The sequence below is a fragment of the Labeo rohita genome, chromosome 4 (assembly GCF_022985175.1).
Source record: "Labeo rohita strain BAU-BD-2019 chromosome 4, IGBB_LRoh.1.0, whole genome shotgun sequence".
In the NCBI taxonomy this organism is placed as follows: domain Eukaryota; kingdom Metazoa; phylum Chordata; class Actinopteri; order Cypriniformes; family Cyprinidae; genus Labeo; species Labeo rohita.
In genome coordinates, this window is record NC_066872.1 from 4855725 (window position 1) to 4971728 (window position 116004).

General features: G+C 40.1%; 1 protein-coding gene across 1 annotated transcript; it reads left to right on the forward strand.

Annotated features, from left to right (window-relative positions):
* Positions 1-15343: 15343 nt before the first annotated feature.
* Positions 15344-107672, forward strand: LOC127164363 (NACHT, LRR and PYD domains-containing protein 12). The gene is made up of 14 exons (XM_051108270.1): positions 15344-15421; positions 15903-16097; positions 16231-16288; positions 56116-56413; positions 57729-59559; positions 59730-59903; positions 74484-74654; positions 77220-77393; positions 77509-77682; positions 77800-77973; positions 78088-78261; positions 90280-90444; positions 106657-106703; positions 106806-107672. The coding sequence occupies exons 4-14, from the start codon at positions 56158-56160 to the stop codon at positions 107348-107350; spliced, it is 3885 nt and encodes a 1294-aa protein (XP_050964227.1). The 5' UTR covers positions 15344-15421; positions 15903-16097; positions 16231-16288; positions 56116-56157; the 3' UTR covers positions 107351-107672.
* The last annotated feature ends 8332 nt before the right edge of the window (positions 107673-116004 follow it).

The following is a 116004-nucleotide window of genomic DNA, read 5'->3' on the forward strand; positions in this document are numbered from 1 at the left end:
CTTTATTTATATGCATCTTAGAAACACAAAATATGTGTCAAACTGACATTTCTACATGTACCTACACATTTGAGACAGGTACTGGTCCATTAGTTCACTGAATTGTGAATGTTGACCATGAAAATACATAGAAAATACATAGAAAATACACTTCAACTTCACAGACTGGCACCAAACAAAATGAAACATCAGACATTTTACATATATATATTTTTTTACATTAAAATTTTCAGTAGGCACTGTAAAAAAAAACAAAAAACAACCCACTTTGGCCCATATTGGGTGAAATGACTCAAAATGTTGCCCGGCTCCCCTTAATTTTGAATAACGACAAAAATGGTGAATTCTACACTAGATTCATTACAGATTAAATCAGCCGAAAATATGACACAGCACATCTTTACTCATCAGTATCATCACTATCACTATCATCAGAGCATCATCACATGTTTCTCTTTCCTCCGTTTCCTGGGAAACATTTGCACATTTTTGGCACCGACATAAATCAGTACAAGACAGTCTTGCAGACATACAGGAACATCTTTCAGTGTCACATTTATCTTGCTTACAACTGCACTGGACCACCTGCAGGACACTTTCGGGGGCAGATTTCTACTCACTGAAAAATGTTGGGTTAAAAATAATCCAACTAGTAACCCAACTATGGGTTGGTATAGCACCTTGCCATCTGTGGGTTATTTTAACCCAATGAATTGGGTTATAAATCTGGAATCTGAGGGTGCAAAAAAATCTAAATATTGAGAAAATCACTTTTAAAGTTGTCCAAATGAAGTTATTAGCAATACATATTACCAATCAGAAATTAAGTTTTGATATATTTATGGTAGGAAATTTACAAAATATCTTCATGGAACATGATCTTTACTTAATATTCTAATGATTTTTGGCATAAAACAAAAATTGATCATTTTGACCCGTACAATGTAATTTTGGCTATTGCTACAAATACACCTGTGATACTTATGACTGGTTTTGTGGTCCAGGGTCACAAATGTGTATCAATTCATATTTATTTACATCAACACATACACAAATAAAACAAACATAACATACAAGCCTTTATCAATAAAACAATAGTATAAAAGTAATAATAATAATAAAACAAAACAAATCTGCTGGCCTTACTGATGATCAGTGACATAAAACGCTTTTACTGATCACTAAACACAGCGTTTGTAATGAAGAGGTGATGTGTTGAAGGAACTCCTGCAATATTAAAGACTGTGCTGCAAACGGGTGCAGAGGAGCTTTGGGTAGTTGATGTCATACATGTAGAAATGTTTGAAACACAGATCCACTGCTTGTAGTAAGGTCTTCTGTTCCACTGCTTCACTGCTGAAAATGCTTAAAACTTGGGAGGAGTTTTTTGGAATTAGTGCAGCAATGCTGGTGTTTAACCTCCTTCATTCACTCCTTCCTCTGTGATAAGATGAAGCAGAAGAAGAAACATTTTACAGATCAACTATTCTTCATAATTGATTTTTTTAAAGAATTCTTTTCTACTCACTAAGCCTGCATTTATTTGATCCAAAATACAGTAAAAGCAGTAATATTGTGAAATATTTGTACTATTTGAAATAACTGCTTTCTATTTGAATACATTTTAAAATGTAATTGTCCAGTGTTTTCAAAGCTGAATTTTCAGCATCATTACTCCAGTTTTCATCGTCTCATGATCCTTCTGAAATAATTCTAATATTCTGATTTGCTGCTCAAAAAACATTTATTATTATTACTGAAAACACCTGAGGAGAATTTTTTTCAGGTTTCTCTGATGAATCGAATGTTCAGAAGAACATCATTATCTGAAATTGATATTTGAATCTTTTTATTTATCAAAGAATCCTGAAAAAAAAAACTCAACTTTTTTATTGATATTAATTAATTTTAATTAATTAATTTTATTTTTAATTTTAATTGATATTAATAATAATATATAAAAAAAATATTGAGCAACAAATCAGCATACTGGAATGATTTGTGAAAGATCATGTGACACTGAAGACTGGAGTGAAAATTCAGCTTTGATCAAAGAAATAAATGACATTTTAAAATATATTCAAATAGAAAGCAGTTATTTTAAATGCTGTATTTTGGATCAAATAAACGCAGGTTTAGTGAGAAGAGAATTCTTTAAAAACATTTAAAAAAAACAACTTTTGACTGGTAGTGTATATGAATCACTACTAGAAATAGTTTACTTACCTTGAAATGTTCCAGTGAATTGGCATTTGGATGTTTAATGTATGAGATTCACTGTTGTAGATTTTCCTTCTTTGAAGAACCCAATGTCTAAACATAAGAGAAAACTTATCAAACTTAAAAAAAGAGAAATGCCTGTAATTAGAGGCTATTTTAATACATGCATAACAATATTCAATAGAAATAAACCATAAAAACACTTTTAGTGTTATTACAATTAGTGCTTGCTTTCAAACAACTGACGCTTGCCCTGTTTTGAGCAGCAGGCGTCGCCGTTGTGTCATGAACGATTGGAAGCAGTGAATCATTTTGCGAAGCGATTCGTTTAATTGATTCGAATCTTTGAAAAGCTTCATTTCTCCCATCACGTCTTTCTTTTGGGAGAATTGGATTCTTTTCAGACTTTTCTAACAGAGAATTCACCAAATTTGAGCGCATCTCTCTGAGCTGCCGCTGAGCTAACATTATGTACTGAACCGACAAGTTGAATGGTTCAAATCAACACCAATGTCTCATTTAGCAGCGTTGACAACTTTTAAGTTCAGCTTGGAGTGAGATTTTTTTTTTTTTTTCTCGATTCTATGTCTATTTATACGTATATACTGTACATACAAGGGGATAACAATGCAGCTGAATGCCTTTTAGTAGAATAGAATAGTCCTAATAGAACTATTTAGAGAAACAGGTACCTAATGGGTAAAAACAAATGTGGCACAAAATGACTCTATTTAAATTTAAATTTGAGACAGTCAAGAATCAGTAGTGAAAGAGTTACCCAAAAGTGTAATAACATATGAACATGAAACAAAACAATGTGGCGTGAGACAGTCAAGAATCAGTAGTGTAGAGTTCAGTGAATGCATGAACATGTAATGGGCTGTAGGAGTGTTGGATGCGTCAAATAAACAAAGAGAAACGGAAACCAAACCAAATCAAATCCCACGTGGCCAGTTGTGATGCTGCCTTTTAAAAGGCCAGACAGGAACCGGCAACAGGAGTCCTCGACAAAACCCATCCAAACACAATCAGTTAGGAGGAGCAGCAATTCAACCCAAAGACGACAGACACACACATGGGTCACACAATCATGTCATTCATTTCTCTCTAGTGTTTTTGTGCAGAAATAATAAAACACAATGACAAATCAAGTTGAGATCAGATTTTAATTGATGTTTGTATCATGAATATAATCAGTCCCTTACAAGACTGAAATGAACTTCTGACATTATAAAATATGACTTTAATCACAGCATTTCATAAAATATATTATTGTAACTACAGTAAAGCTGTATTCAATTATGGGATCTCTTTAAATAAAAAGAAGCTGTCAGAATATATTTTAAGTTTTTAAGATAATGTGTTTTTTTGGGGAATAATCAGTCACTGATTAGGTCACTTTGCAGTATGACTGCCTGTCCCACAGAGTAACAAAAACAAAAAAAAACAAATACAAATACAAATACAAATGAGAGCATAATATTAACACCCCCACTTGCTCTCACACTGTTACCATTTCAACATAATTATACAAAATTTATACACCGAACATTACCACATCAAATTTCATTAACTTAAGCTTTGTTGCTGGTTTTGTTAGTACATCTGCAACCATATTATCAGTTGGACAGTACTCCAGACTAATCCTACCTTCATTTATTACAGACCTCACAAAATGGTATTTAATGTCCACATGTTTACATCTCTGTCTATTCACAGGATTTTTAGCTAAAGCAATAGCACCCTGATGGTCCTCATAGACCTTAGATTTATACTTCAGACCATCAATGTTTCGTAACAATTGCTCTAGGTATAAGCACTCCTGTACAGTAGCAGCTAACGCCATATATTCAGCCTCACAAGTAGACAGTGCAACAGTAGGCTGTCTTTTGGTCTTCCATGAGACCAATGGACCATTTTTGTTTAGGCTAATGCAGTAACCTGTAGTACTCTGTCTATCAGTTACATCATCTGCCCAATTTGCATCACTGTATGCATGTATCAGGTTCTCACTGGCGCCTTTCCTATAGCATAGTTCTTTGTGTTGCATGCCTTTCAAATATCTTAAAACATGCTTAACAGTATTCCATTGTTCTACAGTTGGCTTAGTAAAATATTGTGACAGTTTACTTACTACAAAACTTAGGTCTGGTCTTGTACATGTTGCAAGGTAAATTAAGCTACCTACTGCCTCCCTGTATTTTCTGACATCACTCATTACCTCATCATCATCAGTGTAGTTTAGTTTTTGTTCACAGGGGGTAGCTCTAGGCTTACAATTTTTCATGTCATATCTTTCAAGTATTTTCTCGACATACCTGTGTTGTGACATTTTAACACCTAAATACCTTGCTCAAAGTCAATAACAAGAAAATGTGTCAACTTCCCCACATCCTTCATTCTAAATTTTGACATGAGCATCTCTTTCACAACGTTAAGCACATTCATATCATTGGCTGCAATAATCAAGTCATCAACCCATATGATTATGAAAACTTTCTCGGTTTCTGTAACCTTTGTGTAAACACAACGATCAGCTGGGTTTTGAACAAACTTAATTTCACATAAATACTCATGCAGCATTCTATTCCAGTTCCTGCCTGACTGTTTCAGTCCATACAGTGATTTTTCCAGTTTATACACCAGTTTTTCATCGTTTTGAGATTTTACCTCGTAACCCTCTGGCTGTTCAATATAAATTTCACATTCTATTTGTGCATGTAAATATGCTGTTTTCACATTCATTTGATGAACAATCAAATTTTCCTGCACAGCTTTTTGAATCACCACTCTGATACTAGTCATACTGGCAGTTGGAGAAAAAGTCTCATCATAGTTCACACCCCTCTCTTGACTGTACCCTTTCGCAACATATCGTGCCTTGTATTTGTCTGTTCCATCACTGTCCTTCTTGATTGCACACTGTGGCCTGTTCCTGTGTGCTCTGTAGAGCAACACCAGGGCTTTTGCCAGATTCTCTAGGATTATTCCTGACCACAAAGTCATCATCATCATCATCAACAATCGGTATTGTATCTGCAAACTTCACTAGCCCGTGTTTCTGTATCTTCTTGTTATCTGGAAAATAGATCATGTATGCTGGACTTGGCATGTATGCATACTTTTTGTCATATCCAATGAAAATACCTTAATCGCATCTTGAGTCTAACTTTCCTTTGTTGCTGTGTTTGTAGGTGTAACGCGCTGACCCAAATTTCTGCATTCTGGAGATGTTAGGTTGTCTGCCTGTTAACATGAAGTAAGCTGTTTGATTTGTACGATTGTTGAAACATCTATTTCTCACTACTGCAGCTGTCTGGACTGCATAGGTCCACAGTGTTTTTGGTAACCCACTTTCTATTAACATACATCTAGCCATGTCAAATAAAGTTCTCCAGTTTCATTCAGCGGTGCCATTCTGGTGTGGAGAGTATGGTGCAGAGGTTTCATGTCTGATACCACTTCTACTTAGTAATGCTTGGTACTCTCTACCTGTGAACTCTGTACCATTGTCAGACCTCATGCATTTAACCTTTCCATATGGAGCCATGTCAGCAAGGAATTTTTCTATGGCGGTCACTGTGTCACTCTTATTTTCAAAAAACATACAAACACCGCACTAGAAAAATCATCCGTGAAAGATAATGCATACCTATGATCGTCTCTGGACATTGGGTCTATAGGTCCTGCCAAATCTGTGTGTACCATTTCTAGAGCTGCTTTGGCTCTTGCATCTGGCGCTCTATTCCTAGTTTGAATAAACTTTCCCTGCATGTAGACTTCACAACGTGGGATAGATTTATCTCCTCCACTCTTAATTTCCATACCATCAACAACATCCTGCAGTTTAATTACATCTTCATAATTGCAATGACCTAATATCTCATGCCAGGTCTGCAAGTCATAACATTTCTTACATTGGTCAACACATTCATTGTCTACTGTGTGTAAATAGTACAGTTTGTTGTGCACGTGTATGGGAAATTTGGTACCGTTTTATGTAGCAGAACATTCTTCCCCTCTCTGAAAATTACTGTTGCTCCGTTGGAGGTGGCTGCTTTCACAGAGAAGATGTCCTGTGGATACAGTGCCCTCCACTAATATTGGCACCCTTGGTAAATATGAGCAAAGGCAGCTATGAAAATAAATCTGCTTTGTTTATCTTTATGATCTTACAATAATTCACAAAATGCTAACCTTTCATTGAAGTAAAACAGTTAAAAGTGGGGGGAAACTTACGTTATGAAATAAATGTTTTTCTCATATGCATACTGAGCACAATTATTGGCACCCTTAGAAATTATAATGAGTAAAATATCTCTTAAGTATATTCCCATTCATATTTGCATTTATTTAGCACACTAGAATGACTAGGAGTATGATACTGTCCAGCCATGACTTCCTGTTTCACAGGATTATAAATATCCTATATTATATATATATATTATATATATGTCCTCCATCAGGACAATGATCCAAATCAAACATCAAAATCAACACAAAAATGTGTCAGTGAGCATAAAATGAAGCTTCTGCAATGGCCGTCCCAGTTGCCTGACCTGAACCCTATAGAAAATGCGTGAGGTGAACTGAAGAGAAGCACCAGCATGGAGCTGGGAAACTAAAGGATCTGAAGAGTTTCTGTATGAAGGAACGGTCTCTGATCTCTTGTCAGGTGTTCTCCAAACTCTTCAGGCATTAAAGAAGAAAACACAGAGCTGTTATCTTGAATAAAGGTTCTTGCAATAATTGGGTGCCAATAATTGTGGTCAACATGAACTACAGAAAAACATTTATTTCATAAAGAAATTTTCCCCCTGCTTTCCATGGTTTTACTTAAATGATAGGTTAGAATATTGTGAATTTTTTGAATGAAAGATTAAAAGGATAAACAATGCAGATTTATTCTTACAGCCACCTTTGCTCATATTTACCAAGGGTGCCAATATTAGTGGAGGGCACTGTATCATAAAACAGCTGCTTCACTGGTGGAAAATCTGCCTTGCCAAAATGTGAATGCTGTTTTTATGGATACAGAGAGCGTTACAACAAACAAGGTATATAATGCAATAATTCAGCTCAAAGATAGGAAAACTGGAGGTTTACATCAAATTACTGCTGAACATCTAAAATTTGTGGTTCTTCTTGCACGGCTTGGTACATCAGGCCTCGTGCCTGTGATTCACTCAACGTTTTGTCTGAAGAGGAATCTGAACGAGTCTTTGGAGGGCTGTTAATACTCCAGGATGAGGATAAACCACTTTGCTCCACTCATTGTCGTAAAACATAGAGCATCTTCAACCCTGTTTCGCCCACCTGTTGCATGAAGCTAGATGAACAAATTCAGAGTAGGTTTTGAGTTGACAAAACCAAGCAAATCCAACTTGGTTTAGATCAGATTCAGAGGGCTCACAACAGTCAATAGGCCTATAAATGATATGTCATCTCAGCGTTTGATTCTGATTATGTGATTAAATCTGGAGCACAGACACCTGAAGTTACACAGAACATGGAGTTTAATTCAGCATCAGTTTAATTCACTTCTCTGCTGAAGATTGAGATATTTTTATTAAACATGTAATTGTGACATTCTGCCTGTGTTTGCTTTTGTCTTCATTCACTTTTAGTTTGTGTTTCCTTTGTAACCGACTACATTCCGTTTTTCCTGCCAGGCGTTAATCACTATAATCATTTATTAGTCTCATTAACTAGTGATCTTCGAGAACAAGACTATGTGTATTTTAAGTCCAGGGTCAGGAATTGTTTTTGTACAGAGCTGGTGTGGTGTACTACATGTTGTATCTTTGATGCTTTTTGTTATTGGATTTCCTGAGTTGTCAGTGTCTGTAAATGCTGAAATACACTACAAAATCTAAACAGGGTGTAAAACACCAGGCATTATACACTTGCCGACTTTTAAGTATTACAGAGGAAAAACTGGGCATCATACACTAAACGACCGAGGATCACACACATACCAGTCTTTAATGTCTTTCCGATCACAAAAAAAACAAACAAACAAAAAAAAAACAGTTCACTCCGGGCAGAATCACAGAATCTGTATGTTAATGTCCCAGATAGCACACGTATGTCTGCAAGATGTCTGCTAAAGATCGCTTGATCTGGAAAGCATCTGCTGTGTACAAACATCTGACAGACGTCATAAACGGCAAGCTCTTATTTCAGTGTTTTTTTTTTTTTTTTTTTTTTGGTCGATATTTCAGCTAACAGTTTTCTTTGTACATTCAGTTTAACAACATTAAGTTGCAGAAACTCCGGACACTGTTCCAAATCCTGCTGTTCCACAGAGCACCACTCCATAAAAATCACATTATATTAGTCCCAAATAATTGTGTCATGGAACAGAAGGAGACAATGAGGTAGCTATCAGGTAAGTGAAGGTTTCTTTATTTAACAGGTTAACTGGAAGCAGAGAGGCAGAAAACAACAGGTGAGCAGGTAAGTCTCAGGTAAGATCAGCCAACTTTAGCTTGCTTGCTAACTGGAAAAGGAACATAAATGAAAATAAAAACTACTTTAATACACCAATATTATAATCACAGTTTACTGACTGTCTCATAGATTGTATACTTTTATCTGTCCTTTTTGTTAGTGGAGTTTTTGCTTCATTTACCTGAATATTAAACATATTATAATAATCTGATTGATACTAGAAAGGATATAAAATATTCCTGATTTATCTAAATATGATACTTGACTTTTATTCATAATTCCTGGCCATCCGGGTACAAGTAGGGCAGCCTGTGCATCTGCTCACTCGTTCTGTTCTTCGGAGCCGAATGCAGCATCTCTGCGTGAGAAGCGGCAACATTCACCTCTTTCGTCGTTGGATCAGCAGCACAGGCAGCGGTCTCTCCCTTCTCATACACAGATAAGTGTTGTGAGAGTTCCCCTGCGTGCGTCGACGGCAATCTTGAAGAGGAATCTTCCTTCTAAGAAGGTATTTCTCTGAAAGAGCTAGCGCGGTGGGATTGTGTGTTGATTAACATATCTTTCCCTCCGTGCCATCCTGGTTGCGGCTTACCTTCCCGTACGATCAAACACGACGGTTGTGTTCAGTCGGGAGTTATGCTCACGTCGGGAGTTATGCTGGCGAGAACATGATCATGGACGCGCTTGCTCGCGAGCCATGTGCTTTTCACGAAGCCGCGGCTCACCCTGACTGCTTCCGCTACGGTCCTTCTATCTCCGGGTACGAGGCCGTTGCTAGGGGCGTCAGTGGCGAGTATTAGGAAGCACGGATGGTTTCGCCGGGTGAAAACCCCGCGAACCTCTCGCTCCTCGCGTCCCGCGGTCGAGCTTTCGGACGAGTTTGTTAGTCTGTCTCAGTACAAATGACTTTCTTATTCGGAGCTTCTAAATGGGCGGAAAAGGTTAGCGGCAGCATCGCTAGGAGGGCGTGTACTGTTTAAAGCTGAAGCTTCAGCTGAGCAAACCTCTGTGGAGCGTTGATTCTCAGTTGGAGGCAGACGCTAATATGGCGGTCATGGAAGGGCTGGTTAATAGACATCTGGGTAACGACCGGTATGCTCGTTTCCAGTGCCTGTTTTCCGAAGGTGCACGAGAGGTTGATGGTATCGCAGAAAGTCCGTTTAAAAAATGGACGCAAGTCCGGAATTTGCACGCAAGTCCTTCACGGTGGTTAAGGAGCAGCTGTGGGTCAGGCTTCGGCCCTGTCCCCCGACTACTCCTGTCTGTCGTCGCCACGGACGGCCCCCTATAGAACTCCTGAGGCCCCGCGACAGCCGGGCCTCTGGCCAGACCCGCCCAACGGTCAAAGTTCTTGTGGGAAGGTGGCAACACCAGCTTGTCAGTAGGCTGGCTAGAACCCTCGTTAGGCTTCTAGCTTGTCCTCAGACAAGCAATGCAGAGCAGGCGGCCTAACTGACCCACCCAGATCCACTCTCGACCCGGGGATGAGAGGTGGATTCGGCACAACGGTTCTGACTGTCTGTCTCCACAGTCAGTCACTGCCGGGTCAGTATATAGGCCCGGTTATCCCGGTGATTTTGCAGCAATAGCCCTCCATTGACGGCTAGGTGCTGAGTCTGCAGACCAGGGTGGTTGGGCACTTACCTGGTTCCTGAGTGTTGGCAAAGACACACCGTGTCCTTGGGGCTTCTTCTCCAAGCACGATGCTCCTTGCCTTATTCAGCGACATCCCCATTCCAGGTACGTCGGGTATAGTTCACTGAGACTGCTAGCTGAGTCCCTACGTGGGTGTGATCCCTCCCTTAGCTTCTCAAGAACTAACTGACTTGGCAACTCAGGTTGCAACTCAGGTTGCAAGGCACCCGCTGAAGTCTATGGCATTCTCTCAATATCGACTCAGAAGGGCGAGAATGCTGTGGTTCTTAAGCAGAAATCGCAGCCCCCCTGGGAAGGGTGCGATAGAGCCTACCCCGGCAGCCAAAATGAGGGTAGGGGTTCTAGCCCCTACTTCATTGTACTAGGATGGGTGGTCAACGCATGCCAATCTGAAACAAGAGTTTTTGAATCGGGCCCCCTTCAGGCACCCATTCAAATGTTAGCCCTGGATATAGGGCTAGCATAGCTCTTGTGTGGTCAGGGTTAAGATTGGTCGGGGGCATTGGACCTGAAGGACGCGTACTGTCATGCCTTTCCCTCCAAGACTCTGTCTTCAAGGGCGGGCTCATCAGTACAAGGTTCCCCCTGCAGCCTATCCCTATCGTCCCGCACCTTTACGAAGGTCAGGGGACTGCCCTCGCCCCCCTGGCGAAGGGTGCGATAGAGGCTGTCCCCTCAGCCGAGATGAAGAAGGGGTTCTACAGCCCCTACTTCATTGTACCCAAGAAAGGTGGCGGTCTCAGACCAATCTTGGATCTGAGGGTCTTGAATCGGGCCCTGCTCAAGCTCCCGTTCAGGATGTTAACCCTCAAGCACATTCTCACGTGTGTCAGAGTTCAAGATTGGTTTGTGGCCATAGACCTGAAGGACGCGGGTTGCCTTTTTCTCCATATAGACTCGGTCACTGTTCTACGCGTTTGCCTAGGACTGTGTACAGTCAGTGCTGTTGTGCGTGGGTGCACTCCGGGTTCACCACAGCGGTCTCCTTCATGTACCAGGGCTCCTGGGACATATGGCAGCTTCAGCCACAGTTACGCCGCTGACCTGATCCATATGAAACCGCTGTAGCACTGACTTCATACCGAGTCCCGAGATGGACGCAGCACTAAGCTCACATCGTGTGTACGTCACACTTTGTGTTGCAAACCTTCAGCCCTTGGGGACAAGCTAGTCCTGCGGGCAGGTTGCCCCTGGGACAGGTGTCTAGACGCACTGTGTCGCAACAGTTGCTTCCAAGTCAAGCTGGGGTGCCGTGTGCAACGGGTATGCAGCCTCAGGGTTCGGTTGGGCCCTCGGCTGCTTGGGCATTCTATCGCCTGGAGTTGTTGACAATACTTGGGCCCTGAAGGGATTCGGCCTCGGTCATGACAAACGTGTGTTGGTCGGCGCTGACAACACAGTGACTGTGGCATACACTAGGATGGTGTACGCTACTTTCACATATCACAACTCACCCACCATCTCTTGCCCTGGAGCCTCAGGCTGTGGTGCGCCACTCACTGTCCAGGTGACAGGTTCGCCCCGAGGTGAGTGGGGGGCTCCACCCTCAGACGGTCCGGCTGTTTTAGAGTCGATTCGGCCAGGCACAGGGGTTCTGTGTCTCACCGGAATCCACTCATTGCAGTAGGGTATACGGCCTGACCAAGGACTCCCTCGGTTCAGGTCCGTTAATACTCAGCAGACCGTACGGCTTACTCCCCAGTAAGCCTTGTTGCACAGACACGGTGCAATGTCAGGAAGGTTTCGAAATGGATTCTCTTGGTAGCTCGGTGTGGCCCAACGGAACTTGGTTCTCGGAGCGCGTGCTCCTACCATCATTGCCTTCCTGACACACCCCCCTGAGAAGGAACCTCCTTCCTCAGGGGAGGGGCACAATCTGGCACCTGCGCCCAGATTTCTGGAGCTTCTTCTTTGGTCCCTAAATGCGACCAGGAAGCCTCCAGAAACCTTCCACCCACAGTGGGAAGCACCCTATACAGGATTGAGCCAGACGGTGGCATGCCCTGGGGTTGGCGCAGAGGTTCTTCCTAAGGGTAGAACCCACGGAGTTGCAGCATCAAATCTGTGCTATCCCTCCTCCAAGGAGGCCTGAATAGGCACCTTTCTGCTTCTACATCAGGGTCCGTGTACAGCCACCATGACTTGGTAGAAGGCAGATCGGTGGGGCACGCTTGGTAACACCACATCCCCTCTTGGTCTATCTGTGGTCCTCGGGCTTACAGTAAGATCCGTTGAGCCCTCAGCTGGGTGATTCGGTGCCCTCTCTGTGAGACGGCCCCCCCCCCCGGTGGTGCTCACCCCTGTTAAGAGTGGGAAACCTTCAAGCCCTCTCCATCAACGTTCGTGCCTGGAATTCGGGCCGGTGAACTCTCACGTTGTCCTGGGAACCTGGCCTGGATACATGCCCGTGGTAACCACCACTCCCTCTGAGCAGGTGGTAACCCTGCAAGCTATTCCTTACCAAGGGAATACCCCAACCTGATCCTATCATGCCCGGTCCGTGTCCCACGCATTACCTGGAACGTTCTCAGCACTTCAGACGTCCTGGTCAGCTCTTGTCTGTTATGGGGCACAGCGGAAGGGGAAGGCTGTCTCCAAACCAGGATCTTCCAAAAAAAAAAAAAAAATGTGGATGCGATCTGTACGGCCTACCAGGCCGGAGGCTTACCTTGCAGCCTCATTAACAGACATCTTCAAGAGCTACAGGTTGGGCTACACCTATATACTTGCCAGTTTGCGCATGGAACCAGTGTCAGCTAGAGTTCAATCGCAAGCTCTGGTTGGGTGTAGAGCTTGCTTAAGTGCTTCCCCTAAAATGGTGATTACGCTTCTAAGTTCAGTAGGTTTCCTGACGCGAACCCTGGACACCTTCTCCATCACTTGGCACTTCTGGACGTGGCGGAGTTCGGCGGAGGAACTCGCTGCAAAATCCCAACACAAGGTATGGTTACTTTACTAACTCTTGGTCGGATTTGTGCCCCGTATGTAGTGGCTCCTTATGTGGCCCCATATGTGTAATTCCACCTATAACTCTCTATGGTGCGGTGTTTCCCCTAATGACAGGTTTGTCTCTAGGATCTGAATTTGGTAGTCTCCCCTAGCGTGAGACCCACATCAGGTCCCATATCTAATGATATTCACTTTATACCCCCCCCCCTCCGGGCAGGTTGTGAGCTCCGTAGTGCCTTTTTTCCTTCGGGAAATAGTCACTTCCCCAACGTCCGCCAAGACACTCAGCCGCTCCACTGAGGCAGGCCCGGCTGCAGGACACTGCTGTAACAGGTCAGTTCTTGGACGTTGGAAGGTCACGAAGAGGTGAGTCGCACTTATGTTAACACGCTGGCCTGTTACTATCTGCGCCCGGTCACTCGTGACGCGGCCAGACTTGTGGCGTGATTTGACGGGGACCCCTAGTGTCGTACACTACTCGACACAACTCGGAGTGTACGACAGATAGGGAACGTCTCGGTTACGTATGGTAACCCTCATTCCCTGATGGAGGGAACGGAGACGTTGTGTCTCCCATGCCACAACTCTGGACCGCCTCTGAGTGAGTTGAGACGCTCGGCTCCTCAGATCAGAACGAGTGAGCAGATGCACAGGCTGCCCTACTTGTACCCGGATGGCCGGGGCGTGGCCAGCTGTGAAATCTGCACACCCAATTTCATTGGCCTGTTTTCTATACTGTCAGAGGTGTTTGGGCTCCCAAGAGCGACCCCTAGTGTCGTACACTACTCGACACAACGTCTCCGTTCCCTCCATCAGGGAACGAGGGTTACCATACGTAACCGAGACGTTTTTGTTCCAGCCCACAGAGTCTGTTGTTATTTTTATTTGGCCAATTTTGCAGTAACAATTTTATCACTGTCATCAAATGCAAATTCTTTTGTTTTTCCATTTGCATAATCAACAACTGTAAATACTTGGCTGAAAGTCACCTGGAGAAAACCACAAACCATACATATTTTATTCAAGTCTCAGAAAGACAAATTTTGTGAAAGATGCATAATAATACACAATCTTTCACGATAACAATATGGGACCCTGGACCACAAAACTAGTCTTAAATAGTACAGGTATATTTGTAGCAATAGACAAAAACACACTGTGTGGCTCACAGTTATTGATTTTTCTTTTAGGCCAAAAATCATTAGGATAAAAATTATGTTTCATGTATACATTTTGTAAAATTTCTACTGTAAATATATCAAAACTTTATTTTTGATTAATAATATGCATAGCTAAGAACTTCATTTGGACAAGTTTAAAGGCGATTTTCTCCATTTTGACTTTTTTTGCATCCTCAGATCATTCATACACGAACTATTCAAATGTGTAATAATGTACATATACGGAGAGTTTATCATGTTCTGACTGCTATTTATAAGATCATAAGGTTTGCAACTGTCAAATGAGACGATCAGAGATTTCTGCATTATGGACTCAATGTATTTTTTTTTAATTTTTAAAACATTATTTAACTATCTGCACAATTCAATATAATTTAATCATGGTAGGTTTGCATTTATTAAAAGATTGGTTTGCATTTCCCTGTGTGTTTTTATTAATATTTAGGCTGTTTCGTACAAAACTGTTCTGTTTTGTGTGTTACATGGCATAAATCATTATCTGTCTAAGTAATTTGTACATTTACATAACTGGTAAGGGAAAGATGATATTGTGTCGCTGTGTGTTCACATCATGAGTTTAACTTTCATTTTGTAAACAGCAGTGAGTAACTTGTTAGTGTATTTCATTCATTCACCGACACAAACATACGTCAGTTTCAAATTCCACTGGCTCAGTTTTCACATATAGTATAATAATAATAGCAGTGTAGATCTTATTTGCATTTTAAGTGATATTATAAATCCTGTACACATATATAGAGGGTAATATTTTGATTTCTCCAGCTCTCTACACGGGCGTTTAGCAAAACCGCAAGCATCTACGCACACACACACTAGACCGGAAATATGAGATGGCAGAGATGTGCAACTAGATGACCTGCGTACCTAGAAGTTTCTTCCTTCCTGTAATTTGGATGATCGTTGGTGTTTTGATGTTCAGAGTGTTAGTACATGACCCGAAAGTAAGTTTCCTTCTATTTCTTTATATTTTCAACTATGTTTTAAGTGTATTATTTTACTTTGTACGTTTGTATGGGTGAGCACAGACATGTAATGATATATGTGTGATCTCATGAGAGGATGTTAAATTATGATGCGCTAAATTATGATAGATTATGCAAATACCAAGTTACACATTACGGTTTACATTGTAACCGATCAGTAATCTGTCAACTTTGATGCTGCATACAGATTAACCAGTATTATTGCCCTTTGATTATGTTTTTTGGTAAATTACTTAAGTTAGTAATATCTGTTACTACTAAGTCATTTTGTATGATTAGACCAATAGTTACATAATCTTCAATTGCTCATCCTCTGTGTATTTAGAGCTTTAACTGTTATTTAGAGAGGAATGTTAGTATTCTTGACTAGGAAGTGACGGACTCATTTGTGAATATGTGCCTATTTATTTTATACTCATGTTATGTTTTGTTATTTTAGGCTAACATTCAATACATTTCGGGAAAAAAGCTCCAGTCTCCTCGTACTTGGTGTCCTGACCGATACCTCAGCAGTGTTTACTGATATATAGTTAGAGCCAGAGTCTAGCAGTGTCATTTCCTCTCCAACATCTGGGACTGACACTTGACTTCCAACATTGAAAGTGTATTCACAAACTTGTAAAGCAACTTCTAAGTAAGTTCAGCAGCCTTTCCTGAGAATGAAACTTTCATTTTAACTGACTGAATAACAAAGCGAATGAGAGTTTAGATTTTCTTTCTTCTTGTTCTCAAATCTCTTCTCTTCCTCTTTCTCTTCCTCGTTTCAGAGCTGCTGTTCAACACGACAGTTCAGAGGAAGAAAAAGACAGATGTACAAACACTGAGGTGAGAGCTTCATCTTTCTCCAGTTGTTTTTTAGGTGTGTATGTTGTCTTATGATGTGTCATTGGTCACTTTGTGTTTCTGAGACTAATGCTGTGCTGAAGTCATTTTGATGATTTAATTTAAATCTCTTTATATTGTGATCAAACAGATGATCAAGTGTGTCTTTGTAAATAACAGAAAGCTGCATATTCTGATATTGTTTTTACTGTGTTTATTAGTGTGTCTGTGATTCTCAAACAGTCTTTCTTATCATGTGCTCTTTACTCTTTGAGAGAGAAACTATCACTCAACAGTTTTGTGTCATCTGCAGACAGTTTTGATCTAATACTGTGTCTTTATGATGAACTCAGACTCATTCAATAAAAATCAAGAGCAGCATTTCTACTTCATTAACATGGTTTTACTTGATTTTACTGTTTATTGTTAAACATAATGGAGTTACAGAAATACAAATAACTTTGTAAAAATTAAAGTGTTTACAAATACAGTTTGTTCACTTTTGAATGTTGATCTGTGAGATTGGAAAAGTATAATAGCTTTGTATCATAATAATGATTTAAAATGCTAAAAACTGAATGTGCTGAAAGACAGACATAAAGACATAAAGCGGACATCAGAAACATAAAGCAGCTGTAGACAGAGTTTCAGCACAGAGTCAAGCTGGTCTGTACAAGCAGTTGTTTTCCTGAAAAGGTCCTGGTTTAACTGTTTCTGAAGACAAACTTATTTCTGCAGTGGTTTAATTATTACAGCAGATCATTTCTCTTCCCCTACAAATAAATAGAAATGTCAAAAGCAGTAATAAAATATTCATGGATCATTTGACTGCTAGAAATGATCTCAAACACAGGAACACAAAGCAGAGCTTATGATTATCCTGAGTCCAGTGTTGTCACCATACTGGACCTTCTGAATTCAGTACTATAACTTAAAAATATACATATTTAGTACCATTTCCAGTACCATGGGGGGAAAATCCCCACAGTATTAAATGCATAAAATCTGAACTCCAATTAAGCTGTACATATTTACATTGTCTGTACAAGTTAAATGTTTGTAAAAGTCAATCTGGTGCACTTTTTAGTGTCTCAGTCCACACTACATTCACTGTGGTGAATGTGCCAAACCTGATTAATAATTAAATACATTTTTGTAATGCAATGAACTGTATATTTGTCGCCTAAACCTATATTCTTCAAGTAGCATTAGCTTATGAACGTGCCATATTTTACATGTAAATGTGCCTTGTTTTTTTCTCACAGCAGTGTTTGAGTTTTCTTGAGTCCGTAAATGTGTTTAATTATATAAATAAAAAATTAATGAAACAAAATATTTTTTATCATTGGTTTTCATACTGGTGTATAAGGATGACACTGTTAGTACATGTTAATTCATGTTGTAGTTAATGATTTGTAAGTGCATTATTTTGTCATGACTTTACATGAGGGAGCACATCATAGTTATTTCACTGTGATTAAATTAAGCTCATGATTTATTATAAACTTACTTTTATTATTGTAATTATTATTGTATTTAGTATTTTCAACATTTGAAAAAGAGGGTCAGTGAAAATAATGACAAACTAATCTTGCGTCTTCGAGTAATGTTTATTATAAAGCTGCAGATGTCAGTAGTTTAAATTATGTCAATATTAAATTATTTACATTTATTTGAAAGTCAAAATATACTCATAAACAGTGACAGTAAAACATTTTAGGCAAAATATTAAGAAATGTGCATTGAGCACAAGTAAATACATTTGAATTATAATTTTTAGTAGTAAGTCATCAGCAATATGTTAGTTAATGAAATAAATGTATTTTAAATTTATTCCATCATAAAATTCTTATTTCAACCAGGTAATTCAGGTTGGTAACCCTGACTTACACACTACCCACTGTTAGCATATTGTAAGGGAAACAGGTCAGGTTTAGTTCAGTGGGAATTAATTATAAATTTTGACTGAATCACTGTTTTATAGCTGATCACTGAATCTACCAGCAATTCATCGAACAGGTTGTACAACATCAGCTCTGCCACTGATATTAATATCCAAAGTATAGTAAAAAACACTATTTATTTGTATAGGAGCCATGTAAACATTCGTATGTGATGTCATGTGACCATGGAAAAATGTACGAGTGTCATTAATTATGTAAGAATTAAAGCACCTCTTGTGGGAAGGGGTTGGTAGGAAGGAAGGGGTTGAGCGTGGGAGCACAAATTTGTTTGTTGACTGTAAATTCATCGAGATATTTGCCTTGATTCAAAAATAATCTTTAAATGCTGCAAGAAATCCTTCAGTGTTTTTTTTTTTTTTGTCATCGAATACATTTTAAGATGCCAATGTAATAGATGATTGACGCATCACAAGTTATTCCCACACTCAGCTCCTGCTGCTTTGGTTGGTTTTTAGCCGCTACAATTTAGTCAACAAACAAATCTGAGTCAACTTTAGATTGTACAACGAGGCCCGCACGGATGACTGGAATTAAGCAAGAGCACGTTGACTTTGTATGGATCTGCACTCACTTGTTCTAATGAGAAGGATTGCGTGCTTGAATTTTTGGAACAACGGTATCGATGATTTTGGATGTATTTGATGACATCGAACCGGTAGGACATTGGTTGTAATATTTTCTTTGGTGGTGTTTGCAGATTGTTTGAAATGGCTTGGCGGTTTCTTTTTTGTTTGTTGTTGACGCAGTACTGTTGGTTTGTTTGAGCCGTTGTTTGGGCTTTCATTAAAGTGTTTGAGACAAGGAGTGTCTTTGATGATGTGCTTTGTTACAAAAAGTGTTTGTTTGTTTTGAATTGTGCTCTGGAGTTTTGGGTAGTGCTTGCATGTTTTGAACAGACGTCCTGAAACGCACATGTGGTAATCATGAATGAACGTGAATCATTCATGGATGTTCAGGATGTTGAACCTGGACAGGACAAATGTAAAAGAAAAGTTTTGGCTAATAAAATTGAGCAACTACAGAAGGAACGAAAACGAAACGTGTAAGTGGTTCAAAGTTCTATACCAGCCATCAAAGAACTCATGCAAAGAAATGAGAACGTTTCAGCTGTTCGTTCTGAACTTAAAAGCTTGAAGCAGGTTCAGTAAGCCAAATCCATTGTTAATGAAACAGCTCTCACCTGATGGATTGTGTAAATAGTCAGCCATTCAATATTCTCTGAAGTCTTCCTGACTAACTCAGTCAGGTCCGGTCACTTGGAACTTGATAAGAATTCTTTCAAGTTCAGATAATAGGTTATAATAAATAAATATATATGTTATAAGAAAAGTTTAAACGAATCACCATCAGAAATGGCTTTGGTTTAATAAAACAAAAACTCATAAGCAATAAATTTAAAATAACAGCGAGAAAGTCTTCACCCAAGGTGTGGCAAGGACGAAGATCAAAACCCTGCATTTTAAAGTCTGCTGTAAGCACCACAATGTGTCCTCCTTGCATTTCCTCTATAAGCCACGTACCTAATACATCTTCTGTATGGTGGCCCCCGGTTACCGTAGTAACACCTAAACACATGATAAGTGTGGCTTCACACTTGCTCAGATGTTGCAAGTGTCATAAGTTCAACCTGGAAAATTCCAACAATGAAGTTCAGACCATACTAATATACTATCTTAAATTGCAATCAAGCACACCCAATCTTATCTTAGTTTAACACTTGTGGTAGCTTAAGCAAAAATGCACTTGTCTATATTGCAATATCTTGCCTCTGTGCTTAAATGCAACAAAGCTTTATAGCTAATAAATTAACATACAAGCAATCATCTTTTTAGGAGGTCCATCTGCAAACACGTTTGCTAATGCATCTCCTTTACAGCATACACATAACAACATTTGACTTGAGCTGCTCTCACCTCTTACATACGCTTCACATTTTTATAACCCTTGGAGGTGAGAACAGCGGTTTGAATTCTTAATGTTTCCACATCCTCCATAACAGAATTTAATTCAGAATAAAAATTGTGCAAAATTACATTGTTCTTTTACATTTGTTTCATTATAATAGTTATATCGCATTCAGTTTTTTCTAGTTATTGCGTCAGCAGAGTAGGCGTGGCTATCAGAGAGTCTTGTGAGTTCAGAGAGATTAATAAGAAATCAGATGCAGCAATGGTGGAAAGACGAAGAATATGTCCAATGGCTGTTATAAATGATCAAAGTCAGTTTGATTTCGAGCTAGGGACCGGTCATAATCATACAGATTATAAACAGACGGAAGTTTTCCACGCGGATGGTCGACTGATGCTGTGAGATTGGTTCAGATTTCGTTGGGATTACCCATTGAGTTTTCGTGTGCGTCATTAACGATCGTAAGTGCTATTTATTTGTTGTTCACTTTAATATTGTGACCTGATATATCTTCAGATGTATTGTTGATGTATTTCTTCAATTATGAAAGAAATGTTAGATGTCCATTTAAAAGTAGACATATCAGGCTTTCTATAGATATATCGCTCATGTCTCTGGAGTATTCACTGAGTTTTAGTTCAGTTTAGTGACGCATTTCTTAATGACGATCACAGAGAACAACACGGCAGACTGCATACCCTGTTTGTTTGCTTTATTTCACAAAACCACAGAGTGTTGTTGTTACTATGAGTGTACACAAATCAAAGTGAATTCCTTACAGATTCCATTGATGTATTGCTCTTATCTGTACGATCAAAAATGTAATTGAAGTTCATTTTGGCGTTATCAGAAAAACAGCCACAAACCAAATTCAGACACTTAATGTTGATGCAAAATCATTTGCTCCCAGAGTTGAAACTCAACAAATAGTTTCTTCAGATCCAAAGGTAAACAAGGGGAATATTTCTCAAACCATTTATCCTCAAACAATTTCAACATCAAGTCAGCAAGGTAATGTAAATGTAAGTGCCCAATTCGCAAATAGTTCCAGTGCTGGTTCTGGAAATATTGATCAAGTTCTCCAAATTATGGACAAACAAAATTAAATTATGTCTTTACTGGTACAACAACAGTGTTTGTTATCTCTGCCTAGAAGGGAAATTCAAGTGTTTGATGGCAACCCTTTGCAATTTCACTCCTTTATGAAATCTTTTGAAAGTCATGTGGAGAGGAAAACTGATCTCCAGTGATCGCTTATACTTTCTTGAACGGTATACCGGGGTCATCCAAGAGAGCTCATAAAGAGTTGCCAACATATGCCTGCTGATCATGGGTATTTAAGGGCCAAAGCTTTACTTCAAGAGCATTTTGGCGACCAGTATAAAGCTCTCTCGTGGCCAAACATCAAAAGTGAAGATCTCAGAAAATAATGACTGATCCAGTTTTTGGAAACATCCAGGATGTCCCAACATTAACAGAAAGTAAATCTGTGAACAAAGGCACGTCTCAGTTATATCTTAAACCCAGAAGAAGCAGTTTTGCTACGACTGTCACAGCAATGGAAAGGAAATCAGAAATTGGAACCAACAGAAAAGAGCCCATTTCACTCAGCAACAAGAGTTGCTTGTTTTGCAAATGTGGACAAACTTTGGAATTGTGCCCTCTATTGGAAAAGAGGAGTCATGGTGAAAAGATATTGTTCTTAAAAGAGAATGGCATTTGTTTTGGCTGCATGTGTACAGGACACATTAGTAAAGATTGTAGAAATCGTCTTTCATGCAAAGTGTGTAATCGTAAAAAACATCCTAGTATTCTTCACATCTATTCAAGAGAAAATCTGACTGATTCAAAGCAAGACACTGTAATGGGCAGTGCTCCGGAATCTGTGGAGTCTAGTGGATTTATTGAGGCTGGTGAATATAAAAAAAGTAAACTTTCTATAGTTCCTGTGCAGGTGAAATCTAAAAAAGGAAATAAGACTGTGATTACTTATGCTTTTTTGGACCAAGGTAGCACAGTAGTGTTTTGTACGTCTGGACTGATCAATAGACTTGGTCTTCTAAATAAAGTTTAATTTACAAAAACCACTGGACTTACAAACATACTTAAAAACACAAGACGTTTCAGTGTTCATCCAAACACCTTCATCAGTTGTTTGGTGCACAGGAAGTAACTCTGGCAATTTATAGACACAAAGAAGTCACATGATCTAAACCACATGACAGATGTTAGTCCAATTGTGTGCCAGAGAAGATGTTGCTCCAGCAGCTTAAACTGGTGTCCCCCCGCCCCCGCCTATTAGGGGGAGCCAGTTGGTTTATCTGTAAAGCGCCGGGGTAATGTTCTCAAAACAGCATTGTATGCTGAGGACAGATGATGTCTCAGTCCCCCACCTCTGTTTAAAGAAGGTCGCTCTACTTTCACATAGATGGCCTCCTTGACGCCTCTCTCAAACCATCCATCCTCTCTGTCCAAAATGTAAACATCTTGATCCTTAAAACTATGTTGCTCTTTTTGTAGGTGGGTGAAGACAGCTGATTCTTGTCCCGAAGAATTCCCCCTCCTATGTTGAGACATACGTTTACTAAGCATCTGTTTTGTCTCCCCAATATAAAGATCTTTGCACTCCTCTGTGCATTTTACTGCATATACCAAGTTACACTTCTGATGTTTGGGAACCTGGTCCTTTGGGTGGACCAACATCTGTCTCAAAGTATTTTTAGGTTTAAAATACACCGGGATGTTGTGCTTAGAAAAAACCCTCCGGAACTTCTCTGACAACCCGGCCACGTATGGGATAACGACGTGACTTCTTCTAGGTCTCTTAATCTTAATGTTTCCTGATTTTGGGTCATTTGGTTTATTCTTTTGTGCTTTGATGAAAGCCCATTTCGGGTAGTGACATTGTTTCAATGCTTTTTCTATATGTTTCTGTTCTTTAATCCTTGCCTCCTGGTTGGTGGGTATGGTCCCCGCTCTATGTTGTAAAGTGCGGATTACTCCCAATTTGTGCTCCAGAGGATGGTGAGAATCGAACATCAGGTACTGGTCGGTGTGGGTGGGCTTTCGATAAACCTCCACTTGCAGGTCTCCTTCATTCTCTAGGTACATACCACAATCTAGAAATGGGAGTTGCTTTTCCCTCATCTCCTCTTTAGTGAACTTAATATAATCATCTACAGAATTGATGTGGTCAGTGAAGGGGCCAATTTCATTAATCTTGATCTTCACCCATGTGTCGTCCACATACCTAAACCAGTGAGTCGGAAGGGTTCCACTGTACGTCTCCAATGCCTTCTTCTCTACTTCTTCCATATAGAGGTTGGCCACAATAGGAGACACAGGGGAGCCCATAGCACAACCATGTTTCTGTCTATAAAAGACATCTTTATATTTAAAGTAGGTGGTATTCAAACATAGCTCCAACAAAGTGCTCACCTGGTCTGGGTTGAGCTGTGTTCTCTGCCTTAACATGGGGTCATGGCTCAGACGACTCCTGACTGTCTCAACCGCCAATACTGTTGGCACACACGTGAACAAGGATATCACATCGTAAGACACCATGGTTTCATCACCCTGCAATGACAATCCCCTGATTTTGTCCACAAAATCCATAGAATTATTTACGTGGTGTGGAGTGTTACCAACCAGTGGGGCTAATACAGTAGCCAGGTATTTTGCGATGTTATATGTAACTGAATTTATGCTACTAACAATTGGTCTGAGGGGATAATTGTCCTTATGTACCTTTGGTAAACCATACAAACAAGGTGTGGTGTCTCCTGGGTACAAGCGATAGTATAACTTGCGGTCTATCACTCCTTGTTTTTCTAATAGCTGTAAACACTTAATCACTTGTTTCTTGTATTTGCTGGTAGGATCTCTGTTAAGAATTTCATATGTGTTGTAATCGCTCAACAGGGCAGTTACCCTGGAGTGATAGTCGTCTGCATTCAACACCACTGTACATCTCCCCTTATCCGCTGGCAAGATAGTAACGTTAATATCCTTACTTAGCGATGTCAGGGCCCTTTTCTCCTGTTCACTAAGATTGGGTGGTGGGGGTTTGGCTTTTAGAAGAGACATGGAAACCTGAGCACGGAGCTGTTCCGCCTCCTCCTCCGGGATATTATTGTTCCGGATAGCTGATTCAGTTGCAGTGATCATATCTATCACTGGGATGTGATCAGGTGTTACTGCAAAGTTCAGACCTTTGGCCAAAACCTCCATCTCTGGCCCCGTGAGCTCTCTATCAGACAGGTTTTTCACCCATTTGTCGGAACTCGCTCTCACATCTTCCTCAGGTGAAGTATTCTGTTGAATGCCATGAATATATGAGCATAAAGAGTCAAACTTCTTAATTTGTCTTTCCTTGCTCTTGGTGTGTTGAGCCAACTGTGCATGCTGTACAAAATCAGTCACTTTGTATAAAATCTCTTCTGGTAATTGGGTGGCCAACTTCTGATGTAACAGTTTGTTTTCTTGCTTCAAGACCTCCAAAGTAAAATGAACCTGTCGTATCCTTTCATTTAGTAGCTGTTTTTGAGCTCTATGTAAAATATCTGTTGCTTTGTGACCTTTAAGAGATGATCTGAGACGCAAGCTTTTAGGTGTAATTCCATAACGCCGACATCTTAGGTGAAAGCGCACATGGTTCCTGTAGTCCGCCACTTTCCTTGCCGTTTTCTCATACTCCCGTAGCACCTTTAGGCTGTCCTCGCCAAATTGCTCTGCAATATGTCTGTGAAGATTCATTCATCCAGGTAGAAGTTTCTTCTAAATAAAGTTTAATTTACAAAAACCACTGGACTTACAAACATACTTAAAAACACAAGACGTTTCAGTGTTCATCCAAACACCTTCATCAGTTCAGCAGCTTAAACTGGTGTCCCCCCGCCCCCGCCTATTAGGGGGAGCCAGTTGGTTTATCTGTAAAGCGCCGGGGTAATGTTCTCAAAACAGCATTGTTTAAGCCAGTTTAAGCTGCTGGAGCAACATCTTCTCTGGCACACAATTGGACTAACATCTGTCATGTGGTTTAGATCATGTGACTTCTTTGTGTCTATAAATTGCCAGAGTTACTTCCTGTGCACCAAACAACTGATGAAGGTGTTTGGATGAACACTGAAACGTCTTGTGTTTTTAAGTATGTTTGTAAGTCCAGTGGTTTTTGTAAATTAAACTTTATTTAGAAGAAACTTCTACCTGGATGAATGAATCTTCACAGACAATAGACTTGGTCTTTCAGGTAAAAGGACTAATATTCTCTTGCGTACTGTGGGTCAGGAGAAAGTTATAACCGCCCATGTTGTTTCGGGGTTAGAGGTTGCTGCTCTGAATGAAGAAGACTTTTGGGAGTTACCTGATGCCTATACACAAGAGACTTAATCATTATGCCTGTGCATAATGGAAACATCCCAAGGCAAAAGGATCTGCAAGGATGGCCACATTTTGTAACTTGAGAATTTACCTGACATTGACTCTGATATCGAACTGCTTACAGGAATAAATGCTGCAAAGGTTATGGATTCTATGTATCTGCTTCTATGTATCATGATGTTACAATCAACAGGATTTCAGTTTCAGACTTGGGAGAGCTTTGGCAACAGCAATTTGAAGTTGATTTTGCTGAATGTAGCAAAAATGAACAAGTTGAGTTTTCAAGAGAAGATCACAAGTTCATTGAGATCGTAACAGATTCATTAAAGTTGGACGAGGGTCATTATTCTGTTGGCTTATCTTTGAGGAATAAAGATGTTCACATGTCGAACAGCAAGATGATTGCAGAACAGCATGCTCTGAACCGAAATAAAAGATTGAAAAAGGATGCTTCACTTTATTCCGAATATTCTGTTTTCATGAAAGACCATATTTCTAAAGGGTATGCAGAGAGAGTGCCAGCTGAAGACCTAGGATGTAGTGATGGTAAAATATGGTATATGCCCCATCATGGGGTTTACCACCCCCGGAAAGCTCTGTGTTGTTTTCTATTGTGAAGCTACATTCCAAGGGATGTCTGTGAATAGCCGGCTACTACAGGGTCCAGACCTCACAAGTTCACTAATTGGAGTGATAACTAGATTTAGGAAAGAGCGAGTTGTGATCATGGCAGATATCGAAGCCATGTTTCATCAAGTGTGGGTGCCAAAAGATGATGCAGTCTTGCTAAGATTTCTTTGGTGGCCTGATGGTGACCTTACTCAAGATATGGTGGAATATCGTATGGTCATTCACCTCTTTGGAGCCACTTTGTCACCTAGTTGTGCAAATTTTTCCCTCAGAAGCTGTGCTGAAGATAATGACAAAGACTTCAGCAAGAAAGTAACTGGTACCATGTTGTATTACTTTTATGTTGATGACTGTCTTGTCTCCGTACAAGACCTACTTTCCGTAGAGAGAGTTCTGGGAGTACAATGGTGTATACAATCTGATGCCTTCAAGTTCAAAATCATGTTGCAGCAGAGGCCGTTAACGAGAAAGGGGATCCTTGCTGCTTTGAGTTCTGTTTATGATTCCTTGGGAATTCTGTCTTCAGTGACCTTGTGTGCAAAAAGGTTTTACAAGTTTTGTGCAGGAAGAAACTTGGCTGGGATGATATGATTCCTGCTTTAGATGCTCAGGAGTCCATCAACTGGTTCGATGGATTGCGTGAGTTGGAAAATTTCAAGATCAATAGATGATTCAAACCTGTGGGTTTCGGAGAGGTGAACACAGCACAGTTACACCACTTTACTGATGCAAGCGAAGATGGTTATGAAGTAGTTACTTATCTGCTTTTGCATGATATTAACTCGCAAGTGCATGTTGCTTTCGTAATGGGGAAAGCTAGAGAAGCTCCTTTGAAGCCAATGTCTATCCCTCGAATGGAACTCACTGCTGCAACGTTGGCAAGTCAAATGGATTCATTGTGGAGAACAGAATTGTGTATGTGCCTTCAAGACTTTGTTTTCTGGATGGAGTATTTACCTCTATTGCAGGAGTGACAGAAGTGGTCAACTGCAGCCCGCAACTTTATTCCAAGAGGTATTGTGCTTTTGGTGGATGATTCAGCACCCTGTAATTCATGGATAATTGGGAAAGTGATCCAAATTTTTCCAGACAAAAAGTGATCCAAACCTTTCCAGTCAGGTGTGACTCAAGGCTAAGACCAATTTTTTGAATAGATCAGTCACGAAAATCTGTCTTCTGCAGGAAGCAGATATTTGACATTTCCCTTGAAAAAAATTTTTTTGGCTGGTCAATATACAAATTGACACTGAATCATGACAGACGTTGACTTTACACATTGATCTGACTGTGTTAAAATAACTCCTTGACCTTAAGGGATTTTACATGGACTGTGTATGATTGAAAACACAGACATTGGTTGTTGTTTGTAAAAACAAAAAACAAAGGGGAAATAATTGTATTTTGAGTCAAATGTCTATGTCTCCTGTGTGTATTTATGGATGTAATTATTATTAAAATCACAATAATTAGGGGGCTGGAATATAGGAGCCATGTAAACATTTGTGTGTGATGTCATGTGACCGTGGGAAAATTTTGGAGTGTCATTATGTCAGAATTAAAGCACCTGTTGTGGGAAGGGGTTGGTAGGAAGGAAGGAAGGAAGGGGGTAAGCGTCGGACCACAAATTTGTTTATTGACTGTAAATTCATTGAGATATTTGCCTTGATTCAAAAATAATCTTTAAATGCTGCAAGAAATCCTTCAATGTTTTTTGTCATTGAATAAATTTCAAGATGCAAATGTAATAGATGATTGACGTGTCACAAGTTATTTCCGCTCTCAGGTCCTACAGCTTTGGTTGGCTTTTAACCACTACAATTAGAATGGTAACAAGATCAGCAGTTTAAGACATGAACTTGTAAGCACAAAACACAAAATACTTCTGTTTTCAATATAAATTAAGTTTTAGGACAAATCTAAGAACTATTCTAACATAAAAACATGTGCTCACATATTCACACAAGTTGCAGAAAGATAGAAAGAGTTTAAGAGAGTGAAAATGTGAAATTCTAAGTTTATAGTGATAAATGCAAATGCTTAGACCTGAACAACCATCAGTCATTTAATTAACCCTCACATTGAGTTTCTTAATGAGGCTGTTAAACTTTATATTAAATGCACAAGTTCAGCTAGAATCTGAAAGGTTTACTCTATCTCTAAAACAAATACACCTCTTTTGCTGATGCACAAAAAAAAAACATCACTATGGTCACAGAAGAGGTGATGCTTGACGTCAGACTTAACAAGCGGATACAGTTACAACACTTTAACTCACTAATTAGTAAGAGACCGAAGAGAAATATCAGTAATCACTTGCATACAAAAGTAGTGATCGACTGATATTGATTAATTTTTTTATTATTTGCATGTTTATGTGCCCGATAACCGATATTCAGAACCATATTTATTTACTATTATACTTCTGTTTTTGACACAATGATTACAACACCACTGAACTGAACTAACTGTTTTATTTATAACAATCACTCCCTCCTTGCATACAAAACCAAACTTTTATTTATACACCAATAAATAGAGGGGTCTGAAAGTGCAAAAAATACAAGTTGTAACGATCCCGTCCTCTGTGGTTCCCCCCGATCGCCACCAGAGGCCGCCATCACCGGAATTCTAGTTCTCTCACTTCACTACATCTCCCATCAGCCCCGTACCTGGTTCTGACCCCACGGACTATTACTTCCTGTCTCCCTCCTATAAATACTTCCGGGTTCCGCTACTCCATTGCAAAGTCTTGTTTTGCCCCGGCTGACATTTTTGAGCGTTTGTTACTGTGTTGGATTATTGTGGACTGTTTCTGGACTGCTTACCCGTTATTTGAACCTTGCTGCCTGCCTTTGAAACCCTCTGCTTTGTTACACGGATTACTGTTTACTCTGTCTGCTGCCTGCCCCGACCTTCTGCCTGCTTCTTGACTCTGAGTATTGCCTTACCTACGTTTAACCTGTTCACTGTGTACCGACCCTGCCTGTCTGACGTTGCTTTCTAAAAAATGCTGCAAATGGATCCCAACTCTGTTGACCCATCATTACAGAAGACTTCGCCACCAATCGATCCAGCAGCGGTGTACAGATTGACTACGGAGGTCTCAGCTCAAGCTAGCGTCCTAGCGTCTCACCAACAACAGCTCGCTCAACTGACTGCTCTTACGGGATGAGATGGTAAAGACGCTGCGTTCGCTGCAACTGCCCTCAGCTGAAACAGCCCCGTTACCAGTCACGACACCGACTCAGCCCGCCTCACCTGCTGCACCCGTAGCCAGCCCCTGACTGGCATACCCGGACAAATTCGACGGCTCGCCAGCCAAATGTAAGGGTTTTTTACTTCAGTGTTCATTGTTTGTTACTCAGCAACCTGCTTTGTATCCCACAGAAGAGAGCCGCATCGCTTTTTTCTGCTCGTTGCTCACTGGCAAGGCACTGGATTGGGCTACAGCTGTGTGGGATTTGAATCGCCCTACTTTTCCCTCCTTCAAAGAATTCCTTCAACGCTTCAAGGAGGTTTTCGATTACCCTGAAGGAGGAGAGGGCGCAGGTGAGCAAATTCTGGCGCTGCGCCAGGGGAAGAACACGGCAGCCGAGTTTGCTCTCACTTTTCACGCACTAGCTGCACAAACTGGATGGCCCGATGAACCGCTAAAACTACATTTTCGCAAAGGGCTGAGTCACGAACTACAGGCTGAGCTGGCTTGCCGGGATGAAGGGAAATCCCTGGACGAACTGATTAACCTGGCCATTTGCATCGACAATCTTGTTTGCTCTAGAAGAACCGGCAAAAATTTACCACCTTCAGTCCCTCCATCGACTGCCACTCCCGAACCCGAAGCGATGCAAATAGCCCACACTCGCCTCACTGCAGAGGAAAGAGATCGACGTCATCTGCTCAACCTGTGTCTCTACTGTGGCAAACCAGGTCATGTGAAGGCATCCTGTCCAGCCAGACCCGCGCAACGCTCGACTACTGCGGTGAGTCATTACTCTGCCTCTTCTCAGACTGTTAAAACTCCCGTAACTATTACTCTGGCTTATAAGTGGTTTAGTACAATCGCTCTCATTGACTCGGGCGCAGCTGGGAACTTTATGGATTTGGATTTTGCCAAAGCTCACGATCTCACACTAAAACCTTGCTCATCTCTGTTGTCAGTGGCAGCACTAGATGGAAGACCGCTGGGTGCTGGTCGGGTCCAGTACATCACCAGCGACCTCCAACTCACCACCGGCTTTCTGCATACTGAGAATACCAACTTCTATCTCATCCAAGCTCCCTGCCACCCAGTCATCTTAGGACTCCCCTGGCTTAAACAACATGAACCTCAGATCTCCTGGTCGGAGGGAGAGATCACTCAATGGTCGGACGGATGTTTACCACAGTGTTTCTCCACTCTTAATGTCTATCTCATCCAAGCTCCCTGCCACCCAGTCATCTTAGGACTCCCCTGGCTTAAACAACATGAACCTCAGATCTCCTGGTCGGAGGGAGAGATCACTCAATGGTCGGACGGATGTTTCCCACAGTGTTTCCCCACTCTTAACGTCAAGATGCTGGACGTAGCCTCAGTCACAGTGGACTCTCCCAACGCCGACAACATTCCCTCTGTTTATCAAGACCTGGCAGAGGCCTTCAGCAAGACGCAGGCCATTCAGTTACCTCCTCACCGGACCTCGGACTGTGCCATTGAACTGCTTCCAGGAACTACCCCGCCGAGGGGCAGGATCTTCCCTCTCTCTCAGCCGGAAACAGAGGCCATGAAAACCTACATTGAAGAGGAACTTGCCAAGGGATTCATTGTGCCCTCAACCTCTCCAGCTTCGGCAGGGTTCTTCTTGGTTAAAAAAAAGATGGCAGCTTGCGCCCTTGCATTGATTACAGAGGCCTTAACGACATCACCGTGGAATACAGATTTTCACTCCCTCTGGTTCCATCAGCTCTCGAACAGCTTCGCTCTGCCAAGTACTTCACCAAACAGCTCCCAGCAGGTCTGCTACAACCTTTACCCATTCCACAAAGACCTTGGTCGCACATTGCCATAGACTTCGTCACGGACCTACCCCCTTCAGCAGGACACACTACCATCCTCACTGTTACAGATCGTTTCTCCAAGTCATGCCGGCTCATACCTCTTCCCAAGTTGCCCACTGCCTTAGAGACCGCTGAGACCCTGTGCAACTATGTCTTCAGGTTTTACGGACTGCCAGAGAACATCATCTCTGACAGGGGTCCCCAGTTCCCCTCCCGCCTGTGGTCAGCCTTCTTCAAATGTCTCAATATCAACATCAGTCTCACCTCAGGATACCACCCGGAATCCAACGGCCAGTCAGAACGCCTCAACCAGGAGATCATTCGCTTCCTGAGAACTTACTGCCACCACAATCAGGCCGACTGGAGCAAGTTTCTCTTCTGGGCTGAGTATGCCCAGAACTCAATCCGCAAACCTGCCACTGGACTCACACCCTTCCGTTTGTTGCGGTCGCACGTATAGAGTTTGAGCTCCGTTAAGTAGATTTCTTATTGTCTGTTTTTCAATTTAAAATCAAATTTATACACATCATTTTCGTTTTTTATAACGTGTGAATATACCCCCTGTTGTATTTTACAACTAAAACATCCGGATTACTTTGTTATAACTAGTTTTGTTTGATTTCCCGAGTTGCTAGCTTATAGCCCGTTAGCAGCACCAGCGTGGTTGCCGCTAATCCTGCTTGCATTGTTTACACACTATTTACACACATTACCATTGTTTACTCACTGTTACTTGCTTTAAATGGCGAATTTGTGTCCACCTTTGAGTGCAGGTGAGGACACGTTCGAGCTGCACTCGTTGCAGCTCGAGCTGGAGGCCGTGGAGAAGCAGATTCAGGAGCTGTTGGTGCGGCAGACGGAGCTGAGAGAGCGGAGGGCCGCTCTGGAGTCCTCCCGGGTGAGTAACGTTATACAGCGCGATACTAACACTCTGACCACCTCTACTCCGTGTGCTTCTCTGCACAGGTCCCGTGCACCCTGGACGCGATCTTCCCAGATGTCCTTCACTCCGGCGCCGGGACACCACGGACCCTGGGTGCAGCAGCAGCGGAAGACGCGAGCCAGGCCCCGGCCGAGGACCTCGCCCCCTCCGCCGCCTCCGGTCTTCGAGATCTCCACCCGGAACCGCTTCGCTCCCCTTCGCGAGACGGAACGCGACGCTGTGATCGTCGGAGACTCCATTGTCCGGTACGTACGTGCTACTTTAGCTAAAGGTAAAGTCCACACCCACTGTTTTCCTGGTGCTCGCGTTCTCGATGTTTCTGCGCAGATACCCGCAATCCTGAAGGACGGCGAGAGCGTCGGCGCGATCGTCCTGCACGCGGGGTGAACGACACCAGGCTGCGGCAGACGGAGGTTCTGAAGAGGGACTTCAGCAGCCTGATCGAGACGGTTCGCAGCACGTCGCCCGCGACGAGGATCATCGTGTCAGGACCGCTTCCCACGTATCGACGTGGGCACGAAAAGTTCAGTAGACTTCTTGCTCTAAATGAATGGTTACTGACATGGTGTAAAGAACAGAAACTGCTCTTTGTTAATAATTGGAATCTTTTCTGGGAACGTCCTAGGCTTTTCCGTGCTGATGGCCTGCACCCCAGCAGAGTCGGAGCGGAGCTGCTGTCGGACAACATCTCCAGGACGCTACGCTCCATTTGACTAGTAAGTACATCCTCAAATGATTGCTACGATGGCTTTTGTTCTGAACGCTTAAATGATAGTACTTGCACTGTCCAATCTATAAAGACTGTGTCTGTTCCTCGAATAGTGAGATCAAAACATAAATTTAATGCAGGATCTAGAAAAATCTGATCGTAATTAAACCAGAAAAAAGCAAAATACACGAACAGAAACCATTTTTAAAGCTTGGGCTCCTAAACATTAGATCACTTGCACCCAAAGCAGTTATTGTGAATGAAATGATCACAGATAATAGTTTTGATGTACTCTGCTTAACCGAAACCTGGCTAAAACCTAATGATTATATTGGTCTAAATGGGATCTACTCCACCAAACTACTATTATAAACATGAGCCCCGTCAGAGTGGTCGTGGTGGTGGTGTTGCAACAATATATAGTGATATTCTCAGTGTTACTCAGAAAACAGGATACAGGTTTAATTCATTTGAAATACTTTTGCTTAATGTTACTCTGCCAGATATGCAAAAGAAATCTCTCCTATCTCTTGTTTTAGCTACTGTGTATAGACCGCCAGGGCCATATACAGATTTCCTAAAAGAATTTGCAGAATTCCTTTCAGAACTATTGGTTAATTTTGATAAAGTGCTAATTGTCGGAGATTTTAACATTCACGTTGATAATACAAATGATGCGTTAGGACTTGCGTTTACTGACCTAATAAACTCTTTTGGAGTCAAGCAAAATGTCACCGGGCCCACTCATCGTTTTAATCATACGCTAGATTTAATTATATCGCATGGAATTGATCTTACTGATATAGATATCGTACCTCAAAGTGATGATGTTTCTGACCATTTCCTTGTATCGTGCATGCTGCGTATCACTGATATTAACTATATGGCTCCACGTTATCGTCTTGGCAGAACTATTGTTCCAGCCACCAAAGATAGATTTACAAATAACCTGCCTGATTTATCTCAACTGCTCTGTGTACCCCTTAATACACAGGATCTAGACAAAATGACTAGCAATATGGGCACCATCTTCTCCGATACGTTAGAAGCTGTTGCCCCCATCAAATTGAAAAAAGTTAGAGAAAAACGTATTGCGCCATGGTACAACAGTAATACCCATTCCCTCAAGAAAGAAACTCGCAATCTTGAGCGCAAATGGAGAAAAACTAACTTGGAAGTTTTTAGAATTGCATGGAAAAACTGTATGTCCAGATACAGACAGGCTTTAAAAGCTGCTAGGGCTGAGCATATCCGCAAACTCATAGAAAATAACCAAAACAATCCAAGGTTTTTATTTAGCACAGTGGCTAGATTAACAAATAACCAGACGCCACCTGATCTAAATATTCCTTTACAGTTTAATAGCAATGACTTTATGAATTTCTTCACTGATAAAATAGATAACATCAGAAATACAATAACCAGTGTAGATTATACTGCATCTAATATGTCAACTTCTTTCGTCGCACCCAAAGAAAAACTGCAGTACTTTACCGCTATAGGACAGGAAGAGTTAAATAAACTCATCACTGTGTCTAAACCAACAACATGCCTATTAGATCCCGTACCCACTAAATTACTGAAAGAATTGTTACCTGTGGCAGAAGAACCGCTTCTCAATATTATCAACTCATCGTTATCTTTAGGTCATGTCCCTAAACCATTCAAGCTGGCGGTTATTAAGCCTCTTATTAAGAAACCACAACTAGACCCTAGTGAACTGGCAAATTATAGACCCATTTCTAATCTTCCATTTATGTCTAAAATTTTAGAGAAAGTTATATCTGCTCAACTGTGCTCATTCTTGCAAAAAAATGATATTTATGAAGAATTTCAGTCAGGTTTCAGGCCCCATCACAGCACAGAAACTCACTTGTTAAAATCACTAATGACTTGCTTCTTGCATCAGACCAAGGCTGCATCTCATTGCTAGTTTTACTTGATCTTAGTGCTGCGTTCGACACTATAGATCATGACATACTAATAGATCGACTACAAAATTATGCAGGTATCCAAGGGCAGGCTTTAAGATGGTTTAGATCCTACCTGTCTGATCGCTACCACTTTGTTTATTTAAATGGGGAGTCATCTCAGTTATCACCAGTAAAGTATGGAGTGCCACAAGGATCTGTTCTAGGTCCTCTACTATTTTCAATATACTTGCTGCCCCTTGGTAATATTATTAGAAAACACGGGATTAGTTTCCATTGTTATGCTGATGATACTCAACTATATATCTCAACAAGACCAGATGAAACTTCTGAATTATCGAAGTTAACAGAGTGTGTTAAAAATGTAAAAGATTGGATGACCAACAATTTTCTGCTATTAAATTCAGATAAGACAGAAATATTACTTATTGGACCTAAAAACAATACACAGAATCTTTTGACTTACAATTTACAACTAGACGGATGTACTGTTACTTCCACTACAGTCAAAAGCCTGGGTGTTATATTAGACAGCAACTTGTCTTTTGAAAATCATATTTCTCATGTTACAAAAACAGCATTCTTCCATCTTAGAAACATTGCCAAGCTGCGAAACATGTTACCTGTTTCTGATGCAGAAAAGCTAGTTCACGCATTCATGACCTCTAGACTGGACTATTGTAATGCACTACTAGGTGGTTGTCCTGCATCTTCAATAAACAAGCTACAGATAGTCCAAAATGCAGCTGCTAGAGTCCTTACCAGGTCAAGAAAATATGATCATATTACCCCAATCTTAAAGTCTCTGCACTGGCTACCTATTAGGTTCCGCATCAGCTACAAAATAGCACTACTTACCTATAAGGCACTTAACGGTTTAGCTCCTGCGTACCTAACTAGTATTCTACCACGCTACAATCCATCACGCTCCCTAAGGTCGCAAAACTCTGGACTGTTGGTAGTACCTAGGATAGCAAAGTCCACTAAAGGAGGTAGAGCTTTTTCACATTTGGCACCCAAACTCTGGAACAGCCTTCCTGATAACGTTCGGGGTTCAGACACACTGTCTCTGTTTAAATCTAGATTAAAGACGCATCTTTTTAGCCAAGCATTCAAATAATGCATCTCAAACTTTTCCTGCAGCTATATCTGATCAAATGTTCATTATTAATCTTTTAGCTCTGGTTTAACAAACCTTCCTTTTCTTAGTTTGAACAGCAGCTACGCTAATTATGTTCCTATTTGTTCTCTGTTTTTGCCATGGGATTGACATCCCATGGTAACTAGGAATTCACAAGCTCCAGTGTGGATCCAGAACACTTAAGAAGAGATGATGCCAACCCCACAGAGGACTTCAGATGATGCCAACCCTGAAACAACATACAGCACTACCGAATTCTGCTACTAATTTATAGTGTTCTTTGTCTGTTTGATTACGTCATTAATTGATCTTTACCACACATCTCTGCCATATGTGCATCAAGCTACTACACTGTGTTGGATTATTGTGGACTGTTTCTGGACTGCTTTCCCGTTGTTTGAACCTTGCTGCCTGCCTTTGAAACCCTCTGCTTTGTTACACGGATTACTGTTTACTCTGTCTGCTGCCTGCCCCGACCTTCTGCCAGCTTTACGACCCTGAGGCTAGACCCAGGCTAGACCCAGCAACTTCAGAATTAGCACCAAGCATAGCATCATGCATCTCATCAATCAGTTTCTTTTGGGTTTCTTCCATCCGGGGCCTTTTTGAAAGGGTGCTGGAATCATCTGACAGTGTTTCTTCACCTTGTGTGCTTTGTGCATTATCTTGTTCTAAGCTCTCGGATTCCTCCTTAAGCCAATCTTTTGCATTTGACAGTGTGGTGTCAGATGAAAAGGCATGTGCCTTGTACCTTGGATCCAGATGGCAGGCAAGGACTGCACATTTCACCTCTTCCACTTTTGCAAACCGTCTGGTGAGACTCTCCAGCATCTCCTGTCTCATTGTTTTAATTCCATGAGACGAGGGACCTTGGCTTCTGAGCAACATCTTTAGAACTTTGACAGATGGGATGATGCATGATGCTAAACTTTTGTACAGGGAGGCTTTGAAATATGAACAGTAATCTCGGTAGAACATTCATTCTAATACATTCAATTCTTCCTAGGAGAGAAAGTGGAAGTACGTCCCATCTATTCAAATCAATTTTGATTTCCATAAATAACTTTTCATGATTAGATGAAAACAACTGAATAGTCTTAGGGGTAATTGTTACTCCCAGATATTTAAACCCCTGTGTGGAATGTCTGAATGAGAAAAAATCAGAGCAGTGGCCATTAACCCTTACTCGTGACCTAGGGTCTTTATAAAATATTTGGATCCATTTAATAAAGGTGTCATTAAAACCCATATGTTTGAGAGTCTGCTGTAGAAAGGCCCAATCCACTCTGTCGAACGCCTTCTCAGCATCTAAGCTGAGAAGCATTGATGGGGTGTTCCTTTTTTGCGCTATTATTTGGAGATTTAAGGCTCTTCTGACATTATCTGTTCCTTGTCTCTGTGCAATGAAACCAGTCTGGTCAGGTTTTACAAGTTTTCTTATGTGGTTTTGAATTCTGTTTGCAATGATGGCCGTAAATATTTTCAGATCAACACATAAAAGGCTGATGGGACGATAAGAGGTGCAGAGTGTTGGATCTTTGCCCTCTTTATGGATGACACTAATAATGGCTTCAGACCATGACCGGGGGGGAACACCTTCTGAGAGCGCGTAATTGTAGACCTTATGCAGAATTGGAGTCAGCTCTTTTTCAAACACTCTGTAGTATTCTCCAGGGAGTCCATCCACTCCTGGAGATTTGTTATTTTTAAGTTTCATAATGCTTTTTTTAATTTCTTCTTTTGTAATGGGCTTGTTATTTGGTCAGCTTCCTCCTCGGTCAGTTTTTTAAGATTAATTGATTTAAGCAGATCTTCAATCTTTTCCATCTTATTTGGGCAGTCCTCTTCCCTATATAACTCCTGGTAGTAGCTGGCAAATGCCTTTGTAATATCCTTTGGCTGCTGCATCAAATCCCCAGATTTTGGGCATTTTATTTTATACACCACTCTGCTTGATTGCGATTTACGCAGCTGAAATGCTAACAGGCGACTAGCCCTATTACCAAATTCATAATATTTTTGGTTTGTGAATCTCAGCTGCCCCTCTGTTTTGTAGGTTAACAAGTTATTCAATTGTTGTCTAGTCTCTTTTAGTTTGTCCAGAAAGTCATCCTTCCGAGTTGTCTGAAATTCTCTTTCCAATGCTCTGATTTTGTTTTCTAATTCTAATTGTTCTGCAATTCTCTCTTTTTTTTTAATCTAGAACAAATTGCAATAATATTGCCCCTTAGGACACATTTGGCTTCCTCCCATAACACTGTTGGAGACACCCCATCTTTATCATTAAATTCAAGATAGTCAATAATGCTTTTTTGTAACTCTTGTTTAACTATTTCTTTATTTAATATAGATACATTGGCCCTCCAATATTTAAAATTGTTATTTGGGCTCATCTTTAATTTCAAACATACTGGAGCATGGTCTGAGATAGTGATTGCTTCTATATTACATTCAGTGGCTCTAAAGGAGTCTGCTCCTGACATCAGGAACATATCCAACCTTGAGTGGGTACAGTGAACCTGTGAGAAAAAGGTAAAAATTTCTCTCCTTGCGATGTAAGCTGCGGCAAACATCTACCAAGCCTAACTCCCCCATCAATGTTAAAAGAGCCAGAGACTTTTGGAATTTTGAACCTGAACCTGCAGGGAGCCTATCAACAGCTTCTCTCAAAACACAATTAACGTCCCCTCCAATCAGAATAATCCCTTCTGCTTTATCTGCTATCAATGATGCAATCTTATTGAAAAAAATTCGGGTTGTCCTCGTTTGGAGCATATAAATTAAGCAAAGTTATTTTAATGCCCCCTATACTTTCATGTTAAATTTAATATTCATATTACAGCAATAACATATTTTATGAAAAGCATGAGCAGCAACACTAACATTAACAATAAGCAAAATAAATTTAGAATGTCTGTTTTCAAGCACAGGAGTCATCAACGTTTTAAAATGTAACTTCATTTTAAACTGCAGTTTTAGTAGGTTTATAAAGCTGTTTACGGGCTAAAGAGTGAAGAATAATTTGCTGGATAATATTAATTCACTAAATAATATTCTGCAATATTAAAATAAAACAAACAAAACATTGTTTTTATATTGCATTTCTAATATGTTATATCACAATTACGTTTTTGAAAAAACAGCAACAGCAAAATGAAAGCGACTTCATGAGGTGAATGATGAGCATATAGATGCTCATTCGTGGCTGTATTTAATTCATGCAAGTTACGTCTTTATTGGAACAGGACATAATGGCACTTCACGAGACTAATGATGAGCATATAGACAACATGAGAGATAAATTCATCTTTTATTTACAACATGCGCTTATTCATGGCTGTAAATTATTGAATTCATGCAAAGTTACATATTTATTGGGATAGGACTTGATGGGTTATTTTAGCCGACCAACTTCACGAGAATGATGTGATCATAAGTAATGATGAGCATACAGACAACATGAGAGATAAATTCATCTTTTATTTACAACATGCGCTTATTCATGGCTGTATATTATTTAACTCAGGCAAAGGTACGTCTTTATTGTGACAGGATTTGACGGATTATCTTACGTGACTCTGTGAGTTCGTCTTTATTTCTTAGAGCCAAGCTGCATAAACTACATACCAGTCATTTATGTAACACATCTAATTTGTGCATTAATAGCTGTCATGTTAAATGAAGTTTACTAAATATAGCAAAGCAAGTAAGTATACCTGTACACACAGTTGTTGTTGTTTCCACTCCTTTGCTGGTTTTTGCTGGTCATGTTGCTGGTCAAGGACCAGCATGAACCAGCAAAGGACCAGCTTATCCCTCATGTACTGTTCGAAAACAGGTCACTTCCTGTATGGTCCGGGTCAAATTTACCCGTATTGGATTCAATGTAATGGCACAAAAATTACAATATGAAAAAAAAAAACCATACAGTCAAATAAAATCAATTAACTTTTAATATCAATACTTTTCACACATTACAAACAATGAATATCTGAATTTACGATTCATAAAAATGTTTTTAACCACTATTTTTGACTGCCCCTCCCCTACACCTGTGGGATGTTTGTGACTACACATATTTTAACCCTTTCAGACCCTGCGTCCATTGAAATGGACTAGGGATGTTAACCGATGACCGTTTGACCGGTGGTTGACCGTATCAACGTTAACCGGTCAAAGTTGTCGGTAGTCGGTTAAAAAAAAAAGTGATATCTAAATTAGGCTATTACAGACAGTGGACTATACGCTACTACAGTTAGCCATCTCATTCCTCATCTTTTTGTGTTAAGTGAACAAATTATCCCTCACACTCAATTTTTCATAACTCGCCTGTTTGTACTTAATAAACCAATAAAAACATTTGGCGCGAGGTCACAGCGTTTGGGTTCGCGCGCTCACAAGGTTTGCGAAAAGTAAAGGCAACAGGCTAAAACACTCGAGGTTAGAGCGGCGTCTCTTCGGAGCTGTCATTTTCTTAAATGAGCCGTGGCAATGTTTCAAATGAGCTTCTAACCTAGACAAACGCCTTTATTTTCAAAGCGATCACCTTGTACCCAAACCATTTGAAACTAAGGAGCCATTTGTCCTACGATTACATACAACAAGCTCTTCGGCGCCGCGTTTGCGGGACTCATGTTTCGCGCTGTAGGGGATTTTAAAAAAGTGACGTGAGTGGCAGTGTGTGTGTGTGTGTGCGGGAGGCAGAGCGGCAGAGAGATGCAACAGAGTTGCGAAATTGCAGGCGCGGCTCGAAATGGCTGTTATTTCAAATAGCGTACCATATTTTAAACTAATTGGTTAACTGGTTTCAACCGGCTAATGAGGCTCGGTGGTCGGTCAAGAAATTTTTTAGTTTTCGCCATCCCTAAAATGGACATCACATGATTTTTTGTTTAAACCAATAAAATGTTATGTTTTTAAAATATGAGCAATGCCTGGTCACTGATTGGTCCCTGATCAACCAATTACAATGAAGATCTGACTCCTAACTTATTCTGATTGAGCTACAGACATCACAAAAGAGAGACATGTTAACCAACTAGACAAGAAGAGGAGGAACCTCATATTTTACCTTTTATATGCAGAATTATGTTAATGGTAGACTCATCAACTTGCACCGGTTGTAAAATTAAGACTCTAAAATAATAATATTTAAAGTTATTTTGAAGATCTGTCAGAGTTGCAGAACACAGGATTTTTTTAAAATTTACTGTCCATCGCAATGGACATCAGGTCTTAGCAGGAACCTCATGAATTAGTTGTATAACAGATTGAGAAATTTGTGCAAGCATTTCAAAGCTAAATACAGAAGTACAAATTCAAGGGTCAATGTTTTATGAACACTGATGTTAATTAATGCAATTAATATTAATATGATTTCATTTATGTCTTCAGATTGACTATAATATGTAGGTCAATTTTTCATTGGTTTCATTGAGAAACAACCATAGTGGATGAGATCAGTGAATACACAGCAACACACACACTCACACCCCCTCCACACACACCGATGGCTTGATGCTATAATGCATACAATCATATATTTATCAAAACAATCAGCAAGTACACATAAACCCATACATATACACACAAAGACATTTATACATATACTCAGATTCACCCACTTCAACCAAAAAACAAGTTTTTTTGAGACTTCATATCATCTTACCTTTTTTTTCCACATTCTTATGGCATTGTTCATTCTTACAATATGTATTCTGTTCAAAATCTTAAACAATAGTTCAACTATAGTGCACAAACTCTACTTATTATGTATGGTTAAAATATGTGGATTTTTTTTTTATTCAGACCTGGCGTCCATTGTAGTGGACATGAGAAAAATCTAATAAAAAATGATTTTGCACAAATCTTTTTTTTTTTAGACCCATTTATATGTTGGAGAAGAGCAAATATCAAGAGGACAATATTTTTTTTGTCCAGTGAAAAAAATTCAGGTCTGAAAGGGTTAATGATCTAAACCTAAACCTATATTTTATCGTGATCTAAACCTAAAGTAATTATGAAAAACTATATATCATTTGAAAGGTTTCGGACTCTAGTTTTCATATTTGGTGACTGTTTTTCAAAAAAATGACAGAGCAATAGATAAATAGCGATAGATTCTCTGTTTGTGATATGGTTCCAAACGTACTCTTATTCTACATGTATTTTATACTTGTTTTGGAGACTGAATTCAAATCAAATAATAAAGTTACTGCCCAAACTATTTCTGAATAGGATGTCTACTTCATAAATATTTAGAAAATTATGAAAATATATGGTTCAGAATGCTCAAAAAATAAATGGAAATCAAGAGACCCTCTAGTGGAAAGTTTGGTACTGCATCCACAAAATCTCACTTAAACATTAATTTTTTGAGATATCAATCTAAAATTTGGCACAAAACTTGTTCAGATGACTGGCTTTGATTTACTTGAAGATTTGGATCTTGGAGGTAAACATTTTTTGTAAAATGTATATTTTAGATAAAATATAAAAAATATATATTTTTATATTTTACGTTTTTATAAATTTAAACTTCTATAACTTTTTAGAAATTTACTTTTATAACTTTTTTTGCTTCTACAATAATCACCTTTAAAAAGATACCAATCTTAAGTTTGTGCTCCAAAGTATTCAAGATTTATAACACTTTTAGCTGGAAAAGTAATTTTTATGTCTATTAACAAAAAGTGTGACTTACAGTTATAAAAGGCTAAACAGTTTTGTTTTCACAAACTTTGAAATTAAAAAGTTGTTAAACTCATCAAGATGCTGGCACTCGAAGGCGCTTCATGACTAGAGTTAAGGAGCTCTGACATACAGCAAAGGAATTTGTTATTTTGCGTCTGTACAGTTGCTTTTGAATGGCTTCCTATGCGGGTCAAATTGACCCGTGAACATAACAAACGTATAAAAATTTCTGTATGTACATTTCACAACACATCAGCATGTTGAAACTTTGCATGCATGTTCATGACCCTAAATGAGAAAAAGTCACAAAATTTCAAGAAAAACAAAATGGGTTAAATAGTATTTCAGATAAAATAAATAAAAGATAGCTAATTTTTACGATCTGTGGCTGACAAAATATTGTTCTGTATTAAAATGAATGGGGGAAAACTAATACTTATAACTTAATTTGATAGTAAAAAACTAAAATAACAAAAAATAACCAAAAAATATTATTATTTTGGGTCCGTAGAGTTGCCTCAGAACATTAAAATAGGCGGGTCAAATTGACCCGGAAACAGTACGAACGTAAAAAACATTTTGTGGACATGTCAAAACACATCAGCGTATTGAAACTTTGCATGCATGTTCATGACTTTAAATGAGGAACAGTCACAAAACTTCAAGAAAAAAAAACACAAGTTAACTTGAAAAGCTTGAAAAGCTTGAAAATCAAAACGGGGTCAAATTGACCCGGAACAGTACATGAGGGTTAAACCAGCTAAGGACCAGCATAAACCAGCAAAGGACCAGCTTAAACCAGCATCACAACCTACCTAACCAGCATTCCAGCATCAAAACATACCTACCAGCATATGATGTTTTTTTCTTTTTACCATGTATTTTAAAAGTATCAATTTGGCACCGGTATCGAAAAAACCCCAAACGATACCCAACCCTAGTTTCACAGACAAGGCTTAAGCCTAGTCCCAGACTAAAATGTAATTCTGTGCTGTTTCAACTGAAAGAAACTTGCACAGACTGATCTTTAAAAATATCATTGTCTTTGTTTTGTTTCAAGATGCACCCCAGTAATGTTTTTTGTAAGGCATGCTAATGAAATTTACTTATATAATAATAATAATAATAATAATAATACATTTTATTTAAAGGCGCCTTTCATGGCACTCAAGGACACCTTACAATCAGAAATAAAACAATTACATTAATTAAAAAAAAAAAAAACAATGCAACAGACAAGATAAAATCACATGAAAGCCTGCCTAAACAAACATGTTTTTAGACGAGATTTAAAAACTGGAAGGCTTGAACTGTTGCGAACCTCAGCAGGAAGTGCGTTCCATATAAAAAAGGTGCCGCATAACCAAAAGCTCGTTATCCCATAGAAGCTGTCCGTGTACGTGGAACTACAAGAGTAACTGCCGAAGAAGACCTTAAGTTACGTGATGGAATTTGTACATGGAGAAGATCCAAAAGATATGGAGGTGCCAAGTTGTTGAGTGCTAGAAGTTAGTGTTAGAAGTTAGAAGTAAAATTTTAAAATTTACACGGAATTTAACTGGAAGCCAATGTGTAGCACCCGCATACTCAAACGCGTCACTTTCACTACTGGACCAGATCTAGGTTCTCAAGGAGTGGGGGAACAAACATAAAATCAGACTGGAGACCAGATCTTTAGTATAAAAGCCGGCACTTTACTAAAAGGCAATCAATATTATACAGACAAGTTGTTTAAGAAAAGTCTTGTAAATGTTATAAAAGAGAAATCTTTTTCTATTAGTTTTCTTTTGTTTTTTAATAATTATAAATAGTTATAAATAATAAACTAATAAATAATAATAAGTTAATTATTTTTATACAGTGGATCCACTTGTATTTGATGTCCTATTAAAGCTGATAATTTGTCTGATTTAACTTTTCTTTTTGTTTTTTTTTTACAGGCGAGAGAAAAAAAAAACTCAAAATAAACAAAATAAACAATCACATATTATGTCATAACACACACACACACACACAATACAATAAAAATATCTATAACACTTAAATTCAATTCAGTTGTGTGATGTAGTTGAGTTCAGTTCAAATGCTGTGTAATGTATTTTAGTTCAACACGGTTCAGTTGTGTGATGTAGTTCAGTTCAATTCAAAAATGAAGGAAAAAAAAAAAAAATAGTTGTGGAAGAAAAAAAATGTTCCCGGGAAAAAAATGGAAGAAATAGGTGAAAGGTTGTTGTCCTGCTCAATCCGTGATCCAGTGAGTTTACCGACAATCCAGCGCCTGTAATCGGTCTCTTTCGTCGTCGAATGAGGATCAAAGCTCTGGTCTGGGTTGGCTCGCCATCTAAACTCTCGGTATCGTGAGTCCTCTCATTGTTCGTCACACAGGAGTTTTTCGTGCTTAAATAAAAAACCTGACCTACACAATAGGTCACAAAGGAATCTTGTTATTGTAACAGTAAAGATTTACAAACACTACAACCCGCAGCGTCAATGTTACATCGTTCAATTAACTCAACTGTCACTTTGTACTCAAACAATAACATTCAACAGTTCACACAGTTCACAATAAATACCCATATAATGTTCAAATAAACCATTAAACAATGTATCCTTTACAGTTTTTGATGTTTAACCGTTAGCTTTTTCTTGTAGCTATTATGAAACGTTGTTGACAACCGATCCAAGTTCAACATATAATGTGTCAAACTCACCAAAACCGCTGTTTTCTAATTTAATTATGTTTCCTTCAGGTTCGCGATCAGGTAAGTATTGTCTTTCTTCTTTCCTGGCTTCTTAAAATCAACTTGTTAATTAATTATTTCCCTCATTAATATCTTTGATCTTTCCGCTTTCTCTCTCTGCCGTTGCTCTCCGGTTTTTACGTGCGCGAGTTGTTCTCTTAAAGGGGAAGCAGCACTATATTCCTAACTGGCATGTTTTCATTCAAATTCCCTATAGGCTCTAATTATGTACTATAACTATGGTCATTGAAACCATATTTTAATGTGGGTTACAAATGCAAATTTTGTAAGACAGGAGTGATATGTTGGGAAATGGAAGTTGTACCAACTGTAATTTCTGGAGTGCTTTTGAAGGAAGCCCGTAAAATAAAACATTGCAGTAATCAATTCTTGAAGTTACAAGAGCATGCACAAGAGTAGCCGTGCTCTTCGTTGAAAGAACGGGACGTAAACGATTGATATTCCTAATATGAAAGAATGCAGAACGGGTAACACTATTAATATGAGCTTCAAAAGACAATGTTTGATCAAAGATGACTCCCAAACTTTTAACCTGATTGGACAATGGAACATTAAAATTATCAATTAAAACAGAAGAAATGTTTGACTTACCTAATATAGTTTTTGTACCAACAAGAAGAATTTCTGTTTTACTATTATTCAGTTTGAAAAAATTACGTGAAAACCAAACTTTTAATTCTTCGAGGCACTCAACAAGAGCAGAAGGGAGAAACGTTGAAGAAGGTTTAGAGGAGAGATAAAGTTGGGTGTCATCTGCGTAGCAATTAAATTGAATACCATGTTTCCTAAAGATGGTGCCTATAGGAAGAAAATAAATAAGAAACAAAACAGAGCCCTGTGGAACACCAGTGACAACTGGAGTAGTGGTTGATTGAAACTGTTTAAGTTGTACAAATTCAATTCAATTCAAATTTATTTGTATAGCGCTTTTCACGATACATATCGTTGCAAAGCAGCTTTACACCAAATTGACATTTTTACAATATATGTAGTAGTAGCTTGATGTACATATGGTAGAGATGTGTGGTAAAGATCAATTAATGACGTAATCAAACAGACAAAGAACACTATAAATTTGTAGCAGAATTTGTTAGTGCTGTATGTTTTCAGGGTTGGCATCAGGGTTGGCATCATCTGAAGTCCTCTGAGGGGTTGGCATCATCTTTTCTTAAGTGTTCTGGATCCACACTGGAGCTTGTGAATTCCTAGTTACCATGGGATGTCAATCCCATGGCAAAAACCGAGAACACATAGGAACATAATTAGCGTAGCTGCTGTTCAAACTAAGAAAAGGAATGTTTGTTAAACCAGAGCTAAAAGATTAATAATGAACATTTGATCAGATATAGCTGCAGAAAAAGTTTATGAGATGCATTATTTGAATGCTTGGCTAAAAAGATGTGTCTTTAATCTAGATTTAAACAGAAAGAGTGTGTCTGAACCCCGAACGTTATCAGGAAGGCTGTTCCAGAGTTTGGGTGCCAAATGTGAAAAAGCTCTACCTCCTTTAGTGGACTTTGCTATCCTAGGTACTACCAACAGTCCAGAGTTTTGTGACCTTAGGGAGCGTGATGGATTGTAGCGTGGTAGAAGACTAGTTAGGTACGCAGGAGATAAACCGTTAACACCTTAAACTCTGTGGACCCGGATACGGGTCCAAAATCGCGTTTAAAATAATAAGGTTTCATTTTCAAAGCCTTCCTTATATGGTATCGGGCCACAAAGAGTGCAACGAGTGCAGCTCGAACGTGTCCTCACCTGCACTCAAAGGTGGACACAAATTCGCCATTAAAGCAAGTAACAGTGAGTAAACAATGGAAATGTGTGTAAGCAGTGTGTAAACAATGCAAGCAGGATTACAGACAACCACGCTGGTGCTGCTAACGGGCTATAAGCTAGCGACTCGGGAAATCAGAACAAAACTAGTGATAACAAAGCAATCCGGATGTTTTAGTTGTAGAATACAACAGAGGGTATATTCACACATTATAAGAAACGAGAATGATGGTGTATAAAATTGATTTTGAATTGAAAAACAGACAATAAGAAATTAACTCGACGGAGCTCAAACTCTAAGCGCAATTGTTCGCGGAAATGCAAATTGTGTCCGGTCTGTAAGATAAGAATGAAACCAAGAAAGGACTGTACCAGTAATTCCAATAGATTCCAATCTGTTTAATAATATAGTGTGTGAGACGGTATCAAATGCTGCGCTAAGATCCAGAAGTATAAGAATTGATAAAAGTCCAGAGTCGGCAGCTAATAGTAAATCATTTGATATTTTTACAAGTGCGGTCTCAACACTATGCTGAGAATGAAAACCAGATTGGAACCGTTCAAATAAACTATTACTGGAAAGATGACCACGAAGCTGGGAAGCAACAATCTTTTCAAGAATTTTAGACAAAAATGGCAAATTGGAAATTGGACGATAATTGTCAAAATTACTTAAATCAAGCCCTGGTTTCTTAAGAATAGGGGTTATCACTGCAGTTTTAAAACCAGTAGGAACAATACCAGAAAGAAGTGAAGCATGCATGATGTCTGTAATTACAGAAGAAAGAAAAGGTAAGCCAACTTTAACCAAGTGAGTCGGTAATGGGTCCAGTTGACACGTGACCGATTTAGATTTTTGTACAATATAACATACTTCTTCTACAGTAGGTAATTTAAAGGTAGAAAAGGTAGAAACACAAGATAAAGATAATACTTGACCAGAGGAAATGTTACAATCAGAGTTAGGAGGAACCATTTGCTGATGAATTAATTCAATTTTCTTATTAAAAAAGAGCATAAATTCTTCACACAATTCAATAGAATAAGTATGAGAATTTGAAAACTCAGATGGCTTTAAAATAGTGTTAATCAAAGAGAAAAGTGATTTTGTGTTTCCCGCATCAGATCCTATTAGACCAGCATAATAATTCATTTTTGCAGTAGAAAGTGCAGACTTATAAACTTTCATATGGTCAGCATACAAATCTTTATGAACCACTAGTCCAGTCTTAGCACATAATCGCTCCAATTGACGACCCTTGATTTTTAGATGACGAAGTTCGGATGTAAACCAGGGTGCAGAGTTGACAAACGAAACATTCCTGGTTTTTAATGGAGCACAAACATCAAGGATCATTTGCAGATGGTCATTATAATGCTGGACTAAATCATAAAAAGTCCAAGGGTAGTTGATACATGGAAGTGTGGAAAAACATTCTGTGAGCACTGAGACATCAATGTTCTTAATATTGCGAAAAGTAATGGTACGGCTCAGATTAAACTTAGATATAGATAAAACAACATTAAAAGACACCAACATGTGATCAGACAATGATAAATCGGAAGTAATAAAATTATCTGGGATCACACCTGAACAGCAAACCAAATCCAAAGTATGACCTTTTGAATGAGTTGGCACCTTAATAAATTGCTGCAATCCAAAACTATCCAAACATGATAAAAACTCCTTTAAACATAAACTTTCTGCATCGTCCACATGGATATTAAAGTCACCAACCAAAACTACATTAGGGGACAAGGAGCAGAGAGAAGTTAAAAATATAGAAAATTCCTTTAAAGATACAGGATTGGCCTTTGGAGGCCTGTACACAACAGCAAGAATGGTTGGAACAACTCCTTTAATTTGCAAAGCAACTGATTCAAATGATGTGCATTCTATTTCAGGAACATTTATAACTTTCCATTTCTCCTTATGCAATATTGCAAGCCCCCCGCCGCGTCCAACGTGTCGTGGTTTGCTAGTAAAAACATATCCAGGAGGAATAGAATGATTTAAATAAAAAAAGTCATTACTTTGTTGCCAAGTCTCCGTTAAGCAAAAGAAATCGAACTTACGATCAGTCAGCAGGTCATACACAAAAGGCCCTTTGTTGGACAATGATCGAATATTCCACAATCCGAATAAAAGATCGTTCTTACCGGTGTTTATAGTAGTCGCCTTAGTTAGCTTTGCTAACAAACTGGGATCCACAGTACGAGTATGTTTCCTGCGAGGACGAGGGTTCGAAGACCAAAAGGATGGAACTGAACTCGTAGAGTCAATTTGAAAGCTCCGGCGCGATCCACGGTGGACATATTTACGGCGAGGTATATAAACAATATCCTGATGCAAGTACAAGGCAGGTGGAGGTTGGCCGTGATGAACATGTAGCTGCAACAGTTCCGCTGCTGAGTATTGATAGAGAGAAGACACAGGACGAAGAATTGAAGAAAGAATAATCCCCACAGCTGCAAGCCACAAAAGTAATTTCAAGATCACCATAGCCGCGGCTGAGAGGAAGTCCAACTAGCGAACGACTTCCAGACAGGTATTATACTCCAGCAACATCCGTGCAATGTCGCATACAATCTCCAGATAGCAGCGAAAATCTCGTCCAACATACAAAATTTGTATAAAATGAAATCTAAAAAGTCTAAAATCTAAAAATCTAAGAATCTTTCTCAGAGCAGCGGCTGCTAATAGCGCCAGCGTTCGCCCCGGAAGTGATTAGAGGCATTTGATACGTCCTTATTGAACTATGGCCTAATCCTGGCTTAGTCTAAACCCTGTCTGTGAAACCAGGCCATAAATTTTCAAACCTTTATTAGCACCAACATTAAACAGGACTGAAAATTTTCTTCTAAAATCTTGAATGCAAGTTTGACTATAATTAATTTAAAAAAAGAACTCCAGATGAACTTCCCAGCTGGGAAGTGATGTCTGTCAATGTCCCAGAGGCTCTCCATCGGCAGTAAAAGTCAAATGTCATGAATATCAGAACACCATCTCTCCACAATATGTGTGAATGGAAATATTCAAAAGAGGCAGGGAAGTCAGAAAAAAATTCCTTAAGGAAAGAAAAAAAATAAAATAAAAAATCAATAAATTAAAAAAATATTTTTGTCATTATAAATGGTTCAGTTGAGTGAAAGCAATAGACAATTACAGTCCAAAGTTATGTTAATGTTAATAATTTAAGCAGTAAGAGGGTAGAGGGGTAGAATCATTTAAAAAAAAAAGTGCAATTTCTGCTCTGATGAAGCAGTTTATTCTGCAAGGTGTATGTAAACTTGTGACCATATCTGAATCACCTAAGAGGTGAATTACCTCAATCATCAGTGCAATATCGTAGTAGTGCTGGGAGATGTTCCTTCACATTTCCCACAAACACCAGAATTCCTCACCACACCATCTTCACTGACAGTAGGCTTTAAAAATAGATAACATTTTTACAAACATTTTTACTTTACACAGAATAAAACATAACTATCATTTACCCAAATATAGATAAATATCCCAAAATCCATGAAAAGGTACCTTTTTTTTCTCATCTTGCCTTGTAAGCATCTCTCACACATTTTCATGAAGAATATTCCTGTATTTACCATGGAATGGTAACTACAGGACGTATACTTTAGGTACACTTTAAATAATATCAGTCTTTAAATGCAAAATATTTCAAGATCATACAGTCCTCATCAACAGTTACATTAAAAAACATATTTTAGGCTTAATAATTATTAAGTTTTATATCAGTAAGTCTCGAGCGATATGTTAGTAAATAGATGAATAAACCTGAACTATACTTACTATATTAAATCTATTACATTTTACTAGGGTAATTTTATTTAGCTGAGCACTGTCTAACACAGTTTACTTCTGCATTAAAAAATAGGGTGGATAAAAGTACACAATATTCAGAATATGTCTATCTTTTGAACTTTGTTTCCTCAGATAAACAAAGATATTTCAGAAAAATTCATGCCTGTATGACAGTTGGTCGGAAGCAATGGTTAATAATTAAAAAAAAAAAAACATAAATTATTGAAACCCCATTAGGATCTGTTACCTATGATGCAGAGGAAATTAATGATACTTTCAGATTTTCTATTCAAATCTTTATGAACCCCAAGCATTCTTTGACCCGACTGTCCTTAAATTATATCTTTCAAAGCTTAATTTACCCTCCCTGTCCAAGGAAGAAGCAGAATTTCTTGATACATCTCCCACTATTACAGAACTAAAAGATGCACTGTCTTCAATGAAGAGGGGCAAATCCCCAGGACTAGATGGTTTTCCTCCAGAACTATTCTTGGAATTGTGGGATAGTATTGGTCCACTTCTTCTAAATTCAATGAACTATGCTCTTAGCACTGGTTCATTTCATCGTGAGCAAAAGACATCACTTATTTCTGTGTTGCTTAAGAAGGGAAAGTCCCCTCTGAAGTGCGGTAGTTACAGGCCAATATCTTTAATTTCAACAGAGTTGAAGCTTTTTGCTAAACTTTTAGTTAAAAGACTTGAATAATATGTATGCAAATTAATTAATTTTGATCAATCTGGATTTTTAAGAGGGAGACTTGCATCTGATAATATTAGACGTCTTCTGCACATTATACATGCTTCTGAAATTGATACTCAACCTGCAGCGGTCTTTAGTTTAGATGCACAAAAGGCCTTTGATCGGGTCAGTTGGGAATATCTTTGGTTAGTTCTAGAGGAATTTGGCTTCGGAAAAACATTCATATCTATGGTCAAAACACTTTATACTAACCCTTATGCGATAGTATTAACAGGTAACATTCTGTCAAAGTCATTTCCTCTGCATCGTGGCACCCGCCAGGGCTGCCCACTACCCCCCCTACTTTTTGCATTGTCATTAGAACCACTAGCACAATCGATTCGACTTGATTCTCTGATATCACCCATAGTCATACAAGGAACTCAGCATAAAATTTCTCTTTATGCAGATGACATAGTCTTATATTTTACTAATATACATGTCTCCTTACCTCAAATAATAAAAGTATTCTCCCAGTTTAATAAATTCTCTGGCTATAAAATAAACTGGGATAAATCCCTTCTTTTTCCATTGAATGCCTCTGCAAAATGCCTTCCATTACCACCTATTCCTCATATCCAGTGGCATGACACAGAATTTACATATTTAGGGTTAAAAATAACAAATTTGTCGAATATATCACGCATAAATTATGATAAACTTAAAATTGAAATCTTTGCAGATATGCAGAGATGGTCCAATCTCAAAATGTCACTACAAGGTAGAATTTCAATAATAAAAATGAATGTTTTGGGTAGGTTAAATTTTCTTTTTTCCTTTAGCTCCACCTGTAAAATATTTTGAGGAGCTGCAGTCTTGAATCTTTAATTTTATTTGGGATGGTAAAAAACCCGTATCCGTCTTAGTACTCTTCAGCGGATGAAATTGTCTGGTGGTCTTGCTCTGCCTGACTTTAAATTGTATTATTGGTCCTTTCAGGTGAAATCACTTACAAATTGGTGTGACAAAGACTCCGTCAGATAGAACAAGAAATTGTAAGACCACATAGAATTGAAGATTTGTTATTTGCAGGTCTTAAACCTAAATCTGCACATGAGATGTTCGGGCCAATTATAGGTAACTCTCTGCAGGTTTGGTCAGCTGTTCAGAGTCAAATGGGCTGCGCTACTAAACTTTGTGATCGCTCCCCTATATGGCATAATTATAATCTATTGCAGAAGTATGGCCCATATTTCAACACAAGTTGGGCCTCTAAAGGAGTTTACACTCTGCAGGATCTATATGGACAAAATGGCTTAAAATCATTCCAGGACCTTAAAGAAAAATACTCTCTCCCTGGATTTTCCTGGTTTTTGTACTTGCAACTAAGGTCAGCTATCAAAGCTCATTGAGTTCCCTGGGACTCTCCCCTCTGTACTCATCCGCTGAGTCTGTGGATTTATCCAGGAACATCGTGCAGTGGACTGGTGTCGTGAATATATGCACACTTAATCTCAAAATGTGATAAACCCCTGGGAGTGATAAAATCGTGGAATCATGACCTTAAAGAGAGAGACATGGAACTGGACTGGGACAATGTATGGAACAATTTGTTTTTTTCATCAAAGAATCCTGCACACCAATTAATCCATTTTAAGTTTGTGCAGAAATTGTACCTTTCCCCATACAGACGTTTTAAAATGAAGCTTACAGATACCCCAAATTGTGAAAAATGTGATTTGAAAACGGTTGGCACTTACTTGCATATCTTCTGATACTGCCCAGATGTCTCTAACCTTTGGTCTCAAGTGGCAGTTTTTCTTGAAGGTATATTAGAGTTCCCAATTCCTAAACGGCTTACTTTATTTTTATTTAATGATGACTCATCACTTATTATTGGTACTAATTTGGCTTCAAAGAAAATTATATTTGCAGGTTTAACTGCTGCAAAAAAGACCATAATTCTTTCTTGGTTTTCTTCTGGATCCCCATCAATAAAAGAATGGTATAATTACTTCAGAGATATTGTTCTTATAGAAAGATCACTGGCTGCCATTCATAAAGCACAAAGTTCAACTTTGGATGTTTGGAACAAAGTTATTGTCGCACTTTTGAAACCACCTGTTTTTCCTCAGGTTTAATGCATAATTTAAATGGGTCTTAACACTGCCACAAATTGCATTGCATTCTATTTATTTTGCATTTATTAGTATTATTATTCATTTTTCAAGGCTTTGGCAACTGTAAATAGTTTTAATTTTGATGTTTATATACTTGATGTATAACAACACAAATGTATATATCCTGTGGAAGTGAAATAAAAAGATAATCAAAAAAAAAAAACATAAATTATTAGTGTTTTTCTTACCTACTGTCATGAATCAGGCCTCTGTGGCTCCCTTCGATCACCACCAGAGGGCACCCTCTCCCGAGTACTAACCAATTCGGACTACATTTCCCATATACCCCATTCCTGGGCCTGATCACCTGCATGGGTGCCACCTATCAGCCAGCCTTTATAAACTGCTTCCGGACTCCTACTCCCCACAAAGTCTTGTTTTCTACTGTTACATCTCTGAGCGTTTACCTTGTTTTGTGGATTTTCTGTGTTTGACCTGGACGGTTTAATACTGCTGATTCTCTGCCGCCTGCCCTTGGACCTATTGCTTTTTTGTATGGACTATTGTTTATTCTGCCTGCCACCTGCCCTGACTATCGCCCGCCCACGGTTACTCTTTTGGATTATCTCTGTTGTACCTAATGCTCGTTCTGATCCCCACCTGTCTGACATTGAGTTTGTTTTCATAAAGCTGCAAATGGATCCGCATGCCTCTGACCCTTCGTTACACCTACTGTTTCACTTCAGAAGACGTTGTTTTATCCAATGGGGTTCTATGGATTAGTCACAGAGTGTGTGTGGTTTTTGAAGTATCAACTTTATTTTACTGGTACAGCTGGCATCTCAGCTTTGTTGAACGGACCAATAAAGTCTAATCTTGAAAGCTGAGAGTTTTTCTTGCAAAGTGAGAACAAACTTATCTCAACAATACAGGATAGCAGCAGGTAAAAACAGATAAAATCTCCTAACTTTATGACTAACATGAAATAGGAAGTGCTTGATTCTCAGCACCACAAGTGTGTGTAGAACTCTTCATTACTGTGTCCTATGGGACACACTTGTAGAGTTGTAAATAGGCAAGTGTTTACAGTGCTTTTTTACTTTTGTCAGTACTTTGCATTTTAAAATGAACTTCTAAATATCAGTAGTGTCTAACAGATGACAGTTTAATAATTTGCGCTGCTTCTAATTAAGTGATAAAAAGCAGTTGTAAATGTATAAAATAAACATGCTCATCTTTGCATCAACCAAATTAAGCAACACTTGTGTTTTACTACCAAATTGTAATGTAAGACAAATCCAGTGAGAGTTTTCTTAAAAAGAGAAAAAAATGTCCTGGCTCTTGCAAGCTTTATAATGGCAGTAAATGGGTGTTTAATTTTCAATAGTCCAAAAGAAATCCAATAAAGTGAATCCATCCATCATAAAAAATGTCCCACGTGGTTCAGAGGGGTAAATATAGGCCTCCTGATGCAAATAAATTCATTTTTGTAACAAAAATTTTCATATTTAAAACTTTATAAACAGTAATCTCTAGCTTCTGCTAACTGTCATATGCAGGTTCAAAATAGTCAAGAAGTGCAGATGAGAGAGCAAAACAAAACACCAGTCACAAATCGAGTACAAAACAAGGATTTGTAAAAAAAAAAAATAAATGTTGGAGGATTAAAGCCAAGAGGAGGAGACTGTTTTTCCTGTGCTAAACTAAGAGAAAACCTTAAAAACACAGTCTTCCAGATGCATATGTAACCCTCTCCGTGAAATTCTGGCTAAAGTCTCAAAATTTAATTTTGAGATAACAAACATCAAAGTTTGATTTCATTCATTGACACTGCCTTACTCAGTCAATATTAAAGATATCAAGATTACATTTTGACATAATGTTCTTCACCTTATGAAGGATGGTTTCATGTAGAAAAGAGTAAATCACAAAGGAACCCAGACGTCAACTGGGCTTTCACAGCCAGGGTCCCTTACTGTATTCATGTTTTTCCCTGCTAAGTTGAAATGTACTATGTAAAGTGATCTTAAGCTATAGAAAGGCACTATAATAAATAAATAAATCATCTTCTTCTTAAGCATAGAGGTTTTTGGTCAAATTAATAAAATCTGTCATATGGATTTAACAGAAGGAAATTAATGAACATCCAAATGGTGAATTTCATCTGGTTTAGAGGAAATAGTGTTATAGATACTTCAATTAAAAATGATGAGGTTGGTGGTTATCATTTTTTGAAATAAAAAAAATACAGCATTAAAAAAATACAGTTTCAGGCCCTATTTAGTGAGTGTCCAGTAAGAGTGGACCTATTGTAAAACATTTTCCTCATGTTCAACAGCAGTGAAGAAGTTTGTGCAGAAGTTTGTGTCAGTGAAGAACGATGGTGTCTGTTAAACAACTGCTTTATGACACACTGGATGATCTGGAAGAAGAACAATTGAAGAGATTTAAGAGTTACTTAAGAGAAGATGGACCTATGCCAGTTTCTGTACTGGAGAAAGCAGATGCAACTGACACAGTAGATCAGATGCTGCATCGTTTTGGACCAGAAAGAGCTGTGAAGATCACACTGGATATCCTGAAAAAGATGAACCAGAACCATCTTGCTGAACAGTTAGAGAAAAAACGCACTGCAGGTAATAAAGAAAAACATATTGGAACAAATGGAGGTTTTCAAAAACTATTGAATAAATGGGTGTCAATAATTGTGGCCATGTGGATATTTGAGAAAAAAAAAAAAAAAACATTTATTTTAGAATGAGAAATAACCCCATTTTCAGTGGATTTAGAGGTTATTGTTTTAAAGGTTAGGTTTTTGAGAATTTTTTTAAAGGGGTCATCGGATGCTAAGTTCACTTTTACATGTTGTTTGAACATTAATGTGTGTTGGCAGTGCATGCACAAATCCACCCTATAATGATAAAAATCCATGCAGTGGTTTTTAATTAATCTGTAAAAAATAATATCCCCTTTTTCAAATTGAGCCGTTCTCAGATGCCTGTTGTTGTGGCGTCACACCGGCAGAGGCAGCTCCCACGATAGTTGATTGACATGAGCGTCTTACCTCAGATCAGCTGTAACAGTCCGACCTCTTTTGTTTGGATGCTGGAGCAGGGATGTAAGTTAGACAAGAATATCTCCAGTTGAGCAATTGAGGTGTTTTGTTGCTGGATGTAATAATGAACATAGTGGTCGTCATTTACTCCTGACATCTGAGCAGCTGAAGATGCAGTAGATTACATTTGTTTGTGAAGGAAATGCACCACCCGATCTACATATATCCATCTATGTTCGTGCAAATCATTCATGATCCAGCTTCACTTATAGCAGAAGTGAGTATAAGTACTTTTTTATGAATCTTTGCGATCGCCTTTCCTAATAAAGTGCTAGTTAGCAAGTTTAGCAGCTAAACGCGACTAAATGCGGCTAAAGTAAACAGGTTTTTCTTTCCACAGAGAGAAGAGAGTGGCAGGGCGATCAGAGCTCATTAACATTTAAAGCAGCCTCGACCAGAATGAGATGATTTTGATGTTAATGAGCTCTGATCGCCCCTTCCCTCTGTTCTCTCTGCATAAATAAGAGCCTGTTTACTTTAGCCACATTTAGGAGCTGATTTTGGCAAGGTAAAAAGGGTGTTGTTTTATGCAACCATTGAGAATTTTTAACCAAAGTATATTATAGACTTTTCATTAAGACCCTAAAGAATCATATCAACTTGTGGAAAATGGGCCTCCAATGACCCCTTTAATAAAAGGTCAAATTAACCAAAGATGCAGATTAATTTTCACTTCATTAATTGTTTATATTTACCAAGGCCATGCCTGCATATATAAATTCATATTAATGGGAAAGAATTTCCTAATTGAAATGCCTCATTTTGTGTTAAATTCAACAGAAACTTATTTATAGCTGTTTATCCTTTTTCATCATGTTTTTATTCAATTTTATCAGTCTGTTTAACAGAGGATTGGACGCTGGAAAACTTCTTGAAAACTCACAAAGACAACATGAAGACAGCTAAATATATTTTTGAGGGCAACAAACATAAAGACACAGATCTTAAGGCTGTTTACACAGAACTGTTCATCACAGAGGGAGAATTGGAAAATGTCAATCAGGAACATGAGATTCTGAAGATTGATGATGCTTTCAAAAATAAAAAAACACAGGACAAACCAATCAAATGCAATGATATATTTACTGAACTGAGGAAAAACAGTGAGAAAAAGACTGTGCTAACCAAGGGAGTCGCTGGCATTGGAAAAACTGTCTCTGTGCACAAATTCATCCTGGACTGGGCAGAAGGAAACACCAATCAAGATATACACTGTGTGTTCCTGTTTCTATTTAGAGAGATCAACATGATTAAAGACAGAGAGCTCAGTCTCCATGAGTTTCTGCTGAAATTTTATCCTGAATTGAAATACCTGGAGACATCGAAGTTATATAAGAAATATAAGCTAGCATTTATATTTGATGGACTTGATGAGAGTCGTCTGCCATTGAACTTTAAAAGCACTTTAAAAACACTGAACACTGTTGAGGAGAGAGCATCTGTAGATGTGCTGTTTATAAGTCTGGTCAAAGGGAATCTACTTCCATCAGCTCTTGTCTGGGTGACATCACGACCAGCAGCAGCCAATCAGATCCATCCTCAGTATGTAGGTTTGTTCACAGAAATACAAGGATTCACTGACCAACAGAAGGAGGAGTACTTCAGAAAGAGAATCAGAGATGAAACTCAGGCCTCCAGAATCATCTCACACATTAAGACGTCTCGTAGTCTCTACATCATGTGCCACATTCCTGTGTTCTGCTGGATCACGGCCACAGTACTTCAAAATATTCTTATCAAGAACAGTGAAGAGAACATTAGCACAACACTCACCGAAATGTACATTCACTTCCTGCGGATACAGATGAACATGAAGAGTCAGAAGTATGATGAACAAGAAGAAAGAGAACATTCAGAGCACTTGCAATTAAATAGAGAGATGATTTTGAAGTTAGCCAAGCTAGCATTTGAACAGCTGAAGCAGGAAAACATTGTGTTCTATGAAGAAGATCTGAAAGCATGTGATATTGATGTGAGTAAAGACGCTGAGTTCACAGGAATGATTGCTGAGATCTTTAAGATGGAAGATGTACTTTATAAGACAAAGGTCTTCTGCTTTGTGCATCTGAGTGTTCAAGAGTTTCTTGCTGCAGTGCATGTGTTCGTCTGCTACCTGAACAAGAAAATGCGAGACATTTGGTTTTTCTTTAAAGATTCACAAACTACAGTCAGACAAAAGCTTCAGTTCTTCTTCAGAAATGTCAGATTTCATGACTTAACAAAGAAGGCCACAGATAAAGCAATGCAGAGTACGAGAGGACATCTGGACCTGTTCTTGCGGTTTCTCATGGGAATTTCACTGGAATCCAGTCAAAATCTGCTCAAAGGCCTGATCACAGACACTAAAGACACCAGTGTGAGCATCAGAAAGATAAGTACACACATTAAACAATTACAAAAACAGGACATCTCAGATGAAACTTCAGTCAATCTATTTTACTGCTTACTTGAGCTCAAAGATCATTCATTATATGAGGAAATCCAGAGTTACCTCAGTTCAGATAACCATACAGGAAGAAACCTCTCATCTTCAATGTGCACAGTGCTGACCTACATACTGCTTATGTCAGAGAAGGTGCTGGATGAGTTCAACCCAAAGAGGTTCACGTCATCATCTTCAAACTACAAAAGACTTATTCCAGCTGTAAGATGCTGCAGAAAAGCACTGTAAGTAATTTAATTGACTGCTGTTCAAATAAACATTTGTTCTATATCAATAAACAATTAAATGTTAAAATACGATGCAAAATATCATGCCTGGATTACGAAGGGTATAATAAATTATTGCAGAAACTGAACTTCAGAAAATAGTCTGACTAAACATTCTGTTTTGGCAGATTTGATGGCTGTGGTCTTAATGAAACATGCTGTGAAACTGTGTTTTCTGCTCTACAACAATCAAACTCCCATCTGACAGAGCTGGACCTGAGTAACAATCACCTGCAAGATTCAGGAGTGAAGATGATTTATGATGGACTGAAGAGTCCACACTGTCTACTAAACACACTGTGGTTTGCCTTTCACTTTCACTGAATCACAGTTGTTCAAATATGTGGATGAATAGGTGTTATAATAACTACAGTCATGTGAAAAAGTTAGGACACCCTATTGAATTTCATGGTTTTCTGTAAAAAAAAATTATCTGGTCCTTGGCATTGTCCTGTTGCATCACCCAATTTTGGCCCAACTTTTGATGTCAGACAGATGCCTTCGCATTTGACTGTAGAATACTTTGATATACAGAGGAGTTAATGGCCAACTCAATGACTGTGAGGTAGTTCTTGGGTTGTCTGCCATTTCTCTGAGCTTTACGTGGTCTGATTTTAGGGTGAATTTTTTGGGACGTCCACCTCCTGGAAGGAGAGGTGTCTTTTTTAAATGCCTTCCACTTGTGAATAAACTTCAAATTGTTTGGAAATGGCCGTATTACACTTCTCAGATTGTTGTCAGCAACAATTGCTTCTCTAAGATGATTGCTGATGTCTTACATCCTTGGCAATGTGTTAACACACACCTGAAGGCTCCAGACCAGCAAACTGCCAAAGCTTATGCTTTTATAGAGGCGCTCAGACTTGCTGATTATCAGTTAATCAAAGATATTTAATTATCAGTGCTTGACTGTTATTTACCTTCTTAATTCCAATGTTAACAGTAAGGGTGTCCTAACTTTGTCACACATGGCTTTTCTATTTTGGCTTTATTGTTGTTCAGTGAATAATGACACGGTGCAATTTGTCATGTGTTGTTGTTCATATTAGGTTTTATTTTCAAAATAAGACCAGCCAAGCACCTTTTTTTTTTTTTTTTAAATGATGTCCTGATACAGAAAACCATGGAATTCAATAGGGTGTCCTAACTTTTTCACATGACTGTATATCTAGTAGATATTTCCTGTCTATACTGTAGTATGAATGTATCAGGACACAAAGCAGGCAATGTCCATGCAAAAACATGATGAGAAAGCAGTCATGATTCCCAAGCATCCTGGAAAAACTAGAATTTTGCAATGCTGTTTTCCAACTATGAGGATGAAATAATACCTTTTTAATTTAATTTACATTACATTTAATAGTGTCTTTGTAAAAAATTTAGGAACAAAAACAAAACTCTATTTGAGCATTGAGATTCACAGTGTTGCGATCCACACCCATATGCTTAAAAGTATTGTACACAATAAAAATGCTGTACAACACAGTTTAACCCACTTACAATAAAATAATCAAAAACACCTGAACCAGCTAATCAAGGTCTTACTAGGTACACTTAAAACTTCTAGGCAGGTGTGTTGAGACAAGTTGGAGCCTTAAACTCTGAAGGACACCAGCCCTCCAGGACCAAGTTTCATGATGTAAGCTTTTATTTGTTCTGGAAAGTTTAGTTTGTGCCATATAGATAATCAAAAATAGGTTCATAGTGTTGTTGAAACAAAACTGTCATTGTCATTGGTTTTGCCAGACATTTAGATTTTTTACCTTTGACCTTCATCTTTTTCTTCTTTTATTTTCTATTCCGTATCTGTCAGAGGTAGAATCAGATCTAAAAGTTTCAGATGAAGAGTCTGTAGAACTATCGTAAAAGGATTGTGAATAACTACTGTATCAAATACTTAAAAAATCTAACTACATTATAATAAACTACTCGGTATTTTTTGCCAAGCTTAGACAAGCTTCAGACAGAATATATATGTATATATATATATATATATATATACACATATTGTTTCCTCTGTATCACTATTCCTCAATTTATATAACTCGCCATCACATTTTTAACACTATCAACTTAGAAAATTAGTCACTGTCTGCATGCTTTTGTTGCTGTAGGTATGCAGATTGCTTTGGTGACATACGCACAGGTATGATCGCGGGATTGTATTTTTCCCCTGTTTAAACTGAGAGGAAAGCTAAATTAAAGCTGCAAGCAGTGATGAAAGGGCCCTCACACCCGGGCTCACTGCTGACTGGTGGCTTTAGGAATATAGCAATTGGTGGGCAGTATGCTTTTAATAGAGTAAATACAAAAGGAATATATCAAAGTCATTTATATGTGCCAAACTTCCTGCTGCCAGCTGGTGGCACTATGCCTATAACTGAATATTGGCATGTAGATGTGTTCAGGCCAGCACTTTTATCAAACATATGAACTTTGGTGGAGATTGAACATGGTATGCTTGAGTTATTGTTAGACATGACATATCCTGCTGAATATTGGCCTTTAGGTGTCTTCAGGTCAGGACTCTTCCCAAACGTGAAGTTTGGTGCAGATCGGGCATTGCATGTTTAAGTTAGTGTAAAACAAATCATTTCCTGTTGCCAGCAGGTGGCGCTATATTTTGCTGTGCTTTTAATAGTCCATCACAGTGTTAAACATGTCGCTTCCGGCTGGTGTTGTCAGCAGGTGGCGCTATGGTTATAACTGAATATGGGCATGTAGATATCTTCAGGCCAGGACTCTTATCAAACATGTGAAGTTTAGAGCAGAATTACAACAACTTCCTGTTTCATGGCTTTGACAACATGCTTTAGCACTTAGTAAGTGTTGCAAGCATGTTTGAGCATGTTTTTAACAAGTTTAGTGCTCAATGGCTTATTTTAATGTGTTGCTAATAGTGTATCACAGTGTTAAACATGGCACTTCCTGTTGACAGTAGGTGGCGCTATGACTATAACTGAACATCAGCACGTAAATGTGTTCAGGCCAGGACTCTTATCAAACATTTTAAGTTTGGGGCGGATTGGACATTGCATGCCTGAGTTACAGTAAGTTCCTGTTTCATTGCATTAATAACATGCTTTAGCACTTAGCTAAGTGTTGCTAACATGTTTTAGCATGTTTCCACCATATTAACACTTGTTGATACTTTTTAATATGTTGCTAGACATCCATAACAATATTAAATATGTCACTTCCTGTTGTCAGCAGGTGGCACTATGACTATAACTGAATATTGGCATGTAAATGTGTTCAGGCCAGGACTCTTATCAAATATGTTAAGTTTGGGGCAGACTGGACATTGCATGCCTGAGTTACAGTAATTTTCTGTTTCATTGTATTATTAGCATGTTATAACAAATTAGCTAAGTGTTGCTAGTATGCTTTAGTGTGTTTGTAGCATGTAACATGTTAAGTTTGGGGCAGATTGGACATTGCATGCCTGAGTTACAGTAACTTCCTGTTTCAATGTATTAATAGCATGTTTTAGCACTTAGTTAAGTGTTGCTAACATGTTTAGGATGTTTCTAGCATGTTGCTAGCCTAGTTAAAACTTGCTAAGACTTTTTAATATGTTGCTAGGAGTCTGTAACAGTGTTAAAGAAGTCACTTCCTGTTGTCAGCAGGTGGCGCTATGACTATAACTGAATATGAGCACTGACGTGTTCAGGATGTGTGAAGTTTGAGACAGACCAGACATTGCTTGCCTGAGTTACAGCAACTTCCTTTTTCATGGTGAAACATTGAAATTTGTCAGTCTGCCAGGGACACGCCCCTCAACGAAAACTCAAGATCTTCACAATTTAGCGTCGCAAAGACCTTATGATAACACTCAGCAAATTTGAAGATGATCGGATTAAAACTGTAGGAGGATTTTTTAAATACGAGGCCTGAAAATGGCAAAAACTTCTTGTCGGGTTTCAGATGTTGTGCCAGGAGACTTAGCTTGAGGCGCACTCCGTTGAAATTTTATAGGTGGTGCTATTGAGCCATTTTGCCACACCCACTTCTGAAACCCATATCAGATGTAAATTTTCGCCAAGTCTGATGCGTGTGCAATGTTTCATTAGCCCTCAAAAACGCGATTCAGCTTAATGTGAAAGCAAGTCTAAAGCAAAAAAAAAAAAAAAAAGGAATGTATCAGTATGTCTGGTAAAAAAAATTCTCAAATCGATTTATGAGGTGTTAACATTAAAATATGTTCCCATTAAATTTTTTTGTGCCTAGGGTTTGTCAACATGGAAGAAATCCAATGTGAAAATAAATCAGACCCTTGTCAATACAGGTAATAATCCCTTTCGGATGGTATTAAGATACATCCAATAGAACCAGTAGATACATCTTCAGTTTATAACCATGTGGATTTCATAATCGTAAAATATGGCATACTCTCCAATCGGCTTTGATGATTTTAAAAGAGTGTTTTGGTCACATCTTACTAGAATGAGGAAGTGTATGATAGCTGGGAAAGACATAGAACAGAAGGTAGAAAATAGCAAACATAATTTCTACTTTTTCATTTATTATAAAACAAAAGAAAAACATCACGTCATGTCGAAGATTTTGCTAAAATAAATACATGCATAAATAAATTAAGGCGGAAGATGTGTAAGAAGTTTAACAACTGACTTTCAGCAGAAATTTTAAACCCAGTGTGAAAAGCATTTATAAAAGTACATGTTATTATACGTGTTGAAACAAATTTGCTAGAATGTCTAGTTCTTTCATTGAACTCTAGATGGCGTAGGCTGACAGGTTGTTAACGTGAATGTCATCAGTTACTGCCTTATACGACTTGGCACAAGCTGATTGGTTCATGTTGCATACGCAGCCAATGAGTTTGCACCTTTACCTTTAAATGGCTGGTTGGCATTCACTCAAGCTTTTGCAGCAGCATGCTTTCAGAATTCCTCTGAAACTCTGCTAAATAAGTAAACAGTCTTATTTTAGCAGACACTTCTTATTTTAGTACTTTTGCATTTGCTAGTTTCATTTCTAAACTAGAAAACATGCAGCTGTAAAACTATTTTATAGGTTATTCATGAGAGGAGCAAATAATAACTAAGCATGTCGCATTTACATAGCAGCAGCGGCTTATAGATCATGTTTGTGAGAATACAACGCCAAGTGGAACAGTAAAGTGAATGGGATTACTTTATTTGCCCATTATGTTTTTAATATTTTTCTTTTCCATTCTCATCTATATTAAGTGTGAACGGGTTGATTTCAGAAGATGCATGCCACACTTTGTGGGATTGCAGTGGCGCTTCACAGATTTATACATAGTTTTAAGTCAAGGTGAACCCGTATAACTGTCTTCCTTATACGTCTTATTGTCATCAGGCAACTTATTACACCAAAATAACTTAATGAGCAACAGAAAATAATAAACCCGCTTATACGTGTACTCGTGGTTGAGTTGTTTGAAATTTGCTGATAAGATAATGCATGAATGGTAAGCGACATTTTATTAATTTTGCTTATTTACCAGGTTTACAGCAGATACTCTCCAAGTGTTTGTTTGCATTTGTTTAATAATAGGGCTATAGCAATTCTAAGTACTTCATGTAGCTGTTAGTAGCAGAATGCATAGCTATTCAGATCGCAATGTTGGCGAATTTATAGCATGCCATGCATAGCAAATTCATATGCAAGGTAAGAAATTCTAATATTAGCAGCAGCAGCATGCATAGCAAGTCAAATTGTTATCGCTAATATACTGTAGCAGTGGCAGCAGAAAGCGCTTTAGTGATAATGCACGCATGGTAAATTTAACTCTTTAAAGTGCAAAATGTAGTTTATTACTTTTCCTTATTCAACAGGGTTTACAGCAGATTTTGTGCAGCAGTAGATTATGCTTAGAAAATTCTAATAAAATATAACTGCTAGTGATGGGTCGTTCTTGAACGATTCATTCATTTTGAATAATTCTTTACTGTGACTTAGGATGAATGAGTCGTCTTGGGGAGTGATTTGTTCAGTTGCGGATGCGCAACATCCTATTAGGTTCTGTACTGGAATTAGTTCACCTGTTTCAAATCTTTGGGTTTTTCGAATTAATCAGTCAATTCTCTTTCCAGTTTAGACTGCATAGTTTAAGCTTATTGGGCTGTCACATGTTGAAAAATGACTCAAACCCGAAAACTTGTCAGATAAGTGATGAGGTGAGCTAATCATAGACTAAACACCCAGGTAAACAATGAATTATATATATTAATTAAAAATTATACAGATTATTTAAAAACCACTGCATGCATTTTCATTTCATTTATCATTATAGGGTAGATTTGTACATACACTGCCAACACACATTATTGTTCAAACAACATGTAAAAGTGAAGTTTGCATCCAATGACCCCTTTAAACTAGCATTGTAATATGGTTGAGCTGTTTTACATCTATAGATTTTATTTTAGGTAAGTCGTGATGATTTGGGAAGGCTAAATTGATCAAAAAGGCTGTGATTAACTTACTGTCTGCCGCTGAGTGTCTCAGGCCAAGGTCAGGCTAGGGCCTGTGGAGGCCTCTAGTTTGCCTATCGCACACTGTCGGTTCTAGGGTATGATCATCATACTGTTAACCACAGCAGGTGGTGTGTAGACCCCCATACAAGTGCACACACCCAGCATACTGAAAGTGCCTGGAGATCTTGGGGGGAATCTGGAGGCTTAGGGGGACCTGGACTAAAAGCCTGCTACCTGATCACCTCAGTGTAATTGAGTGGTATGAATGGCTTGCTAGAAAACTTTGTGATGCGGTCTTTGGTAAAATAATTAATTTTCAAAAATTAACTTAAGGCATTTCAAAACTGTATAAGTGAGTGTGTTTGTATGTGTGTTTGTTGTATTTTACACAAATTCCAGTGGTTGTGTGATCTTTCTTTCTGTCAGATATATTTTCTTTGTCATGTCAAGCCATGTTAACAGAAATAAATGTGTGTAACGGAGAGTGAGTGATGAGAGACGAGCGGATCCACAAGCAAGCTTTTATTGAAGGGACGAGACAGATACATGGTCGAACTGGCAGGGTCAAACAACATAGCAGACAGGGATATCGTAGGCGAAGCACAATCGGAGTCCGTGAGTCAGGCGGGGGTCGAACAGGAGGGCTTTTATAGTGCCGCTGATTGGTCGTGGGCGAAGTTTAATGGCTGATGGGGAATGTAGTCCGGGGTGTAGTGCAACAGTCTGTGTGTGAAAGGGTGAGAGTGACATCGGGCGATGAGCGGACAGCGGGACACCGACCAGATTCGTGACATAGCCCCCCCCCAAGGAGCGGCTTCCAGACGCTCCAACAGAATAACAGTCCAGGGGAGCGGTGGGGCGGGAGCGAGACAGGGCGAGGGCTGAAGGACCAGGTCCATGTGGGAAGCCCAGAGATTGAGGCAGGACCGACAGAGCAGGTACCCTCCAGGGCGGGGCCGGAGGCGGAGCAAGAGCCCTCCAGGGCGGAGGTAGAGCAGGAGCCTTCCAGGGCGGAGCAGGAACCCTCCAGGGTGGAGCAGGAGACGCAGGAGCCCTCCAGGGCGGAGCAGGAGCCCTCCAGGGCAGAGCCAGAGGCGCAGCGTGAGGCGCGGGTGCCCTCCAGGGTGGAGCAGGAGGCGCAGGAGCCCTCCGAGGTGGAACAGGAGGCGGAGCGGTCCTCCAGGGCGGAACAGGAGGCGGAGCAGGAGGCGGAGCAGGAGGCGGAGCAGCCCTCCAGGGTGAAACAGGAATCTGCGTCACGGTCTGGGACCTGGGGAAAGCAGGGACAGAGGAGGCGGACAGAATAAGGGGAGAAGGCGCAGCAGCCCTCCGGGGCGGGCGGAGCAGGAGACAGAGGATACAGCGGAGCAGGAGGTGCCTTGAGACCATACGGGCCCTCAGGGGCGGAACAGGAGGCGGAGCAGGCCTCCGGGCGGAACCGGAGGCTGCGCTCTCAGGTTTGAGATAGACTGGGACCTGGGGAGAACAGTGACAGAGGATACAGACAGGAAAAAGGGAGAAGCAGAGAGTTTAGCGGTTAACGCCCCCTCCATAAGAGGTTCTACGGCAGGCGCCGACACCTCTGGAGGCATTGGCGCAGCTTCTCCGATGGGGAAGGCCTCTGGAGCAGACTTGAGACCATACGGGACCTCTGAAGCAGGCTTGTGATCAGAGGGGAGCTCTGGAGCAGGCTGGAGACCAGACTTGACTCTGGAGCAGTGGCTGAAAGCTCTGCAGCAGGCTTGAGATCAGAGAGGGACTCTGGAGCAGGCTTGAGATCAGACGGCAGCTCTGGAGCAGGTTTGAGATCAGACGGGAGCTCTGGAGCAGACTGGTGGACAGACGTGGCCTCAGGAGCTGACTTGTGAACAGACGTGACCTCAGGGGCACAGTGTGCAGCCCACACACACCAGATGGCAACCGCCATTAAAGGAAGAGCAGCAGCGGGAGGTTGTGACACAGGAACCACAGTGAGTCCAGTACACTGGCTGACGCAGGAAACACAGCTCATGACTTGGAAACTTGACTTGACTCAGGAAATACAGCTGCAACTTGGCTTGACTTGGAAACTTGACTTGACTCAGGAAATGCCGCTGCAACTTTATATGGCTCTGATATGGCAGCTGTGACGTAACGGAGCTCGGTTTCCGCCGCCATTTTGTGAACGGGCTCCGCCGTCGCCGCCATCTTGTGCACAGGCTCTGTTGTCGCCGCCAGAGTATGAACGCGCCCCCCTCAATGGTTGATTTAATCCATCACAAAATATTTCAATGATTGTACAGTCTGGGAGGGTGGAATAATTAGAAATAGCCAAAAACTCACGGATGTATTGCTCGAGTGAACGTGGTCCTTGTCTGATCCGGAAAAGAATTCTGTCAGTGTCCATGTCGAATGAATGTCCGGGGTGAAAGCTGCTGGATCCTTTGTTGACGGACTGTTCTGTAATGGAGAGTGAGTGACGAGAGACGAGCGGATCCACAAGCAAGCTTTTATGGAAGGGACGAGACAGATACATGGTCGAACTGGCAGGGTCAAACAACATAGCAGACAGGGATATCGTAGGCGAAGCACAATCGGAGTCCGTGAGTCAGGCGGGGGTCGAACAGGAGCGAACGGGAGCAATACAGATAATCCAGAGAGAGTAAACGATAGTCCAGGCGAGAAGTCAGAAACACGGGAACGAGGAAACTAGAGAACGCTAACAACACAACAATACAATCTAACAGTCCGTGGTTGCAAGGGGACAGACCGGGGCTTTTATAGCGCCGCTGATTGTCGCCAGGCGTCGCGGGCGAAGTGTAATGGCTGATGGGGAATGTAGTCCGGGGTGTAGTGCAACAGTCTGTGTGTGAAAGGGCGAGAGTGACATCTGGCGATGAGCGGACAGCGGGACACCGACCAGATTCATGACAATGTGTTATGTTTTTTTTTTTACTTTTAAAGTAATATGTCATTAATAAATGTTTTATTAGGGCTAATTAGTTCTCACTTTAGATTAACTGAGGTGATTGTGGGGCCCTTTAGATGTTTTGACATGCCCTGATATTTGTGCTTATTTCAGCTACTTATACTATGGGCCAACGTATAATTTGTTTTTTATTCAGCACAAACGGTGCTACAATAATATGTGAGCAAGATGGATGTACTTATTTGCATTAAAAAAAAAAAAAAAAAAAAAAAAAAAAAAAACATGCATGGTTAGTAAGTTTTAGGAAAATAAGTGTAGCTGAAATGAGGCCATAAAACTCATACTGAATGGTCCTGAACAAGGCTTTTGAGTAATCACTCTTGTAGGCTAGAATAGTTACTTCAAAATAATGTGAAAATGATCGCGCTTACTCTTTCACAGAAAACAATATATTGATGTAAATTTTCTAAGACATGTTTTGTGATAGAAAGCCGTATGCGAGGGAGGGATAATGGCCATGAATATTTAGTGATTCACAACTGAGAGACATCAGTGTGACTGTCACTATGAGGCAGGTAACAAAGAATGTAAGGAGAATAAGATAATGGGTTTTTTTGGTCATTTGTATTTTATTCACAACACAATATAATCAAAACATACATAACGATAGTAAAATATTATTAATATACTCACTGATCTAACCACAGAGATATTAACAGACCTTGTGTCATTCCTGTTCAGCAAGTGAAACTAGTAAACCATACCTGATAATTAAGTGTTTGCTGCTTCTTTCCATGGATTTAAGATTTAAAAAAAAAAAAAAAAAAAACAGTCACAGAGCTTATTTTACTGAAAATCAGTGAAGAATAACATTTGATGTTGGTACAGCGCTCTCAGAAGTTTGAAGAGACTCCAGTAAAAATCAGCAAGATTCATCTGTAAAACAAAAAACATCTCTGAGCATGTTAATATCAGAAGAATCAGTATATAACGATCTTGTAGTCACAGATTCACGCATACTTTGTACTATGTAAAAAGGACATTTTATATCTGAGAAACAAATTATGGTTTATAAACCATATAAAACTCTATTTGGAAACAAAGTATTAATAATAAACATGATCTAGACATACTTCCTGGCATTAATCATGTTACAGTGTACACTCATATTACTTTTATATCGTAATTTGTTTTATATTATATAGAACATCAAAACTAAGAAATTTAGATACAAGCTACCTATCATTGTTAAAATGTTTCACTTGATTTCAAACATGTTAGCCAAGAATCATAGTTTAGGAAAAACCAAGGTAGTAAATGTGTTCAAGATTATGTCAAAATAACATGTTAAGTAATGCAAAAAAGACGCATTACTTACTCATCAGACTGATCTCCTCTTCTGGATCAGCCGCGCGTTGCGTTGTGTTCTTCATCTGACGTGAATTCTGTGTTATTCCTCTAAGCATGTCTTCTTTTTTCTGAAGGTAATTTCTTCTATTTTTTTCATCATGCCTTCTTCCAGAGACGAACAGTAGCCTAGATAAACTTGATGAAATGTCAAGCTTTGTCTAAGATGATGTGGGCGCTAACAGGCGGCGCCGCACACGTGGCTATTTATCATATCAAAAGCAAAAGCAGCTCATGGGCGTGATCGCATTAAAAATAATTAGCTCTGAGGGAAAAACTAGGCATCACGTTGGTTTCACGCGGATTACTTTAGCACAGGATATTTGATTTTGATAAGACTTGATTTATTTAAAAGTAGAGATATCACGCTTTCTATAGATATATCTCTCCTGTCTGTGTGCAGAGTATTCACTGAGATTAGGTTCATTTTATTGACGCATTTCTAAAAGCTGTTCGCGGAGACAGTGAAGACTTATAACCGCCGCCCACTATAGAGGCATGTAACTATATATGTGAAGATGAGGAGGGGCGCACCAACTAAAAAGAATTCTTAGTTTAGGTTTCCCAGCATGTTACCACAAACACAAAGACTTAAATTAGGTTTTCTTAAACCCTTTTTAATGATATAAAGTTTCAGACATCAATGATAGAGAAAAAAACATATCCAGTACAATCTTGCACATCTACATACAAAACACATGGATTGGAGAAAGTAAATTGAGGCCTTGAGACGAAGAACCATACAAGTCCATATTTTCAAATTTTGAGTAATAAGATTTTTTTCATTTGGATTGTGAACATTATATTATATATTTTTATTTTACTTAAAAATAGACAACAAAAGCTTCTCAATTCTAAGGAGATAACATTTTTCTGTGTCAGTATTAAAAATCAAAAGTTATTGTGATTTATATTTCTGAAATGTGGAAGAACGGTATATGTCCAGTTAGTGTGGAATAACAGTATAACTCCAGTTCATCATATCACTTTAAACCACTAAAGATCTGATTCCTTTATCTTAGTTTTAATACAGTAACAGAAACTTCAGGTTAATATTAAGCATTTCTTTCTAGTTTATTATTATTATTATTATTATTATTATTATTTAAAAACAGAAAATACAGTATGAACAATGTATAATACATAGAGATTCTTACAGTACAGGCAATAACAATGAATTATTAACAAAAAATAATAAATAAATAAAAACAATAAATACAATGCAGACATACATCATAGCTAAATATTATTCAACATATCATAAGGTATACAAGATATATCATAATTTTCTCAACTTTCATTTCGACCTATTCATGACTGATCTATAGTAGACGCCCAGTAGGCTAGGCTACACACAAATATAACTGTAACAAGTTAGTCAGATATCAGGATATCTTTGATCACTTCTTGTATGTTTAGATAGCTCCAATAGTGCACCTTGTCGTTTATTTAGAAAAGCTGGCGCAGCGCACCTGTGTATATACTACTTCAAACTGTTCTCGCGCTCCGCCATCTCACGATATAAATAAATATATAAACAAATAAACTCTGCTTGCCATACTTTACACCGGACTGGCGGGAAATATGAAAGAATACAGCTTTATTATATATGGTATGTGGTTTATTTTGATAGGTTAACTGTTTATGCGGTGTTTAGCGCGTTCAGAGAGAAAGAGAGATCACATCACATATACGGTTCTTCCACTCAGCAGTTTGGGTGGATTTTTCCCTGGTTTTTGTTCTCCTCTTCAAGTCAAATATGGTTTTCCAGCATCCCTCAAAGCCTTCCTTACTCTGTCCTTCCATGTGGTCATGTCGGCTCTCTTTTTTTGCCGAGGTTTTGCCTTTTAATGTCCGAAGCGGACATGACAGCAAGCGCCATCTCCATTCTTCTTTGTGGACATAAACGGTTTTTCTGCGTGACGCTATTTTAACGTTTAAAATGCAGACTCTTGGTCGCGCGAAAATGTCCCCAAACTGTTTCTGTATACAAAGTTCACACATACAATTAATGTCACGTGGTTATCTTATTTTTTGTTTTTTTGGACTTATACGGTTGTTCGTCGCACACACTCAATTAATCACCAACAAAATAAACAAAATCAAAAGAAGTTCAGTTCAGAGATGCAGACAAACTCTGTTGGGTATGTACAAGGAAAAAAACCATAAAAATTGTACCAGTCAATGTTTCGTATCCAAAGTCCTGTCTCACTGATGAGATGAAAGAGAACAAAAAAAAACAAAAAAAGAGTGTTCTTCAGACAATCCCAAAAAAATGGCCCACAGAGTCAAAACCTTGTATTCAGGACACACGATAATCCACAAAGCAACTGCAGCACAAACGATCCATTGAGAAAGGTTTTCTTGACATCCATGATAATAAAGCCTTTGCTATTCATGTGGTTTCAAACCCAGATACAAAGTAATATTTAAAAAGTCCACCTACAAAAGAACAAAAACCTAGCATTAACTGGAAAGCTCACACTTCAAATTATGCAAATCAACAAACAAAGAAAACACTGAGGTCAAATAAATCAAATACACAAAAGAGCAAAAGGAGGAACAAAACTTACATGATTGAGCTGGAAACAAAGTTTCTCAATCAGGACTCCACATGAAATTTGTAGAGGAGCTAGGGCACTACCATGCTTTCCTCTTCCAAACAAATCTAACTACTTTTACTATGCTACCTGGTTAAATACTTGAGGTTTTAACCTTCAAGTGCCCCCTAGGGGAGAGTAGGAATGAGTAACAGTCACTCCCTCACATATTCCCTTTGAATCACAAAACACATCTTAGAAAATTTAAATCAGTATATTGTGTGAATGGGATGATTGGGATGTGAAAGGGATGATTTTCACATTATCTTGTGAAAAATTATCTTGTGTAAAAAAAACCTACCACATCCAGATCTCAAAAGTCTTGTGAACTAATGGTCTGAACGGGTTTCATGGCCTTATTTCAGTGACTTAAACATTTTAGTTTTTCACTAACCACACATACACATAGTTTTCTCAAAAACACAAACATGCACATTAATGTTTCTTGCATATTATTGTAGCCCAGTTTGTGCTGATTACAATCAGACTTTAGCCTTTACTATGTTTTTAAAATACTGAAAAAAGCACAAATGTCAGGGCATGTCAAAATTTCTCTGGGGTGCCAAAACACCCCAGACCCCAGAGGGTTAAATATTAAATGCGCAATTGAACAGTTGATTAACAAGTTGTTAAAAAGGATAAAGAAACAGTATCAAAGTCTTTACATATGAGCTGTTTAAACAACAATAATTAACTGTTAATGAAAAACACATTATTTAGTTTTAATTTATTAATGTGTTAACAACATAGAAACTACTATTTGTAAACAATTGTTTGTAAATGCTTTGTTGTATAATTTGTACTTCATTAGTCTACACTTATTATAAAATGTTACCAAAGTTGCTTAGGATTGTGTAGAAGTACATTAATCCATCCCCAATGCTAAACATAACCAATGTGATTTACTGCTTTACTGACTAAGCGCGCCTCATAAACGCATTCGATTAATCATGCAGCCCTAATATATATATATATATATATATATATACAAATACTCACTAAATTACATTGATAAAATGTCAATTAAGATTAGCTGTGACAGTCAATGATAAACTCACTTTTGTATATAATATATAATAATTTAAAAGCTGTTTGTGATGGGCTTTGGCTCGTCATGTGAATTTTTTTTTTCTCATCACCACCTGCTTTTGGTGGTTATCAGTGTATTACAAAGGTATAAAACAGATTTCAGTACTTTAATAGGTTGGTATGTTAATGTTATATCAGTTAATGAAATTATGGTATTTAAATGTAAAATCTAAGTTAAAACCGTAAAACCAAAAACATTGCTACCATTTTTTTTTACCATAAACTTCCAGCAACCACAGCTGGCGGATTTTTACCATACATTTTAGTTTTGTTTTTTTTTACATTTACAGTTGCCAATAAAGTCTAATTCTGTCTAACACTGTATTTAGAACAAACATGCACTGCAGATTATAAATGATATAAACTGATAAATTCACATTAATATGGCTGTTTGTTTTGTTCTTTACACAGGCTGTGTGGATGTAATCTCACTGCTCAGTCATGTGAAAGTTTGTCTTCAGCTCTACAATCCTCAGATTCCCATCTAAATGTGCTGGACCTGAGTAACAATGACCTAAAGGATTCTGGAGTGAAGCTGCTTTCAGATGGACTGAAGATGGACTCTAAGCTGAAGATACTGAGGTTTGAATTTGAAATACTTGATAATAATAATGATAATAATAATAATAATAATAATTATTATTATTATTATTATTATTATTTTTGGTAAGTCGTGATGATTTGGGAAGGCTAAATTGATCAAAAAGGCTATGATTAACTTACTGTCTGCCGCTGAGTGTCTCAGGCCAAGGTCAGGCTAGGGCCTGTGGAGGGCTCTAGTTTGCCTACCGCACACTGTCGGTTCTAGGGTGTGATCATGTAAGGATCCATTCGCTGGCCCAAAGGCAGAGTCCAGCGACTTGGTTGAAGGTTTAATGCATGTTCGGTCTTTTAACAGCGCTTCTGCAAAATCCACTTAATTTATCAGGATTTGGTTTCAATTTTAATCTAGCTCCATGTTTAATCTGACTCCAATTACATGTGATCGTAATTTAGGCGGTTTCTCTAATTTAAACTAATCACAAATACAGATTGTCTTAATTTGGATATTTGATTATTCTGGAAATCCCATACTTTTAATTATTCGTTCATTAAGGACCTAATATCGCTTTGCAATTCACTTGGCCAACAGTGAACGCACAACACAAGCTCGCCAGTTCTGGACTTACTCAGAGGATGAGGGGTGGTTATAATACATTTTATGCAGACTGCACCCTGCAGCTCTTACCATAAAGTGTATTTTTTCTATAATCATGAGAACTACAACGTGTTAAGCCAGTGACAGTAAGTAATCGGAAGCCCTTAATGGTGTTCCCCATGGTCCAACCATTGGTACTTCGGTATGATCCATCCTGGATGCAAACTTTGTGGAAAATATCAGACTACACTTTAATCTACTAGAAATAATGATTTCAGAAGAGATCAGATTGAATCAAATAGAACAGTTTATTTGTCAGGTAAAATGTATCACGCCAATTATACAATTAAACAATGAGAATCCAATTCAGAATTAAATTCAGTTTCAATTCAAATAAATACATAACATCAATTACTCAAAGATAAATCTAAAAGTGGGAGATGCATACCTGAGCGCAGAGAGCATGTGAGAGGTTTGGAGGCAAAGCAAACAAATCTTCCAATCAGTTGTAAAAACATAAAGACCTTTTGGTTTGCCAGGAGATCTCATGACCCAGGGTCACACCTGGCTGGAGATTCTCACCCGACCCTAAGGGGAAAACACACCCCTCAGCAGCAAAACACAATTCTACAAAAGTGTTCAGTCTTCCTCATAATATAGGTGGCTGCTGTGAAATTGAGACCATTTTACCAATCGCACTGAGACCTTTAGAACGATACCAAACATGAAAGGGAAAATTCAACATATTCACAAAATGTAACACATATAGTATACGGACATTCTTATTGACTTTCAGTGGAATCTTTTGGGGGAAAAGTGTGAGATGCAGGGAGGGGATAGGACAGGGAGGAAGGGGGTTGTAAATGAGCAATAGGGGTGGTGTTGTTTGCCCTCTTTGAAGATCTCTTCTCCAGATTAGTTTTATTGTTTTGTTGCATGGCATCTGTTTTGTGTCAGTTCCTGGACTTTAAATTCATGAGGAAATAACTTCACACCTTACAATCATCATACTGTTAACCACAGCAGGTGGTATGTAGACCCCCATACAAGTGCACACACCCAGCATACTGAAAGTGCCTGAATATCTTAGAGGCTTAGGAGGAACTAAGCCTGTGTGTGTTGTATTTTACACAAATTCCAGTGGTTGTGTGATCTTTCTTTATGTCAGATATCTTTTTAACAGAAATAAATGTGTTATGTTTTTTTTTTTTTTTTTTTACTTTTTTTTTTACTAAAGTAATGGATCATTAATAAATGTTTTATTAGGACTAATTAGTTCTCACTTTAGATTAACCCTCTGGGATCTGAGGTGATTTTGGGGCCCTTTAGATGTTTTGACATGCCCTGACATTTGTGCTTATTTCAGCTACTTATAACATACTACATACATATATATATATATATATATATATATATATATATATATATATATATATATATATATATATATATATATATATAAATACTCACTAAATTACATTGATAAAATGTCAATTAAGATTAACTGTGACAGTCAATGATAAAATCACTTTTTGTATATAATATATAATAATTTAAAAGCTGTTTGTGATGGGCTTTGGCTCGTCATGTGATTTTTCTAATTTTTTGGTGGTTATCAGTGTATTACAAAGGTATAAAACAGATTTCAGTACTTCAATGTTAACGTTATATCAGTTAATGAAATTATAGGATTTAAATGTAAAATCTAAGTTAAAACTGTAAAACCAAAAACATTGCTAACATATTTTTTAATGTAAAACTCCGGCAACCACAGCTGGCGGATTTTTACCATATATATATATATATATTTTTTTTTTACATTTACAGTTTATAAACTATTTGTCAACTATAATTTTGGAATGATTTGAAGTGGTTTGCTGTTGTATACTTTTAAAAAATTGTTGCCAATAAAGCCTAATTCTGTCTAACACTATTTAGAACAAACATGCATAAAACATGCAACTAATAAATTCACATTAATATGGCTGTTTGTTTTGCTCTTTACACAGGCTGTGTGGGTGTAATCTCACTGCTCAGTCATGTGAAAGTTTGTCTTCAGCTCTACAGTCCTCAAAGTCTGTCCTGAGAGAGCTGGACCTGAGTAACAATGACCTGCAGGATTCTGGAGTGAAGTGTCTTTCTGGTGAACTGAAGTTTCCAAACTGTAAGCTGGAGATACTAAGGTTTGAGTTCAAATACTTGATTAATTCTTTAGCATTTTTTTAAGTTAATTACTAAAAACAAAATCACACTGTTAAGATGTATTCTGTATGTAATTACTGTGTTCTTGTTGTTTAGACTGTCCATGTGTAATCTCACTGCTCATTCTTGTGAGAGTTTGTCATCAGTTTTGCAATCATCAAACTCCATCCTGAGAGAGCTGGACCTGAGTAACAATGACCTGCAGGATTCTGGAGTAAAGTATCTTTCTGATGGACTGATGTTTCCAAACTGTAAGCTGGAGATACTGAGGTTTGAGTTCAAATACTTGATTATTTTTTTAGCATTCAATTGTAAGTTAATTACTAAAAACAAAATCACACTGTTAAGATGTATTCTGTATGTAATTACTGTGTTCTTGTTGTTTAGACTTTCCGTGTGTAATCTCACTGCTCAGTCCTGTGAGAGTTTGTCATCAGTTTTGCAATCATCAAACTGCATCCTGAGAGAGCTGGACCTGAGTAACAATGACCTGCAGGATTCTGGAGTGAAGTATCTTTCTGGTGGACTGATGTTTCCAAACTGTAAGCTGGAGATACTGAGGTTTGAGTTCAAATACTTGATTAATTCCTTAGCATTCTTTTGTAAGTTAATTACTAAAAACAAAATCACACTTTTAAGATGTATTCTTTATATAATTACTGTGTTCTTGTTTAGACTTTTCACGTGTAATCTCACTGTTCAGTCTTGTGAGAGTTTGTCATCAGTTTTACAATCCTCAAATTCTGTCCTGAGAGAACTGGACCTGAGTAACAATGACCTGCAGGATTCTGGAGTGAAGCTTCTTTCTGATGGACTCAAGTCTCCAAACTCTAAACTGGAGATAATGGGGTAAATGGTTTTCCATAAAATTACTAACAAAACGCTACCATAATAAATGTCTGCTGAATTTTGTTATCAGATGTTGCATTTGCTCTCAATGAAATGCCAGAACAAGAGACAAAAACATTTGCAGACATTTTCATATTTACAATAATTAATAGTTTTTATTAACAGATGTATATTTGTAGATGTGGATTTTACTAAGAATAAAATAGCCTGACACAATTACTAAACTGCTGCATTTTCAGAGATCGCTTCTGACAACACTGCATGAGCTAGCAGCACTATCAAGCGGCTGTGTGCAGGACACCTTGAGCATCTTAGCTAGGGTCCAAAATTAACCTGGATCTAGTGAGTCATGAAAAGTGTGTTATTTGCACTTTCTAAAATTCTAACAATGCATGGTTGTAAGAATGGGATATGACTTAGTGTGCGCAAGAAACTCAAATCTCAGAGCGATTCAGTTTGCACTAAATGCTGTTCCATGTTAACTAATTTCTGCCAGTTTGAGTCATTTATACTACAGATTTGAATAGTAAAAATGCACCAAACATCTTCATAAATTTGTAATGAGAACTGTTTATAAATGTGTTAAAGCATCAAGAATCCCCTGCAGTTTACTTACAGAGCAAACAGGTCTGGGGATGATGCAGTCAATATGGGATTGCACTGCATCCTTCAACATCTGGACCTATGCAAGGATCTTGTTTGTGGACTTCAGCTCTGCTTTCAACACCAATATTCCAGATATCATTCAGAATAAACTGTCAGAGCTCTCTGTACCCACATCCATCTGTCAGTGGATCACCAGCTTTCAGAGATGACAGTGGACTTCAGGAGGAACACCCCTGCCATCTGCCACACCTTCGGTAGCACTGCCCACTCGTTCATCATCACCCGAGTTCTAATCTGTTGCACCTGGACCTCACTGAGCCATGCCCTATTTAATAGACACTTGCACATTCACTTATTGTCTGGTCTACCGTTTACATGCTGACTTCCTTGTTCTCTATGCTGTTTCCACGTGGACCGCTAAATTGTGCTCTGGAGATTGGCGTGGCTCAATACCTGGACTCTGTGTCATCTCAATGCTACAACACCATTCAGTTAAGAACTCATTATTCTGCTTTTCACCATGTTGTTCACCAAACAAGCTCGTTAATAAAACATTGGATTGGATTGCCCTTCACCTCTCGTCTCCTCCATCTCAGTGTGTGTGTGTTTGTGACAGAAGACCAGACTGCTACAACAACAAAAGATGAACACCGAAACACCTGCTGCAACGAGACAGCGCTGTTGGGAGCCTACAGACAGGGACTCAATCCGGATATTCGCTCCGCGATGGCTTTGTACAATGACAGAATTGGACTGGAGTCCATTCTGCAGAGAACCACTCGAGTTTCCCAGCGTCTAGCCACCTGCCAGCCCTCAGCTCGCCTTGGTGGCTGCTAGCTCCCCAGTACCAGAACCCATGCAAATCCTGAACCATCCTTCACCCCGGAGATCCCAGCTGAGTACATGGCATTCCAGCATGTATTCAGCAAGCAAGCAGCCACCCACCTACCACCGCATCGGCCATGGGATTGTGCCATTGAGTTGCTACCTGGGGCCCAGCTCTCCAAGGGGTGAGTATATCCTCTGTCCATCATGGAGCGCCAGGCAATGGAGTAGTATATTGCGGAGGCTCTGAGTCAAGGATTCATCCAACCATCCACCTCGCCAGCCACTTCCAGCTTCTTCTTCGTGGACAAAAAGGATGGAGGTTTACATCCCTGCATTGATTACCGTCAACTCAACTCTCAGATCAAGCAACAACCATCCCCGCTCCCTCTGGTTCCAGGCACCCTCGAAGAGCTTTGTGGAGCCTAAGTCTTCACGAAGCTGGATCTGCGGAGTTCTTACAACCTTGTTAGTTTTTGTGCGGGAGACGAATGTAAGACGGCATTTGTGACACCTAATGGCCACTATGAGTACTGGGTCATGCCGTACGGCTTATCCATTAGCCCATCCGTCTTCCAAATGTTTATGAACGAGGTGTTCCGGGAGTTCCTCCATCAGTACGTGGTTGTCTATATTGTTGTCGATATTCTGATCTACTCCCGGAACTTGGCCGAACATCGCCAACATGTCCAGCAGGTTCTCCACAAACTACGTGATCACAGTCTCTATCTCAAACTTGAAAAAGTTCCATTGTTCATCCATACAGTTCCTGGGATACATCATCACTGCCGAGGACGTGCAGATGGATCAGGGGAAAGTTTCCGCTATTCAAGAATGGCCACAACCCCTCACTGTTAAAGAACTTCAACGTTTCCTAGGATTTTCCAATTTCTACAGACGCTTCATCAAGGACTACAGTTCCATCATGGCTCCGTTAACCTCCCTCCTGAGGGGTAAACAAAGCTCTCATCTGGAACCCCTCTGCTCACAAAGCTTTCCAGCAGCTTAAGGAGATTTTCAGCACCGCACCCTTACTACATCACCCAGATCCCAAACTTCCCTTTACGGTAGAAGTCGACGCTTCCACCACTGGAGTGGGTGCGGTGCTGTCCCAAGCGGTCGGCAAGCCTCCTCTCCTCCATCCCTGTGCTTTCTATTCTCGAAAGCTATCTCCGGCGGAGCAGAACTATGATGTCGGCAACAGAGAACTACTGGCCAACAAATTAGCCCTGGAGGAGTGGCGCCACTGGTTGGAGAGATCAACTCACCCATTTACCATTATCACAGATCACAAGAATCTCCAATACCTTCGGGAGGCAAGATGGCTCAACCCCAGACAGGCACGATGGGCATTATTCTTCACACGTTTTAACTTTAAAATCACCTACTGACCCGGTTCCAAAAAAAAAAATCTGCTGACGCTCTATTACGACAGTTCTCCGCTGATCATCCTGTTGAACTGGAAACCATCATACCCTCCAACCTGATCATCAGCCCCATCCTCTGGGAGCAGGACAACAACAACAGGCACGCCACCCTCCAGGAGCCCACTCTGCCGGAATGCCCAGAAGGTAAGATCGTTGTTCCTCGTTCCCAACAACTAACCCTTCGGGAGAGCGAGAGTGTGGGACTCAGCTCATCACCATGTCCAGCGGGTTGTTCGACAACACAAGAGGTTTGCCGATGTCAGGGGAAGACCTGCTCCCGCTTACCAACCTGGGGATCAGGTCTGGCTATCGACACGTGACCTTCGTCTGCGTCAGCCCTGTCGCAAGCTAAGTCCCTGCTTTATTGGTCTGTTCAAGATCCTGAGGCGGATCAACAATGTCACCTTCCAGCTTCAGCTCCCTCCCAGGAACCGCATACACCCCACTTTCCATGTGTCACTCCTTAAACCCTTCTATCCCTCTGCCACAGACACACCGGGAGCTGAAGCAGAACCTCCTCCTCCAGAAGTCCTGGATCCCGAGATGACATCCTAGATCCCATCTTACTTCTGGACTTCCATAGGAGTCACCTGGATCGTCCTGCCGTGGTCATGTAAGGGCGTCGGAAGCCGCCCCTGGAGGAGGGGGTAGTGTCAGGCATTCACCACAGCCACCTCCATCTGCCACACCTCCAGTAGCAGCGCCCACTCATTCTTCATCACCCGATTTCTAATCTGTTGCACCTGGACCTCATTGAGCCACGCCCTATTTAAGAGACACTTGTGCATTCACTCATTGTCTGGTCTACCTTTCACATGCTGACTTCCTTGTTCTCTATGCTGTTTCCATGTGGAATGCTACATTGTGCTCTGGAAATTGGCGTGGCTCAATACCTAGACTCTGTGTCATCTCAACGCTACAACACCTTTCAGTTAAGAACTCATTATTCTGCTTTTCACCATGTTGTTCACCAAACAAGCTTGTTAATAAAACATTGGATTGGATTGCCACTCACCTCTCGTCTCCTCCATCTCAGCATGTGTGTGTTTGTGACAACCTTATGGTTCAAAAGTTATTAGCATAAAATTATTAAAATTTTGGACAAGTGGTGGCGCTAGAGAGTTTGAGTTAGAGACTCCAAACTTGCTGTGGTTGATGTTGGGACTGTCATCTATCTTCTGTGCCAAATTTCACAACTTTTCACAACTGGGCTGTCATAGACTCAAGTGGAAGAAGAAGAAGAAGAAGAAAAAGAAGAAGAGGAAAGCCAAAGGTTACAAAAGGAGACATCGCACCTTCGGTGCTTGGCTCCTAAATAGCTGCAAGCAGCAATTATGGGGCCAAGCACAAAAGAGGCACAATGAGGAGATAAGCATGGCAGAGAGCAAGAGACCAACTACAACAGTGAGTTATTAAAGCCATTTTAGGATATATCAATTGAAATAAAAAAATCATAAATACAACCAATAATAATATAATTTAATGGCTTATCACTTTTGTCCAGTAGGTGGTGCTGTTTTCAAATTAATATGGTGTGTTCTTTGTGAGGTGACAATGACACACACAGTTTGGTGTCATTATGTCAAAGCTTTACAGAGATAGAGCCTCAGAGTCATTTTGGCATCATGCCTCAAATGTGTAGTGGCACTGTACAAAAAATGGTTTTATCTGTCGCCACAATTATTTTGTCAGCACAGTCTGAAGATGATTTGAGTTAAATTTGGTGAAAATCTGACCAACAGTCAAGGAGGACCAAGTATGTTTTGTACATTAATCAAAATACCGGAAAGGAAGTTTGGCCAACTGTGGTGTAATTGGTATGTATGTTGTTGGCATGACCCAAGGAATATTTTGAGACCAGTTTCATTACAATAGGCTAATGTAAGCAGAAATTATTGGCATTTTTGCAAATGTCACTACAATATTTGGCCACAAGGTGGCCCCCAAACGTTTTGAGTACTGTCAGACACATACCAAGTTTCATAACGATATGTCAATGCGTTCTTAAAATATAGTATTTTTTGACAAAATTTTGATATCGGAAAATTAGGTATGGTTCGACTCGCCATGATGCAGGTTTTGTGATTTTTGGCCAAACCATTCAGAAGTTATAAACAAAAATAACCATTTTTCATATCTCCTCACCAAAAGGTGGCACTGAAACCCAAGGAATGTTTAGAGACCGGTTTCATTACAATAAGCTAATGCAATTCAGAGGTTATTAGCATTTTTGAAAATTTCATTATTAATGTTTAATTAATGGTGTATTACTTCTGACCAATAGGTGGCACTTTTACCAAATTGATGTGGCGTGGTCAGTGTGAGGAGATACAGTCTTTTTTTGGAGATACAGCCTCAGATACAAATTGGCATTTTTCCAACAAATTTGTTAATGTGTTAAAAACCATTTCGTCTATTGGCACGAAATCCATAACTTTTTGTCAGCACGGTCTGAAGATGGTCCGAGTCAAATTTGGTGAAAATCAGATAAATAGTTTGGGAGGAGTTTAAAAAACTATGTTTTCAACATTAATCAAAATGGCGGACAGGAAGTTCATCCAATTATGGCATAATTGGTATCAATGATTTTAGCATGATCCAAGGAATATATCAAGACCAGTTTCATTAGAGTAGGCCAATTTAAACAAAAGTTATAAGCAGTTTTCTAAATTTCATTATGATTACGGATTTCGGATTACATCCGAACTTTTTGAGTACTGTCAGGGCATGGTGCCGAAGACACATACTGAGTTTTGTAAAGATATGTCAATGTGTTCATAAAATAATTGGATATGGTTGGATTCGGCACGATGCACCGAATCTAAAGAGACAAGTTTTATGATTTTTGGCCAAACCTTTGAGAAGTTATAAGCAAAAATATCCATTTTTCATATCTCCTGACCACTAGGTGGCACTGGACCGAAACACTGCATGTTTCTAGCCTCATGCCATGCTTGTTATTACACACACCAAGTTTGGTCTCAATACACCAAACCGTTGCGGAGATATAGCCTCACCCTTTTTTGCGTGCTTTTCGTATAATTCATTTGTGCATTATTCGAGTACGGTTTGAATATTCAACTTGAATTCCATAACTTTTTGCCAGCATGGCCTGAAAATGATCTGAGCCAGCGGTTGTGTGTTTTACTATGCCTTTCTGTCCGTGTCCTACTGGTTGCGGATTCTACCTTTCCCCTAATGATCGGCACAAACCCTGTGTTCAATGCTTGGGGCGTGAGCATGCTGATGCAGCGTTCGCTGAGGGAGGTTGTCAGAACTGCAAGGACATGCCCTTGGGCACGCTTCGCTCGAGAGCCGCGTTCTTTTCGAAGAAGCCGCGGCGCGCCTCAACTGCTTCCCGCTCTGGTCCTTCTACTTCCGGGTACAAGGCCACTGCGATGTGCGTTGAGGAAGAGCGACAGGTGTTGAGCGACGCTTTGCCGGGTACGTCCTCGCAAACCGTTCACCCTGTGTGTCCACCGATTGAGTCTCCAGACGATTTTGAAAGCTTGTCTCAGTATGGGCTGGATCTTTGTTCGGGGCTCCTGCTGAGGAAAAGGCAGTTTCGGTAGCATCGAGGGAGAGCTGTCAGAGGCTGACGTCACGGGTGAATTTGCCGCTCCGGCAGTTGAATCGCAGTCCATGGCGGAATGGCCGCCGCACTACAACGGGCAGCCAAGGAGATCGGGGTTGTGTGAGTTCTTCCGCCCAGCCCTGAGCCTTCAAGGCTGGATGACTGGTTCCTGGGCAGTGGACGTGACTCGAGGCCACGTTCATCTCCGGTCCCGTTATTCCCGGAAGTGCATGAGGAGTTAACAAAGTCTTGGAAAGCCCCTCTGTCGGCTCATTCAGGATACGCTAATTCCCTGTCCCTCACCACCCTCAATGGCGGTCCAGCGAGGGGGTACATGGAGGTCCCCCAGGTGGAGAGAGCAGTTGCAATGCACTTGTGCCCGCAAAACGCCGGCTCCTGGAGGGACCGCCCAAGACTCCCTGTAAGTTTTCGTCTGCGCTTGTAGCGAAGGCTTGTGCGGCCTCTGGGCAAGCTGTGTCCGCCCTGCATGCCATGGTGATTCTGTAGGTCTACCAGGCTAAGGTTCTCAAAGACCTGCATGAGGGTGTTCCTGACCCAGAGTTGTTACACGAGCTGCGCTCAGTGACCAACTATGCTCTACGGGCTACGAAGGTCATGGCGCAAGCTCTGGGGAGGGCGATGTCCACTATGGTGGTCCAGGAGCACCACCTATGGCTGAACCAGGCCGAGATGTGAGATGCTGAGAAAGTCCGCTTTCTTGACGCTCCCATTTCCCAGGCTGGTCTCTTTGGCGAAACCATGGAAGAATTTGCCCAGCAGTTCTCTGTGGTGAAGCAGCAGACAGAGGCCATCAAACACATCCTGCCTCGGCGTGCAGCGAGCTCCAGCCCAGCTCAGCCGATGCAGCAACCTCCGCCTGCTCCTCGCCAAGGAAGGCCCCCTACGAGGGTAGCTCAGACCCCGCAACCTGCCGGTTCTGCAGCTAGACCCGCCCAACGGTCCAGTACTCGTAGAAGGGTGGCACTGCCAGCTCGACCTCAGGCCACTAAAAACCTTCGTCAGGCTTCAAATCGTTCCTGAGACGGGCAGCCCAGGGAAGAGGGATCATTTGACCTGTCCGGGTCCACACTCGACGAGGGGACGAGCGCAGGATTCGGCTTCAACCCGGCTGTCTGCCACCCGGCAGACGGCCACCACATGGTCAATAAAAGAGCAATTACCTTATTCTCTGGGCATATTGCACAGCACCCCCGACCCTCTGCACGACAGTCGGATGCTGTTTCCTCCATCTAGGGCATGCGGTTGAACACCATCTGTGCTCCCTCATGCTCTGGGACAATGAGCTCGTTCCAAGTTCCATGGTGTTCTCACTACCTCAGTCCAGGGCTCCAATACCGCGGTTCTTTGTGCGGAAATCGCAGTCCTTCTGGCGAAGGGTGCGATAGAAACTGTTCCCTCAGCCGAAATGAAGAAAGGGTTTTACAGCCCCTACTTCATTGTACCCAAGAAGGGTGGTGGGCTCAGACCAATCCTGGATCTGAGGGTTTTGAATCGGGCCCTACTCAAGCTCCTGTTTAAAATGTTTACCCTCAAGCACATTCTTACGTGCGTCAGATTTCAGGATTGGTTTGTGGCTATAGACCTGAAGGATGCGTACTTTCATGTCTCGATCCTTCCAAGACACAGGCCATTCTTGCGGGTTGCCTTCTAAGGATGGGCGTATCAGTACAAGGTTCTCCCCTTCGGCCTCTCCCTGTCGCCCCACGTCTTTACGAAAGTAGCAGAGGGTGCCCTTTCCCCCCTCAGGGAAATGGGCATATGCATTCTCAATTATCTCGATGACTGGCTAATCCTAGCTTACTCGTGGGATATGGTTTGCGTGCACAGGGACATGGTTCTCAACCATCTGGCTCAGTTGGGACTTCGGGTCAACTGGGAAAAGAGCAAACTCTCCCCGGCACAGAGGATCTCTTTTCTCGGTTTAGAACTGGACTTGGTCAGTATGTCTGTGCGTCTCTTCCCAGAGCGTGCACAGTCAGTTCTGAGGTGTGTGGAGTTGTTGGCAGTGCTTCTAGCTCTGAGGAGGTTCTGACCTATCTCTAAGTATGCGTTTCCCCCAGTGAGCCTCATCGCACAAAATCTGTGCAAAGTCAGGGAGGACAGGGAACAGATTCTCTTGGTAGCTCCCTTCTGGCCCAACAGAACCTGGTTCTCAGACCTGGTGCTCCTGGCATCAGCTCCTCCCTGGCACATTCCTCTGTGAAAGGACCTCCTTTCCCAAGGGGAAGGGCACAATCTGGCACCCGCACCCCGATCTTTGGAACCTCCACCTATGGTCCCTGGACGCTACCAGGAGGATTTCAGAGACCTTTCACCATCAGTGGTGAACACACTCATACAGGCAAGAGCTCCCTCTACCAGACGGCTGTATGCCAAAACTTTTGTGACAACACCACTATCCTTCTGGGAAAACGTACTGTGGACAGATGAGACAAAAGTGCAGCTTTTTGGTAAAGGACATCATGGCACTGTTTACAGAAAAAGAAATGAGGCCTTCAAAGAAAAGAACACAGTCCCTACAGTCAAACATGGTGGAGATTCAAAGATGTTATGGGGTTGCTTTGTTGCTTCTGGCACTGGATGACTTGACTGTGTAAACAGTATCATGAAATCTAATGATTACCAAAGAATTTTGGGGCAAAACGTAGTGGCCAGTGTCAGAAAGCTGCGTCTCCACCAAAGGTCATGGGTCTTCCAGCAGGACAATGACCCAAAACCCACTACAAACAAAGCGCTGGAGAGTTCTGAAATGCAATGAGTCCAGATCTGAATCCCATAAAACACCTGTGGAGAGATCTCAAAACAGCAGGTGGGAGAAGGCGTCCTTTAAATCTAATTGACCTGAAGCAGTTTGCAAAAGAAGAGTGATCCAAAATTCCAGTAGACGTGTAAGAAACGTATTCATGGTTACAGGAAGCGATTTCAGATATTTTTTCCAAAGGGGGTGCTACCAAATATTAAGTTAAGGGTGCCAATAATTTTGTTCAGTGCATTTTTTGGGTTCTGTATAGAACTGCATCAGACTTGACTTTTTTTCTGTGTTTTTTGTGTTGTTCCAATGCAAACAAAAACATGTCAGTACCAAAACATTTGCAACTGTAACAATTTTCTAAGAGAAGGGCTGCATTTTCTGACAGAACTGCAAGGGAAAGAACTGCAATATTTTTGGCCATGACTGTAAGTGCATCCTGTATCCTGTTTCCACTGATCATCATTGGGATGTTTCTACAACTTTACTGGAGTCCACTTTTGGTAAATTCTGTTGATGGACAAAGAAAGGCACACACCTGTCTATATAAGGTCCCACAGTTATGTCAGAGCACAAACCAAGCCATGAAGATTAGAAGAAGGGTACAAAAAATTGCTGCAGCATCGAAGGTTCACAGAATGGAAGAAGTTTGAAACAACCATAACTCTTCCTAGAGCTGACTTCCTGGCCAAACTGAGCAATTAATGGAGAAGGGTCTTTTCTAGGCTGTTGACCAAGAGCCTCATGGTTGTAGGGCCCATACAACCCATCTCCCAGGGCTCTACAGTGCTACTGTTTCAGCCACATTTAAGTACTATGTGCAAATATGAAAAAAATACATATTTTGGAGCACCAGCGCGACTGACCTAGTCAGCATGTTTCTGTTCGTGCTCATGAGAGCTTCAAAGGTTTCTACACCATATTTTTGCAGCATTGAGTAGACATATCTATTGATTCTTTAAATGCAGTATCAATCCAAATCCACTCACTGCTCATGAGTTATGCAAATTCATGAATCCTCTCATTATAACAAAGACACAATGTAAATAAGAGGTTCATTGTGCAGTGTAGAGAGCGTTAATTATAATGGAACTTTATGTAAATTCACTATGAAAGGCGTCTAAAAGATTTTAAGAGTCTGCAAACAGTTCAATATTATTGTTGTTGTTGTTGTTGTTAAAAGCCTGCCTAAACATAAGTTTTAAGACAAGATTAAATAACTAAACTTGTTCATCACTGCCATCTGTTGTGATATCACGCATCTCGTGGCATTACAGTCTGTCCACCAACAAGAGATTGTCTGATGATTTTGCAAAGGATGCAATAGTGTGCTTATCATTTAGCATCGGATTTTGCGGCAGAATTCCACACAAAGGCATGATGAACTAAAGTCAATGTAACATTTGCAATCATGAGAATCCTCAGCAAAATAACTTCATTGGTATGTTACTGAACTATATCATGTTATAAATAAACTTTACATTTTGAATTTTTACCTTGGTGAGTTTATTTAAGTGTGCTGTTACACTCATTTGTTGTGAAGCCTCTCACAAAGAGACAGGCAGCATGATTTTGATACCAGAAATACACTATCCATTATCAGTCGCTGTTTACATTGATTGTATTAAAATAAGAAGAATCATTCCTGCGTTTTGATGCTTCGCTGGTTATTTTTTTCATTTACATTTTAATGAGGCTGTTTGTCGGGCAAGTGAGAAAAATTAAAAACATACTAATATTTATTTATTTATTATTATTATTGTTATTATTATTATTATTATTATTGAAAACTATCACACCCCTTGGACTTGTCATCTGATTGGTTGACCCCTTAAGGTTATGTACATGTGTGTTTTCCTGCCCTTCATGTCTGGATTTACCTATTGGATTATAAAGACTTGTCATTGTATTTCACCTTCCTTACTAGGGATGCAACAATATAGTTAGTCCATGGTTCAATACGTACCTTGGTTTTTAACCACGGTTTTTGGTTCGGTTCGGTTCGTTTTTTTTTTTGTGTGTGTCTAATTAACAAAAAAATACTTCTGTAAACCTCTGTACACTGAAAAGTAGATTTTTTACAGCATTTTTTGTTTGTAGTTTTACAAAACTTTACCAAACTGTACAGGTTCAGCTTCACTTGCACTCCAACAAACGCATAAGCGCTGTGTCTTCTTCTGTTGGATTGTATAATTCTGTTGGATTGTATAATTCAGCCCTCCCAATTATAGTCTTGTACTGCAGCACCACATAGGACAAACTGCATTGCAGGCGCTTACAATATGGTTGTGTTCGGAATGGCACACTAGCTTAATGCTTTCTGTCCAGTAGGTATGTTGCGATAATCTGTGTTACCCAGTGTTAAGCCACAACACCGGTTCAGTCACTTGCGTACTGCGGCACCACCCCCACCATAGTTTTTTTTTTTTTTAAATACTAATAAAAAAAAAATCTGAAACTGAAAAAAGTTAATAATTTCATCATTTTGGTGCAAATCTCTCATGTGAGGGGCTAACAGCAGATACTCATTGGATTGTGAGTTTTTGAGCGGCAGCTTCTTTAATTTTTTTCTTTTACTACTTGACATAAGATTTCAGGAGCACTATTGTGCAACTATTGTTTGTGTGAGAGATAGAATGCTTTACTTTTGCATTTAAATGCAAGATATCTAGTATATATATTTTTTTCTTCCTGATGATGCTAAATGAGCACAACATGATCTATTTTGTTACCAATTATTTTTACTAAATACTCAAAAATACTCAGAACAACAAACACACTAATGTGATGTGGACTGTTGTTGTATGTTTTTGTAGGTTGTCTGGCTGTATGGTGACAGAGAAAGGCTGTCATTATGTGTCTTCAGCTCTGAGTTCAAACCCCTCACACCTGAGAGAGCTGGATCTAAGCTACAATCACCCAGGAGATTCAGGAGTCAAGCTGCTTTCTGAAAAACTGAAGGATCCAAACTGCAAACTCAGGTATGTCAAGCAGGAGGAGTTTTGGTGTTTTATTGTATATCTATACAAGTCTAGAATTTTCTAAAGGATGTAACAATATAAAGGATTAAAAAAGCACTGGTCTGGGGAGCAAAATGAGGGCTGTCACTAACCTTATTTTGGGAAAAGAAATTGAGAAATCTGTCTCTTATTCTGACAATTAATTGAGTAATCGGATAATTATAATCTATTTTTGCAATTAGGCAATAATAATTTCAAATAAAGTATCAAAAGCTATGGAATGTATTTTCTGCCAAATTTAAATAAATTACATGATAAAAATGAAAATGAAAACCAGATTAAAAATTTCATTAATGAAAACTATGTGCAAATTATGTGCCAAAATAAAATGAAAAGATTTAACTTTCATTTTATTTTTCACTGTGACAACACATTGTCCATGTCAAGTTGAAAAATAAAATGCAGTTGGTGATTTGACTTTACATTTTCACTGCAATCTCGAGGCAAGACTGCCAATATTAAAATGGAATGGCAAATGTGAAAAAGAAAATGCAAATACATTTTTTACAAAGCCTTTTACTAATGCTCATGCAATAATAGTGACACAATTCAAATTAAAATGTAAAGTTTTCAATTTATTGTCTCTTTTATTTCACAGTTTTCATTTCAAGTCAACCTGTAAGAAACAGAAAAGACTCATTCATTGTTTACCTGGGTCTTTAGTCTATGATTAGCTCACCTCACCTCTTATCTAAGTTTTCGCGTTTGAGTTGTTCGTTCATCACGTGACAACTCCATAAGCTTAACCTATGCAGTCTGAGCCGGAAAGAGAATTGGTTAGTTAACCTTTCGAGTCTTCGGGTTCAAGTCATTCATTTATCACGTGACAGCCCCATAAGATGAACGAACGACTCGAAAAAACCTGAAGATCTGAAACCATCTGTAAGTCCAGTACAAAATCTAATAGGATGTTGCGTATGCACGGCTGAATGAATCACTCCCGAGACGACTCGTTCTTCTAGAGTCACATTAAAGATTCGTACGACACATCAACTGAGTATGCCATTTCGGACGCAGCCTGTAACTTAGGTGAGTTAACTTTCTCTTACCTCATGTGATGCTGTTCCATCCTCCGTCTGATTGTTCTCTCGCTTACTCCGAATAAGTTCGCTATCTCTTGAATACTAAAACCATTTAGAAGATGCATCTTTAGTGCCTTTATTGGGATGTCGTACATGGGATGGCCATTTTGGAGCGTAATTTAACCCCGCCCACTGATTAACATAGAATTTGCATACAGGTTGACTTTGAAAATGAAAACAAAAATGAAAACTGTGAAATAAAAGAGACAATAAAACGAAAACTAAACTTTACATTTTAATTTGAATTGTGTCACTATTATTGCGTGAGCATTAGTAAAAGGCTTTGTAAAAAATGTATTTGCATTTTCTTTTTCACATTTGGCTTTCCATTTTAATATTAGCAGTCTTGCCTCGACATTGCAGTGAAAATGAAAAGTCAAATCACCAACTGCATTTTATTTTTCAATTTGACAGGGACAATGCGCTGTCACAGTGAAAAATAAATGAAAGTTAAATCTTTTCATTTTATTTTCAATTTTGGCACATATTTTGCATATAGTTTTCATTAATGAAATTGTTAATCTAGTTTTCATTTTCATTTTTATCATTTAATTTATCTTATTTAAATTTGGCAGAAAATACCTTCCATAAAAAGCAAGTAATCATACTGTTTTATTGTTTCTTTTAAAATACATAATGTATTATACACAATAGAGCTAATGTACATCATTAAAGGTGTAACGATTCACTCGTTTTCCTGATGCATTGATTACAAACCCTGACGATTGCTATGCATCGATGTTGAACCATGGATTTTTGTATCATGAATCATTGATTTTGGACAGTAATCGATTTAAAACACTAAGAATCGAATGAATAGTCATAATGAGTCACTCGGTATAAATAGTCTCTCGGTCATAATAATTTGTGAAAACAACGTTCTCCCAAAGTTCTATGCTCCGTAATTGTTGTCGATCTTTGCCTCTGTTATTATTTTGAAAATGCGACCTCTAGCAGCGAAAACGTACATATTGTGCCTTTAAGTGTTAATGGTTTTCTACAGGAGGAAAACGCTTAACAAGAGACTTTGCACATTGCGTTCATATTCTGATGTTCTGTGGCCACAGATTTGCAGGTCTTGTCTTTATCTCCTACAGATGACTTGCAGGACCCTGTATGTTACGCTATTAAATTAGTTTTAATTGTTTAACCACCACAGCATCTTGTCTCCATTGGCAACATGCAAGATTTATCTGGATTGCAAGTGACCTCACAGGTAGCAAAGAGTGCAAGTGGCAAATGAGTGATGTTGTAATTTAGTTTCTTTTTTCTTGTCTTCACCACCTGGCTACTGTTGTAAAATGTTGAGAGATTTAACAAAAAAAAAAAATAATAATAAAAAACAAAATAAAAATAGACTGCAAGTGTTGTCACTTGCGGAACTGCAGGTGTCTGAGAGTGCAGGTCTAAAAATGCAAGTGCATGTCTGCAGCCAGACCCTTCTCCTTAATCTGCATGTTTCCACCCACGGCACTGCCACTGTGTTTTTCACAGCCTCAGAGGAGACACGAGAGCAGTGGATTTATTGACTTATTTACTGTATATTATGTTGCTGCCACACAGATATAAATAATAAAAAAATAATATAAACATGCAATTTCTTTACTAGCTGTTTACCTTCACAGACATAACCAATTGTTTTTGTAGCCAGGGTTTGACATTTGTGTATTTTAGCAGTGGTGGGTAAAGAAGTAACTCCCACTAGCCACTTTGACTGGTTGAATTTTATAACAAAGCTTGAAATTAATGCTTGTATGAGACAAGTGGATTTTTTTGAAGGGGCACGTGAAAGAGTGTTTTTGTCACGAGCGCGGTCTCTGTGGCTCCCTCCGTTCCGCACCAACGGGAACCATCCCCTGAGTTCTGAAACCACATTACCCACAAACCCCTGCCTGGGGCTGTCTCTTCCGGTTCCGGGTCTCCAAGGTCACTTCCCGCTTGGCGGCCATTTAAGCGTGGCGCGCTGGGTCTCTCACCGCGAAGTTTTGTTGACTATGTTCTCAATTCTGAGCGTTTACTTATCGGACTGCTTACTTGTTGCCAACCGGACTGCCTTTACTGTGTGTGAACCTTTGCTGCCTGCCCTTTATCGACCCTTGCTCTCCCCACGGATTATTGTGTTTGATCGCCGCCTGCCTCGACCCCTTGCATGGACTATTACGACCCGTTTGGATTTGCCTTCACCACACCAGTCCGCCATTGTTGACCAACGCCTGTTAAAGTTGTCTGATTTATTAAAGTTGTTGCATATGGATCCACCGTCTCACGATTCATCCTTGGCATCGTCACAGAAAACTTCGCCGCCTACGGATCCAGCGACAACTTCTCAGTTGGCCACGGAGATGTCTGCTCAAGCTACCAAATTGTCCCAACACCAGGAGCAACTCAATCGTCTGACGGTCCTGACCGAGCAGCTTGTTCGAGCGGTACAAGGACTCCAGGTAGCCGCATCTCCCGTTGCACCACCCCCTCCAGCCCCGGTTTTACCACCGGCAGCTCAGCCCGCTGTGGCCAGCCCCCGCCTGGCTTTCCCGGACAAGTTCGACGGCACACCAACCAAGTGTAAGGGCTTCTTGTTACAATGCACCTTGTTCGTCAATCAACAACCGAACTTGTATGCCACCGACGAAAGCAAGATCGCCTTCGTGTGTTCGCTGCTAACTGGGAAAGCGCTGGAGTGGGCCACCGCTGTGTGGGACCTGGGGCAGTCCACTTACCCCTCGTTCGCCACCTTCCTCAGCAGCTTCAAAGAGGTCTTCCAGCCGACTCCTCAGAGCGGTGACGCCGGCGAGCAGATTATGGCGCTGCGCCAGGGACGGCGCACGGCAGCCGAATACGCCTTGGACTTTCGAACGCTAGCGGCACAGAGCGGATGGAATGAGGGTCCACTGAAGCTGCATTACCGCAAGGGGCTTAATTCGGAGCTGCAGGTGGAAGCTTGCCTGTCGGGACGAGGGGCTCACACTCAATCAATTCATCGACCAGTCCATTTGCATCGACAACGTGATGCGCGCCCGCCGGCCCGTCAGTTCATTCACCTCACCCCATCCGTCTCCCACCGGAGCATCGTCTGACTCGGAACCCATGCAGCTGGGCACCACAAAGCTTACCACCGAGGAGAGGGAGCGCCGCTTACGCAACAACCTGTGCTTGTACTGCGGCCAAGCGGGACACATCCGTGCCACCTGCCCGACTCGACCACCTCGTCCCCCGACCTCGGTGAGTCTCTCTAGACCCAGTTTGAATTGCTGTAAAGTTCCAGTTCGACTCAGCTCAGTCAATACCACTGTTAAGACTACTGCTCTAATCGATTCCGGCGCTGCCGGTAACTTTATCGACGAGGATTTTGTAAGGACTAACCAGCTGCCCATTGTTTCTTGCTCTTCCCCTGTGGCAGTGGCCGCCCTCGACGGGAGACCGCTAGGAACGGGCCGCGTTGATCACGTCACTCAGGAACTCACCCTCTGTCTGGAGCCCCACCATCAGGAATCAATCCGTTTCTTCGTCATCACATCACCTCAGTCACCACTCATCTTAGGATACCCCTGGCTCAACCTTCACGAACCCACAATCTCCTGGGCCAGAGGCATCATCACGGACTGGTCACCCCTCCGCCACAAGCGCTGCGTCCCTCCGGCACCTCAGTCTCCATCCAAGCCATCCTCGCCTCCTCCTAGCAGCTCCATCCCTCATGAATACCACGACCTCCTGGAGGCGTTTAGCACCGTCAGGGCCACAGAACTACCACCCCACAGACCAGGTGACTGCGCCATCGAGCTCTTGCCAGGAGCCATTCCTCCTCGTGGCCGTATATTTCCTCTCTCACAGCCCGAGTCAGAGGCCATGGAGAACTACATCAAGGAGGAACTAGCCAAGGGTTTCATCCGACCGTCCATCTCTCCAGTCTCGGCCGGGTTTTTCTTCGTGAAGAAGAAGGATGGAGGTTTGCGGCCCTGCATAGATTACCGCTCACTTAATGAGGTCACCGTGAAGTACCGCTATCCTCTCCCACTCGTTCCCCCAGCTCTGGAACAGCTACGATCCGCCAAGTACTACACCAAGTTGGATCTTCGCTCAGCGTACAACCTCATTCGTATTCGAGAGGGGGACGAGTGGAAGACGGCATTCTCCACGACATCCGGGCACTATGAATACCGGGTTATGCCCTTCGGCCTGGCCAACAGTCCGTCGTACTTCCAGGCCTTTGTGAACGACGTATTCCGGGACATGCTAAACCGCTGGGTCATAGTTTACATTGACGACATCTTGATCTTCTCCAACTCCTACCCTGAGCACATCCACCATGTCAGGGCCGTACTCAAGCGTCTCATCCACCACCAACTGTACGCCAAGGAGGAGAAATGCCAGTTCCATCAGGAAAAGATCTCCTTCCTAGGCTATGTCATCAGCCCGGCGGGCGTGGCTATGGACGAGACAAAAGTTAATGCAGTGCGGAACTGGCCCCAACCGAAGACTCTAAAGGAACTTCAGTGGTTTCTGGGCTTCTCGAACTTTTATCGCCGGTTCATCCGCAATTTCAGCACTGTAGCGGCACCACTCACGTCAATGGTCAAGAGAGGGAGCGCTCGACTTTCTTGGAGCCCTGAGGCATTGCACGCCTTCCACGATCTCCGTCACAGATTCTCCTCTGCACCCGTCCTCAAACATCCAGATCCCCAACTACCCTTCCTCGTGGAGGTCGACGCCTCAAGCACCGGCGTGGGGGCCATTCTCTCGCAGAAGGAGGGAGAACCCCCCCGAACCTTCCCTTGCGCGTTCTTCTCACACAAACTAAGCCCGGCCGAGAGGAACTATGACGTGGGCAACCGGGAGCTGCTGGCTATCAAGATGGCTTTAGAGGAGTGGAGACACTGGTTGGAGGGAGCTCAACATCCGTTTGTCATCCTAACCGACCACAAGAATCTCGAATACATCCGCACTGCCAAGGTACTCAACCATCGACAGGCCAGGTGGGCGCTCTTCTTCACACGCTTCCAATTCACCATCAGTTATCGTCCCGGCTCCCAGAACCACAAGGCCGATGCCCTCTCACGAGTCCACGAGCCTGACCATGCCTCTCCACCTTCAGAGACCATCATACCCGCCTCCATGCTCGTTGCACCCGTCGCTTGGGATCTTATGACAGAGATTTCGGAGGCTCACTCCCGAGACCCTCCTCCCGCTGAATGTCCCGAGAACCGCACCTATGTTCCCGCGGAGCTCCGCCCACGGGTTCTAACTGAAGTACACTCTAGGCCAAGTTCAGGACATCCCATGATCGAGGTAACCATTGACTTGCTCCACAATCGTTTCTGGTGGCCTTCGCTCCGATCTGACACCATAGAATACGTCAAGAACTGCGTTGTATGCAACACCACCAAGGCGTCCCGCCAACTACCAGCTGGTCTGCTCCAACCCCTACCTGTTCCCAAACGCCCCTGGTCCCACATAGCCATTGACTTTGTTACTGATCTACCTCCCTCTCAGGGGCACACCACCATCCTGACGGTAATTGATCGCTTCTCCAAGGGCTGTCGCCTAATTCCACTCCCTAAACTACCCACAGCCCTGGAGACAGCTGAGGCCCTCTGTAACACTGTATTTCGCTTCTACGGCCTCCCTGAAGACATTGTGTCGGACCGGGGTCCACAGTTCACCTCACGTCTCTGGTCCAGTTTCTTCCGCCACCTTGGAGTTAACGTCAGCTTGACCTCGGGATACCACCCGGAGGTCAACGGACAGGCTGAAAGACTGAATCAAGAGCTGACTCGATTCCTGCGTTCCTACTGTCACGACCACCAAGAAGATTGGAGTCGATTCCTCCTCTGGGCCGAATACGCCCAAAATTCCATCCGCAAGCCCTCAACCAACCTGACCCCCTTTCAGTGTACCCTGGGCTTTCAGCCCCCCCTGTTTCCCTGGTCAGGGGAGCCCTCGGACCTTCCTGCCGTAGACTCCTGGATGCGCCTAAGCGAGGCTACCTGGAATCGGGCTCACATTCACCTTCAGAGGGCCGTTCGCCGGACTCAGGCCCAGGCCGATCGTCACCGCCGACCCAATCCCCCCTATGAGCCGGGCCAGTGGGTGTGGCTCTCGACCCGGGACCTTCGCCTGCGTCTACCCTGCAAGAAACTAAGCCCCAGGTACGTGGGTCCTTTCAAAATAATCCGTCAAATCACACCTGTGTCTTTCAGACTAGCATTACCGGCTGAATATCGTATCTCACCCACCTTCCATGTCTCTCTGTTAAAGCCCGCTGGTGCCCCGGACGGAGAGGAGATCCTAGAGGGGACCGCTTCCCGGAGACCCGCCCCCCTGATCATCGACGGCGAGGAGGCTTACCGAGTCAGTTCCATTCTGGACTCCCGACGCCGGAGCAGTCACTTACAATACCTGGTCGACTGGGAGGGCTTTGGCCCCGAGGAACGGTCCTGGGTTTTCGCTAAGGACATCCTGGATCCTTCTCTCACCACGGACTTCCACTCTGCCCATCCAGATCGGCCAGGACCCCGAGGTAGGGGTAGACCCCGGCGTCGACCGCCTCCTCGTGCCAGGAGGCACTCGCAGGGGGGGGGCTCTGTCACGAGCGGGGTCTCTGTGGCTCCCTCCGTTCCGCACCAACGGGAACCATCCCCTGAGTTCTGAAACCACATTACCCACAAACCCCTGCCTGGGGCTGTCTCTTCCGGTTCCGGGTCTCCAAGGTCACTTCCCGCTTGGCGACCATTTAAGCGTGGCGCGCTGGGTCTCTCACCGCGAAGTTTTGTTGACTATGTTCTCAATCCTGAGCGTTTACTTATCGGACTGCTTACTCGTTGCCAACCGGACTGCCTTTACTGTGTGTGAACCTTTGCTGCCTGCCCTTTATCGACCCTTGCTCTCCCCACGGATTATTGTGTTTGATCGCCGCCTGCCTCGACCCCTTGCATGGACTATTACGACCCGTTTGGATTTGCCTTCACCACACCAGTCCGCCATTGTTGACCAACGCCTGTTAAAGTTGTCTGATTTATTAAAGTTGTTGCATATGGATCCACCGTCTCACGATTCATCCTTGGCATCGTCACAGTTTTACTTGCCCAACCGGACAAACAATCTGATTAAAACATTGACATTTTGATGAGAAGGTTTCTGATTTTATTACATTTAGTGTAAGCAGCAATTGATAATGAATAATGTATTGACAGTAATAAGGTCACACCAGTTGTGGATCACACAGCCTGTCTGTGTGTGTGTGAGTCTCGTGGAAAAATCAACACGAATGAACACAACTGCAAATAATGCGAAAGAAACATAATGCAGTAAAAATGTAGTTTTTATATTTATAACATATAGCCTAGTTAAGCAACGTGTCAAAACCAAGACACTGCAGTTTTCCCTGAACACCACAATGTTAAATGAAACATTAATTTTGCATAATGAAAATAGTTAAAAACAAAGATCACAGCAGAACTGTCACATATTTCTGAGCAACATACAGCAGTGTTTCATTACTGAATGATTCAGCATTTCTTAATGAATCATTTGAATCAATGATTCACCCATCCATTCATAAAGACAGGCACTTGCTTCATTTTTGAATGAATCAGCCTGTGTTGGAAAGGCATGAAGTAGCTTATCTTTGTATTTTTTCCAACATTTCATATTTTTTTAAAAATGGGTAACACTTTAGAATACAGTTCCACCATTAGTGAATAACTACACAGGAATAAATGACTAATGCACTATTAACATTCCAGTAACTACTATTGACTAACAAGAAATTCTGATTAGCAAATCAGTAAGTAATACCGCTCAGTTGAAAATGGTAGTTCACTATTAGCTAATCAGTAACTATTTACTATTTTTTCATATCTCCCAAAGAACTACTAATCACTACTATATACAGATTCATAATTAATGTGAATGATGCAAAATGTATAATTAATTCTAAAGTGAAGATCATGGTAATCCCCTACTAATGACTGAAATCATTGTAAGCTATTAAACCATATAAAGGACTCCAATACAGGACTGACAACTGTAATCAGCTGCTGTGTGAGCGTGGTCTTATATTACATCCTGTAAAATGGGGCATAATAGCTCACATTTAACGTGTTAGCATTGATGGTGTGTTTTAAATCATGTTTAACATGTTGTTGATCTCAATAATCTTGTTGATATCTCAATAATCTTTTCAAAATTATTGGGCAAGTCAACCTACTATTGCTGAAAAGCTGTTTAAACTCCTTCATCTTCTTCTGAGACATTTAAAATGTATCTCCTCCTGGACTTTTCAAGCTACAATTTATCCACCAAATACAACTCAGATGTGAGCTTAGTGTGTTAGACCCCTTGAACTGTTCTGTGTTGGTTTTGCCCTTGTCACACCCCCGTTGTACTGTTATGTTGGTTTCTCCCTTGTGCCCATATATGGTTTTCCTGTTCTGTTTCTTGTTAAGTCTTTATTGGTTAATTACCCACACCTGTCCTTGTATCGTTTGCACCCCTTTATAAGTTGTATTAAGTTCAGTGTTTGTTGTCGGACCTTGTTGTAAGTTTGGTGTGTGTCGTCCTGCTGTTCCTGTTTAACCTGGTTTTTTGAGTATATTAAAGACTGTTTACTATATTTCTTCTTTGTTTGTTTCTATCTGACACAACCATGACAGAAGATCCGACCAAAACAATAATTCAACACAAGATTTCCCCGCGTTTTATTTTCGTTTACACCAGTTTTTTCTTTTCCCTTTTGCAATATGAACATCGCCTCAATCAACGTTGTTCCAAGGAGGGGTAACACCATTCTGAGAGAAATTACCATCTTCATCTTCCAGAATGGCAGGGACCTGGAGGATTATGTAGAGGAGTTTGTTAACACCTGCCCTTGTGCCAGCTGCGATGACGTCTGCCTAATGGAGGGATTTAGGTGTGGTTTGGATGATAACCTTCGCTTCGTCATGCCCCCCGGAGATCCCTGTTGGACTCTACAAAATTACATAAACTTCGCATTGTGGAAGAGCGGATTGACGTTCACGTTAGGCGAAGTGGAGGAGGACTGCGATCTCGTTCAACCACACCTAGCAGACGTCTCGCAGCAAGACCCAGAGCCCAGCCCTCCTCCACCCCGACTAGCGGAGCCTGAGCCCACCGCGGACGGAGAGCCAGAGCCGAGAGCAACAGAGCCATCACCACTAGGAGTGACAGCGCTTGAGTACGCTACGGAGCCGGAGCCCATCAAGTCCGACCTGGTGCGAGAGCCGCCCACAATGCCCGCGACGGGGGATGTTCCAGTGGAGCATGAGGGTGCTGACGACAGCAACGTCCACTGCATCGCTGAGGGTGAGAGGTGTCTGGAACTGGTACTTTTAGAAATTGAACTGGACTTAACCAATGTCACTGAGGATAGACATGTGAAATTTCCTGCCTGCTCTGAACAATATACTGGCCTGGATTTCCCACCCACCCTCCCTCCCTGTGTTATCTCCTCATGTTGGCCCTGCTGCATCAGCCTTACCACCACTGTCTCCTGGCAGCCCCGCTACTCACCCTCAGCCCACCATCTGTGCGGTGGATTCGCCGCGGGTCTGCCAGTTTCCATCGGCGTCATGGCTGGAGGATCCCTCGTCTCTGCCTCCAGCCTCTGAGTCCTGGACTCCGCCTCGGCCTTTTGACCCAGCGGCTCCACCCCAGCTCTCAGCTCCCTCATCTCCATCATCGCCCAACGGTCCACCAGCTCCACTGGGCTCCATCATCCCTCCGGCTCCGCCTTCACTCCTTCGGCTGCGCCTTGTTGCTCCGTCCCACCGGCTCCGTTGGGCTACTCCCTCCCTCCAGCTCCTCCTCAGTCTGCTGTCGCTCTGGCTTCGCTGCGGCCCTCCGGATCCGCTGCGGCCCTCCGGATCTCTGCCTCTGCCTCGGTCACCAGAGCCTTGGGCTCAGCCTTGGCCCTTTGGATCCTCGGTGTTAGGCTATGTAGTGTGGGGCCAGGGTGGGCCAAGCTTCTGATTGGGTGGGCCAGGCCCACCCTGGCCCCCTGGCCCCCCTGGCCCCCCCTGGCCCCCCCGTGGAGCCGGGCCTGTGTGTGTCATCTGAAAGTTTATATCCAGTCTCCACCGGAGCCGCTCCCTCCTGTCAGTTGTGTGTTCTTTGTGTGGCTCAAATGCTCCTCACTCACATTTAAAAACTGCTGTCGGTTAATAATGACTCGATGGAAGAACTCCTGGCTCGATTGGGCTCTTGTCATGTCAGAAAGCGGTAATAATTTCAGTTTTATGGACATCGCCATCTTTGATATTGCTGGTAAGGAATACGAACAGTATTCAAAAAGTGACTGTTAGCGGCTGTGTGAACGGGACATTTCAAGACTCACACCTGTAAGTAAATGCGGTTGTCAATCCCAAAAACTGTGTGAACGTAGCCATAGTAAAACATCCTCACTGGAATTAATGAACAACAAGCAGGACCGATCTCATTTTTATATTATTTTTTATTATCTTTAAACATATTGTTCTATGTTCTCACAACATGTCAGCCGAATATTAAAATATATATGTTAATTAGATGTGTTTATTACTTGTCTTTTCAAATCTTCCACTGTCTTCCAAGACATAAGCAGTGAGTTCATCCATCAAACCTACATTAACTGACAACAGCTTTATAATGGCATATAATGACACTGTGTGTTATTTAGCACGTTGGCTCGTGTGGTTTCTATTTAGCGTTTCAGAACTGTGACATTATTTCCAGTAAGGGAGCATAATGAGCACTGATGCTCTATAGAATTTGCGATGCACTGTGGGATTTTTCAGGGAGCCTTAAAATGGTTGACTCCCTGACTAGTGAACAAGGGAGCTGATGGAGACGCACCCAGAATGTTCAAATGAGACAAAAATCTAAACTGAAGCCCAAGCTTCCTTTCTATGAAGTGTTTTGGTAACACTTTAGATTAAGGACACATTTACTATTAACTAATCATTTTCCCTCAATAAACTTGTAGTTGGTAAAGTATTTATTAAGTATGGAGTGGATTAAGGGATCCAGAATCCAGAATATATAGTCATACAGAATACGGCATTAATATGTGCTTTATAATTACTAATAAACAGCCTATATGCTTGTAATCAGCATGATAAGTAACTAGTTAATAGTGAGAATTGGTCCTTAAAATACAGCTGTTTCTGTATTAGTTCTTCAGCACATGTGCAAGCAGTTCAAAAGAACAGGGTTTAGTGGAAAAGTGCACAGTTACTAAAAATAATGAATGAAGTATAATATAAAGGCTACAACAAGGTTTAATCTGGCCGCAGAAGAACACAACTGAGGTTGCCTAATATAAAGATACGTAATCCCCGAAACAGAGCGAAGCTACACTATATTGCCAAAAGTATTCACTCACCTGCCTTGACTCGCACATGAACTTAAGTGACATCCCATTCCTAATCCATAGGGTTCAACATGACGTCGGTCCACCCTTTGCAGCTATAACAACTTCAACTCTTCTGGGAAGGCTGTCCACAAGGTTCTAATTCATCCCAAAGGTGTTCTATCGAGTTGAGGTCAGGACTCTGTGCAGGCCAGTCAAGTTCATCCACACCAGACTCTGTCATCCATTTCTTTATGGACCTTGCTTTGTGCACTGGTGCACAGTCATGTTGGAAGAGGAAGGGGCCAGCTCCAAACTGTTCCCACAAAGTTGGGAGCATGGAATTGTCCAAAATGTCTTGGTATGCTGAAGCATTCAGAGTTCCTGAAAAACAACCCCACACCATAATCCCCCCTCCACCAAACTTTACACTTGGCACAATGCAGTCAGACAAGTACCGTTGTAACCTTGCAACCTCGAAACCCAGACTCATCCGTCAGGTTGCCAGATGGAGAAGCGCTTTTCGTAACTCTAGAGAACACGTCTCCACTGCTCTAGAGTCCAGTGGCGGTGTGCTTTACACCACTGCATCCGACGCTTTGCATTGCACTTGGTGATGATTGGCTTGGATGCAGCTGCTCGGCCATGGAAACCCATTCCATGAAGCTCTCTGCACACTGTTCTTGAGCTAATCTGAAGGCCACATGAAGTTTGGAGGTCTGTAGTGATTGACTTATTTGTTATAAGTTGGCGAGCTCTTTACACTATGTGCCTCAGGATCCGCTGACCCCGCTCGTCAATTTACGTGGCCTACCACTTTGTGGCTGAGTTGCTGTTGTTCCCAAATGCATCCATGTTCTTATAATACAGCTGACAGTTGACTGTGGAATATTAAGGAGCGAGGAAATTTCATGACTGGACTTGTTGCACAGGTGGCATCCTATCACAGTTCCACGCTGGAATTCACTGAGCTCCTGATAGTGACCCATTCTTTCACAATTGTTTGTAAAAACAGTCTTCATGCATAGGTGCTTGATTTTACACACCTGTGGCCATGGAAGTGATTGGAACACCTGATTCCGATTATTTTAATTGGGTGAATTGAGTGAATACTTTGGCAATATAGTGTATTTTATTGATAAAATTGGGGGGCAGAACTGAAGTTTCTGAATGTGTGTGTGTGTGCGTGTGTGTGTGTGTGTGTGATCTGAATGTTAAGGTGACCAGATTTCTGAAATGAAAACCGAGCACATTTCTTAGTTCAGTGGGGAAAATATCACTGAAATCTCATTTGTGATTATTAAACTATAATTATGTTTAATATTTTCTAACTGTATTTAACATTTTCACAAACTGAGTACAGTAATTACAACTTTCACAAATTTTATGTTTGCTTTTGATCTTTTCTATGCCTATTCAGGCTTATTATTTTACATGTTAGGCTCATTTTGACAAAGTATGTGCTTTCTACAAATCTAACTGTGCAAGTGTAATTTATTCATTTATTTTATTTTATATATACAGTCATGGTTAGAATTGTTGGTACCCTTGTTAAATATGATCAAAAAAGGCTGTGAAAATAAATCTGCGTTGTTAATCTTTAATCAAATAATATAATATATTAAATATCTAATAAAAATCACATTGTGAAATAAAGAATTGTCTCTAATATACAATGGCCACAATTAGCCTTAGAAGTTCTTGAGTAAAATATTTCTAAAGTATATTTCCATTCATATTTCCATTTTTTAGCACATCAGCATGACAAAGAACATGAAATTATCCAGGAGTGTAAATGTGAGGTAATACGGAGACCAAATTCCCTTAATCATTGATCACAATGAGAAAAACCAAAGAATATATAGTTCAGATGTGCAGCAAAAGATCGCTGAGCCTCACAAATTAATAATTGTCTATAAGAAAAGAGCTCAAGCACTGAAAATCAACAATAATGAAGTTCTAATCAACAAAAGATGTTACAAATCTGTCTGGAAGAGGACGTGTGTCTGTATCATCCTAATGCATGATGCAGAGGAGAGTTTGTACCAAAGATCTACGCCAGCAGAGGGAGCCCTCACCCATGCACTGACTGTTCCCGCTCCCTCTGCTGCTTCATGGGTTACTTCCTGTTTGGTGGCCATTTAAGGAGGGCTAAACCAAACAGGACTCTGCAAAGTATTGTTTTGCTGTGCAGACTCTACTAAGCATTTTCTCTGATTTCATTGCCTTGTTTTTGTTATTTTCCACGGTTTTGTTTCTTGTCATAGTTTTGCCTTGTTTTTGCCATTGTTTTGTTCTGTTTCATTGCCATAGTTTTTGCCTTGTTTATTTGTCACTTTTGGACTGCTCACTGGTATTTGGACTCTGCCTGTTTAACTGGCAGTCCAACTGAGAGTTGAGTAGCTGAGGTGAACCCAAGTGCAGTTTATTGTAGAAAGCGTGAATCCTGACAAACAATAATCCAACAACAACTTGACTCAACTTGACTTGACTTGAACAGACTTGACTTGAACAGACGTGGCATGGCATGAGAACAGGCATAAACAAGAACAGAAACTCACCAACAGCAGGATAATATTACATTAATACACGACAAGAGACAATGGCAACATGAGGGCTATATATACCAAACTGAGAAGGTCACATGACATGAACAAACCAATGAGCAGACAGACTAGAACAACCAATGAGAACATTAAACCAATGAGACACATTAAACAAGGGAACCAGTAGCAGGAGTACATGAGGGCAGGGGAAGCAAGATACAGACAGCATGAAATCAAACTACTAAATAAAAGACATGAAAACAAGAACAAGAACCAAAACCAACCAAAACAACCCCACGTTACAGTAGTTGTGATGACAGAAGTTTAAGGAATGTTTAATATTGTGTGTAAAACAAACCTGCAACATTATCATGTGTGTTGTTGTACAGTGAACACAAACAGTCATCTATTAGTTTGTTTTACCGGTAAAGTTAGTATGTTACTGCCTCAAAACCAATAATGGCGTCTCTTTTGATGATAATTGCGTTTTGCTCTCATCCAGGTTCTTCATGGTCAAAGTACAAAGTAGCGGCGCGACCAAATAATCAGTAATAGCTCACAGCGCCTCTGCTGCTGAAAATAATCACAATCACACGATTACCAGCTGCTGATACAAGCTTTTACAGTGCATTTGCAAGTTGTTTTGAAGATCCAGTTGGGGACAGGACAACAAAAACCTGGATGTCTGTTCGCCCTACTGAATGTGAGATATATGGAGATACACAGCCCTACTAGCAACTGCCCCATGTACCCTACAGTTACCCTAAGAAATTCTTGTTACCCTAAGAAATTCTTCCATTCATATTTCCATTTTTTAGCACAGCAGCATGACAAAGAACATGAAATTATTCAGGAGTGTAAATGTGAGGTAATACAAAGACCAAATTCCCTTAATCATGCACAGCACAGCAGCACCCTAGCAACCACCTTGTGTACCTTGACAACAACATAGCAACAGCCTAGCCACCACCCTAAGAACCTTAGCAAGTGCATAGCAACCACCCAAGTACCCTGGCGACTGCATAGCAACAGTCTAGTAACCACCTCCAGTAACTTAGCAACTGCATTGCAACCACCCTCAGTACCCTGGCGACTGCATAGCAACCACCTCCAGTACCTAGGCAACAACCTAGCAACCACCCTGAGTACCTAGGCAGCTGCATAGCAAGTTAGTTGACAGTCTGAATGTGTGTGTGTTTTCTAGTGTGGATCATGGAGGAGAATCCAGGATTACAGCAGGACTGAAGAAATGTAGGTCTACAAACACCCGCACCCCCACACACACACTCATGCACACACACACAGCTGTAGTGATTGTTGTTGTGTTATAAATGTGTCTGTTCTTGTGTTCAGATGCCTGTTTTCTCACACTGGATCCAAACACAGCAAACACTGAACTCATTCTGTCTGAAGAGAACAGGAAGATGACACATGTGGACAAGAAACAGTCATATCCTGATCATCCAGACAGATTTGATGAGTATGATCAGGTGTTGTGCAGAGAGAGTGTGTGTGGACGCTGTTACTGGGAGATTGAGTGGAGTGGAGATCTTGTGTCTGTATCAGTGTCATATAAGAGCATCAGCAGGAAGGGACGGGGTGTTGAGTGTGTGTTTGGATATAATGATCAATCCTGGAGTTTGATCTGCTATCACCCCAGATACTCATTCAGACACAATAACAAAGAGACTGATCTCCCTATGAAGCCCATCAGTCGTAGAGTAGGAGTGTCTGATATCTATAGAGTAGGAGTGTATGTGGATGTGAGTGCAGGAACTCTGTCCTTCTACAATGTCTCTGACACAATGAGCCTCATCCACACAGAACAGATCACATTCACTCAGACACTCTATCCTGGGTTTAGTGCCAGTTATGAATCATCAGTGAAACTGTGTTGATTAATGAGAATAGACTGATGAGAGATTGATACCCATAATGCTTTGAGCTGCTGATGAATCAGTAAGAGTGAGATGTTCTGGAGTCTCTTCATGACATTAATACTGCAGCTCAACTTCTGTCACTCAAATAACAGTCAGAATAAATGTGTCAGAAATCCACATATAGACAGTAAGATCAGTGTGTGTGAGTCTAGATTTGTGTTTTTATTGTCGTGTCTCATCAATCATTCATGTTATTAGTGTTAAAAATGTCAATGTCACAATCTTGAAGATCATGTCATTCATTTCTCTTGTTTTTGTGAAATAATAAAACAATAAATCAAGTTGAGATCAAATTTTAATTGATGTTTGTATCATGAATATAATCGAAGACTGAAATGAACTTCTGACATTATAAAATATGAGAATAATCACAGCATTTAATAAAATATATTATTGTAACTACAGTAAAGCTGTATTCAATTATGGGATCTCTTTAAATAAAAAAGCTATATTTTCAGAGTTAATGTGTTTTAATCACAGTATATTTATAGACAATCCTGTTTTTTATTTATTATTTTTATTATTTGTACATTGATTTAAATAAGTATTACCTTAAATATAATGCAAACTTAATTTCAGCTGACATATTTGTATCAACACTTTTTAGTAATTTAAATAATTTTTATTATAAATAAATAAATTAATAAACAATAATAGCAACCAAAATATGAATTTAAATTTATTAAAATGATAACAAATCAATCAAAATAAGATTATAAAACTGTTGTACTCTTAAATAAATAGTATGCATGCATAAAATAATGTATTTAATAATAACATTAATAATAATAATAATAATAATAATAATAACATTTAAAAATACTAATTTTACAACCAGTAAAAAAAAAACGTCTAGGTTACGTAGGTAACCCTCGTTCCCTGAAGGAGGGAACAGAGACGTTACATATGGGAGCTCGCCTGAGAGTCCAATCATCTCTGAGCCTTATTCAAAAGGCCAATGAACATTGGCGAGTGGTATTTGCATGCCGAGCCACTCCCCTGTACATACGGGTATATAAGACGGCAGCATGCAACCACTCATTCAGGTTTTCGCTGAGGAGCCGAGCCGCAGCCCGGCGTCAGTCACGTAGGGTCGTGGCAGGGGATGTAACGTCTCCGTTCCCTCCTTCAGGGAACGAGGGTTACCTACGTAACCTAGACGTTCCCCTTCAGTCGTTTACTACGACGTTACATATGCGAACAGACCCACGTGCTGACAGGTGGACGTGTCAGCAGACGGATATGAACGTAACCTTCCCAACGCCCCCACAGGGATGCCAGTTGTTACTGAAGCAGAAGTTTGGGGGGCGGAGCACATGAGACCTCTTCATGTGGAATGAAAGTAATTCAATATATCTATAGCTTCTAGAGATATATGAGGGAAACAACGGCCTTCTGGCTGACCTTGGAAGAATACTGAGACATGTTGCCACAACCTGCTGGGCGAAGGAGACCCAGCCGGAGCACAGCCAGGCACCACTCCGCAACTAGGCCTGACTTGCGGGGCATGGAGGACCCAAGGTTCACCGGGGGGAACAACTGTCGTCGAGATAGTTGAGAATGCGAATTCCCATCCACCAGAGGGGGAATAAGGCAGCTTCTGTGACTTTCGTAAAGACACGGGGTGAGAGGGACAGGCCAAAGGGAAGCACTTTGTACTGATATGCTCGACCCTCGAAAGCAAACCGCAGGAAGGGTTTGTGTCGAGGTAGAATCGAGACGTGAAAGTACGTGTCCTTCAGGTCGATGGCTGCAAACCAATCCTGGTGACGAATGCATGTTAGCATGCACTTCGTCGTGAGCATCTTGAACGGCAGCCTGAGAAGGGACCAATTCCGAGCTCGAAGATCCAGGATGGGTCTTAACCCACCGCTCTTTTTGGGCACGATGAAGTAGGGACTGTAAAACACTGACCTCATCTCGGCTGAAGGGACAGGCTCGATTGCATCCTTCGCCAGTAAGACTGCAACCTCTGCACGCAGGACAGCGGCCTGCAAGCAGGACAGTGCCCCAGTACCTGGGTGGACGCCTGGCGAACTGAACGAGCTGTAACTTTCGTCGCCCGAAGGGCAAAGTCGGCCGCAGAATGGAGTTCCTGCATAACCCCTTGGTCAGGACCACCCTCGTGCAGCTGTTTCAACGCCTGGGCTTGATATACTTGCAGGGTAGCCATGGCGTACAGGGCAGTGGCAGCCTGTCCAGCGGCGTAGTAAACTCTGCCCGCGAGAGCGGACGAAAGCTTACATGCCCTGGAGGGGAGATGAGGCCAATACCGCCAGGTGGCAGCACCCTGCGGGCATAAATGCACCGCGACCGCGTGCTCAACCTGAGGGACCGCCGCATTACCCCTAGCTGCCAAGCTGGGGCACGGGCGAGATGAATAGGGGGCCAGCCATGTCCTCACCAGCTCCTCGTACACCTCCGAGAAGAAAGGCACTGGGGGGGAGCACGGCGGTGCCGTGGGCACCCTCCCCAGAAACCAATCGTCCAGCCTCGAAGGATCGTCTGGAGGTGTTTTGGGCACCTCTAAACCGATCTCCTTGGCGGCTCGGAGGAGCATAGCTGAGAGAAATTAATACTTTTATTCACCAAGGATGTATTAAGTTAATAATTAAAAGTTTATTAAAAGTTAATAATAAATAATTTACATTGTTATAAAATATTTATATTTTGAATAAACACTGTACTTTTTAAACTTGTTATTCATAAAAGAATCCTGAAAAAAAAATTACAGGTTCCAAAAAATATTTGGCAGCACAACTGTTGATATTATCCAACATTGATCATTCTAATAATAAATCCGCATATTAGAATGATTTCTGAAGGATCATGTGACACTTAAGACTGGAGTAACAGCTGATAAAAATTCAGCTTTTCATCACAGGAATAAATTCTATTTTGAAGTATTGTCACGGGTGCGGAGCAAAGCGACAGACACAGTGGGTGTGACGTCAGGCCTCGGAGAGGCTTTTATTAAACAATAACAGAAAGTGTCCAAAAAGGGGGAAAAAGTGTCCAAAATAAAAGAGGGATCTGGTGTCCTCGACGTGAACGAATCCGTGAAGGAGGGGCAGTGTTCAGAAGGGAAGGGTCCAGGTAAGGGGAGGAGTCCGGCGGCCGCATTTGCTCCCCACCGGGGTCCGCGGCAACGTGGCGGGTAGCGGCTTCTTTTAGCGGCTTCATCCATTCCTTAGAGGCGGCACTTCCTCAGGCGGGTGAGAAGGCCCTGCATCCTGGCCCGCAGCCATTTCCATGCGGCTCGTACTCGGACCCACGGGTCCGGCAGCTCGTCCATCAAATTGGTGGCGCTCGTCCCTCGACGCACCCTTCCTGGACCCACGAGGACACCAGCGTGCATGCACGGGGACCGGTCTCTTGAGGAGAGGCGCGCTCGGCATTTTAACAGCGGCGGTGATGAGGCTTCATTCACATCAGGTGTCACACGCCGCCAGACCTGGATGTTTCAGCGCCTCTCCTTCTCCCACACACCCACTCCCGTCGGGAGCCTGGTGAAGGCGATTACCAACGGGGTGACGATGATAGTTAGGGGGGAGGCAGCCGACTCGTCACAGTATGTTAAAATAAAAAACATTATTTTATATTGTAAAAACATTTTGCAATATTACTGTTTTTTTTCTATATTTTTAATCAAATAAATGCAGCCTTGATGAGCATAAGAGACTACTTTAAAGACTATTACAAGTCTTACTGACCCCAAACCTTTGAACGGTAGTGTGTATATATATATATATATATATATACATGCATACATATTGTTACGGAAGCAGACGGACAACTGAGGTAAGTGAAATACAAAGGTGTTTATTAACAGCAGAGTGTAAGATGAATGATGACGTGCAGAACAGGTAAGTTTGACAGTTCGGATTTTCAAAGTTCTTAAGTGGATATCTACAAGATGATTGACGAATGTTTCCTTTCCAGGAACGACAGGAGATGCACTACAGAGCTGATGACGCACACACACAGTTTTGCTGACAGCTGACAGACTTACGGCACACACACCACTGAATGGATGCGGCTTGACTTGACAGACTGGAATGAAACAGAGACAAAGGTAAGTATAATCAGGTAAGTAAATATTTGTGATCTCGGAAAGAGTCTCACAATGAGTCTGCCTCGGATTAACGAGCCCGGACAATGAGTGGTGAGTGGTGTGTGCTTATATGCGTGCGTGGTTGATTGAATGCAGGTGACGGTGATCAGAACTCAGGGGATTGTGAACGCTGCGTGTGATTGGCTGCAGAACCTGACCAATCCATGACACACACAAACACACATACACACACACACATATATATATATATATTACAATATATGTTATGCTTGTAATAAACACAAATATCAATAATATAATATATCCATTTAGATTTTTTATTTATTTTACAAAAACATAATTGCAATATTTATTCAATACAAAGGCAATAAAATTATTCTTTTTCATTCAGTAAAGGCCAAAATATGAATTAATAAAATTATAAGATGATAATAAAATGTTGTAATTGCAATAATAATATTGTAGTATAAATATATTGTGTGAGTGAAAATGAGTAAAAAACTCTATAATCATTATCAATAATAATAATTATTATTATTATTATTATTATTATAGCATTAAAATAATATATATTGTATTTATTTGTTTAATTGTTGTAATTTAAATAATAATAAAATATAGAATATAGAAAATAAAATATAGTTAATATATTATATTATTAACATTTTGTTATTATTATTATTGAATATTATTGATAACATGTCTTATATTTGTTATAATTTAAATTATTATAATAGCCAAAATATTAGTTAATTTTATTATTAAAGGTGCAGTGTGTAATATTTAGGAGAATTTATTGGCAGAAATGCAATATAGCATACAAAACTATGTTTTCAGAGGTTTTGTAAAGACCTTACATAATAAGCCGTTATTTTTTTTTTTTACCTTAGAACGAGCAATTTATCAGCAATTATCGAGCAATTTATCTACATACACTGCGGGTCCCCTTACATGGAAGTCGCCATTTAGTGCCGCCATGTTTCTATAGTAGCCCTAATCGGACATACTTCTACAGAGCGTGTTTCGTCAGTACGTTGTTCAAGAACCGACAGAGCATCAGTCTTCGTCGGTAAAAAAAAGAAAACTTGATGCAGCCAGACGAAGTCGGGACAGACGACGGCAGAAATCCCGGATAAACATCGGTGTGGCTTTTCCCAGATGGAAGGCGCTTATGCGGTTGGGCTGACAAACGATGTTGAGCCGGCATTGTGATCCCATCCCACCCCCTCCTGCCTTTCCCCTCTTGCGAGCCACCGCATCCCAATGCCGTGGTCAGAAAGAAGGTTGTGTTTTAAGGGCAATAAACATTAGATGGAAAAATATATATATTTCATTACTTTCTCTCGCAGTTATATTGTTAAGTAATTATACTGTATATAAATTGCGGGCATCAGGGGGCCGCTAGTAATGTGCATGCCATTGAAACTGCTTTTGTATGCACGATCGCATTTCACTTTCATTTTTCATCATGATGTTTCACTGTAGACTTCGTCCAATGCCAATTTGGTAGACGTCGCCCAACCCTACTAACTGTCATACAAAAAATCTAACTAAAGTCAGCGAATAAACCTGAGACAATGATCAATGAGTAACAATAATATGCGCAATAACATATTCGTTTACTGAATAATTAAGTAAATATAATTGTTTAACTTACCTTTGTACAGAAACCTCATCGCTTGATTGGCTACTGTCAGGTGTAACAGACTACGACATTTTTGTCCTGTGTCAGCTTCCGTAGCTTCTGTTTGCGTTTCGAAAGGGCAGGGTGAGCGGGTGACTTAGCCGTTGGTTGAAATTCGAATCCTCACCGCTAGATGCCGCTAAAAATTACACACTGCACCTTTAAATACTATTGCAGTTATCATATTGCTCTGTAAAATAAAATGTTTGTGTATAATAATAATAATAATAATAATAATAATAATAATGATAATAATTGTTTCTTCTGTTGTTTCATAATAAACATACAGAAATGTTATGATTGCAGTAATCCTGTCACATTATAAAATAAAAATTGAGAATTTAATAACCAAAATAATATTAATTATTTTTATTATTTAAATTAAAAAATACTATTACAATAATCCTGCTGCACTGTAAAATAAATTATTATTATGTACTGACCTTTTATTTACAGTACAATATGATTATTGCAGTAGTATTTTTTTTTAGTTTAAATGTTATAATTTAAAAGTAAAGTAAAATTACATTTTGTTAATGGTGTTATTATTATTATTATTATTATTAACGAAATATTATTTTCTTTATTTTAAAAATACCAATAAACAAATAAATTGTAACAAATAAAACAGTATTTTAATATTAATATTATTATTATTATTATTTTATTAAAAACTATTGCATTAATCATGTTGCACTGTAAAATAAATGACACTATATAATAATAATAATAATAATAATAATAACCTAAATAATTTATTTTATTGTTTTATAATAAGGACGTTTTAATGATTGCAGTAATCAAATCATACTAAAAAATAAAAAGTATTTTATAAAAACAAAATATTAATTATATACATTTTACTAAATTCTAACAGTTATCATTTACAATAATCCTGTTGCACTGTAAAATAAAGTCAGTATTATTATTATTATTATTATGTACTGACCTATTTATTTACAGTACAATATGATTATTGTAATAGTATTTTTTATTGAGTTTAAATATAATTGTACTTTTTTTTAATTATATTTTGTTATTGGTGTTAATATTATTATTATTATTATTATTATTATTAATGTCAAAATGTCAAAATTTAAATGTCAATAAATCCATTAAAATGGTACAACTGCTGTAAAATAAGTCATTTTAACTCTTTATTTTAACTCTATTATTATTATTATTATTATTATTATTATTATTAATCCAAAATCATATTTGGGGTATTGTTAATAAAATAAAATAATATAAAGAATAAATATATACTAACTTTTTAAAATGAGTTAATATTGCAATAATAACAGTTAATTTAAATAATACATTTATAATATATTATTGATATTTTTGTTAGTATGTCTATTGCAGTCATAACATTTCTATATTTCTTATCATATTTGTTATAATTTAAATGATAATATAAACTAAAAATATGAATTATATTTTATTAAATACTATTACAGTAATCATATTGCACTGTAAAATAAAATGACAGTGTATAATAATAATAATAATAATAATAATAAACCAATAATCTTTTATTGTTTTATTATAATAAAGAAATGTTATTATTGTTACGAGTCATGCTGGATGGACGAGACATGAACACGATATTCAGAATACACAAAGTCTTTAATATAAATCCAAGGAGTAATCAGGTCAGGAACAAACAGGAACATGAGATACATCCACACACAAAGGTTAACATCCAACATCAAAGACCGACAGGGTACTGAACACAGAGACAGACTTATAAAGGGTAACTAATAATTGCAGACAGGTGAAAGGGATGACGCTAACGAGGGTTCAACCAATGCAAACAGATTGACAGGGGGAGACAATGGGAAAAACCAAGTACACAAATAGACATAACTGTGACAATTATTGCAGCAATCCAAATATAGATATATAAATATGAAGTTTATTATAAATATTATTATATTTCCAATCTTTTATTGGCATTTTGTCAGAAAAAGTATGTTTTAATCACAGTATATTTACAAAAATCTTTATATATATATATATTATTTTTATTATTTGTATATTGAATTGATTTAAATAAGTATTAGCTTAAATATAATGAAAACATTGTTTCAGCTGACATATTTGTATCAACACTTTTCAGTAATTTAATTTATTTTAATTATAAATAAATAAATAATAATAACAACCAAAATATGAATTTAATTTTATTAAAATTATAACAAAACAAAAAAAAAGATGATTATGATTTTAATACTATTGTACTCTTAAATAAACAGTATGTATACATAAAATAAAATAATGTATTTATTAATTTTATACCAAGTTAAAAACAAAACTGAATAAAAACCTGAATATTACAATAATCCTGTTGCACACACAAAAAAGTTAGAATTTTATATAAAAATAAAATTATTATTTTGGGTATGTTATTACAGTGTAATAACCAAAGAATATTGTAAGATATATATATATATATATATATATATATATATATAACTCCAAATCAGAAAAAGTTGGGACAGTATGGAAAACACAAATAAAAAAAAAAAAAAGTAGTGATTTCTAAATTTACTTTGACTTGTATTTCATTGCAGACAATACAACAGCACATTATTTAATGTGTTCCTCATGATTTTTACTTTTTTTTTCTCAAAATAAACATGTATGCCCATTTTGGTTCTTGCAACACATTTCAAAAAAAGTTGGAACAGTAAAGCATTTACCACTTTGTAATGTTGCCATTCCTTTTCACAACACTTAAAAGATGTTTAGGGACTGTAGACACCAAGTGATGAAGTGTTTCAGGTGTAATTTTGTCCCATTCTTCCTGCAAACAAGTCTTAAGGTGGGCAACAGTACGGGGTCTTTGTT

Coding starts and splice junctions, on each gene's coding strand:
- LOC127164363 (XM_051108270.1), top strand. CDS start 56,158: ATGGTGTCTGTTAAACAACTGCTTTATGACACACTGGATGATCTGGAA. Junction 77,394..77,508: donor TGTAAGCTGGAGATACTAAG/GTTTGAGTTCAA, acceptor CTTGTTGTTTAG/ACTGTCCATGTGTAATCTCA. Junction 90,445..106,656: donor GATCCAAACTGCAAACTCAG/GTATGTCAAGCA, acceptor TGTGTTTTCTAG/TGTGGATCATGGAGGAGAAT.